The following is a 120,880-nucleotide window of genomic DNA, read 5'->3' as shown; positions in this document are numbered from 1 at the left end:
TTGGTTTATTAATAATTAACTTGGTTGTTGTACCATCCAACCTGGCTGAGGGGCATCAGAAGTTTCTGGGGGACACATGGAAACTCTAGGGGGGCATTGGATCAATAAAGGTAAATGTCATATTATGCGACTACACATTGGTTTACGGAGAGCTTACAACCTACTAAGCAAGTCTTGTGTTAAGACCAGGTGGTGCAACAAAATTGAGCACTGCCTTTATTACAAATTATCTAGTAGTTACTAGAGGTAGACCGATTTTTCGGTTTTACCGATTAATCGGTGCCGATAGTTGCTTTTTGGAACTATCGTTATCTGCAAAAAATCTGTGCCGATAGTTGCCGATAGTTTTTTCATCATTTCTTCATTTCAAAATAAGAGTCCCAAGTGTATTTTGGTCATGTTCATACGTAAAAGTCACACATTATGCACCAAATCTGATTTTTTTCTAGTTATTTTTGAGATTTTGGTTGAACAATAAATTGCTTCTGAGATTTTATTCATCTAGGAGTCTTTGTCAGTGCCCGTCATAGTAAGGAAAGAATAATATATAGTTTTATTTTTTTTTTTTTTGATATTCTAAAAATGGATTTTAAAAATGGATTAATTGGTAATCGGCCTTTCCCACCACCTTAGTTATCAGCATTGGCAAAATCCACTATTGGTCAACCTCTAGTAGTTACAAAGCCCTTAGTGTGAACTTTATATCCCTACTTACTGTAAGTGAGACCTCACCATTTGGAATAGACCAACATCTTCACCAGCTAAGTTTTGCTGTATTTTAAGAGATAAGAGACTTATATTTCTGTCTGTTCCTCACACAAGTTATCATAAGGCTTTAAAAGACTTATAATATAGCCAATTAGTTTTTTTTTTTTTTTTTTTACCTTTTTTAGGCTTGACAGAATTTTCACTTTTAGGTTAACTGTTCGTTTAATTTATAATAGCCTTAAGTGGACGAGAGTGTTGTTGTTGTTGTTTTGTAAAGCTCAGACCATGTGAAGATACTTGATTGATAAAAATAAGTACAATGGAGCCGATCATTGAAATGCAGTTGCTCATTCTGGTGATTTTGTCCTCTTGACAGGAATCCTTGCTCTTATTTTTTGAGGCTTGCTAACAGTTTGTAACAGTCATCCTTTTTATAGCACCATAGCAGTGACATTTTCAAATACCAATACAACAAATGAAGTGTGAGTCTTCAAATTATAATGTTGTACTAGATTTAGTTAACTATATAGCACATTCTTTGCCAGCCATCACCCCTGAATTTTACCAAGGTAAACAATCCATCAAGTTTAATCATTGTGGGTATACCTGATGAGTTATGAGATACAGTTACCTTACATTGCAGAAATGTCTATTTCTAAATCTCGAAAGAATTGTTTATATAATGGAAAGAAGCGAAAACAAAGTGCTTGTAGTTACTGAAACTTTTAACATGGTTTTGTTCATTACAGATGCTGGATCATAGAGTCTTTAAATCCTCTATGGTGTGAACCTTTCATACTTCACCTTAGTCTTCCTGTTCAGCTTTGGAATCCTAATCACAGTCTCCAGACAGATCTTCAAGTTACGGAAAGTGGACAACAAGCATGGGAGGATGCAAGCTTGCAAAGATGCTGGCACAGTTCTGGGCCTCATGTGTCTGCTGGGCACCACGTGGGGTTTGGCCTTCACCTCTGGATACACCAACTACCCAGTACTCTACCTTTTCTGCAACATAAATACAATGCAAGGTAGGTTTAAAGGAATGTTCTGGTTTCAATATAAGTTGAGCTCAACTGAAAACATTTGTAACATAATGTTGATTTCAACGGAAAATATTTTTGACTCGTCCTTCACAGTGATGGGCACAAATACATGAAAATGTATATAAATAAAAATAAAAAATAGCTCAGTTTAAGTGTATCAAAATAAAATACCAATACTGTGTGGAAAAAAAATTATCAAAATAAAATACAGCATTGTGTTTCTTGAAAATATACAAAATACATGTAAAATTGGCCATTCAATGAAGTATCACTATTAGGTATTATATAAGCTTATGTTTACATTATATAAAATAATATAAGACCCAAGTATTAAATGTAAAAGGTTTTAAACATGTACAGTGCATTCAGAAAGTATTCAGACCCCTTTATTTTTTCACATTTTGTTATGTTGCAGCCTTATGCTAAAATGCTTTAAATTATTTATTTTTTCACATCAATCTACACTCCATACCCCTTAATGACAAAGCAAAAACAGGTTTTTGGTAACTTTGCAAATTTATTAAAAAGAAAAAAACTGAAATATCACACTGACATAAGTATTCAGACCCTTAACTCAGTACTTAGTTCAGTCTTTTTTGGTAAGATGCCACTCTTGTGTTGTGTTGGCTGTGTGTTTAGGGTCATTTTCCTGTTGGAAGGTGAACCTTCGGCCCAGTCTGAGGTCCTGAGCGCTCTAGACCAGGTTTTCGTTAAGGGTATCTCTGTATTTTGATGCGTTCAGCTTTCCTTCCACCCTGACCAGTCCCCTAGTCCCTGCTGCTGAAAAACACCCCCACAGCATGATGCTACCACCACCACCATGGTTCACTGCTGGGATGGTTTTGCGCAGATGGTATTGCAGTGCCTGGTTTCCTCCAGACATGACGCTTGGAATTGAGGCCAAACAGTTCAGTCTTCATTTCATCAGACCAGAGAATCTTGTTTCTTGCAGTCTGAGAGAACTTTAGGTGCTTTATTGCAAATTCCAAGCGGGCATCTGGCCACTCTGCTATAAAGCCCAGATCGGTGTTGCAGTGATGGTTGTCCTTCTGCAGGTTTCTCCCATCTCCACACATGATCTCTGGAGCTCAGCCAGAGTGACCATTGGGTTCTTGGTCACCTCTCTTACCAAGGCCCTTCTCCCCAGATTGCTCAGTTTGGCAGTTTGGCTGCCAGCACTAGGAAGAGTCCTGGTTGTTCCAAATGTCTTCTATTTAAGAATTATGGAGGCCACTGTGCTCTTGGGAACCTTCAATGCAGCCTAAATGTTTTTGTAGCCTTCCCCAGATCTATGCCTCGACACAGTCCTGTCTCTGAGCTCTGCAGGCAGTTCTTTTGATCTCATGGCTTGGTTTTTGCTCTGATATGCATTTTCAGCTGTGAGACCTTATATAGACAGGTGTGTGCCTTTCCAAATCATGTCTAATCAATTGAATTTGCCACAGGTGGACTCCAATCAAAGTGTAAAAACATCTCAAAGATGATCCAGAGAAATGGGATGCACCTGAGCTAAATTTCAAGTGTCACAGCAAAGGATTTGAATACTTATGTCAATGTGATATTTCAGTTTTTTATTTTATTTTAATTTATTTTTTTATGTATTTGCAAAGTTATCAAAAATCAGTTTTTTGCTTTGCCACTGTGGGGTATGGAGTGTAGATTGATGTGGAAAAATTTATAATTTAAAGCATTTTAGCATTAGGCTGCAACATAAAAAAGGGGGTGTGAATTATTTATGAGTACACTGTATAGTCACATTGTGCAAAGATCTGGGCAGCAGAAATGTTTTTCTTTTAATAGTCTGTCTTGATATGACATTTTAGATATGTCATATCAATATAGCAACAAGCTTCGCATCCAAATGCAGGTTCAGTTGGCTTTATCAAGGTTATATTTTTATCCATCATTAGTTGCTTTTGCATTATTTATTCATTAAAAATTACCTGTTCTCACAGTCACAGAGCTCGCTCTCTCTATTCCTGTGTCTTTCTAATGCAATACAAAAGAAGTGATCGTGAAGATGGAGTAACTTTTCCTTGTGAAAGTGCATGATTGTTTATTTATCTAATCGAGGCTTGTCATAGAACGCATGTCAAAATGCAGCTTGCAGTGAGTAAAGGAATGCATCTAATAAAAACACACTGTTGTGGCTCATTTTAGTGCAAGAAAAAAGCTTGGTGACAGAATCTTTGTGCTGTGAAAACATTCACATCAGCTTGATGTCTTTCAGTAAAAGAAGAAGCTCACTGGTCACTTGACAAGAACACAAGACCCTGCCTAACTGACAGAATTATTATTTTCAAATAAAACGGATGTGTTTTTTCAATTTTTGAAGCCATTAACTCAGCAGGGAGTCCCGACAGTCAAGTTATGAACACCTCCCACTGAGAGACGCTAATGCGTGCTCTGTCTACCCCTGCCTGGCCGCTGATTATGTTAATGAAGCTAACACCTGAAAATCACTGGAAAAATTGGCTAGTGAGATACCGCCTTAACACCAAAACCGATAAGCTAGCAAGACTGACTAGCTAGCGAAAATGTCCAGTGCTAGTGCTGATGCTGTTTTATTCCTTCATGTTAACTGAAGGCAAATCTGAATGATGTTTCATTTTTGCTTGTTAGCTAGCGTCTAGCTAACGATAAATAGTGAACTCACTAACGATAGTTAGACTAGCTCGCTGCTGACCATTTTTGATTTCCTCACTGTTGACACGCATTGCATTGGCTGGCGAGAAGTATCATAGCTACCTTAATATTTTAATGGAATTTAAATAACAGTTGCCAGCAATTACTATGTTTTTTTGCAACAAGTCAAATCGACCATCACAGCCTCAACTTATCTTACTCCATATTTCCATGCAGGAATACAAAAAATTTGCTCACCCAATGTTAGATGGAGCCATTCTCTCTGACATCTGCAGCTCACGTGCATGAAAGTTGGGATTGGGGGGCATGCCTGAACTAGTTGATACAGGAAATCAGCAGCCTAATAAAGAGTTTGACTGGCACAAAGTATTTTATGTTTTTGAAAATACACAAATACCAAACTTAAATGTATTTAGATACAAATTGCATTAGATTTTTCTCAAAGACGCAGACACACTCACTCAGTTTATGTCTAGACTAAAGACTCATCTATTTAGCCATGCATACACCTAATTTATCCTACAACTCACAATTAGGCTGCTTTAGTTAGGTCTGCCAGAACCAGAAACCAGAAACATTGATCGTGATCTATAACTCTGCAATAAATTAAAAGGCATCTATGCTAATATTATTCTATTTGTTTCCCTGTCTCAACCTCGGGACTCCTATCCTGAGGTCACCAGAACCAGCTGGATCCAGCTCCATTCCTGCTTCGTGTTGGACTCCACTGCTACGTGTCGCTGAGTGATGATGACTAATAGCAGCCGGTGCCAGCCAAACATCACTTCAGTCTATTACAATGGACTTCAGAGGATGAACTGATGCCAACCCCTTCCTGCAGGCTCATCCTGACATGACCCTCCAGCATGACAATGCCACCAGCCATACTGCTCGTTCTGTGCGTGATTTCCTGCAAGACAGGAATGTCAGTGTTCTGCCATGGCCAGCGAAGAGCCCGGATCTCATTCCAATTGAGCATGTCTGGGACCTGTTGGATTGGAGGATGAGGACTAGGGCCATTCCCCCAGAAATATCCGGGAACTTGCAAGTGCCTTGGTGGAAGAGTGGGGTAACATCTCACAGCAAGAACTGGCAAATCTGGTGCAGTCCATGAGGAGGAGATGCACTGCAGTACTTAATGCAGCTGGTGGCCACACCAGACACTGACTGTTACTTTTGATTTTGACCCCCCCTTTGTTCAGGGACACATTATTCCATTTCTGTTAGTTTATAATGTTTAAGTCTTGTGGCTATTTTTTTTATTTTTTTTTTTACAGCGCATATTTGAATGTATTTGGACTAGCTCCATTCACTTCCATTGCAAGTGCCACACTGTAACTGCAGGTTTTACTTTTTTTTAAATAAACAAGGGATGAGCCAGAATATTTTTTTGTGGTAATCAACATTATACCATAAAAGCTGTTGATTGAGCTTAACTTGTATTGAACCTGGAACATTCCTTAAATTCCCTAAATCAGTAGGACTAGAAAGCCATTGAACAGAAGTGATCCATTAAGATCAGCACTATTGGTATGATGTATACTTCTTTGCTTTTATTTATCAATGAGGCTGAAAAGACCAGCTTACTCCACATTTTCCATGCTGGTTCAGGCTGGGTTATGCTGCTTTGGTGCTGGTATAGCTGGTGGACTAGCAAGGTCTTTTGGGTGAAGCTGGTTGACAAATGAAGTCTTGCTGGTTAAACTTCTTAAGAAATTTGATGTGCACACCAACATCTAAAAAAACAACATATGCTGGTCTTTTCAATAGGATACTAATACAGTTCTGAGGAATAACACAGTTAACTTCCAAAGTAAAGTGCAATTGGGAATTAGAGGTAAATGCTGGATGGTAACTCTTCTGCGAAACTCTCGCAAGAAACTCTTGCATTTGTTGTTACCAAGAGAAAAGTTGTTGTACCAAACCTGTCTACCATCTTCGAGAATGAATCTGAAAATGACTCAAGAGTTTGCACTTTGGGTTGCTAAAAACCAAACGCAATCAAGAAATGGCAACCTTGAAAAAGTTTCACCATGAGCTTGTTGGTTTTGTTTTTTGCAAGAGTACTTCCTTTGCTGTTGATAGTCCAACATGTTCAGTTTAAAAAAACAGTTTCCTGTTTGAAATTATATAGATAAAAAAAAAACACATAATATCTCATTTTAAAAACTGTAACAATTATTTGTAAATAAGAAACTGTAAACACACATTTTTTAACCATTAGAGTGTTATGGAGTTCAGTAATAAATGTTTGAGACTAAATTGTTATGTCCAAGTGTATTTATGAGCCCATTTACAACACATTACAATAATGTTAGAGCTAGTATATTTCATTGCTATGTATGTGAATACTTGGCACAAAAAGTCCATTCAATTGTTGTTTTGTTTGTTTTTTTATTGTTATTTTTATTCATATCTCTCTGGATACATCTTTTATTTCTTGACTTGACATAATATTTTGTGTTACTAAGTAAAAAAAAAAATAGTTAAATACATCAGTACGTCCAGTTTAAGACGTCAGAGCTTTACGGGGAAATGATGCCAAAAACCGTGTTCCAATTTAAACAGGAAACCACAGAAGTCACAAGGGAACTGCTTTTCAGAGGAGTTGATAGGTACTTAATGCACTACAGAAATCAAGCATTAGAGGAGAGAAATGAGAAGCTTACACTGTCTTATTATTTGGAGATTTTTCTCCACAATTCTCACTGGAGCAGGTGAGCCTGAATATGTTCTTTATTTCTACATTTTGAGGATAATCATGTAATTTCAACCACTGAAGTATTTTTATAATTGTGTTTGAATTAGTGTGTCATGTTAAGATTATACCATTCAAGATAAGATTTCATAATCAATAAAAAGGACCGTTTATCACCCATGATGTAACATTAGTATCTACAGATCCACCATGTCATATGGTTCGACAATCTTGTGAGCAAGATGAGCCAGCAAATGTCCCATGGTGAGTAACAATGTTTTGAAATCTTTTAACAAGCTACTGGAACATTTGGTTTTTGAAAGGTTTTTTCGATTTTAAGATGCCAGAAATGAATGAAAACGATAGCTTGGTTCTTTGTAAGATAACATATAATGATATTAGAGGTATAAAATATGTGTTATTTATGCAGGTGTATTGAACGTCAAATGAGAAAATGCTCCATAATACAACACCGAATTTCAAATCAAGGCTATTTCTTAAAGACAATTTCCTCCTTAGAGGTAAGACTAAATGCAAGTGTTTCTCCAACATATTTCACATTAACATACATTTCTACTTGATCGCCACCAAGTCCTTATTTGATTAGTACCATCACGTACATGTGCATTAAAAAACTGTTTTATAAATATTATAGTACATGAAGGCCAGTCTAGTGATGGTAAGGCCAGTGTCTAATTCACATAAATGATATGGTCAAAACTAGTGTCTTTACACAAGAAACTACAGTTGTAAGTGATGTGGTCTTGGTTTTTACCTAACAGGAATACTATATAGGACAAGATGTAGATTGTGTCTTTCCTTTTGTTTTTGCAGCCAACATTGTATACAAAAGAAGGATATGTAATCCACATCTCAACAGAGGCGTTACAGAAGAGCAGTGATGTACAGAGGGAAATCAACGATACAGAAACCAACTTGATTGTGTATGTTGTCAACAATACCTTCTTCAGGGTCAGTGGCAGTTTTCATTTTGGCGAATTGCAGAGATGCACTCTTAGATGCTATATTTTAATTGTTGTAGTGATCACTGGTAATTTTTATGCATGAAAATGCTTTTACTGAATGCTTCGTTAATGAAAAATAATTAGCAAAAAAATCTAACTTCCAGAGTAGTCACCACATTTAATTTGACATAAATGCAAACAAGGTTTTCAAAACAAGGCACTTACAAAGAAAGATTTCTAGCCAATGAAATGTTTTAGAGCACAGCATAACTTGAAAAAGTTATATTCATTATAGGAATTTCAACGACTTTTTAAGATTTACCTCATTTGCATGACTTTTCCAGGGCTAGAAATCCCCCTTTTAAAAATCAAATGAAAGCATCAAATGAAATCTGGCATCTACTCCATATGAATATTATGTATTATCTTCATCGAGTATTGTTAAGAGTTTATCTTCTTTAGGGCTTCGTAAACCTGTAAACCCCATCTGTATTTCATAACCCCATTGTTTCCTGTTCGGGGGCATTTAATAATTTCTCAATGTCTTACAGACACAGGAACCCAGTGACACAGAGTCAAAGCCAAAGGTGCATGGCGAAAGTGTACTGGGAGTTTGGCTTGGGGAGAAAGAAGTTTGTAACCTTTCTCAGCCTGTTCAACTCCAGTTCAGAAGATCCAATCAGGTGAGATGCATTCACATGGCAGCATAAATGTGCTGAAACCTTATGATATAAATACATAGTCAAAACACAGCAGTGGCCTTGTGGCTTTTGTACTTAGGTTGCGTTTTATTTGATTTTTTAACAGTGTTGCTTTATTTCAGTCTGAAAATGGAATATGTGTCTACTGGCATCTCAGTGAATTTGGTGGAGGTCAGTATTAAGATTTTCACACCATCTCAGATGTTGTGGTGCTTCCTGTAAACATTGTGGGGTTGTGGTCTATGACAACTGCACAATAATTAGAAAAAATAAAGCACAAGATTTGCACATAGGAAGCTGATGCATAACACGTCCATAAGCTTTTTATTTGTTGCCAACAATAAGATTTTTGGTTAAATGTCAATGAATGTTTAAATGAAAATCTATAATTATGCCAATAATGATCAAAATGCTGCTTATAATATAGAGCATGTCACGTCCACTTCCCAAAAGTATTTCGGTAACACTTACAAAGAGGTTGTATTCATTAACATTAATTAACTACATTAATTATACAACTATCAATGCACAACACTTTTAAAGCACTTATTTATATTGGTTAATGTTAACTTCAACATAATACATTAAAAGAGGTATATGTTAACATGAACTAACAGTGAACAATTGTATTTTTATAAATTACCATTAGCCAAGATTAATACATTTATATAAATAAATATATACTATATATATATATATATATATATATATATATTGTAAAGTGTTACCAGTATTTTTGGTCAATTGCCCATATATACATTTTTGCTCAGTGTCGCGTTATTTTCTTATGTGTAATGGGAGTAAACACACTTGAATCCACTATTTCTCAAAATCTTCCCAATAACGTAAACAAATCAATTGTAGTGTATGTGTTTGCAATGACTTTTGTGTATGTATCTGTTTGCCAGGTACCTGGAGAACAGATGGGTGCAACACTAGCATAGAGAGCAGAGAATTTGTGTGCAGCTGCAATCATCTGAGCTTTTTTGCTGTGCTCATTGTAAGCGCATGGATCATGTGAAGCACAGAAACGGTTATAGAAATGTTCTCTTTCAAATCAGCATTTCTTTATCATAGCTCATCTGAATGTTCTCTCTTCTCCTCAATGTTCCTAACAGAATCCTCAAATCCCTGAAGAGGCCCAAATCGTCCATCTCGAATACATTTCCTACACTGGCTCTGTGCTTTCAATAGTGTTTACAGCTATCATCATGATTATGTTTCTGTTGCGCAGGTGAGCTTATCATTAAATAATAGGTCAAAGCATTGGGTCATTCACTAACTATGCATCAGCATAAAATAAGCACTGCTTTTAAAAAACAAAATATTCCTGAATACTACCTCCGCCCATCATTGGTTGTACAAGATTGTCCTGCACCAAACTCATGCCATTGGTTGAGCAAATGTTGCTGTGCGGGCAGGACAAGTCGCTCAAACAAACACAGGAATGTTCTGAAAGCGCGACAGAGTCACAGTGTTACACTTTCAGGCTGTGACTAATAACTGTTCAAGGAACGAAAACGAAAACCGAAAATTATTTTTTTTTTTTATGTAGAACATAACCGAAAACGGGAACAAAATGATTTTCAGTTGTGAAAACGTTATTTTTAAATGCTGGTAACAGGTTATAGTAGTTAATTTCGTTCCAATATTTTTTTCAGGAAACCCAAGGTCAAATGATTTATCACAGTAAATTTTATGAACTACACCACTTCATGTTGCCCGAAAAAATTAAAGGTGTTTTGATCCTGAAGGAAACTGCTGCATCATACATATCTTTGCCTAATTGCCCATTGTGGATGTTGCATTCTGTGAATGATGACCTTTTTAACAACTATGTATAAATACTACATATATATGCACGGCTAATCCAGATACAAGGAAAACATTATTAGAGGTAAAAAGAACATTTCTCAATTGTTTCCAAGTCTTCACTGAATTATTGTTAGATATGATGCATTAATACAGATTTGATGCTGTCAGGTTTTGATTGAGAAGCAGATCTGTAATTAAAATTATACTTAACTGTTAATTAACTGTATGCTTGCTATGATTTTTATGCTGATAAATCCACCACACGGGTAAAAATGTAATTGCTTATTTTTGCTGATTTTGGTGAGGCAAATGGCTTATTTTGGGCTTGTTTCACCCACCCTTAGCACAGAATACTGTCATTTTAAAAAGAGTATTATTAACCGTTCTTTATTTTGTTCTAACCGGTAACCATTTGGAAAGGAGGAACTTCTGAACTGTTTTTGCTCAGAACAAACCGAAATGAAAACCATTTCGCTTTTAGTCCCTGCTTTCAGGTGAAATCAGCCTACAAATGGCTTACTTATAATTGCCATATTAAGCTGCGATGCGAGAAAGTATTTTAAAATTGAAAAAATTACACACATCAGCTTTAAATTTTCTTCCAACTTTAGGGTAAAGGCATGCGGTGCAGGCATGCGCTCCCACATTAAAATTAATCCAGATTCATCAACATTAGAATGATAATCAGATCCTGGTCTGATACAATCACATTACTATACCAAAATTTTTGCTAAATTATTTTTTACTTGGCTCATTGTACATATCACAGTACTTTCCTTGTGAAATGAACACTAGAGATGCTACAACAACAACGTCTTTTATTCACTTTCACACAAACCACAAGTAAAACGGCAGATTATCAGTTCATAAACACTTACTTTTCACCCTGTTTCTTCTTCAATGCTATCTTATGACACTTTTACTATAGTACATGATATATTTGAACGTTCGCATTACATAAACTCAAAACAAGAGCCGAAAGTGTCATAGAAGCAACACAAATAGACGTGGTTGGATCAGCAATTGCGTTTTTCATCTCACATTTGCGTTTATGACACTATCTCTTATGTTTAGGTTTAAGATTTTGGTTAGGGAGATCAGTTTTGTTTCTTTAAAACTTGACAGAGCAATAACCCCATCTGTTTGGGATAAAATGTAACTTGCTTTTAGCACCACACAGTGGACATTTCACCTCAGAACTGCAGCGATATGTGTTAGGAACTACGTCATAAACAATGTCCCCACAATAACGCAATTTTTTATGAGATCATGCTGACATATTTTTGTGCATCTGCACCTGTTGTGAATCCACTGAAAATGTAGCATAACAACCTTTTTTTGTGCACATAAATACTTGTTATAAACTCAACTTGTGTGCAGTTACTGGTAAATGAGACCCGTTGTTATTATTAGAACTGCGCCTTTAGAGACTTCTCAGGAACACTTCATATTCAAAATTAGCTCTTCTTTGCAGCAGGACCAAATATGGCTTTGAATAATCTTGTTTTTATGGTACAGTACAGATAATATATCATTCACCATCTTCTCCACAGGAAGAAGAGATGTGATCATTCCGTCATTATTCATGTAGAGCTCACAGGCTCCTTGTTCTTGCTGCACATATCCTTCTTGTGCAGTGTATGGTTTTCGAGCCAGAGAGATGAAGTATGTCAGTTCTTAGGACTTGTCCTACACTGGTGCCTTTTAGCCACCTTCACATGGACAGCCATTGAGGGCTTTCACCTGTACCTGCTGCTGGTGCGGGTCTTCAACATCTACATCAAGAGATACCTGCTTAAACTAAGTCTGGTGGGATGGGGTGCGTACAATAAATGGATTCTGATGTAAACAGTAGCTATACAAAGTTTCACAATTCATTTGAGGAACAGCTGCAATTAAAATAGATTTTATTCTATTATATTTTTATAAGAATTTAGTATTGTATCATCCTTTTCCTATAGGAGTACCCACAGTTACAGTGATGATATGTGGTGTTACTAAAGTGTATGGCAAATACACCTTTTCCATGAAGAGACATAATTCAACAGGCACACCAATGTAAGGACCATCCATTCAAATTACTATGCATTTTCACTTCTTCATCCTGTCCTGCATTCATTGGCTTCTTATTGTAGGTGCTGGATTACCACACAGACGGTGAGCTATGTTACAGTGAATGCTTATCTTGGGCTGGTGCTGCTCTTTAACATAGCTATTCTGGCAATGCTGGTGGTTAAGATGCATCAGTTACGGTCACGGGATCTTCATATTAAAAACAATGAGAGGAGGGTATGGAAAGACTGGGCATCTCTTCTTGGACTCAGCTGTATTTTGGGCGTGGCCTGGGGACTGGCCTTCTTCACCCATGGTGGCCCCTTGAGTATCCCCTCGCTCTATGTTTTCAGCATTCTCAACTGTTTTCAGGGTAAGAATCACTCCAACATTTTTTCATTGAGGCACAATCACACATAACTGACACTTTCCATAGGAATAGGGTACAAATTTGTGTCCCATTACTTTAAAAGTAGCATAGCATGAAATGTAGCAAGTAATACCTGTGAAAATAAGGATTTCACATCATATATTTATACTTACGCTCATCCTCTAACGACTTGAGAGACCTGACAGCATTTCTGGTAAAGGAGCAAAGTAAGCAATGATGCTCTGTGGTTTTTGCAGTGCATTCTGGGAATTTTTAAGGGAGCGAATGTTTCAGTCCACTAGAACAATTTTGCAATTTGGACAGCCCTAGAAATGGTCGACTCCCTGGTCAGTGCCCTGACTACTGAACAAGGCAGCTGACTGAGACACACCCAGTCTTTGCAGTTGTGCCATTGCACTAAGAAGTGCAATAAGACAATTGCTGTGTCCCAAATAACATACTATACACTATGCACTTACAAAATATACTATGCACTTAACTGTATAGTGTATGAATTTTCAAAGTGTAGTATTGTCCCAAATGGAACAGTTAATGGTTTGTTACTACATGGAAGCATTCGCCGTTTAACAGCTGACAGAAGTGACTTTTTAAGTGCACGTGATGTGTTGCCGCTAGCTTTAGCGTATTAGCGGACCTCAGTTCAACACTTGTATCTCAAACAACGTACATATTCAGACAGCCTGGTGTGATGGTATAGCATTCAACTTACATATGCAAGGTGCTGTCTTCACAGATGTTTCACTAGCTGCTACATTCTTCATTATTTACAACTGTTTTGTCAGACCAGCAGCGCAGCCAGTTAACTCCGCCCTTTCCGTTATGTACGGCAAGCTGCGTGCTCTGAGTGCTGTGGAATATTTTTTATCAAGTTAAATATAAATTAATCAAGTATAATCAATGTAAATATAGCCATTTTTGTCTACAATTATTTCTAATAGTTAAGCATGGATTTTTCTGTGTGTGTGTGTGTGTGTGTGTGTGCGTGTGTGTGTGTGTGTGTGTGTGTGTGTGAAGAAGAAGTAGAAGCTTGTGTAAAGGAGGCCCCTCAAAATGGAATATGTGATCACATATGGTACTCATATAAGGTAATCTTGAGTTTCATGTTTTGACGCTAGAGGAAATATAGGATAAGGCCCTGTAGAGAGATGGAAAGGGGCCTCTCAAATAGTTTCATGTTCTCTAACAGTCTGAAGACATAGAACAAAATGTATGGGGTGTATTGGTCACACCCTATGTGAATGTGTTTATAGGCATGTTTGAATACAGAAAGTTAGTTACTCTGCAGACTGACTCGGCTTTGCTATCTCCGATAATAAAGTCTATCTTCTGGCATCAAAACCTTAAGACTTTGAGAGTGATTCTTCATAAAGGCAGTGGAAGCCACAACAAATTGGCACCCAACGTGGGGCACTGGAAAGGAGCAGAGTGGAAGCCACAGCGAGCTATCTGGACAAGCAACTCAAACAGTGGCCACTTAAAAAAGGTAAGCATTTTTTGCTAATATAATTAGTTTGTGTTGCTTGCCAGAATCTGCCCGTGGTGGTAAGGACATTCAAAAAGCTCCTCCAAATTCAAAGAAAAATAAATAAATAAATAAATAAAATAAAGGGTTCTGATTCCAGAAGAAATAATTGCATGCAATGATCTGTTTTTACTGTTTAGGGGGCCTTGATGGATAACAGTAAATGAAGAGCAGATACTATAATTGCACGCAATGATCTGTTTTTATTGTTAAGAGGGCCTTGACAGATAACAGTAAATGAAGAGCAGATAAAATTTTAAAATAAAAAAGCCAGGAAGGCAAGAGAGACAGGTTTTTGACCAGGTAGGCAAATCCTGCAATGATCTGTTTTTACTGTTAAGGATGAATAACAGTAAATGAAGAGCAGATAAAAATTTAAAAATAAATAAAATAAAAAAACCAGGAAGGCAAGAGAGGCAAATCCTGCAGGTCACCTAAGAGGGGTGTTTGAATAGTTGTGTTTAAGAATTTTATTGTATTCTTTGAGAGCTCTGTGTTTATAAATGCCTTGTGTTTGTAAAAAGTGTATATATAAGTGTCTGTGACTAAGTTAGTGTCTGTGTGAGTATATCTGTGACTGTGTCTGTATGAGAGAAAAAAAAAACTTTGTATCTTGTGGACAGTGGGTGCCTTCTGGACTGTCACGTAAGTGTGATTCAACAGAGGGCACAATTATTGTCACACTTGAGAAGAGTGGATGAGAGAATGAACCCTAAATAATTATAGGGGCAAAGAATGAGAGAATGAGCCTTAAGTAAAAGGACAAAGAATGAGTGTATGAGCCCAAAAAAGGGAACATGTATGTATGAAAATAGGTATGTATGAGAATTTGAGCCCCACGCTGGGCGCCAATTTGTTGTGGCTTCCGCCGCCTTTATGAAGAATCACTCTCAAAGTCTTAAGGTTTTGATGCCAGAAGATAGACTTTATTATCAGAGATAGCAAAGCCGAGTCAGTCTGCAGAGTAACTAACTTTCTGTATTCAAACATGCCTATAAACACATTCACATAGGGCGTGACCAATACACCCTATACATTTTGTTCTATGTCTTCAGACTGTTAGAGAACATGAAACTATTTGAGAGGCCCCTTTCCATCTCTCTACAGGGCCTTATCCTATATTTCCTCTAGTGTCAAAACATGAGACTCAAGATTACCTTATATGAGTACCATATGTGATCACATATTCCATTTTGAGGGGCCTCCTTTACACAAGCTTCGACACACACACACACACAGAAAAATCCATGTTTAACTACTAGAAATAATTGTAGACAAAAATGGCTATATTTACATTGATTATACTTGATTAATTTATATTTAACTTGATAAAAAATATTCCACAGTCCACAAAGTGTCCAAAATTCCACACTTTGTTTTGACAGTTGAAAGCGTGCATCATCCAGTACTCTTAGTACACTCCTTTTTGTTGCATTTTCAGTGTAAACATACTACTCGGACTACTTGCACTACAAAATGACATAGAATAGTGCAGAAGTGTGTGGTTTGGGATGCACCTAATGTTAACCTCATGTACATTGGTGTAAATCGATGTAAATGTTGAACAACAGGAGATGGTGGAAGCAACAACAGTGCATGGGCATGTCAAGAATGTGTGTATGAGGAGGTCAGGAGATACCTTTATTTGTACAACTCGAGTCTGAAGGAATATAAATGCCTGAAGAAGGAATCCAGCAACACTTGTTGAAGAGAGAGATTTATTGGATAAAAAACCGACGCGTTTCGGCACACAAACCTTCATCAGGGTTTACAAAGTTAGAACAGAGCAGATACAAAGCAGTTAGTTACAGTAAATACATACAAGAGTTCCATCTAGCCAATGAGATGGACAGGACAATCTCATCTATCAATCAAGGAATGGCAGTTTCAGTTGCACTAATTAGGCAAAAGAGTAGGTCAATAAGAAAACCACACCCATCAAATTATATATCATGGAGACAATTCATAGAAACAACTTAATACAAGACCTGCAAATACAAAACCAATACACTTCAAAACATTTAAAAACAAAATACAAAAGAAAAAAAACATGAAATGTTGCAAATTATAAAAATTATAAAAATTAATTTATCACCAACTCTTCATTCATTCCTAGAGGAGATGAAGTTTTTAAATTAAAAATCCAAAATGCCTTCTGTCTTTTTCTAGTCTGATCCATATTACCACCTTTGGCAGAAGGTTTAATCACTTCAATGCCGAAAAACGAAAAGGAAGATACTGGGTGGTTAAATTCCCTAAAGTGCCTCGCTACGGGGTTAGTCAAATCCCCTCTTCTAATGGCACTTCTATGGAAGTTTCCCCAACATAGACCCTATCACACAGGCACCGAATCAAATAAATTATGTTTTTATTTCTACATGTGATAAAACTGTTTATTTTTTTACAATGCTGTTATTTACAGGGTTGCTAAAACTTTTCAAGTTTTATATATGGACAGTTTATACAATCCCACATTTAAAATTACCAACTGGGACCTTACCTGTAAGGGTACTAATAGCTGTTTCCTTAGGTAGGCAAGTTCTGACCACTTTATCTCTAATATTCCTTGCTCTTTTGTAGGTGATTATTGGAGAATATTAAAAACATATTTTATAGAAGGGAGTCACTCTGAAGAATATGCCAATGTTTGTTAACCACTTTTTTAATGTCAGTAGTTTTAGGTGTGTAAGTAGCTTGTTGGCTGTAAACACATTTCACAGCTTTTAACTTGCACTTTCTTTCTGCACTCAAAAGCCATTCATTGTTATAATGTCTCTCTTTAAATTTACACATCATTTGTTGTTGTTTTTTACTCATAATCCTTATTGTCCTCACATATTCTTTTTAATCTAGTGAGTTGACTGATAGGCAGACTCTTCAGACTAAATGCCTGAAGAGAAATAGTCCAGTATCTCATACCAGTCGTAGCGTGCATGCGTCAACCGCCTGTGTATGTGCACTGTCAAATGGAGTATCCAGATTTTTCCTAATTTACCACCGGCCGGAGCCGTGATGATTCTTATTGGCACTGACTGGACTGTTTTCTGGTTCCGGTCTCTATAAGAAACTACCAATATGAGCATTTCAGAAGGAGAACAACAACCATTTTAAGTTTTAGCTGAAGTAAAACGAGTTCAGGCTCAAACTGTGCAGCTGTTGGCTGTCATAACAACTCAGAAGTCATCCTACCACTCTTTAAACTTTGACAGATGAGGTACTGTCAAAAAACGGTCTTTGCGACTTTAAAGTATCAGCACTATGGAGCCATATGTTTTTGGTGCTCATTCACTATGTTGTGTTATATGCTGCTTCACTCATGTGCCGTCTGTAGCAAAAGCCATTCATACATCTGCCGAAACTAAGATATGCCTCTTATCATGTCTTTTGTTTTATTCTGCCCATTTACACACTTTTATACACCCATCTTTGCGGTAGTATCATTGTCATCATAAATTGCGATAACAGAGTGTAATCGGTGTATATTATGGCCGCTTATTACACGGCTCTCTGGAATAATCGATTCTGATTGGTCAATGACGCCATCCAGCGGTCAGATATTGCTCTATAACAACCGCACATCTGGGGATTTAGACGTATCAGACTGCTCATCCGGGTTCTGCGAGCCACCTCTCCTGCTTCTCGGATCACTGTGCAATTTCTACAAGTAAGCTAATAAATAATTTCAACTCAAATCAATGTTTCATGTGCATTTACTTATTTATTTGTCAAGTAAGCTTGTAATAGGCTGAATAATGAGGAGTAATTTTCACAAAATAAACACCTACAGAACTCCGACGCAAACCGAAAGTTGATTCCAGCTGTTCAGCGATTTCTTTCTTCTCAAATTACATAATTTCAACTCAAATAAATATTTTATGTCCATATATTTATTTTTTGGGTTAGCAGCCGTGTAATAAGCGGGACGCTTCACGTCGGAGTCCTGATCACCCTGTCGGGATTCATTGTGCGATAACAACCGGCTGACTGTACATTATCCCTTACGTACAGTTGCAATCAAAATTATTCAACCCCCCTGACCAGCAATACATTCTGGTGATGTGAATTAAAACACATCAACTAAAACCTCAGTAAACAATCAACGTAAGTTTTTAATACACATTTGAGTGATTTTGAGAACAAAGAGTTCAGTTTACCCAAATTTTAAAATAAAAAATAACTCATTCTCTCCACAAATGTCATGTCAAAAATATTCAACCCCCGAAGTCAATCATTTGTGGAGCATCCTTTATCCTTAATAACAGCAAATAAATGTTTCAGGTAAGTGTTCTCAGGCTTCGGACACGTCTCTATTAGAATTTCTACACATTTCTCATGAGCAAAAGCTTCCAGCTCATTGACATTCTTTGGTTTCTGTGTTGCCACTGCTTCCTTGAAATCCCAACAAAGGTTTGCAATGGGATTTTAATGATGGACTGAAAGGGCCATTTAAGGACATTCCACGACCTATCCCTGAACCAGATTTTGGACAACTTGGATGTATCCTCTGTGTTATTGTCTTGCTGGAAAGTCCAGTGATCACCGAGCTTCAATTGACACACTGAAGGCATCACATTTTTCATGCCAAAATGACCTGATACCTGAAAGAATCCATGGTGTCAGTCACATAGTCAGGATAGCCATTTCCTGCAGCCGCAAAACACCCCCATAACAGGATTTACCCACCTCCATGCTTGACTGTGGGGATGGTGTCGTTCTTGTCATCACCTTGTCATCTTACTCCAGACGTACTGCAGACCCATGGGTCTAAAACTCATTTTCAGTTTAGTGTCATACATCTATAAAACCTTCTTCCAGGACTCCACAGGTCTTTCCTAATTACTTCTTGAATATTCAGTCAACTGGAGTCAACATTTCCCTTGGTGAAGTTTTGCTTTCTTCCACACGCCAAGAAGGTTGCTGTTGTACCATATTTAAAAAAATGTATGAATGGTGCTGCCAACTTTGGAAATTGAAGTGCCTTGGAAATGTACTTTTAGCTATGACCTTTCTTGTGTAATGAAATAAGCTCCTCTATTAGCTTTTGAGACAGCTTATTTTTAGTTGCATTTTTTGCATAGAAATTCATTTTTGCTTACAACGCTAAACTTACATTTTAAAACTTAAATAAGTGCCATTGCAGATTGATGACTTAATTTTGTTTTAAAACAATTATGTGTATAGCCTTACATATTTAAGAAACAGCTAAATGCAATAGGGGTTGAATAATATGACATGGCAGTATTTTAAAAACTCCTGCTATTTAGAAATATTAGGTTATATATTCACACTATGACTTTGAATGTGTCACTCAACTGATATAGATGTAAAGTTTAAAAATTCTAGGTCATCAGAAAAGCTTACCTTTGTAAATCCTTACTGTCTTAGGGGGGTTGAATAATTTCAATTGCAACTGTATAGCTGTTAGTGCCATGAATGCAGAATGTTGACAAATTACACATTATCTACAGCATATATTACTTTAAATCATCATCAAGTACTTAAAACTGCTTCTTTTACTGATCTTGTGTAAATTCTACTCATAGAATGAGGCATGAAGTCATTGATAACACATTTCAATGTCACATTACTTTAGGTTTTACTTGAACATCAGCATTTAGCTAAGGGATGTTTTAAGATTTTGTTTTATAATCAAAAACTAACATTCCTGGAAAGTTCTTGGAACCCAAAATGGCTCGCTGTGATTTGGACCCGAACTAGCTAGCTCCTTCTGAGTGATAGCTTAATATCAGGCTAAAATCTAACATGAGGATTAAACATTTATTGATAGAAAAAAATGAAATCACACTAATCAGGGTACTAAACACTGATTTAAAGCTGAAGCGTGTAATTTCTGCAACACTAGCATCCAGTAGCGGCTTGTGACCACAGGTATAGGTGGGTCAGATCTTGCTCTGAGCGCTATAGGTTATGTATAACCACTCTTTGTTTGTTTGTTTTTGGTTTTTGGCTTGTTTTGTTTTTTTTACATTATTCAACTCATTCAACTCATTATTCATATCATAATGAATATAATATAACAGCATTATCTACATGCCATTTCCACAGTACTAAAAAAATAAATGCTTAAAAACAATAATAATACTAATAATAATGTTTTAAATCACTGTTAGTTTCAAGTAGTAAATAGGTTCAAATTAGAAATATTTCAAATCACATGCACCACTTCTGCAGGCTATACATCCCCCTGTCTCCTTGCAAAATAAGAACGAAAAAGTAAATATGGGAAACATAAAATTTTATTCAATTTACACAGAGCCACGACTTTTTGACTTACAATGTTTTGTCATACAATACATACAACTGTCTGGCTTGTCAGGACCAAGCTTATGGCCAGTTTGTCTGAATGTGCAACAGAACTGACATGCTGTTACACATACGTTCATCGATAGCACTCGCCATGTTCGCAATCAGTCACACTGCTAGCATGCACTAATACTAAAGATACCTTAGCTTTGGTTCTACGTTTGTGGGCAGATTTATTTCTGCCCCAATGCGTCTTAATGAGGGCTCGTTGCAGTACCATATTTGACCACAGATTTCCATTGAAAAATGCGGGGCGCTGTGGAGTTCGGGAGGGCAGCAGATTCTCTGCCCCGCATGCTCCTAAATCTATATCATACACAGTGAAATGGAGGTTAAAGCTACATTACGACTTAAAAATAGAATAAAAAACTTACATTAGACCTGCTTTTAAATACAATGGTCAGCATTCTGCACACATTATGGGTTAACAAATTACATTATTCTCAGTTTATATTATGGATCTATGTTTTCAAGTGGATCAATATTTAGGTGGGGCTCTGCCCTACCTGCCCATATAGACGAGCCGCACCTGCTAGAATCACCAAACGGCACTGAAAAAAATAATGTTTCAAAAAGATTTCTGAATACACCCTCCGTCTACCATTGATCAGCCAAACAGAATACCTGAGGTGGACAAACATGTTTATTTTTTTCTCCCCAATTTGGAATGCCCAATTCCCAGTGAGCTCTAAATCCTCATGGTGGTGTAGTGACTTGCCTCAATCCGGGTGGCAGACGACAAATCTCAGTTGCCTCTGTGTCTGAGACCATGACTTGTTGAGCACATTACCGCAGAGACATAGCACGTGTGGAGGTTTCACGCTATTCTCTGCGGCATCCACGCACAACCCACCACGCGCCCCACCGAGAGTGAGAACTACATTATAGCAACCACGAGGAGGTTACCCAATGTGACTCTACCCTCCCTAGCAACCGGGCCAATTTGGTTGCTTAGGAGACCTGGCTGGAGTCACTCAGCACGCCCTGGACTCGAACTCGCGACTCCAGGTGTGGTAGTCATCGTCTTTACTCGCTGAGCTACCCAGACCCCGACAAAAAATGTTTTTAAGGTCAAACACCTTTCACTGACCATTAGTTTAAAAATAATTAAAAACAATTAATAAAAAAGATATCATTTGACTTTCAAGCCCTTTTTTTATTTTTTTATTTTTTTATTTATTTTTTATGGAAAGTGTCAATTGCTTATTTAAGAGTTGGGTTTGGGGCACTAAATTAACAATGCGTAGCAGGAACTCTTTGAGATTAAAATGATTGAGTATAAAATTCCATGTTGTCATTTCATCCTCTAGGTGTCTTTATTTTCTTGTGGTTTTTGACTGTCACCCATAAAGCACGGGAAGAGGAACATATCTCATCAAAAGGCATATCATGTCAGCTTCCACAATAATGAAGAACAAGTGACTACAAGATAACCACCAGCTTTTTTTGGTTGCATAATTACTTAAATAACATTATTGCAATGTGTTATGATGGAATCACAATGGAATTCTAACGGCGGACCCTCTACACTAAATGTCGGTATTTTCTTTTTATCAATGAATGGTTTTCAAACTGGGGATCGCACACCCCCTGGTGGTCGCAAGGGGGACTACAGAAAAAAAGACTTCTACCAAATGATTTTACCATAATCATTTAACCATAAGAAATAATTAAAAAAAAAAACATAACCATAACCATGTTAACTGTCAGAATGCAGAACCATCTGCATATAGTTTAAATAATTTATTGTGAATTGTTTTTATTTCTAAGTGTTCATCTGTTGTTCTTTGTTATCAGTGTTGGGTGTAATGCATTACTAAGTAATTAATTACTGTAATTAAATTATATTTAATTGAAAAAAATGTAAAGTAAGGGATTACTCTGATGTAATTGTGTTAAATACTGTATAGACTCTAGAACAATTCTACATAAAACAATAGTGAATTTTAAATTGAATTTTAACGTTTAATGTTAAAATGTATGTTTTCTAATTTAACGCTGCCCCCTTAAATTCTTTGGCCAGTTCATGAATAATTTATCTGATTTATTTGAAAGAATTAAAAGAACAGTTTCATGTCTATCCTTGTATTTTTCATCTGGTCGAGGTTGATACGGGTTTTAGAAAGTAATTTGTAATAAGTAATGCAATTACTTTTCAGACAGAGTAATTAGTACAGTAATCTAATTACACTGTCAAAGATGTAATTAGTCATTAGTAATTAATTAAAAACTTTTTGGGGTAACTTACCCAACACTGCTTGTTATGTACTTTATGCTCCTGAATACTTTACTGGCTTCCTTTTTTAATTGCCACTTTGGTTTGTTCAAACATTTAAGTTTTAAGCATTACAATTGGGTAACAAAATTCTATCAAATTGAATTGTGTAATCTTTAACAAAATATAAAAACTACATATTTAGTTTGTTTTTATTATTATTTAATTTTGTTAAAAAGTACACAATTCAGTTTGATTTTGCCATGAAATTGAAATATGTACAGTACTGTATATCCTAAAAATAGGCTATTTTTGTGTAAGGCACTATTCTTTATAAACCTTTAGAATGATAATCATAATGAAAAAAAATTTCTTTTTTAAATTAAAAACATTTCTCTTCTAGCATTGCTCTAATATTGGGTAGAACAAAGATACCCTGTTGACTTAATACAAAGTCAAATACATATTTTACAGATAATATCTTACATAATTACAGATAATGACATATAAAAGCCAATTATATTGTTTTGGAAATTACTTAATAAAATAAAAATAGAAATGTCACTATTTTCTTATACAGAAAATGTATTTTAATAGATGACAGTATAGCTGCCTTTATATTTTAAGAAAGGGGTTAACTGGCTTTAAAATGTTGTCCTGTCATATACTCAAAACCAATTGATAGCCTGTTTTTCTTCATTTGTGTAATTTTGAACAAAATTAAATTAATAAAACTTCAAATATTTAGTTCTATTTTATTTATTTCGAATTTTGTTATGAAATTGGAACAAGTAAATCTTATAGGCAGAACTGAATGTAAATTAGATAGGAATTGAAATCAAAATGGCATCATGCATTTAACCCAATATGCAATACAGATACAATTCACATCGGGCCTTAAAGGGATAGTTCACCCAAAAATGAAAATTCTCTCATCATTTACTCACCCTCATGATATCCCAGGTGTGTATGACTTTCTTTCTTCTGAAGAACACGTGAAGAAAAATAGAAAAATATCTCAGCTCAGCAGGTCCTTAAAATGCAAGTGGATGGTGATCAGACATTTGAAGCTCCAAAAATCACAGACAGTCAGCATAAACGTCATCCATACGACATCAGTGTTTAAATTAATGTCTTCTACGATTGCTTTTGGTGTGATAAAGATCAATATTTAAGTACTTTTTAACTATAAGCCATCGCTTCCGGTATGCTTCAGGAGAGGGTGGAGTTCACGTTGGCATGTTACATGTAATCTCACGGTCTTCTCTTGGTTGAGACATCCAGGATAAGCACACAAACGCACCATTGTGAGTAAACAAACAGATACAAATACAAATCTAAACCAAAACCAACAAAGCATCTGTACAGCATTCCCACTCAGTTGTAAACAGCACCGCTCTTCCGGGTGTCGCACATGCATCAGTTCTCACGTGTCTCACGTACCGCTGCTGACTGGAAGCAATGATTTAAAGAGTACTTACATTTTTTTTTTTTTTCACAAAAAGCAATCGTGTCACTTTAGAAGACATTAATTTAAAAGCTGGCATCCTATGGATGACGTTTATGCTGACTGTCTGTGATTTTTGGAGCTTCAAAAGTTTGATCACAATCCACTTGCATTTTAAGGACCTTCTGAGCTGAGATATTTTTCTATTTTTCTTCACATGTATTCTGGTGAAGAAAGAAAGTCATACACACCTGGAATATCATGAGAGTGAGTAAATTATGAGAGAATTTTCATTTTTGGGTGAACTATCCCTTTAATTATGAAAAATGAGCAGAACAAATTTGTGTGTAAATGCATTCTTACATAAATTGTCCCATTTAATTGAATTAGACAAGTTACAGAAGAATCGTTTAAATAACGATTTACACAAATTTGTTCTGCTCGTGTTTCATGAAAAAAGCATGTAGGAGCCATCAGAGAATTAGACCTGCTTGGTAACAGGTCACCTTTTACACATCAGGTGATAATTCAGACAGGTACGGGTGATTACAGTTGTTACCGTAGCCATCATGTAATTGTTTTCATCAGTTAAGTTTATTTCAATGGATTATATGCTCTTTTTTTTTTTTTTCTACACGTAAGGACACATCTACCACCCTTGCTTATAGTCTAAGAGAGCTTCTTCAAGGCCCACTGTGTGTCAGAGAAATTATATATCTATTGTAACAAGTTTGGCACCACAAAGCAAAACTGGAAGTTAAATAAGTGGGAATATCCTTATAAACAATAGTAATCTGGTGTACAATGAATGCAAGATATTTACACTTTTAAATATATACATTTATATATATATATATAAAAAAATCAAATACATTCCTCACTTAATTTCTGTTCTTCTCTTCCACCCCAATTCTAAGACACATTATCAAACTCTCCACCAAGAAAGACTGACAAGAGAACATACTTAAAACGTTTTATGAAAATACCAATGTGAGGAAAATTGAGATACAAAATCTTATCAATGGTAAGATTACAAGAAGTATAAAAACAGAAAGTGCACAAAACTTCTTTACAGCATCAATTGTACAGACAGCATTGAATAAATAGCATAAGTTAAAAAAATAACAAATTCATGTAATGAAACAATCTGGTAAGGCACATTAACATTGAGAATGTGCCCAATTAATAGTTAAAAACATTTTCCCCTGAACTTTATTGACATTTTATAATTGCTCTTGTGTGTTTCCAAAACAAGAGAGCTTGGAGTCAGCAGTAATGATGCCGACTCAGAATATTGCTGGTGAATAAAAACAAACATTCATTCAAATAATACAATGAAATTCATTCAAACAAAATCTTGTTTACCTCAAAATCTAATTTGTAGACTCCACAATATTGCTAAACTTCTGAACCCAATTCTATTTTCATTTTAAAACAGATATTTCATCATTTAACTGCGAATACGAGCAATAAAGCAAATCTAAAACATTTAATAAAGCTGCTATCAAAACATCTAGGCTGAAAGACTGGCTGTACAATTCATCTTTGATTACCTTTAGTGTACATTACATATTGGAAATGGAAGACAAACATGGTGAAAAAAAAGAAACAGTGTAAAGCCTGATCATAAATTCATCAGTCAGTAATATTATCCCATCCTTACTGTATTATAGCACTTTCATATGCAACAACACAAACATCCAGAGTTAAAAAATAAAAAAAAGACTGATCATGCCTACAAATACGTTGTGCATGCTTTTGTATTCCATTGTGTAAATAACTGCTTAAATACTCAGAGAATGTATTTTTTCATCTTGGTTTTAAAGATTTACTAACCCGTAACAATGTTTTATACCACAGAAATATCTTTGTCAAACCAGGAATTTTACAGACAAAAAGCTGAGGTGCATTCACATTGTGAATATTGTGCCCAAGTCCAAAATGCATTTCTGTAATATAATAAACCACAGTTTACAATTTGAGTCTGAGCAGAAGACTGCACAGCTGAGTAAAATATTATATTTGCTTAAAATTACACCATCTCATTAATGCCTTGGCTATAATTTTAGATACAACACTTTACATCATTTCATCTGAAATTCATGAAAATAAATGCCAAATAAAAGTATTTTGGTGCACTGGAATGGAAAATAAGATTATATTTACAAACACTGGTAACTCCAAAACAAAAATATTTTACAATGATTAAAAAAAAAAAAAAAAAAAACTGATTACATTAAATGCCCCAACTCTGAACTATAAATATTTCCTAAAGCCCAAATTTTTTCTCCTTTTCGGTAAATAAAAAAAAATAAAAAATAAAAAGTACAAAGCTTACATTTTACAAAAGAGTCATAAAAAAAATACAAAGCAGGAAAAAAAAACTCAACTCATACAGTTATCTAGCAAGGGGAAGATATCGAAGTCTACCACTGGAGACAAAGCTATGAGAGCCTCAATGAGACAGTTTGGAGGGTGCAATTGGCTGGTCACCACGCCTCCTTCATGTCCTCTGGAACAGGCAATGGAAGTGTTTGAGAGATCGGGGAGTCCGGGGAGGATGCCAGAGGAGGACGCTTCTTGGTGTTACAGCAGGGCTTGAAGAGACGAGGATCAATGATCACCTCACCAAAACGCCCTTTGTAGACAATCCCACAGCACACCTTTTGCCTAAAAAGTATTGACAATGTTATTCATGCTATTTTGGGGTGAACAATTTCTTTAATACACTTTGGTAAAGAGAAATACCTTTTCCAGTAGGACAGGTCAAGAAAGGAGAACCCAGATGGGTTAGGACGTCTCTGTTTGGTTTCAATGTCTGATCCATCATCAGACTGATTACTGTGGCTGGGAGACTGAGAGGGAGACATACTGGATGTGGTGCTGTGGGCATATGAATCTATAAAAGACAATGTCAAACATGATTGCAAGCCACCTAAAATACTTTTTAAGCGTTCAATTCAGGGAAAAAGGGGACTCACTTTGTCGTTTAAATTTATGAAGCTTTTTCAGTTTACTTTTTTTCTTTCCGTCAATGTTTTTCACTTTCTTGGGTTTGGTGAGCTTGAAACCAGGTCCCGCTCTTGCATCCACCACCTTACAAAAATAAAACCATGTATCAAGCTTCCTGAACGTACTGTAGGATTCCAGTAAAAAAAAAAAAAAAAAAAAAAAACACATAAGAAAAGGTATGGATACATACATGGTTCCAGTTCTTCTTTGACCCATGTGGTAATTTCTTCCAGCGTTTTACCAGCAGAACACAAGCATTGCAAATATCTCCAACTCTATCCTCAGACAGACTGAGAAATGGACATAAATCATTTAAATGCAAATGGAGGTGAATTTCTGTTCAAGGACTGGAATAAGGAAAAACATACTGCCTTGTCATTTATTTATTGTTTTATTTTTTTTATTATTAGCACTTGTGCATTTGTATTTGCGTACAGTGTGTATATATTGTGTATTATGAGTATATTGTGAATAATGTGTATACATATTGCACATTGCGTACCATCATCTATATAGATTTCTATCTGCCACTATATCACTGCAATATTTTTAGAGCATGCACCCAAAGATTTTCACCCACCAGTATACTAGTACAAATGGTGATGTGACAAAGCAAAATTAGATTTGAAAACTAAAGGAATGCCAAATAAATTTCTTTCATAAATTATAACAAACACTAAAGGGGTTAAATAATAACCTTTTAAGAAATAAATATATATTATAAAGTACTTATATGGAAAAAGATAAGTAATATACTAAACTATTTTATATAATAAATTGTGTATATAAATTAAATTATTGTATATAAATATTATACCCTGTATATATTATATAAGTTTTATATAAAATATATTTTACATAATATTTTTTTAAAAGTATAAATATCTTATATAAAAAATATTTTATATAATACGTAATTTAAAAGATATGTATACATTTTTACAATATTATATATGTAAAATATATTTTATTTAAAACATAATATATACACAAGGTATTATATATACAACATATTTATATTGTGTGTGTATATATATATATATATATATATATATATATATATATATACACACACACACACACACACACACACACACACATTTTTATGTAACAACTTAAAATAATATTTATATAGTATACATATACATTTAACACATATACATATATATATATATATTATACACACACACACACTATATTGTAAATATTTTATATACAATTTTAAAATGTATTAAAATGTACACATTTTGATATATAATAAATAGTATATTTATTCGTTTATCCCACATTTATTTAATTGACACCAACAGTATTCTTATACATTTCTTTAGGATGTTTTAACAAGGAAAGATAAAGTCATTGTTTACAGACGCTCATGGCAGGGAAATGTACAACTCACCCAAAGCAGAGTCTGAAGTTTTCCTCGTATCTACTGCTGTCTGTGAATCGAGAACTGGAAGACTTCGTTTTGCAAATACAACAACCGTCATTACTGCGGTAAATCTTCGATTTATGAAAGCCGAACATCTTTATTGGCTCTAGAAATGAAATGGGGAGAACATTATCAAAACAAAGCTCCCGAGCTCATTTTGCGCGGGTGATAGATTTATTCAGCTCGCCTCGTGCACTTGACAGTTTTCATTAATATGGTGCAGAAGATACAAGGAGACGAAGAAACACACGTTCGCGCCAGACACACACACACAGGATAAAAGCATGCATGCGTGCGCGTTTGCTTTCATGACCGAATCTGTCGCGTCTGGCAGCAGCATTGACCTACTTTTGATGTTTGACAATAGTCTTGCACGCGAGTCGTTCACTTATTTACAGAGAGTCAGAAATTAATTTCAAAAAGTTGAAGTACAACATCTTGAATACATTTGCATGTGTGCAATAAAAATGTCTGAAAATTATGTCAAAATATATGCGTTCAAACAGGAATTGTCTCTAGATCCTATTGGATATAGTGGAATAACTTTTTTTTTTTTTTCAGAATTTCACATTATCCAACAGGATGTTATAACCTTTATCACATTTCGATTGGTGTCACAATATAGAAATTCTCCAAGGATCTTTTGACAAGAGCGATACCAGTGACACAAATCGAAAGTACAATGCGATGAGCGCCTCTATTCAAAGGTTGGGACTTGGAAAAAAGCCATATAAACACAAAGGAACATGCATACCACTACTTCGCGAAATCATGTTTGTGCATAATAAAACACACAGCGCGCGCGCACAAGTCAATAACAATGCGTGCATGGCTGAGTAACCATATCAAACATAACACGAGACACACTACGACTCGTTCACAAAGACTTCATGAACTATAAACGATTTGCTGAGGGGAAATACAGTCTCTTACGACGTGGGCTGACAAAAGAAATGTTTTCTGTTTGTTTAGGCATCCTGGATAAAGCAGTATGCGTCCATAGAAACCAGAGACAAAAACAAATTAGATGATGGAGAGCCTTCTTAAACTAACATTTGCACGCGCTCTTGTATACAACCTTCAGGAAGTTGTTTTTAGCAACAAATCGTGCATACTTCTGTTAAGGTACAATTGTAACGCTCGAGTCTCCTTTATTTAAACTTTCGCCCAGAGAGAGAGAGCGCCAAAAGGCTCTTCACACAGTCCATTAACAATAACAGCTAGCCCGTTAGCACGCGACCATGCCACGCTCCACATCCATGCGCGCGAAGCCTCATTGTTGATGTAAATAAGCGCTGTGTAAAGCACATAACATCACTCGTACAGCACGTTACAAACTCCTAGACCGAGAGTATATACACCTAAAATCAGCTACTGCATCCGAACAGTTAATTTGCAACAAAAACAAAGGACTTACCGTCAGAAACTTTGAATTCGGTCCGTTTGGTTCGTCCTCACTGCGCATGCCCTACTACGTCTACACACACACATACACAGAGATGAATGGCGGGGGCGGAGCCGGCTTCCAAACAGCGAGTAAAGGGGTTTGCCGGAGAAAGACCATATAAGGAGCGCAGAGGCCAAGTTTAAACATCAACATAACCAATCGCTGATCTCCGCTCTTTTGCCATTTAAGAATGTTGCACCCTGGGAGATGGTAAAGCGTTTCGCACGTATCGTCCTCGTGACTTATCCTGATTTGTGTTTGTGTTTGAATGGGATCGTTTTTTTTTAAACTACAGCAGCTCAGTAGGGATTTTTAAATTATAGAATTGGCCGATATATGATTTTTAAATCATAGGAATGTTCTAAATGTGATATAATGTAATAATGACTTTATTACTTAGTCAAACACAGTTTGCATCATAAGAATTGTGTACACCTAACGTCCCTGTAACGTTGTGGGAAGGTTAGTTTATGGTTATAAAAATAAAACCTTGACTGTTGAACCACCAGTGTTGGGTGTAATGCATTACTAAGTAATTAATTAATGTAATTAAATTACTTTTTCATTGAAAAAAGTAAAGTAAGGGATTACTCTTAATTTTTCAGTTATTTCATGACAGTAACTTCTGATGTAATTGTGTTAAATACTGTATAGACACTAGAAAAATTCTACATAAAACAATAGTGAATTTAAAATCGAAATTTGACATCTAATGTTAAAATGTAAATGTTCTAATTTAATGCTGCCCCCTTAAATTCTTTGGCCAGTTCATGAATAATTTATTTGATTTTATATGATTTATTTGAAAGAATTAAAAGAACAGTTTCATGTCTATCCTTGTATTATTCATCTGGTTGAGGTTATTCAGGGTTTTAGAAAGTAATTAGTAATAAGTAATGCAATTACTTTTCAGAAAGAGTAATTAGAACAGTAATCTAATTATACTGTGGAAGATGTAATTAGTAGTTAATAATTAATTACTAACTACTTACTAATAACTAATTAATTAATTACTTACCCAACACTGCACCTAACGTCCCTGTAACACTGTGGGAAGGTTAGTTTATGGTTATAAAAATAAAACCTTGACCATTAGGAGGGAACCACTAACATTAGGGGAACGTTCTGTGTTTGTTGGGTGCATAGGAGAACAGCTTTTTATAATCTGTCACATATGCTGGAAAATCCATCTTAAATGGGTAGCTGTGTTTTGGGACATGGTAGCTGGTTTCTAGCTGGTCCAAGCTGAGAGACCAGTTACCAGCTGGTCATACCAGCTCAAGGTCGACCAGCTTGGACCAGCTAACATGTTCCAAAACACAGCTACCAGTTTAAGCTGAATTTTCATGCAGGGATTGTGTACTTTCACTTAAAAAATCTTCTTTTCACATGTATTTGGATGACACTAACAAAAAGGACCAAGGTATTACCATGTTTTTGGGCATGGTGTCATGGTAATACCATGTTGTTTGTTCTTTGAAGTAGAGATTGGAGTACTATGCTAATCATTCAGTACTATGCAACTATCAAAGTGTCTTCTTAAAACAACTATGTATGAATGCCCATTTCCGCCACGTTGAAAAAAACAAAACAAACAATTGTTCTTTGGTACATCACAATGAGATACTAAGTTATATTAATTATGAGATACTAATCAAATAATTTTTGTAATAATTATGACTTTTAATCTTACGATATTTATGACTTGCGATCTCATTTACGACTATCTCACAATTTAGACTTCTCATTATTTACTTTTTGTCTCACAATTTAAATTTTTGATCTCATAATTATGATACACTAATCTAAAAAATAATAATAATTGACTTCTGATAATTTATAATGATAATTAGGATTTACAATCTCATAATTTTGATTTATCTCATAATGATGATTTAGTATCTCATAATTGACTTTCTATCTCATAATTTCTTTGTTTCTTATAATTATTACTTTTTGTCTCACAATTTTAACTTTTTATGTCATGATTATGATACTAATCAAATCATTTTTGTAACAATTTATTTATGGTCTCATAACTTTGACTTATCATTATGATTTTTTTTTAATAGGGGTATTATGATTTTTTTCATAATTATATCTTATATATCTCATAATTCTTACTTTTTGATTTATAATTATGACTTGGTATCTCATAGTTGAGTTGACTTTCTATCTCATAATTTTGACTTCTCATAATTGTTACTTTTTGTCTCACAATTGACTTTTTATCTCACAATTGTAATTTATGTCATAATTATAAAATACAAATCTAATAATTTTGTAATAATTGACTTTTAATCCCATGATAATTATGATTTACAATCTCATAATTATAACTTCTTGTCTCACAAGTTTGACTTTCTCATAATTCTTACTATTTGTCTCATCATTATGATTTTGTATTTCATCATTATGGCTTACCAAAGCACCTTTCTTCTTTTTATGAAAAAAAAAAAAAAAAAAAAAAAAAGAAAAAGTGGTGGAAACGGGCTTCCACAACTTTGTATCCAAAATACATTTTTTTGCTTTCTGAATTCCATTTATACAGGTGATTGAAGCATCACAATCATATTGAATTGTCATCTTTAATACATTTTATACACTGTACACAGCTGTTCAATATTTAACACTACATTACACTGCTTTGTCTATAAATGTATCAAGAGATAAAACACAAGAAAAAAAAAAAACCTCCCAGAATGCTCATGCCAGCTGTGTTTGCATGTGTACTAGAACAGTCATGATGAAATTGGCACATGAATGTCAGCCTTTAATGTGCTTCTCTCAGTTATGTCCTGACTACAAATTATGCTACACTCTAAAACAGGTGATATTCCATCAGTATTCAGTAACCAAAGTGTTTTGGAGCTGTAAATATTGCATAGCAGGATTTACTAAGGGGATGGACTGTCGCAACTGAGTACAATTGCAATTGAATTCTACTCCGAATTGCATAACAATTGGCCGCAGTCAGGACTTGAGGGCTGAATAGATGGGGAAATTTTACAGATACTTTGGTTAGAGGTTTTCTAGGGATGTTTTCATGTCTTTGATTATAGGGGATTATAATAAAATAGTAAGTTTAGTAATAGGTTAAATCTCACGAAAAAATGTCCAGGTCACATTTCACCACCAAAATACGAAATTATATTTTGCATAAAGAAAATTAAGCCTATTTTTAGGACCATTTTTTTTTGCATTGTGACTTCATGTTCATTACAATTAATCACATTTTCATTCAGACATTTAACTTATTAAATTTACTAATTTCCATTATTCTCATTGGCGATTCTCAAAAATGTAATTCAGTAATTGTTTACTGTATTACAGTTAAAAATTACTGTAATATAAAATGCAATACAACAAATACTATGTATCAATACATGACCTGGGCGAAGTATGACCTGGGCATGACACAAGCCCCTGGATTTGTTACAAAACAAGAGCGTTTTCTAGTTTTTCATCTTTCCATTCTTAGCTTTTTTAAGTAAAAATAGGAATTTCCCCATGTTATATTTATAAAGCATACTTCTACATCATTTGCTTCAAACTCTGCATTGTGACAGTATGGATTAGATAATTTCACAGAGCAAGCAACCTGACCGACATATCAAAATAACACTTTTCTTCTTTGAAAATATAACAACAGTTTTTCTCACTTTTAAATATAGCCATTGTCAGCAGTCCACAACAACAACGAAAAATATTGAGCTTTCAATAAAACGGTAGGTGGGGTTTTCCACTTTTTGTGAACAGTACGGATCAAAATAGACATATTTTAATGTCTAAGAGTAACATTATTAATAAAAATCATGACACATTTGAAAAGGCTCATTGCACTTATTATATGGCATACATGAAAGTAGCTTTAACATAAGCCAGGTTTAGTCCTCTTGGTCAAGTCTCTCCATGTAAAAAAAAAAAGTTAGATAGTCCATGGTCCCCACTGATCTGTGTTAGTTCTATTTTCAGATAGGGATGGCACCGATCCCATACCTGGATCGGTATCGGCTCCGATACTTACGTTTTTAGACGGATCAGGTATCGGTCCGATGAGCCCGATCCAAATCCGATACTGTGTGTTAGTCATGTTCATTCCTGTCAAGCTCCAAAAATGACATAGAACCATAAAAACACCATTAATGTAGTTCATATGACTCGTGCATTTTATTCAAAGCCACTTGAAAACGTGTGATTGTTTTATGAATCACAAAAGTCTGTGTTTAATAAGTAAATATATAAAATGCACGTACAGCGCCAGCGCGTTACTCACAAACAACATCTCAGATGTAGATGCTCAATAGTTCGGTTCACTTATAATATGCATTTAGAACGGTACCGGAGGTGTATTTTACCTGAATTTGAATAAGAAGCGAATTAAACTACTGTGAACTTGCCTACAAACAGACACATACAGGACTTCCTGAAGAGTTCAGAATGTCAAAATAAAAGCCAGAGGGTTTTAAAGTTAAAGGTGCACGATTGAGAAATATTATTGTTGTATTTAAAATTCTAAAAGTCAATAATAATAATAATAATAATAATAATAATGTATTATTATTATTATTAGTTTACAAATTATAACAATATTTAAGTTGAATGGGTTCCAAAAAATAACTGTGAATGAAAAGTGAACTGATATCTTACAACTAAATTGAACAAAAAATAGATCTGAATACTTTTAAATCCAGATACAAAATTGAAAATATTTTGCCAAAAAAAAAAAAAAAAAAAACTGCCTTCTTTTCCACTGAACACTTAGACTGGAATTACTGTTAATTTTGCTGCTACATTATCCAGTAGACTAGTTAATAATAAAGTTTTTCTTAATAAGCTATACATTTATATTTAAATAATGTGTAGTTAGAGGTTTGTGTTTCTTTACATAATACAGAGTACCCCCAATTATTTCCACACAATAATGTAAAGATATTCTAAACTGATTATGCAAAAACAACAACACTGGTATCGGATCGGGATTGGGATCGGCCGATACTGAGATTTCAGATATCGGAATCGGAAGAGAAAAAAGTGGTATCGGTGCATCCCTATTTTCAGATGATATTATATACCGATCCCTTTGACGAGAGAGGCCTCCAGAGTGATATTGAATTCCTGCAGGGTCTGAAGCACTCTAATCAGAGAGTTCACCAGAGAATGGTCTTTTAGGAGAGCTGTGTCCTCATACATCTGTGCTGTGATTGGACACTCAGCAAGGAGTGCTATCCAGTGGTGTAGCAGGTGATCTCTGGTTATCAAGCAGAAAGACAAAACTGATGTCAACAATGAAAATTTGACTGAATGACAGAAATGTAAATAATAATAATAATAATTAAAAATACACAACACAGAGAGAAGAGTGAATTGCAGTGGAGCAGAGTATAAAAGAATACAGAGTATAAAAATAGTTCACCCAAAAATGTAAATTTCATAATTTATTCACTCATGTTTTTCCAGACCCATTTGAAAACAAAATGAGATGTTTTAGGAGATGCGACCCATCTTCTCAATATAGTGGCAGCTGATATTGCCTCACTTTAAAAGTATCATAAAAGTAGTCAATGCAGCTTTTTTTGCTTTTAGTGTTAAAGGGGTAATTCACATGTGTTCTGCAGAAGAAAGAAAGTCATACACTCCTGGGATATCATGAGGGTGAGTAAATAATGAGAGAATTTTCATTTTTGGGTGAACTATCCCTTTAAACAACACAAGTTTTAATGTGAACATGCAAGCCATTGTGAACAAGAAAGCGCAGCGGACGTCAAGATTTTAACTGAAAAATGTGTTCTGCATTAGAGACAAAGAAAGTCATATGGGTTTGGAATGACATGAGGTTGAAAAATGTTTAAACTACACACTTTACCTTTAAGAAAAAGATGTGTTGTTGACATGTGAATATTAGAGGTACCGATCTGTTACGTTAAAGTAAATAGAAAGGTTAATGACAAACCTGGCCCCGAGACACACGAGCATCTGAAATTTCCCGTCTTTGCCGATGTTTCTGGGTGTGCTGTTGATGGCACGCATGAAATGGCAGAAATGGCGCACCCTCATCTGCCAGTTCTCATCCTGGGTCATCTGGCTCTGCTCCGCACTCTCAAAGTACACTTGAGCTTTTTCTATGGGAATCAAGCATGTAAACAAAAGATTTATGATACTTCTGGAAAAGACTTTTTTTTTTAATTTTCTATATAGAAAACATTAGTGATGTTTGCCTGTGCAGGGTGGTTTTCAGCACATTTTTATGTAGTTTCTTCAGTGTGCACTGGGCCACCCTTAAAGGGATAGTTCACCCAAAAATGAAAATTCTCTAATAATTTACTCACTCTCATGCCATCCCAGACATGTATGACTTTCTTCTGCTGAACACAAACAAAGATTTTTAGATATCTCAGCTCTGTTTGTAATCACAATGCAAGTGAATGATGGCCAAAAATTTGAATCTCCAAAAAGCACAAAGGCAGCATAAAAGTAATCCATAAAAGCTCCAGTGGTTAAAGCCATATATTCTAAAGCAATATGATGGGTGTGGGTGAGAAACAGATCAATATTTATGTCCTTTTTTACTACAAATGTCTACCTTTGACCAGCCTGACCAGTATGTGGGATATGCACAAAGAATGCAAATCACCAAAAAACAAAAGAAGAATATGGCAAGTGAAAGTGGAGATTTATAGTGAAAAAGGACTTAAATGTTGATCTTTAAATATTGAGTTTCTCACCCACACCTATCATATTACTTCTGAAGACATGGATTAAACACGGAGTCTTATGAATTATTTTTATGCTGACTTGATGTAATTTTTGGAGATTCAAAGTTCTGGCCACCATTCAATTGTATTGTATGGACCTACAGAGCTGAGGTATTCTTCTTAAAATATTCATTAGTGTTCTGCACAAGAAAAAGTCATACACATCTGGGATGGCATGAGGGTGAGTAAATGATAAGATCATTTTCATTTTTGGGTCAACTTTCCCTTTAAGTCTCTATGATTTTCTGGTAACTAGTGTGGCTTGGGTACCTCTGTAAGTGTATGGTGGAGGTTGACCGATAGTGGATTTTGACGATATCGAAGGTGATGGAAAAGGCAGATAACCGATTAATCAGCCAAGAGTTTTTTAAATCGATTTATAGAATGTAGAAAAAAAAAATCTTAGTCTACCCTTATTATGATGGGCACATACACAGAGGCTACGTGAGTCCAAAATGAATAAAATTACTGTAGAATCCTCCAGTGTGGGCCATAGTGTAACACAGAGGAATATATATATTTTAAAATCTATCAGCAAAACTATCTGCATAATTTTTTTGCGATAACCGATAGTTCAAAAAAGCAAATATCAGCACCGATTAATCGGTAAAACCGATATATCGGTTTACATCTAGGCATTGGGACTTCCCCCCGCTTACTTTATCATCCACCTGGCCAAAATCTCAAGTCAAATCACTTAGAAAATAGCACACACCGCATGATTTGAAATACCATGCTTTTCGTGATGGGTTAGTACTCCAAGTTTAATACTTAGGCTTTAGCAAACACTACTAATAAAAATTAGGAAACTTTTTTGGACTTCAACGGTATTGTTACCTAGAAAGTCCCAAATGAAGACATTCTTGAAGAGGCGTGGTGACTTAAAGCCATGCTGGAACACTTGCTCAAGTGCCCACACCAAACCATACTCTCCACAGAGAAGCAATATGAGGCTTCCTCTCTACGACAGGACAGGAGAAATGTCAACAAAGAAGAATGGATAATTGCCATTAACACTTGTCCTTTACACTTTTTTCTTTCAATTTTTTCACAGATAACGTCAAAGATCTGTATTGATACCATTACCTTCAGAGATAAGATGTAAAAAAAAAAAAAAATAGTCCTTACCTCTTTTTCTGGCTTGTGGAAGTGTTTGACGATGCCATTAATCGCCTCTCCCACCCCTTCCTGGATCTGGCCAGTGTTTAACTCTAGCGCACAACAAGAAATATGTTTGAGACAACAGCAACCTCCTTACAGTTCATTAATAAAGTCTATCATATATGACTTTGAAAATCCAAGGAAATTCATGTACTCACTTGGTTTGCTGTTTGGTGAAATGGTGACAAATCGTCGCATCATCCCGGGGGATTGCTGCATTGGAGGAGTCCGACACATTCTTTCCTCGCTCTCCATGTTAGTCACCAGTTCGCCCACCAGTATCCTTTCCAAACTGCCATCATCCACCCCTTTACCCAGCCAACGGCCGCATGGAAATCTATGCAACAGTCGTACAGTCAGTTAAGGGTCGAACATGAATTTTATGATAATGGTGATTTGAGATTCGTTGTACTCACTTGTAGGTGTGCCCTGTAATCCCATTGCGAACCATTACGCACTCTACTAGCCACTTAGCATACAGTCCTGCGTTATCATGGCCCATCTGTATGGTGGTTAGTTTTCCCAGGTTCTGGCACTGTGTGAAATGCAGATAGAATTATACAACAAAACTCCAAATACATTACCAAACAGGAATTCAGTAATTGTGTACCAATCTGTGTTTTTAAATGGCAAATTCTCATATCTAGAGGACAGGGAGGTTGATAGCTACTATGTTACCAATTAATTTATACAATTATACAATATAAACGATTTAATGAAATGCCATGAAATGTATACAATTTAATAAAAAGCAAATTGGTAACTTGAACCAAACACTTATTTTGTCCTCAAAATTCACAAAAAATTCAATAAAAGAGAAAATGTACATTATCAGGTGCGGATATCAGCCGATAATTTGTAAATGGGTAGATATCGGCCGATTAAGGCTGATATATCAGTCTATCCCTAAAATTCACCAAATAACCAGCATTTCTTTAAAAATAAAACAGCATCACAGTGCAATTAAATATAATATGTCGTTTGCTAAACCAACCAAACAGAGAACTAGATTGTCACAAACTCGACAATGCTAGAAAACATTGTTTACATTTTGAAAATTATTTTTTAGTTTTTAAAATGAACGACTGAAATGATCTGCAAACAGACGTGCACACACTGAATATGTTGACAGAACGCTGATCAAGGCATATGCACAGTGAAATCAGCGTAAAAGGCAAAAACCTAGCTCTGTCAACAAGTTTTGCTTAAACCATCAATGACCTTTCCCTTTCAGAAGAACATTAAGGCATTTACATGACTTTACACATTGTTGGCTTATTAAAGGGATAGTACACCCAAAAACGAAAATTGTCTCATCATTAACTCCATTAACTGCCATCCCAGATGTGTATGACTTTCTTTCTTAAGCAGGACACAACAAAACTTTTTTGGAAGACTATACAATGCAACTGAATGGTGACCAGAAGTTTAAATCTCCAAAAATCACATAAAGGCAGCATAAAAGTAATGTTCTATAACATTCTATAAATCGATTTCAAAAACTCTTGGCTGATTAATCGGTTATCTGCCTTTTCCATCATCTTCGATATCGTCAAAATCCACTATCGGTCAACCTCTATCATAGACTTACAGAGGTACCCAAGCCACACTAGTTACCAGAAAATCATAGAGAATTAAAGGGAAAGTTGACCCAAAAATGAAAATGATCTTATCATTTACTCACCCTCATGCCATCCCAGATGTGTATGACTTTTTCTTGTGCAGAACACTAATGAATATTTTAAGAAGAATATCTCAGCTCTGTAGGTCCATACAATACAATTGAATGGTGGCCAGAACTTTGAATCTCCAAAAATTACATCAAGTCAGCATAAAAATAATTCATAAAAACCGTGTTTAATCCATGGTTTAATCCATGTCTTCAGAAGCGATATGATGGGTGTGGGTGAGAAACAGATCAATATTTAAGTTATTTTTTTCTATAAATCTCCACCTTTGACCAGCCCCAACCAGTAGGTGGCGATATGCAAGAAGAATGCAATCACCAAAAAAGAAATGAAGATGAATGTGGAAGTGAAAGTAGAGAATGATAGTAAAAAAGGACTTAAATATTGATCTGTTTCTCACCCACACCCATCATATCACTTCAGAAGAAATGGATTTTACCACTGGAGATTTATGAATTACTTTATGATGGCTTTTTTCTTTTTTTCTCCCCAATTTGGAATGCCCAACTCCCAATGCGCTCTAAGTTCTCGTGGTGGCATAGTGACTCGCCTCAATCCGGGTGGCGGAGGACGAATCTCAGTTGCCTCCTCATCTGAGACCGTCAATCCGCGCATCTTATCACGTGGCTTGTTGAGCCCATTACCATGGAGACATAGCGCGTGTGGAGGCTTCACGCTATTCTCCGCAGCATCCACGCACAACTCACCACGCGCCCCACCAAGAGCGAGAACCACATTATAGCAACCACGAGGAGGTTACCCCATGTGACTCTACCCTCCCTAGCAACCGGGCCAATTTGGTTGCTTAGGAGACCTGGCTGGAGTCACTCAGCACACCCTGGATTCAAACTCGTGAACTCCAGGGGTGGTAGTCAGCGTCTTTACTCGCTGAGCTACCCAGGCCCCCACTTTTATGATGGCTTTGTGATTTTTGTGGATTCAAAGTTCTGGCCACCATTCACTTGCAATGTATGGACCTACAGAGATGAAATATTTTTCTAAAATTCTTAATTTGTGTTCTGTAGAAGAAAGTCATACACATATGGGATGGCATGAGGGTAAATGAGGAGGGAATTTTCATTTTTGGGTGAACTATCCCTTTAAAGCTACACTATGTAAGATTTTTTTGTTTAAAATGAACAAAATTTCATTAATGAGCAAGCACACCAACACTCCATCTTCCAAATAATTTATTTGCCTTACCGCGATTCACTATAGTAAGCTCATAATAATGATTTATATTTTAGAGCTGTCGGGACGGATTTGGCAGAAATTGCATACTTCGGTCACTCGTTCTTGCGTGTTTACGTCATGTCCGTAAATAAAGAAAAGGAGGTCCGGAGCTACTACAGCGCATGTATATCTGCGGTGATAGGTGTGGTAGTAGTTTGAAGCTGATAGCTAGTAGCCACAACACATGAGCAACATTGACCATGGATCATTCAAAAAGGCAACCCTCTGGAGAATCACCAGTTTTCAAAATAAAGAAACCTGGAACCGAGAAGAATCTGCAAGCAAAAAGGGAAAGTGAGCCCATAATAAAACACAAAAAAAATTGGCTTGGCTTTTTCATGGGTGGTGACATCTCTGAGAAAGGATTTAAAACCGACCCAGAAATGGAGTTTTTCATGCCAGACAAGATAGTTTATTGGACCAATAAAATTAAGAGACAGGTCTGGACCATTTTATTGGACCGTTTCTTAGCGCGGTAGTTCATTAGATAGCGTTATCCACTCAAATGGGGCATTTTATTATGGATTGTGGTACTGCAGTGCTTTCAATTTCATTTTCGAGGGAGGACAATGGGAAAATACTACTCACCTGCTTTAAAGGCATATTTTTCAGATATTCGTCTTTTTTTTTTTTTTTTTTTGAGGGTAGGGGGGCGAGTTTTGTTGTTGTTAGTGACATTCGCTCTGATAAGATGATCACCTGTAACCATGGTTACACCAGTGGTATTCAAACCATCAGATTCGTCCGCGCAGAAGAGCAGAGCCGAAGCCCAACTCACATAATTACCAAAACAGTGTTCCTCCACAAGTATCTCCAGTTCTATGCTTCAACCGCTAGAGGGCCAAAAGTTACATAGTGTAGCTTTAAGCAAAGTTATTGTAAGATTGTCAATGTAGACGCACTTTATTGGTCACTAAGCAGCATATATATGGATGCTCACCTCAAATGTAATCTCCAGAGTGTTTTTGGGCACCTGTAGTACTCCGGTCTCAGCCAGCTCCCCTGACACACACACCCAAGGGTTGGCCGTAAACATGGAACCTCCTAGTTTCTTACTGGGAATGATCACCACATGATATGGTATCACTGGGAACAAAAATAAAGAGGAGGTCAGGAGTAGTAATGCAGTGTAGAACATTTACTGGTTAGTAGCAACTGCAGAGTAAAGGTAGACGATATATCGGTTATACCGATTAATCGGTGCCGATAGTTGCATTTTGGTACTATCGGTTATCTGGAGAAAAAAAAATGTCTATGTCGCTAGTTGCTGATTAAAAATGTTTTTCCTCCGTGTTTCTCTGTTGCCAGCGCTGGGGGATTCTACAGTTAAAACGGCTTGGTTCTACAGTATAACAGTGGTCTCTAGAGGTGAAATAAAAACAATCACTGACACCTCGTGGGATTTACCGAATCTAAATCTTTCATCATTTACAATATTCATCCATATTTGTATCGTCACTTCAATGCATATTTTGATTAGAAGATTAGATTTTGACAATTGTACTAAACTGCAGTAAAGGCATGCAAAGAAAAATGCTTCATATCTCGTGAACAATAATAAACCTTATTCCTCATTAAACCTCATCTCTTGAAAAACATATATACAAAACCCTTTACCTGGTGAGCATTATAGGTGCTTCTGGTTATAATTAGGATTTTGGTTAAACAAATAACTGCATCTGGGATTTTATTAATTCTTTGTATGTGCCCGTCATTGTAAGGAATGAATTTTTATTTTTATTTTTTATTTATGAAAATATTTTTTTAAACTATCTGCCAATTAATCAGTTCTCTTCCTTTCCCACCACCTTATTTATCGGTATCTGCAAAATCCACTATCAGTCGATCTCTACTGCAGTTCATTTAAGACCCCATGAAATCATTTGGTGAGCACAGTTTTCGTCCTGTGTTGATGCATTTCCCATTGAACCAGTTTTGTTGGGTCAGGACATATCAAAGGGCTTCTGCCTTTTTATTAAATAGCCAATAGGCTTTAGTTTGTCACAGCCTTGAACCATGATTATCTACTTGCTATTGTTACTCAGAAATAAATGGTAATGGGGGACAATCATTCTGGAGAGCACTGGGCAAAACGAGTGAGTGCAAGATGAAAGACGGTAATTTTGAATGTGTATATCTGCTAATAGTTAATTTGCATGTTAAAAAGGCGTGTTGTTTTTGCATTATTTGGTGGCAACCGCCCTTTTTATCTCATCACATTTAATTCAGACTGCAAGCTCACAACTAGGGTATTAGCAGGAAACACTGATACAGTATGTATGACCTCAACGTTTTCAGACATGGAATGGGTATGCAGTGTCTGTAATGTGAAATGTACTCTGCTTACTAATTGTGGTGAAGACGTTGGTGAAGCAGAAGTAGTCGACTGCGTTGAAAGAGAGGAGGTGATACAGGAACTGCTCCTTCTCATCATCACAGCGTAGAAAAGCATAGCGCTTATAGAGCTTCCTTTAAAAAAACCACACCAGATGCCATAAGGGTGAATCTCATGAAGAAATGTTCAGGTCATACTAATGAGAATTGTGAAATAAATGTGAAATAAAAATGTCACAGTGCAAAAATATCTTAATGATTAAAGAAAATAAGCTTCATTTACATACGCAAAATATCATTTATTTTATTTATTTACTTTTTTCCGGGTGTAATATACTGCTGACACACAATAATTAAAATCAGCATAAATTATCATAAATTAAGTACAATATATACCATCATAATGTATACTTACAATTGTTCTTCACAATCTGGATCATATATATAATATTTTCACACTACAGTAGGCATATTTTGATTCCAGTACATTGTAGTTAATTATCATGAAAATAATGTCACATTGTGAAAACTATTAATGTTTGGCAAAATAAGCTTAAAGGAACATTCCAGCTTCAATACAAGTTAAGCTCAATTGACAGCATTTGTGGTATAATGTTGATTACCACAAAAAGTTATTTCGATTCGCCCGTCAAATCGAGGTTTCAGTGAGGCACTTACAATGGAAGTGAATGGGGCCAATGTTTGGAGGGTTTAAAGGCAAAACTGTGAAGCTAACAATTTTATAAAAGAACTTACATTAAATCTTCTGTTAAAACTCATGTATTATTTCAGCCGTAACGTGGTTTAAATCGTAAATTTTACAGTCATTTAGGGTTTTAGGGTTTGTTGACATTATATTGTCATGGCAATGAAGTTGTAAAATTGGCTATAACTTTACAAAGAAAAGGTTAGTAAGTGATTTTATCACACTCAAATCATGTTTACATGCATATTGTTTATGACTTGAAGCTATACTTTTGAAAAGTGAGCATTTTAACGTTCAAAAATTGGCCCCCATTCACTTCCATTGTAAGTGCTTTTTGTTTTTTTTTTCAAGAAGAGGAGGAACGAGTCTAAATAAAACTTTGTGGTAAAATCAACATTATGCCACAAATGCCGTCGATTGAGCTTAACTTGCACTCGGAATATTCCTCTAATTACTTTTATACAAAATATAAGTTCTTATTTCAATTTTTCGACTTTGCCGTGAAATATGACTTGAAGATTTCTTGATGGTTTTCAAGAGATTCACCCACAAACAATACAGTACAATTCTGATCACTTTGAGGAGTTGGAAGTCAGCTGGAGCGCCCCCGTTTCAGGAGTGGTGTTCAGAGATGGCCAGAGTGCCAGCTCTTGAGGATGGGGTATCCAGAAGACTGGGGAGTTTAGACATGTTTGTGAAGAAGTGGGGCAGATATCTGTCTTGTTTGGAGGGCTCTCGGGGAGGGACAGTGGAGAGAGAGGTATAGGGGTTTTATGTGTGTGATTAGGTTTATTTATTTTAATTGTATTATTTATTTCTTTATTTTTGTTGTGTGTCTATGGTTGTGTGACCACTGGGGTGTTGTTGGGGGTCGGGCGGGGGATTGGAGGGGATAGTGGGGGTTGGATATTGATTCTGTATATGTGTGTTCTGCTATTTATATTTAATGGTTGAATCAATAAAAAAATGTTAAATCGCAAAAAAACAAAAAACAAAATAAAACAGTACAATTCTAAGCACAAAATACCAGCTTTTAAGCAAGCTGGTATAGAAATTCATTTTATAACCAAAAGGGCAAAGACAGTTGAAACGTAGTCCAAATGTAGAGTAAGAGATGTTCAGGTCAGACGAGGACATCACAAAGAATTCTGCACTGAGGATGATCCAGTTAACTGTTCGAGGTCCATGAATAATTTAATGGTCCCTTATTCTTTGCTGAGCTGCTTCTCTTACATTATATATTAATTGTTTGATATCCAAACAATCATCTACATCTGATCAATGAAAGTACCTTCCATATCGCCACAGAACTGTCATTAGGTCTTACTTGTTGAGTTCATGGTCAGACAGGAGCTGTTTCAGGTGCCTGGAAAGCAGTTTCTTCTCCATGGAGAGACGCACCCATGCTCTGGCCTTCCCAACATCTGTCTTGATCTCACTGATGTTCTGGATGTGCCTGATGAACAACCAACAATGAGTTACAGTACTTTGTAAGGTTGCAGGATATTTCAATAGGACTTTAAATACCAATTCAGTAACTGTAACAGAATTAGATGTAAAAATGAGTTATGATCAGTCTATATGTGTGTCCCAAACAGCACACTTCTCCACTATTCTACGTCATTTTGTAGTGCAAGTACTGTGAGTATTATGATTACACTGAAAATGCAACAAAAATATGTTTTAGTACTACGAGTACCCAGATGATTCTTCAACCGTCAAAACGGAGTGTGGAATGTAGGATACTTCACACACTCAGCGCACGCAGTGTGAATGTGTACATTATTTAAAATATAAATGTTGAACGGAGTTTGGCTAACGTGCTAAAGCTAGCCACAACAAGGGGCCTGGGTAGCTCAGCGAGTAAAGACGCTGACTACCACCCCTGGAGTTCACGAGTTTGAATCCAGGGCGTGCTGAGTGACTCCAGCCAGGTCTCCTAAGCAACCAAATTGGCCCGGTTGCTAGGGAGGGTAGAGTCACATGGGGTAACCTCCTCGTGGTCACTATAATGTGGTTCTCACTCTCGGTGGGGCGCGTGGTGAGTTGTGAGTGGATGCCGCAGAGAGTAGTGTGAAGCCTCCACACGCGCTATGTCTCCGCGGTAACACGCTCAACAAGCCACGTGATAAGATGCGCGGATTGACGGTCTCAGACGTGGAGGCAACTGAGATTCGTGACAATTGTATCACCACTACATCACCACAAGGACCTAAAGCGCACTGGGAATTCCAAATTGGAGATTAAAAAAAAAAAAGAAGATAAAAGCTAGCAACAACACATTGGAAGCATTTGAAACTTATGTCAGCTGTTAAGCGGCGAATGCTTCCATGTAGTAAAAAAAATAGTTAAGTGTTCCTTTGAGATGATACTACACTTTGAAAATTTGTATACTACATGGCTGTGTACATAGTGTACATTGTAAATGCATAGTGTATAGTGCGTCATTTCGGAAACAGCTATTTAATTTTTCTAGTAACGTTTCTAAAAAACACTCCAAGAAAAGACTTCCTTGCTCATATGCAAGGAAGTCATGACTATACAAGAATCAAAAGGAGCACCAAATCCCAAGACTGAACTGAGTGCAATCTTGCAGTGCAGTGGGAGGAGACTGGCAGCTCTCTCAAGGGGCCGTTCCAGGAGAGATAATGGGGGAAGGAGAACTGGCTCAGACTCCCTAGAGCGTCAGCCGGCATACTGTCATAGATCGCAGCCACTATCATGCATCCCATGTCCAGACACATTCTCTTCCACTCCACCTCTGTTAGTCAACACTGTCTGACTGAACATTAAGTGCAGCCAGTACCCCTATGGGTTCCAACTACATGGTAACTTGCTTTGCCTTTATTTGCCTTTTTTCCAGTATGATGAAGCTTTGACATCTATGGTATCCAGAATTTCAATGTTTGATTTTAAGGAGATTTTTTTGTGTACTTTTATACAATAAACAACTTTGATACTTTTGTTGGGTCAACACTTGCTGTCAAAAGTCATGAAGCAAAATCGGTTTAGATCCAACTGGTTAGAGATTGAACAGATAACGCTGCTAATATTGTATTGTTGTTGAAAAACTAGATTATATACAGTAGTTCCACTCAATGCCTTGTCACTAAGGAGATGCTGACATGGCTAAAGAGAGCGATGTTATGCCAAGGCTTTTCTGCACTGCTATGTCACGGCAAGGCGCGGCAGGGGGTCTGCTGCTAATTAGACTGGAAATAATGTGTCGACATAAAACGTCTCGCTTCCTCATGCAATGTAAGGAGACGACCCCCCTCCTCATATCAGACCTTACGCAGACTGCCACCAAAAACACTGCATTTTTCATATGCTGACAGCACTCAACCTATATTTCCATGAGGTTATAAAAAAACCATTCACTGTTACACATTTTCTATGTTTTTACTGGAGTAAAAATACAATGTAATGTTTGACCATGGATCTCAGCTTTGAAGCCTCACATTTCATTGAACGTTATATTTCCCACACCTTTCGACTGATACATTTCTATGACTTTGCCACAAATTTTCTAGTCGTTCATGATTCTAAATTTATGATGTTAAATCATTTTAATAGAGTGATTGTTGGGATGGATTTCCATTTATTTGTCAGGTGCCAGTCTTTAGAATTAATAGAATTAAATAATTATACATAAAGTCTCCAATAAGTCTTCAAACCGACTTGCAGGCAAGTTTTACTCTATTCAAACACACACATAGTGCAATATCATGCCAGTGAAATATTTTAAAGCAGAGTGTATGTATATTCAATATAAAAATGTTGTTAACACTGTCCATGAAGCCCATATTTATAATGCATTGTAAAGGCATTATAAATGCATTATACTGCATTTATAATGTCTCATAATACACCTTATAATAAGTATAATAACTTTTCATAATTAACTGTAACTACATTTATAAACCCGTAGTATAATGCATTATGACAAAAAAATAAATAAATAAATAAATAAATAAATTTCACATTTTGGATGTTCAGCAGAAGCTAATAAAGTTAACCGTATACGTGCTGTCATGCAAAAGCAGCATGTGTATGACATGATCATAAACCCTTATAAGTGGTGTTTGTCTGCTTTAAGTTACAAAAGCAATGTCGGTAACACTTTCTGTGAAGCCCATATTTATAATGTATTGTAAAGGCATCATACTGCATTCATAGTGTCTCATAATACACCTTATAATATAACTTCTCAAATAATTATAACTACAGTTATAATACATTATAAGGCTTCCCCTATTCATAGTTATACTTAAGAGTATAATGCATTATAACACAAGCAACATCCAATTTTAATGCAGCAAAGGCTAATAAAGTTAATCGTATAAGTGCTGTCATGCAAAAGCAGTGTTGTGTAAACAGTCAAAAGGCTTTATGACATGATCATATTATAAGTGGTCTTTGCCTGCTTTAAGCAAAGTTACAAAAGCAACATCTTCTTATAAACAGCCATAACATAAACTTGTAACATACAATACATTACAAGTCAAACTTGTATAATGGAAGTTATTTATAAAATAAGTCTCCAAATAAGATTCACAAACATTAGTTTACTGAATAGTCCAGTATAGAATCAGTTTTATTTTTTAATTTTTTATTTCTAGGTGTGTTTACACCCAAGAAGATTGGCTACATGTGTGATCAACATATTTATTTATTTTTTCCTTGAGAGAGAGTTTCTGATATATTTTATCCTTGTAGCTTTACAAGTGTTTTTCGTAAAATCTCAAATATACATTGAATGGGTGTTATTTTGTATTTTGTGCATGTGTAATGTATATCATTTCCAGCATGAGTTGTAATGTCTTATAACAACTTAAAATATCTTATGGCTGTTTATAAGAATACATTGTTTTTGTCACTTTACTTAAGCATACCTATTATACAGTATTTATTACAAATATATATAATGCATTATAACTTCAGCAGATAAAACTGGATGTTGATTGTGTTATAATGCATTATACTCAAAGGTATAACTATGAATATGTAAGTATTATAATGTATTAAATTATCTATGAGAAGTTATAACTTATTATAAGGTGTATTATGAGACATAACTAATGCATTATAATGCATTTATAATGCTTTTATAATGCATTATAAATATGGGCTTTATAGAAATTGTTACGGGGTATTTCCATTTAACATTGCAGTAACACTTTAATAACTACACGGAATAAAGTATTTGTAAAGCATTAGTTTATAGTCAATTGATCATTTGCAAACTATCATTCCTACATTTATAAACTACATACAAATAGTTTGTTATTTGTTTATATTCACTGTAGCAAAAATTTATTATTGTTTATATATTATATGTTCATTTATAGGCAGTTTGATAATATTTGTTTAACATGAACAAGGCATGAATTCATAGTAAATAAATATATGTGTAATTAATTGGATTTACATATAAACATAATTCATGTATTTGTTACTGTTTTAGTAACACTATTAAAGCAATTATTAATTAATATATAGGTAGTAATAAAGCATTGACTAATTGCTAACTAAGCATTTTGCATGTCTAAATCTAAAATGAGAACTGCATATGCCTAATTATACATTTATTAATTATCCATTAATCCATTACCATAAACTTGGCCCTGAAATAACCATCTCCACAGCATCTCAATCACAAAGGCTCAAAACAGACACTAAAGCTTAAAAAAAAAAAAAAAAAACTACAGGAATAATAGAGAGAAAGGAAAATCCACAGTTTATTAAAAGAGCTCCTCTAATTGCTCAAACACCACTATAGCATTTTCCATCCTATTAAGCTTTATAAGCAGACTTGTTCTCATTATTGCCAATTAAAATGACAATTAATTCAGTTTCACCAGTGGACCTACTATAAATATTTCATTAAATTTAATCCGATTCCAGAAAGAAAGTCAGAAAATCCCGCTACAGTCTGTGCACATGCTCTGGAAACATCCAGCAGGTCACTGGTCACAGGACAGTGAAAAAAAACACCAAAGAATGATCAACAAAGAATTCAGCTTTCTGAATTCAGGCCTGGAGGCGCCCCCTTCAGGCATAAAAAATAGGACCCGATGAAATATTTGTTTTTCCCAATTCTGCTTTGTTTTCCCAAATTCTGTTTTCTATTTTATTTTTCTGAATTCCATGTTTAAAAGATTATTTTTTTTAAATAAAAATATGACTAATCAAATGAATTCATAGAGTTCAACAAATGTAATTATTTTATCATATAAAGTGCCTCAATAACATCTTAACAGCTGAATCTAAAACTGTTATTTGTTGTCAAATAATGTGAGCACCACAGAGAATCACTGTATAAATTAAAAACTTACAGTACATTCAGTACATCGCCTCAATCTGTGTGGCAGTTCAATCTTATCACGTGGCTTGTTGAGCGCGTTACCGCGGAGACATAGCACATTTGGTGGCTTCACGCCATCCACCGCGGCATCCACGCACAACTCACCACACGCGCCTCCGAGAACGAACCACATTATTGTGACCACGAGGAGGTTACCCCATGTGACTCTACTCTCCCTAGCAACCGGGCCAATTTGGTTGCTTAGGAGACCTGGCTGGAGTCACTCAGCATGCCCTGGATTTGAACTCGCGAATGCCAGGGGTGGTAGTCAGTATTATTATTATTAAAATGAATATTACATTTTTACTATGCAGTAGTAATATATTTTTTGTCATAATTCTTCCATTTCACGCGTCCATCTAAACTGAACTTTTATTTTGATGGTTCACTGTGTCAGTTTCTGTGTCTGTTTGACGGAAGTTTCACACTTCTGGATAAGCAGTTCGCTATGTGGTCGGTTGACTGTTACACCGTAAGAGGCTGCAGTTTCATTGAATAAATAGTCTGGAATGTGCTGCACGCTTCGCATTAAATGAGTGTTTGCTTTCTGTAATCTAATACACAGATTACAGAAGTCATAATGTGATGTTTTAAGCGGGTCAATGCCTTCACACATCACTTTGAAGCATGCAGCACAAGAGCACTGGATATTTCTTAAATGAAATCGCAGGCTGCTGTGGTTTAATTATCAGACTAGGACGCATGTACAACACATTTACAAGATCAACGGATCAATTTAGTGACAACGCAGTACTGGCCTGAAAGGGCTAAACTCTCACACTGGCCCCGGTCCAGCTGGCCATACGTTTTGTTGAACCATGTTAATAAATGAATAATTCCACTGGAAATGTTTTTTTTTTTCTTAACACTTACTTAGTTTACTAATTTTAAACCATGACTTGCACTATACATAAGTAATATTGGCATTATATTCATGCTGTTTAGCCAGAGGGGAACTGGCCCCCACAGTGAGCCTGGTTTCTCCCAAGGTTATTTGTCTCCATTAACCAACATCTTATGAAGTTTTGTGTTTCTTGCCACAGTCGTCTTCGGCTTGCTCACAGGGGTTCTAAATACATTTATTATTTAATTACTTATTTTTATACACACTTCATAATCATATTTAATCAAACAACACAATGATCACTCTACGACTTTATAGATTTTACAGATTAATTTAACACACTATTTATATGTAGCTTATTAATGCATTAATAATGTAGGAACAATAATTTACAAATGATCAATTAACTACAAACGAATGCTTTACAAATACTTTATACCGTGTATTTATTATAAAGTTACCATAATTGCATTAATTTCTATGACTTTTTAAAAATCCCCTCCCATATTTTCCATTGGAACCCTGTTTTTAAATTTGGTATGCAAGAGTACTCGTCTTTGTTTCTGATCTATATTTTTTACTGACTTAATTGATTATAATTGTTTATTAGATACAAGTATACAAAGTTAATTTTTGTGTTTCTCCACTTAATGTTGAAAACAGATCAATGAGGTTTGTTCCAAAATCAATAAGTGCAGTTGTTTGATGGAAGAAAGTTGTCATTTAGATTCTGTCACAAAATTAAAAATAATGCTTGTAGCTTTTAGAGCACTGAGACTCACCTCATGTCCTGGATCAAGGAGACTTTGAGAGGCGGCATTGCACAACTAGCATCTGACTTCCGTCTCTCTGTGTCATGAATGATACCTGAGACACAAAACAGAACATTAACATACCACACCTATTCAGCAATTTTTCACTGAAAGCAACATTGAAACCTAAGCATTCAAAGGCTCTGTTACAAACCTTAGTAAGCTGCTATACAACATTGTTAGCAGGGTCAGAAATTAACCAGGGCTTAGGGCAAAAATGGCACCAAAAGTTACTAAAATCCCCCAGATTTTTTATAAATCTCTATTAATATTTTTTACATAAAAATATTTAATGATGGACAGATATATCGTCCAGTCCAATTAATTGGCAGATATCTAGCCATTATCAGCACCGGCCTAAAACAGTGTTTGTTTTGAAGAAAATATTGTGTAAAATGGTCATTTCAATTCAGTACTTTTCCTTTGCTGTAATTAAATTGCATTACCAGTACCTTATATTGTACACTGGCCACCCTGCTCGATTAGAGTACCCGACTACAAAATTAAGAGATGCTGACATGAAACAACCCTAATGCAATGCCACTTCCAAACAGCATGAGCATGAAGAGCATTTCAAATCAGTCACTTATGAAGATCAAATTTGGTTCAGATGCTGCCTTGGAAGGGTGCTGCCTATATGGACAGTAGAAAATGAAGTCTTGCTAGGTTTTGGAACAGAGCCGTGATGTACAAAATAATCATAAAGCCATCGCCATCTTCAAAGTCCTTTACCAGGAGGGCCTAGGCCTGCTGGAGTAGCATCTCTCTTCTCTTTACTCTCCTGATAATGTAAGAGGTGTGACCACAATGCAGATTTTCCCTAATGAACACATAGAAAAGCACCAGTGTCACTTCACAAGCCAAACACATTACCAAAATCATAAGAGAAGCCCTTGTAGTCATGATGTGCAAGCATGCGTGTTTATTGCTTACCTGTTTGACCTGCAGACCGTGGCTCCAGATTCTTTCCAGTAGATCACACAAGCTAGCGATGAGCGTGTTCTCCTCCACACCTGTGATGCTACCCTCCCCGTGGCCCAGCTCCACAGCCTCCCGGCCCATCTTCTCCACGAGCATGCGTTTTGTCTAAGCCACAGAGATCTTATGTGGTTAGCTAACCCTTACATCAAGATTCTCTCTTTGACCCTACCTGGTATTAAAGGAATAGTTCACCCAAAAATGAAAATTTGCTGATAATTTACTCAACCTCAGGCCATCCAAGATGTATCTGAGTTTCTTTCTTCTTCAAAACAGAATTTAAGACTTTTAGGATTTCATTTCAGGCCTCCTCCTTTAAACAATGCAAGTGAATGTACTCCATTTTTTTGACGGTCCAAAATGCATATTTAGCGTGCATCAAAATAATCCACATGACTCCAGTCACTTCCGTACATCTCTGTGACACGCGCACATGAGAGGGATGACGTAAGCTCAAGCAAAAAATGGAGTACATTCACTTGCATTTTTTAAAGGAGGAGGCCTGAAATGAAATCCTAAAAATCTTAAATTCTGTTTTAATGAAGAAAGAAACTCAGATATATCTTGGGTGGCCTGAGGGTGAGCAAATTATCAGCAAATTTTCATTTTTGGGTGAACATCCATTTCAGATGATCTGATCACAAGTGGACAGTGCTAAATAGACTAAATACAACTGACTAAATATGAAAAGCTTGAGCTTATCACCAAAAATCTATAGCAGAACAAAACACACCTTATTTCTACATTCCTTCAACAGTCCCTCTACAAACTTCCAGTTGGTCTGTGCAATGACAGAAGGTGATAGGTTGGAGAGTTTGGGTTGGCGGAGAGTTGTGCCCAGGTTCCTGGCTTCCTGGATATACTTCTGCAATCACAACATCACAGAGTCACATGACAACTGAGCCATTGGACGCTTAATGCACTACCTGCACAACTCTAGTACACTGGATAAATGCACCGTAGTACAGGTAGCTAAATGCAATAAGCACAGATGATTTACAATCAAAAGAGAACATTTAGAGCACAGACACTTCTATTCATCTTTTTTCTTTTGTGTTACCACTTTAAAAATTGAACTTGGTGCTGTGAAAAAATAAACCTTGAAATCATGACTAAATAGATCCTGAATCATGACTAAATAAACACAATAATGGCTGCATGAGTTAAAGGCATACTTCACCCAAAAATGAAAACTGTCATCATTTACTCAGACTCATTTTGTTCCATTGTTTGGAAAAAAGATGCAATGGAAGTGAATGGTGACTGAGGCTAACATTCTTGCTAACATCTTGTTTTATGTTACATAAAAGAAAGTATTACAGATTTGGAACAATGTGGTGGGGTAAAAGACAGAATTTAAATTTTTAGGTGAACAAACCATTTAATGATTCACAAGCCAAATAAAAGGTACAAAAGCAGGGATTTTATTTTGAAAAAAGGAGCTACCGATGCTTACGGGAATGTGGGCTTAGTCAACATGAAACTGCATTTGCAACCCCTTGCAACTCCACTTTACTTCTGTAATGTGACACATTCCCAAGTAAAAAAATGAAATAAAAAAAATGGCAGCCTATTAATTTTTTTATTTTTTATGTGATTATGAAACACAGTCTTAATGACGAGCAGTGTCAATGCTTAACGTTATTTTCCCAAGTTATGTTTCTTGTTTGTCCTGGAACAAAATTCCTAACAACTAAGGCTAGGTGATGATTAAAAAATGTAATCATCTTGTATAAAATGGCTTAAAAAAAAACCATATATACATTTTTTTTATATTCACATATGAATACTTTCTGAATGCACTATATATATATATGTAAATATATATAGTGCATTCAGAAAGTATTCAGACCCCTTTATTTTTTTCACATTTTGTTATGTTGCAGCCTTATGCTTTAAATTATTATTTTTTTCCACACAAATTTACACTCCTCACCCCATAATGACCAAGCAAAAAACAGAATTTTGATAACTTTGCAAATTTATTAAAAAGAAAAAACTGAAATATAACACTGACATAAGTATTCAGACCCTTAACTCAGTACTTAGTTGAAGCACCTTTGGCAGCGATTACAGCATTAAGTCTTTTTGGGTATGATGCGACAAGTTTTGCACACCTGGATTTGGGGATTTTCTGACATTCTTCTCTGCAGATCCTCTCAAGCTGGTTGGATGGGGACCGTTGGTGGACAGCCATTTTCAGGTCTCTCCATAGATGCTTTGACTGGGCCACTCAAGGACATTCACAGAACTGTCCCTAAACCACTCTTGCATTGTCTTGTCTGTATGCTTAGGGTTATTGTCCTGTTGGAAGGTGAACCTTTGGTCCAGTCTTAGGTCCTGAGCGCTCTGGACCAGGTTTTCATTAAGGACATCTCTGTATTTTGCTGCGTTCAGCTTTCCTTCAACCCTGACCAGTCCCCCAGTCACTGCTGCTGAAAAACACCCCGACAGCATGATGCTACCACCACCATGCTTCACCGTTGGGATGGTATTGCGCAGGTGATGAGTAGTGCCCAGATCGGTGAAGTGTTTCAGTGATGGTTGTCCTTCTGATCTCTGGAGCTCAACCAGAGTGACCATTGGGTTCTTGATCACCTTTCTTACCAAGGCCCTTCTCCCCTGATTGCTCAGTTTGGCCAGGCGGCCAGCTCTAGGAAGAGTCCTGGTTGTTCCAACAACTTCCATTTAAGAATTATGGAGGCCACTGTGCTCTTGGGAACCTTCAATGCAGCCAGAATTGTTTTGTAGCCTTCCCAAGATCTGTGCCTCAACACAATCCTGTCTCTGAGCTCAGCAGGCAGTTCCTTTGACCCTTTGACCTTAGGGCTTGTTTTTTTTCTCTGATATGCATTTTCAGCTGTGAGACCTTATATATACAGGTGCGTGCCTTTCCAAATCATGTCCAATCAATTGAATTTGCCACAGGTGGACTCCAATCAAAGTGCAGAAACATCTCAAATACGATCCAGAAAAATGGGATGCACCTGAGCTAAATTTCAATTGTCATAGCAAAGGGTCTGAATACTTATGTCAATGTGATATTTCAGTTTTTTCTTTTTAATACATTTGCAAAGTTATCAAAAAAAAGTTACTTTGTTATTTTGGGGTATGGAGTGTAGATTGATGTGAATTTATTTTTTATTTTTTAAAGCATTTAGCAAAATGTGAAAAAAATAAAGGGGTCTGAATACTTTCTTAATGCACTGTATATGCACACTGTATATACACACACACACACACTGGTTGCCAAAAGTTTGGAATAATGTACAGATTTTGCTGTTTCGGAAGGAAATTGGTACTTTAATTCACCAAAGTGGCATTCAACTGATCAAAGAATAGTCAGATCATTACTGATGTAAAACTATTTGAAAAAAGTCGTTTTTTATCAAATCCAGACAGGCCCCATTCCCAGCACCCATCACTCCAACACCTTATCCTTGAGTAATCATGCTAAATTTATAATTTGGTACTAGTAAATCACTTGCCATTATATCAAACACAACTGAAAGCTATTTGGTTCGTTAAATGAAGCTTAACATTGTGTTTGTTTTTGAGTTGCCAGAGTATGCAATAGACTGGCATGTCTTAAGGTCAATATTAGGTCAAAAATGGCAAAAAAGAAACAGCTTTCTCTAGAAACTCATCAGTCAATCATTGTTTTGAGGAATGAAGGCTATACAATGCTTGAAACTGCCAAAAAACTGAAGATTTCATACAAAGGTGTTCACTACAGTCTTCAAAGACAAAGGACAACTGGCTCTAACAAGGACAGAAAGAGATGTGGAAGGCCAGATGTACAACTAAACAAGAGGATAAGTACATCAGAGTCTCTAGTTTGAGAAATAGACGCCTCACATTTCCTCAGCTGACAGCTTCATTGAATTCTACCCGCTCAACACCAGTTTCATGTACAACAGTAAAGAGAAGACTCAGGGGTACAGGCCTTATGGGAAGAATCGCAAAGAAAAAGCCACTTTTGAAACAGAAAATCAAAAAGAAAAGGTTAGAGTGGGCAAAGAAACACAGACATTGGACAACAGATAATTGGAAAAGAGAGTTATGGATCTTAACCCCATTGAGCTTTTGTGGGATCAGCTAGACTGTAAGGTGTGTGAGAAGTGCCCATTTAATAAGATAATTATTACTTGTAGATAATTTTTTACTTGTGTCCCAAAGAAAAAAGAAAAAAATAAGGCGAGATTTTCATTCATCGGAAATTGATTGGATTGTATAAACCCGTAGCCTAAAACAAGGCCTACATAAATGTTTGTCTATTGGTTAACATCATTTTCTGCGATGGAGAACGTTACTACATTTCGATAAAAGATTCTGAACATTGTTTTCTCTGGAATAACATGCCCTAAATAAATCGCTCTCAATAAGACCAGGAATGTGTATTAACGTAAACAGGGTAAATTTTGTTTTCATGTTGACTAAGCATTCAAGAGAGGGACAGCAGGGAGAAAGTCAAAGTGTGCATAGTTTGAGAAAGGCTTGATCTCCCATCGAGCACATACCACATCCACCTTGACGGACTTCAGACAGGGCCTGAAGGACTGTGAGAACCAGTAGTAGTCCAGAGCCAGCAGAAGCTGAAGCTCAGAAAACAGACACGCCTCGTGCTGACAGTGTGCGTATGTGTGTGTGTGTTTGAGAGATGTGCAGTGTGTAAGGCAGCCAGAAAAGACAGATAGGAGTGAAAAAGGAAGGGATGAAAAAAAGAAATCCAGGAAGAAAAAAAACACATTAATCATGCTATGAAAGGAACTGGAAAACAATAACAAAGGACAATAAAGAATGAAGAAAATTTGAAAAACTGGAGACTAACATGCAAAAACAAACTACAGTAAAAGATAACAACAGGCGAAACATGTTAAGATGGGCAGAACGATCTACAGAATGCAGTGTGTACCTCTCTCTGGTCATTATCTAGATACAGATGTTCAGCGTGTTGCTTCTGTCTGTCTCTCCTCCTCCACTGTGCTGGTGCACTGCGCTTCACCCATCTAATGCAACACAACAACAACCAAAACACATGTATGCATTTTAAACAACATGAAAAACTCACGTATATTGCATTGGGATTTATGAAACAGAGTGTCAATACTTAACGTGATTTACCCAAGTTAAACATGTTTCTTGTTTGTCCTGGAACAAAAGTTGGGTAGCACTTTATAATAAGGTTATATTTGTGAACATTAGTAAATGCACAGGTATCACAAACCAGGGACTAAAAACAGTTCAAGGAACAAAAACCGAAAACGAACGAAATTTTTAGCAGAACATAACCAAAAACCGGAACAAAGTGATTTTCAATTGTTCCGGAGAGAATTTTTATTTTTAAACATTTTGAACGTTATTTTTAAATGCTGGTAACTGGTTATAACCAGTTAATTTTGTTTCCCATAATTTTTTCATGAAACCAAAGGCCAAAGGGTTTATCACAGTACATTTTAGGAACTACAACACTTTATGTTTCCCAAAAAATGAAACGTGTTTTGATCCTGAAGGAAACTGCTGCATCACACATTTCCTTGCCTTAATGCACGTTGTAGATGAAGAATTTTGTGAATGAAGACCTTTTTAACAACTATATATAAATACCACATATATAGGCTAATCCAGATACAAGGAAAACAAGAGGTAAAAAGAAAATTTCTCAGTTGTTTCCAAAGTCTTCACTGAATTATTGTTAGATATGATGCATTAATACAGATTCTATGCTGTCAGGTTTGTTGTTTATTGCTAGTTTATGTTAGTTTATAATGTATTAACTAATGACAGCACATTAGTTAATTAGTGCCGGTATATGTTGCAATTAACATTAACCACGAATACTAAGAGCTTTAAAAGTATAGTTAATTTCATGTTATATAATGTTAACTAATGTTGACATATATAACCTTATTTTAAAGTGTTACTTTAAAATCAATTACTAAGAAAATATATGTTCTTGATATTTTTCAACCTTCTACTGTATATACTTGCCATAAAATGGCTTAAAAGTATGTTGTTGTTTTTTAGAGGAACCATCATTTCAACAAAACTGTAATTGTTGCCTTTAGTAGATTTAAAAATTTAAAAGCAAGAAATAGACATAAATCTAGTGTTCCTCAGTTTTTCAATAAATGACATTTGATACTTTTGTGTGTGTGTGTGTGTGTGTGTGTGTGTGTATCGATACACCAAAATATCACAGTAAACATCAATACACCGATCAGCCACAACACCACCTGCCAAATATTGTGTAGGTCCCCCTCGTGCCGCCAACGAGGGGGACCTACACAATATTAGGAAGAATATCAGAAGAATTAGAAGAATATCAGAATGTTATTCTGAGATGATATTCTTCTCACCACAATTGTACAGAGCGGTTATCTGAGTTACCGTAGACTTTGTCAGTTCGAACCAGTCTGGTCATTCTCTGTTGACCTCTCTCATCAACAAGGCGTTTCCATCCACAGAACTGTTGCTCACTGGATGTTTTTAGTTTTTGGCACCATTCTGAGTAAATTCTAAAGACTGTTGTGAGTGAAAATCCCAGGAGATCAGCAGTTACAGAAATACTCAAACCAGCCCGTCTGGCACCAACAATCATCCATGTGATTATCTAATCAGCCAATCGTGTGGCAGCAGTGCAGTGCATAAAATCATCCTGATACGGGTCAGGAGCTTCAGTTAATGTTCATATCAACCATCAGAATGGGGGAAAATGTGATCTCAGTGATATGAACCGTGGCATGATTGTTGGTGCCAGATGGGCTGGTTTGAGTATTTCTGTAACTGCTGATCTCCTGGGATTTTCACACACAACAGTCTCTAGAGTTTACTCTGAATGGTGCCAAAAACAAAAAGCATCCAGTGAGTATCGGATCTGTGGATGGAAACACCTTGTTGATGAGAGAGGTCAACAGAGAATGGCCAGACTGGTTCAAACTAACAAAGTCTACGGTAACTCAGATAACCGCTTTGTACAATTGTGGTGAGAAGAATATCATCTCAGAATGCAATTCTATGATACGGGTTGACGCTGTTTTGGCGGCACGAGGGGGACCTACACAATATAAGGCAGGTGGTTTTAATGTTGTGGCTGATCGGTGTAGTTGCCTACATACATTTTAATGAAAATATTTTAGAGCAATAAAAACACAGCAATATTCATGTTGATTCATGCTTATGTTGATTAATTTTATATCGGCAGAAAAAAGATATAACTCTACAGTTCATAATGCAAGCTTACTTAGACCACTTGAAAAAAACATGTTTTTTCCATGTGGTTAAAATCTTACGTATCTCAAAAACCTGATGTTAAAAAAAAAAATGTTTATTGTTGAGACAATGCTTTATTTATTGGCTCTATTATGTTTATCCTCCATTGTGGTGAAAATGTTCCTTGAAAAAGGCTGGTAAGCCAAAATGTCAGTTAACAAACAAGCTTGCATTTTGAGTTGAGCAGTTACATTTTCTCTGTATATATTTATGCCATAACTTGGACCTCAAAATTAAAGGTATGCATTTACTTTAGTGTCTTTTCAAAGTAATTTTATTTCCGCAGCAGAATAATATTTAATATTTAAAATAAGATTATCACCAAGCTATACTCGCATTTAAATCAACCAACACTTTCTCCCTGATTTTAGAGGTACTTAATGGTTAGGGGTTGTTTGATTGATCATTGTTTCAGGCAACTGATTTCCTACATGCTGTTCTAATTTCATGTCTTAATGTGATCTATTGCTTCCTACATAAGAAATGCTGAGGTTTATTTTGTATAGGTATAAGGGTGTAGTTTGGCCTAGGAACAATAAAGGATGATGAACATGTCTAACTTCACTAAATCATGACATGTCAGCTTCATCAGTGAGCCTTTCTGTAATTAATTAATTACATTCAGGATAACCACAGAGACTCATACTGACTTGTTGCTGGTGGGTCCAGTGGAGAGCACGTCAGACTGCAGGCGGGGGAAGAAGCCAGGCTCATAGCGGCCCTGACCGATCTTCATGTCCAGCAGGTGGGGATGCAGAGCCGTGTGGTCGATCTTACACAGTCTCATCTCAATGGCCTTTTCTACAGCAACACACACCACAGGGAACAATGTGTCATACACGTATTGCTGATGAATCACCAAAAGCCCATATGGTGACACAAAAGAAATTAAGTTCCCGTCACGGTGATATGAAACCCACATGGTGGGAGGAGTGGGAGTTAGTGATGTGGTACAATTAAAAAGAGAGCTAAGCCACTGATGAGGTTTTATTTTTCATATATCAAAGAGATGATGCAACAAATACAGAACAGGATTCATTACTTCCACATTGGAAATTTCATGAGATGCAACTGGCTGTCAAACACATATTGAGCTACACATAAGATACACATAGGCTACACATGTGTATTTTCTCAGGCACTTTTTGAGTCTAAATAAATGCACAACTTAATTTCAGTAGTACACCCAAATGTAACAACAACACTATTACATATCTTGGGTCTTTAATGACCCTATACATTTTTGGTAATTAAGCAGTTATTAAAACATATATATATATTTTTTACACTATTCAAAAGAGAAAGGTTGAGGAATACTAAAGAGGTGTGGGCATTACTCCAAAAAATGGACGAGGTACAAACGTATAGGGGGTGGAATGTGGTCCCAGGTCACTAAAGACCTGAGGTATGCATTAAAGGTTTAATGGGTTTCCCTGCATATCCATCTTTTAATCAAGCATAATTCAGAAGTTTATAATAATATTTCCATCCATTTCAAGAGCACTGATGGCTTTGTTCGCTATGCATGAGTTGAGTTGTACATTTATATCAGCACAGCTAATGGATGATATCTCCATTTAAATCACTTAACTCAACAATCCATAATGAAGGATGAGGAATTCCCCATGACCGTTTAGTAGTCTATGGATTACTAGGCAAAAATGTATAGATCTCCTTGTTAATGATGTGTCAAAGGAGTGACCAGATCAACTATGTAATATTTTAAGAGTAGTCTATCTGAAAATAAAGGTCACATATTAATAAAAATAAAGTCACAATCAATACATGCTTCCATTTTAACCTATGCATATGACAGGTTTGATTTATGTAGAAACACATTTGAACTATGGCATTTCAAAATGAGCCTCAGGGCTTCATTCACATTTGAAGAGACAAATACATGCAAGCAAGGTCCGATGAGAGTAAAAATTGGCATTGCCAATTAAAGAAATTGCAACCTTTAAGAAAACTGCAACATAATGTGTGGTTTAAATTGCAATAAAATGATAGTCTTATAAAACTCATTGACAATCATACAGTACATCTAACAACATTTCCCTCAGTAAATTGATCATCTGACGTTGAAAAGGAGACCAAAAGATGTTTTTTCTCCTATATTTATTTCTGTATTTATTCATCTCAACAGTTTTGTGCCAGACTGCATTTTAGTGAGACTATGATGTTAGAAGAAACAACGGTCTGTACTTGGCATGGCATCCCGCATGCAATTTCCCTGAATTAGTCCATTTCAAAACTAGACTAGTCACTGGACCTGAGCTGTCTCACCTGATTCATCAGTATTGGTACATTTCTGGTACATGGAGGTGCGCAGGGTGGGCGTCCTGATGTTAAGCATGCGGATCTTGTCGACACGGGAATCAAATACTCGCAGTGTGTGCTCTTTGTCCTCGTCATCGTGGCACAGGATCTTGCTGTCGATGAAAGAGGCAAACATCTGCGTCTCCAGGAAGCGGGAGAGGAACGGCAGGTAGGGTTCGGGCTGATCTGACAGGAAGGAGGCCTACAGTGGGCACAATGCATTAATGACGGAAACCATGAGGCTCAAAGAAGCTACTTTTGGAGTATTAACATCATAGGCCATTGAAAAGTTGACCACCGCAGCCCATCTGTACTGGAAAATCTCAATAAAACCAGGCTCTGATGGTTAACATGGTCTTTAGCTGGTCCAATCTCATCTAGCTGGATCTGGTTTCAACCTGCGAGACCATCTTGGAACAACCATGTTGAGTTACCATGTTTAAAAAAACAGTTTTACACGGTTATGATGTGGTTTTACCAGCAGGGAATTCCTAAACGTATAATGAAGCATCACCTTGTCAAAGTTCTGCATCTGGTCACGGTTGCTGAACCAGGACTCTTTGTCTTGACTGGGCTGGATGACGAAGACCTCGTAGTCAGAGAACATCTGTGTGAAGCGGTTGGCAAAGACCTCTCGCACACGAATATTCAGCTGATGCATCTTCAGCTCCTCCTCCTCACACTGCACTTTTGAATCCTTAGTGCTAGTGTCCTCCTTTACATCCAACTGATGAACACACACAAAAAATACACTTATAAACAGGTACAGGGGTGAATGATGAAAACATTTTTTACTTAAATTAGCAAGATCCACTTAATATGTTCTGATTGACATTTAGTGATTTTGTAGCTTGGTGCAAAATGTTATCAGTGACGACAGAAAAATTATTTGATGCTGGAAACTTGTTGCGTCAAATTCCAGAAAAATATCTAGAGGAGAAAGGATCTATAGAGCCGCATTTCACTGTCTCCTACGATTGTCAAATTTCTCCCCTTAGATGAACTGTCAATTTGCTTACAATGGTTTGAATTAGTTGTAAGGGAGAAGCTACCAAACCCTGAATGACATGTGTGATTTTGTTGAGTAGATGGATGAGTTTAATTAAATTCATGATTAATATTCAATTAGTATTTACTATTATTTAATATTATCAATAATGTTTTATAGTTATTGGGGCTAAACGATTAATCGAAATAAAATCGAAATAGCAATATGACGTAGTGCGATTATCAAACCACAAGGAATGTGATTTAATTAAATTAAATAAATAATCTGCATGCACTGCTCAGTGTGCTTACTGTCTGTGCACAGCGCTGTTCTCTGTTGTGTAATACGGCTAATATGCTTTTCTTTTTTTTTCTTTTTTTGATTTTCTCCCCTTTTCCTCCCCAATTTGGAATGCCCAATTCCCAATTTGCTGTAAGTCCTCGTTGTGGCGTAGTGACTCGCCTCAATCCAGGTGGCGGAGGACGAATCTCAGTTGCCTCCGCGTCTGAGACTGTCAATCCACGCATCTTATTACATGGCTTGTTGAGTGCGTTACCACAGAGACGTAGCGCATGTGGAGGCTTCACGCTTTTCTCCACAGCATCCACGCATAACTCACCCACGCCCCACTGAGAGCGAACCACATTATAGCGACCACGAGGAGGTTACCCCATGTGATTCTATCCTCCCTAGCAACCAGGCCAATTTGGTTGCTTAGGAGACCTGGCTGGAGTCACTCAGCATGCCCTGGATTCGAACTCGCGACTCCAGGGGTGGTAGTCAGCATCTTTACTCGCTGAGCTACCCAGGCCCCCAGTAAGCTTTTTTTATGTTAATCATATCACAGTTCAAATTGCAATCGCAATATCTTTCAAAATAATCATGTGGCGAGCGGGTTGTGGCCAAGCGGTGTCTGGGCAGAGCGAGACCGGAGAGATAAGTGGTGAACGAGTTCCACCTGTGTGCCACACCGGTCTCGCGTTCCAGTGAGGAGCAGCAAGAGTACTTGAGGAGAGGAGACAGCGGCAGGTGGGGAGAGAGAGACACAGCAGTCATGTGTGTGTGTGTGTGTGTGTCTGTGTTGGTGTTGTAATGCTGAAAAGCAATATGTTTTGGTACTGCTGAAAAGCAGCCACGTTCGAGTGTTTGATGTACACTGTAAAGTGGTGCAATAAAATGTCTTACGTGGATTGTTCACCCGACTCCCGCTTCTTCCTCCTCAGATTTCTTTGTCTAAATTGTTCAGCACTAATAGTTATATAAATTACTGTTAATAATTAACAATAATTCAGCAAGTAGGAAGTAGAAATGCATGGATATAATATTAAATATGATGGCTTTGCCTGTGCAGAAATAAACAACAAATGTACACATTTAATCACAAATTTACTGACATTAAAAAAATATATATGTATGTAATGTTTTTGCAACGTTAACAATCCTTTCTGACATCTAAATTCAGACTTGTCCAATATGCAAAAGTTGCAGGCGTTTAAAATAAAGTTTAGGTTAATATTTCTCACTTTGCGCTGATAGTTTTGAATAAATACATCCCATCAGGTTTGGCGGTCGCATATGGTCTAGTCGCACAAGTTGAAATACTTCAAAATATTTCGAACATTCTGTATCCGCAGATGATCGGAACTCCATGCAGCCCCCGTCCGATTGTCCATTGGAAATTATTGATTTCCAGTCTATCGTCTGTCGGATGCAGTGAACAGGAGTTGAGGGTAGAGGAAGGAGTTAACAGGCAGGCAGAGATAGAGGGTGGGAAAATCTGCCTGCAAATATCAGCACAGCTTTTGGAGCTGAACTTGGAGAGCTGAGAGTGCTGGGAAAGGAAGTCTACAAAGCTGCTTTGATTTATATGGTAAACTATGCTCAGTCCCAAGAGAAGATAACCATAGAGAGCAAGTGGCAATATAGAGCAGAAGAAATAAACAAGTGGAAAATACTAGAAAATAATAGTCCAGCTGTACTGAGGTGACAAGCCATGGCCTTAAAGTAGAGTTGAATGCTCAAACTCTCTCTAGTCTTGTCATAAGGAGCTATATTAAGAGTATGGTGTCAATCTCTGGCCTTCAGACAGGGAGTGTACTTAAGCTGCTTATTTGTCATAGAGCGAGACCTCAGCATGCTGCGATTCAGAACATCTCGTCCTCCATCTTAACAGTTTTTGTTCATCTTTTCATTGCCCACGCAGTAATTATAATTGTTGCCCACACTGTAATGGTGCATTTTTCAAAAAGGAGCAGCCATCACTATAACATGAATAGTTATTGTTCAAATCAAAAAGGAAATTATTGTTTTCAAAGCAAATCCTCAAAGAAACCAGATGAAAAAGCAAAGTGAGAAAGCTCTGTATTCTTTGAAAGAATCCACAGCATAAAAAAAAAGAGAGAGGAACAAACCAAAAGGGATAGTTCACCCAAAAATTTAAATTTTCTGTCTTTGTTTACTCACCCTCATGTCATTCCAAACCTGTACCACTTTTTTTTTCTTCCATGGAAAACAAATGGATTTTTTTTTCTCTATATAATCTTGATATGACTCATGCACTATTTTACAAGTCTTCTGAAGCCCTACAACCAAATAACGATACAATCGAATACAGCGACACGTCAGCAATATCAAACCTCATTGGTTCTTGTGTCATGATTTTTGGTCACAAGACGCAAGAACCAATAAGGCTTGATGTTTCTGACATATCGCTATAGCTAATTTGATGACTGTTAATACAAATATTTGATTTTATCTTATTGTCATGTACATCTACTTGTGTTGTACGTTTGCTCAAAACCCTCCAAGTTACAAATTGAAAATGACGACATTTAAACACTCCAAAAGTCTATATAATACACACAATAAAACAAAAATCACAACCAACAAAACCCATCATTAGTCTGACCCATTATTAGATACTTAATTACTATTAGAACTTAACTGCTGTCAGTGACTGTAAATGATAGCAAAGCAATAACGATTGCATAATTTTGTGAGGACACCACCACGTTTGTGGTATACAAAGGCATTTTGCTGCAAAGACATACAGTAAATACAGAGTGCACTGCAAGTCACAGCAATAGTATTAATATTATTTATATTTGACGAAAAAACACTTAAGATCCATAAAGTTGTTTATTAAAAAAGGTGATACAAAGGCAAAGATTAGGGCTGGAAATTGCCACAGACCTCCCGATTCAATATTACAACGATATTTCCTAGCCGATTCGATATGTATTGCGATATTGCGATTCTGTAAGTATTGCGATTCAATGTTTTGATATAAAAACTTCATAAAAAGATTAAAAAAAAGTTTTTTTCTCAGAAAGAAACTTCTATATTGAAGAACAGTTGTGCCTGAAATGACAATGATATTGTTTATGAATAAATAATCTGCAGGTAAAAGTTAGGGATGTGCAAAACTACCAATTGACCAGTCAGTATACCCATGTAAAAGGCTACATTATGCCCATTTGTATTCAACTAATAAATACAGTAATTACAATTTATCATTTTAACTTATCAAACTAATTTTGTTATTTTAGAATATAAAATATAACATATATTACCATAGGCTATTACTATTATCATAATAATAATTTTGCAACACACAAATGGAGTTAACTTGTACAAGAAACATTTCTGGGGCTGTACTGAATTATGACATACATGACTAGGGCTGTCACGATTATGAAATTTGGCTGACGATTAATTGTCAAACATATAATTGCGATTATGACGATTATTTGTTTGTTTTAGGGTTTTCACTATTAATTGTCATATAAATACACCTTAAGAAGTTTTTTTTTTTTTACTTGAAATATATAAATAAAATAATAAATTAGGGATATATAATTTCCTTTTAAGGCTTTAGAAACTTACAAATGACAAAAAATAATGATCTAAATATCAAAATATTTCTAAATACTTAAAATATGTATTTCTTTTTGGTCAACTTTTGTTTTGGTCAATTTTACTTTTACACTGTTGTTTTTTGAACTCATACAGTATTTATATATATATATATATATATATATATATATATATATATATATATATATATATATATATATATATATATATAATTTTATTTTGTAATTATATTATGCAATAGTAAAAGATTTCTGTGCTAACTTCTTTTCACATGTTATTTTAATGCTCTGATTAAAACCACGAGCTCTTATTTGTCATGAAGCAAAACCTTTGAGAATTTGTTTCATCATTTCATCACTCCACAGAAATAGAGTAAGAGTGCGTCTCCTCCTGTGTCACTTGGTGTCATTAACACTGCGTGTATGAACCAGGAAGCTCTTGGATGTGAAACTGGAGCGCTTTGCATTCACTATCAGTTTATGCATGCTCGTTTATATTTTCGCGAGTTTGGCGCGAGCCTCTGCTGACAGCACGCGCATCAAAGCACTCGAGAAGTGATTCACGCGTTTCTCCAAACAGGAGCTGGTTGACGTCTGCGGTGTGACTCAGTGACACTTGGACTCAGAGTTCAACCGTATGACACACGCGCCGTTCGTGGCATTTATACAGTATATTCACTTCAAATTCCCCTTTTTGGGCATTAAAATGTGATTGGAATTAGAATGCCCAATAATCGCAGTTCTCTCAAATAACTGGAGCTAGATTAAATAACTGCGATCAGATGATTATTTAATAATCGCGACAGGCTAACACAATGACAGTTCATCTGTAGTCCCAATATCGTTGCATTTTATTTGCATATACATCCTGAGATAGTCTGAGATACTATGGAGCATTCTCATAGACAACACTATTCTTACAAACTGCTCTAAGATGACTGACTGAGGAAAAAAAGTGAAAACTCACCGTTTGCGCATGTTCCGCAAGACACGATCGAGCTGCGTGCGTCGGCGCAAAAGCGCAAATCACCGGTATTTCTTTCGTCTGTTCTTTAAAATATAACCAGGCGTGTTTCTTCAAGCATGCGTCTTTGTGTCTAGCAGCATTTCTTGTTGACAGTGGCGGATAAATGTGTGAAATTACCCGCCACTGCGCATAAATACCCTGGCTGTTAGATTATAGATATTGCGGGGCATGACATGTAGTTTACGACATCCAACAGTTTATAAGCCTTTTTGCAGCTAAACTTTTTATTAAAGCAGACAGAATCTGCAGAATGACTTCTGACAAACACTCTCCACAACACCTCTCAAATAAACATTTGGATTATGCATAATAACAGGAACATGGATCACAGCAGAGGATTTTGACGTCTGACAGTGAACAAACGACGCTTGATGGCTATAACAGTGTGCACTAAGGACTAAACGTAATGAATTAGAGACAAAACGTCCTAGCAAAGATGCCGCGATACATTATATTATATTAGATATAAGAGAAACATTAAATGCAAAAGGCAGAAAAAAATGCAGCAATATAAAATACATTAGACAATCCACGTAAGAACAGAGAGTTTTTAAAGGGTATGCAAGGCAGTGATGCAGAAATATCATATACATCTAAAGAGAACCCATATGAGAATTGTTTTTTCTTCAGTTTTTAAGACATTTGATGCAAATAAAATGCTTGTTCTCACTGCTGGTTCAGGATTTCTTCCTCCAATTCCTTCAGCGTTTAATGTCGGTGGTCAAAACAGCTTTCTGTGCTTTAGCGGCACCAGTTGCGCTGATTTTGATAACTGCAGCGGCTCCTATTTTATTGGTAAGGGAATTTCTTTGCCAGACGAAGAAAAAAAAATCGACACTCACCGTAAAAATTTAAAAAAAAAAAAAAAACCTTGCTCTGCCGGTGCGCGAATGTTCGCTCCAGGTGTGAATGGCTTCATAGGAATCCATTGTTTCAATTCAAAATGTTAAAGATGGTGAGAAATCACAGCGGAAATTCGCATTTTATGTGCAAAGGCCTAAATGTACTTTTCTAGATGGATGAATCTCAGGTCATGTGCTGTGATGTAATGCCTGTGGGTGGAGTTTGCTCCATGTTAATAATGGACGGGTCCCAATTTGCATACTATCTGTACTAAACAGTATGCAAGATAAGGATTAGTGAGTCCCAAATAACAGTATGTTGGACAGAGTATGACAAAGGAACCCCGATGGTAAACTATTTTTGGTTTTGTGGAAAACTATTTTCGAAGTCTTCAATAGTGTCTTAGAGTGATCACACATATTCTGACATACATTTGGTGTTAAATTTCATGCTCACCTTCTCCAGACTGACTCCAGTCCTCTTGACCAGGGCTTGCAGGCGAGCTATGGTTTGGTTCTCTCTCAGGAGAAAAGAGTTGAGCGGAGAGCCAGCCAGGTTGCCGTTGCGCTTGTCTGAGACCATGTCAGCTGAGCGGAACCCCCTGATCTTGCTGTGGCCTTTGCTCCACTGAGGGTTTGCCTCTGGAGACATGCCGAATGCCAGCAGAATCTCAGAGATCTCCTGGATGAACTCCAGCTTGTTGGGGAACAGAGGCAGGTCCTCGGGTAGCTCAATGAAGTGGTTGTCAATATCGACAAAACACAAGTTGGCCTGAGGGATACAACAGCTCTGATAATTTTCAGAATTGATTTACTGAAAGTCAGCATTAAGAATGTCTTAAATGTTAAAACATTTTTTAGTCTTTCCTTACAGTGAGGGGCAACATACATAGAGGCTACAAGAGTCCAAAATGAGAAAAATCCCAGATGCAGGTTTATTGTGCAAACAAAATCCCAACAACCAGAAATAAATAAAGATTTGGTGCATAACGTGGGACTTTTACCTATAAACAAGCCCAAAATACACTCGGGACTCTTATTTTGAAATGTCTGTACTTCAAGCTCACACAAACACACAAGGAAAACAAAAAGTGTCCTCTTACAATCAACTACAATTACAACAGAAATACTTTAAAGTAAACATTGTCATATGGGCTAATAAATACTGGTTGAGCAGTTTCCTTTTTATTGAAGTTAGCAATCAATATAGGTTATATATATATATATATATATATATATATATATATATATATATATATATATATATATATATAAACGTTCAATAATACGTAAGCTTCATTTTTGTCTTTTTTATAACATCTGGTATTAATCGTGATTTAGTACAAAAACAGTGATTGTGATGGAAACTTGGCTCTGTTACAATCCTCTAAAATGTAAATATTCACCATAAGCTTTCTATAGCCTATATATTCACCAAATGATACGTTTTGGCCACAGACAGGGCTGTCATGATTATGAAATTTGGCTGACGATTAAGTGTCAAACAAATAATTCAGATTATGATGATTAATTGTCTGTTTTAGGGCTTTCACGATTAACTGTCATATAAATTGTCATATTTCTTAAGGTGTGCTTTTTTTCTGCATGTGTGTTTCATACACCTTAAGAAGTCATTTTTAGATATTTAACTTCAAATATATAAATCAAATAATAAAATAGGGATGCGTGATTTCCTTTTAAGGCTTTAAAAACTTATGAATGAAATAATAATGTTTTAAATATCAAAATATTTCTAAATACGTCTTTCTTTTTGGTCAACTTTAGTTTTGGTAAATTTACATGTATACTGTTGTTTTTTTTAAACTCATATTTTATATAATATATTTTTATTAAAAAGAAAATATAATTTTTATATATAGTTTCTATATTTATATATTTAATATTATGCAATAGTAAAATATTTCACACGTTATTTTAATGCTCTGATTAAACCCACAAGCCCTTATTTCTTTTGAGATTTTGTTTCATCATTTCACACACAGAAATAGAGTAAGCATGCGTCTCCTCCTCTGTGTCACTGCATGTCATTAACACTGAGTGTATGAACCAGGAACATTTGATATTACACCATCATTTTAAGTGAAACTGAAGCGCTTTGCATTCACTATCAAAGTTTATACTTGTACATTTATATTTTTGCAGGAGTTTGACACGAGCCTCTGCTGACAGCGTGTGCATCAGAGCACTTGAGAAGCACGTAAAAAATATTTTTAAATTCACGCGCTCTTCCAGACAGGAGCTCGTTGATGTCCGTGGTGCGGGTCAGTGACGCTCGGACTCGGAGTTCAACTAAATGAAACACAAACGTGCCGTTCGTGGCTTAAAATTCACTTATTTGGGCATTAAAATGTGATTGGAATTTGAATACCCAATAATCGTGGTTTTCTCAAAAAACTGAGGTTTGATCAAATAACCACAATCAGATGGTAATTTAATGCTCACGACAGGCCTAGCCACAGAGGAACATGGTGGAATAATAATAATAATAATTATAATAAAAACTATCAACAACTATCGGCATTGATTTTTGCGGAAAACCAAAAGTTCCAAAAAGCAACTATCGGCACAGATTAATCGGTAAAACCGATATATCAGTCGACCTCTTGTTTGCATGAACTAAAATATATATTTAGGTAAATATTTCTGTTTATTTATATTTTTATATTGTTATCTAGATACAAGTAAAAATGATTACTTATTTCCTGTTAATTAATATGCTTTCTTATTATAATTTAGTGAAAAAACAATGTGGCAAACATGCCTTGATTATTTTGGCTGGGTTTCCCGATAACGTTGCAGCTTAAGCTTTAATGTTCATCTTTACGATGGAGTGACGCCCGTTTCCCAAACCAGCACGTAGATCACTCGTTATAAAGTTGAACTTAAGTACTTCGTTACGGGAGCTGTCCAGTCTAAATTGGTGCTGATCACTTTGGCCAGTATGTCCAGGTGTTTGTCTTCTCAAAATGAAAATAAGGTGGAAATACTGACAAACATGGAAGTTGTTTGTAACCTTGTCGAGGCGCCGGAATGTATTACCTAACTATTACAGAGTTTCAGATGTATTAATGCTCAATCATAGAGATTAATAAAAGTGACGCAATAAATGCATGTAACGTGAATGTACGCTATGTGGATCATAAGGGGCTCTCACGTAGCCTAAAGTTTTTTGGCTGGAAACTAAACAAATGCACAAAGAACAGGATTAAAATGACGGGCATCAGTATTGAACTACTCATAGACCTGTCTAAATATTAATAGATCATCTGGTTAGAGTTCAAGGTACTGTGTACTTGTAGCCTTACTGCCATTATGCATCATGCAATTTGTTACTGCCTTGTAAAAAGACTATAGGCGAGCCGATTTGAACCAACCATTGGAGGAAGAAAGAAGAGGAGGAGGATGGAGAGAGAGAGAGGGAATCTCTCATTGCACACTCTCGCTCTAATCTCCTCTGTTAACCATATTTTAATTATTTATTAAGGCATATCTATTTAAGTTTTAAACTGCGTGGACACATTACTCACATATGTCTTCTTAAATAATCTCTTTAATAAGCACATATCATCTTTCTATTGCCATTACAAGTATGCTAATAAATGAAGGCTAATATAACCTTATACTGTATTACATGTCTTGTACACTTAGACCTGTCAAGTCGCATGTGCAGACTGCGGAGACTGCCTATTGATTCCATAGCGATTTTTTCAACAAAATTTTTATCAATGGCTTTCCAATGATCAAAATATATTAATAAAATGTATTAAATGTCCCATTGTCTTTGATGAACTGTGAAAGATACATTTAAGTTGCACTTAATGGACTTAAGATCGGTTCAAAGCTCTTATTAATTTACGAACGATTTTACGAACTACTTAAATTACGATGCTTTTGGGAAACGTGGCTTAGAGCTTAAGTACTCCTTAAGTGCTACTAACGTTCTACTTAATGCTTCGGCAAACCCAGCCTTTAACTGTAAATGAATCTGAAGCCATTTCATAGAAACACATAAATATCAAGATATATAATCAAATATGTCAAAAGACTGAAAAATATCAAGTCATTTAATTGGTTTTCTAGATTTATCTCCAAGCCCTACTTATGATGGACATCATTCAGAATGAGAGTGTAATGCCACATCCACACTTATACATTTTCATTTGAAAACACATTCATTTTGCCACATTTATGCCTCTAATCCTCAACGTGTTTTTCTCCATTGAAAACGAATCGTTTTGAAAATGTTCTCCATGACCAAATAATTTGGAAAACTATGATGTTAGGAAACTGAAAATAGATTTTTCAAACATAGATTAGTGTGGACGTGGCCTAAGAAATTCAGCATACATCAAATGTTTTATGGCAGAGAGAAAGGAATGTAAAAGCAGGATGTTAGCATAAAGCTTTACTATTAAAGTCGGCATGAAATGAAAATGAACCCTATCTATTTTCTACATGCATGTTATTGATCTTATTGTGATCGATTCATCCATGCATTTGTTTTATTTATTTATTTATTTGGACTTTGTAATCTTTAATCAAAATGTCATAACTCTGTCTTCCAGTGAAACTACAGACTTCTCCCTGGTGACGTATGCAGGACTTCTCCAATCATTTAGTCCGCTTAAACCCGCCCCTTTCTATAAATACCACAACCTTGCGTAGAGTTGAACGAAGTGCCAAACGCATGTTGGTGAAGATGGCAAGGTGTATTTTCGTCTGATTCCTTCAAAACTATCATTCCTTAACCCAAACTTCCTTGGTTACGGGTCAGCTGGCTTGAATTTACATTTCGAATGAGGAGGAGTAACGACGAATTCGCGGTTGTGTTCGAGACGTTTCACGCTTGAATTGCTGAGATGATCACTAATGAATACAATGCTTCGGATGCCTCTTTATTTATATTTTTTAATGTAGTTATCTTGGGATGCACAGCAAGAGTAAGTGTTTTTTTTCCTTTATATTTAATGTATTGTGATTCAAATCATTAAAATATGGTTATCTTTTACGCACTCGTTTTCCGACAGCTACAGCCTCCTCATAAGCAAAGACCGCAATGTGCTCATGCATTTATATTATCAGTTTGATAACAAATGTGTTGAGATCGCTGCTCAATTTCACCAATAACCGGCTCTGACTCGAGCAGCACAGTGGTTGGGGTGTGTGTCCACTGCAAACTCGCATACAGATCTGCCTCCGTTCCGCTATGCAACACCCATATTTTCACAATCAGATCAACAACCAATGGATAAACTCAAATCCCTAACCTACATAAGTTGCACCCGGAAATACATCACAATAAGGAAGTAAAGTTGGTCACAACTTTGTTTCATGCCGAATTTAAGAGAGACATAAGAGACCAAAAAGACCATTATGACCATCACCTCAAAGGTTTTATGTACTATTCTTAAGGGAAAAAACACATGAAGTCATCACTGAACATGAATTCATCAAGGAAAGAATGGGTTGGATGAGTTTAAAGTAGATTATCTGGGAGTGAGTATGTGTCACACACCTCTTGGGGAAGTTCCAGCTTGGTGCGGTCATCCTGGCCGTTGGAGTGCAGACCCATGAGGTAAGGCACGGGAGCATCCAGGAAGTGTAGCAGAGAAGCGGGCAAGATGGGCACATACACATGCTGCCACTGGAAGGGGAACATTAAGTTTGTGATGCTCTCTGCCACCGTCATCAGCCGCTGGTAATCTGATCAACGAAAAGGACACAAGCACATTCAGATTCACATTCACGTTATTCTCAGAGCTGGAGACAAGACTCTATGGTCACAACAGAAAATGCTAATTTACAAAGCTGTAATTTACAGAGTGATACAGATTATCTATCTCCACGGACAGTATAATAACATCTGAGAAAATGAAAAAAATTTTTTTTTTTTTTTTGCAGGACCAAATTCTTTAGATAGAAATTAAAACATGAAAATTACAAACTAGTATTATACTCAGTGTGCGCCTGGACACAATGTTGTGGTTACACGGTACCAGGCTGCAACAATGAGCAGCCTTTTGAAGAAGAACTCCAGTATGGTCTCATCAAATCTTGAAAGATATACAGAAAGATATTCATTTGTTCGAACCACTTCATGGCCAAGTAGAGTTATATATGCTATATAAGTCAACTAGATATCCAATAGCAAGGACTGGATTCATGAAACATTCTTAAGAAAAAAATTCTTATTTAATATAATTTCTTCTTATTTTCTAATTTAAGAAAAAAGTTAATAAAATGTATATATTATAATTTAGCCTAAGAACCTTCTTAATTTTTTATTCTTAAGAAGAGTTTTGTAAATATGGCCCCTGGACTGTATTTTCTTTGTTGTTTTATCTATTATGCTTTAATTTATGTAGTTGAAATAATCAGTACTTATTCCTTTTGGATGGACAGAAAGATTCCAAGTCAACATATATTTCTGCATTTTCTTTCAGTGTTTTCTGTATAACCGTTCAAGGACTGACACTGTTGTGCAATTACTTAAATGAGTTTTTCCATGCCGTTTATTATTGTGGTATCAACTATATAAAAATAGCACTACGATTGATTGATTGATTGATTGTTACAGACAGACAGTCTGCAGTGCATTTTTAAAATGTAAAATTGTTCTTATAAGACTGTCCTTGATAATGTATGTTCTTAATGAAGAAATGCAAAATGAGTGTCTAATACACAATGCATTCTCATGTTGGCAACTAAAAATGTCATGTTGCATGAGGCCGACCAATATTCTATACGCACAAAACCTTGTTTTTACATTAAGGTCTCCACCCTGCACCTGTAGGTTGTGAACACTGTTGGAGAGACAGGAATACCAAAAAAACCTCTAAGCACTAACCATGACCATTAAAAATAGGCCTATTCACACACACACACACACACACACACTTACACACACTCTGATCGCATCCCACAGATCACCCTAAAAACCTGATCTGTACATTTTTCAATTGTATTTTCAAATCAGTTTATAAGTGTTAATTTATAATGATAAAGAAATAACAATATAATATAACATAATATATCACAGATAAAACAGCACTTTTGTATTAAATATAATATTATTAATATTATGTCTATTATTAATATTAAAATTATAACTAAAATAAATTCAACACACACATTTCCCTTGCAAAGATAATTATAATTTTCAAACACACTCACTCTCTTTGCATCCTACAGAATTTAAAATATAATAAATTATATTACACATCACATATATAATATTTATTACATACAGTATAACAGTCCTCTTACTCATGCTAAAATATAGTAATATAATAGGTTTAATATTACTATAATTATAATATAATATAATGTTTACTTATATTAATATTATAATATAATTATAATATTAATTGAATAATTAATACACATATTATTAAAATATTCCAGCACTCTCTCCTTGTATCTCACAGAATAGAATTATTCATTGTAGATGAGTAAGAGGAACTGTAACAAATTTTAGTTCTTCATTATTTAATCGTATAATAGCAATTAATAATAACTGATTATTAGTGAATAAAACAATTATAGATCCATTAAAACTATAATATTAGCATTATTTTATATTTAATATAATATTTAAAATTAAAATCACATGCTTATATTATATATGATTAATCAATCACATATTAATTAGTAGAATCACAATTAACAAGAATTAATTATTAATTAATAAAACAATCATATATGCATAAAAACTATAACATTAATTTTATTATGCATTTATTATAATATTTAAAATTAAAATAACATTCTTATATTATATATGATTAATCAATCATATAGTATAATCCCAATTAATGCTACTTAATAATTAATAAAACAATCATAGATATATTAAAACTATCATATTGTTAATATTATACATTTAATTTTAATAATATTTAAAATTAATATTCATAAATATTATACATGATTAATCAATCATATATGAATTCAATTTAAGTAGTGACCTTTACTTCAGATGAAACGGACAGATTTCTGAGTGTCCTACAAATGAGGCAAAGGTCTATATATGGAAATGACTGTAAGTAACTGGCAACCATCCATTGATCTAGCTGCAGATGCCCATTTCAAGGATTCACGAACGTGGGAAAGGCCAGGGCATTTATATCTGAGCTATGAATTGGCCTACTATTTATAGATTAATGTAGTCTTGTTATTTTTCAGCGATCAGACTCCGCTGTGTGTGAAGGAAGCTCCGTCTAATGACATCAAGCATCTTTTTATTCCGGATCCTCACTGTCCACAAACATTACACTTGAGCCTTCTGGATACAAAAAAAGGGTGATGTCATTTCCAACCAATCATATTTTTGCTGCATCACCACCATCCTCCTAATCTGGACGGTTGCTAGGAAACACCACAGCAATGCAGCCACCTAACCCCCTGTCGTTTTGTGGTTACCCCTGTAATTGGCCCTTCCTTGTCGGTGTAATTGATCCAATCAGCACATCTGCCACTGAATCGCAAAACAATCTCCCAAACTTAATTTAAACAGTCTGCTGAGTATTTCCAACAGGAAACACAGAAAATGATATTACATTTGGGCATGAATCAAAGAATGTACATGTTAATGGCCACATATAAGATAAAAAGAGTCCATTTGAGAACACTAGACTTATTGTGATATTGTGAAACAGCTTAAAACATGATAATATTAACATAAAAGAGAATATATTTATTACAATTAAGGTGATTAACAAGTGCATAAGTAACAATTAACTGTCCTTCCATTAAAACTCCACAGAAAGCTGTGAGTTTAATTTGTGTGCAAAGGGAAGGCTGTAAGTTTGACAAGAACTGAAGAGAGATCAAGGCGTTAAGATGAGCTCACACCGACACAGATATGGAGAGATGGTGTGAAAAGAGAAAGAGCTGCAACATAACTGCCGGTTTGTCCTTTTGACTAAAAGCAGCCTGTGCTATACTGGACAAGTGAAACCCCAACAAATGAGCTGGAATCAGTGTTTGCATGGCACAAATTCAAATTTATGTTGTGTTAGGTTTGGCTTTACTGTTTCACAAAGCATCAGCAATTTTAAATTAGCGTGTTAGCATGTTGGTGAGCTATAATGGTTTACATCACAGCGAAAACAAATAGATGCTAACAAATCAGGTGTTGTTTTTGCACGTTTGCAGTGAAAAATAACACTTATGTGTTTAAAAAAAAAAAGCTTTACTAATAAAAGTCTCAGTAAATACTCAATACACAAGCATCACTGAGACTCACAACTGAACAGAGTTTGACGTTAAAATAAATCATTTAAAATACTGGTAAATACGACTTTGCTTGGTCATTCATGTTCTCGGAACTCATAATTATGATATTTCTGACTCCACTTGAAGGCTGCATAATACTCAGCTGGTCATATGACCTCAACATGTTCATGAAAGTCCCCCTAGAACCATTACTAGGTATGTTTCTATGTAGAAAAGCAGCTTTTTCATTAATAAAACTGCAGTACATCATATTTAACATATTTTTCAAAAAGATTATTTTACTATTAGTATTTCTATCAGTTTGAGAGTTAAGCAATTAGCAAAAAAAAGTAACTCTAAAGAGTAACAGCCTCTAGACCTACAGAAGTATGGCAGATATCTACTCACGTTGTGAGTACAGAAGAATCTGGATCTCCAATAGTGCACAAGTGAAGAGCTGCAGCACGTTCTCCACGCCCAGCAACTCAAACACCTCCTGTAGGGGGAAATCAAAGAGGGGCAGCTCGGCTGTACTGGGTCTCTGACACAACACTGGCCCGTATACGCCCGAAAACTTCAGGGAACGCCCGGCCGGTGGCAGTGGAACCTCGTAGAGGACGTTATAGACGTAGCTCTCCAACGGAAGGGGCGGGGGTTGGGGCGAGGTGACCGCCTGGTGTAGCTGTTCTAGAACTCTCTTGCAAGCGTGGGCAAAGGCCATAGGCGTGATCAGGCAGATGCACTTGGACACGTAGAGCGTGTCACGGCTGATGTCGTAGGAGTTGAAGCGCTGTAACCTGGAGAGGGAGGGGGCGGCGCGGAGTTGTGGCGGTGTAGGCCGGCGGTCTCCAGGACTGTGAGGGGTGGGGGGGGTGTGCAGGATATCATACTGTTCTGCATTGTGCATGTGATAGAGCGTCTGCATGGCGCTGCAGATCTGCTTGCTGGTCACCTCCTCGAAGAAGGTGAGGGTGAAGCCATAGGTCCGGGAGCCATCCTCTCGTGTGATGATGAAGGAGTGGAACTGTGGCTCGCGGGTGTCTGTCTGCGTGCGGAAGGACAGGCCCTTTGGCATACACAGCTGTAAAAGGAGACAACCAAACAAAGGTTTGAGACTTTAACAATATTCAATTGACAACCTAGTCTCGTAGAATGAACGTTACTATAACAAAATTGTTGCAAACAGACTTTTACGTGCCGCATTCTGTTTCGCTGCAGTTTACTGGTGAAAGTAACAATTAGGGCACTACAACAACTGTGCGTTTTATTCACTTTCACACAAATCTCAAGTAAAATGGCTGATTATGACTTTATAAACACTTCTTTTTCACTCTATTACTTACACACTGTTATGATTTTATAATATCGAAACACTTTTACTCTAATGCATCACTTGAAAAATGACACATTTTAAAGCTTGTATTTCAACCTACATTAACACACTTATTCCAATGTGATTAGATTGCACAGTAGCTCACCTGAGAGTGTTGGACTTTGGACACAGCAGACTGTGGTTTGACCCCGGTCAAACATGCAAGCTAACACGTGACACGAAAATGTCATAGAAGTGACACGAAATGACTTTGTTGCTTCAGAGAATGTGCTTTTCATGTCGCATTTGCCTTTAGGACACTATCTGTGAGGTTTAGGTATTGGTTAGGGTAAGGATATCTGTTTGTTCACGTCTCATGTGCTTTTAGGACACTATTGGTTCGATTTAGGTTAAAGATTTACTAAAAGTCATTTTACTCAAACCTCCATCTAATATTCACCTTAAAAACCTCGTCTGATTACGACACCATTTCACTTGCTTGTGGCGCCCCCGACAGGACATTTCACTGGGAAACTGCATCACAATGTGTAATGAAGCACATAATATCTTTTTGCAAAACTTTTGCCACGATAACAGAATTTTCATGAGTTCAGGCTGTAAAATGACCTTCAATTTCAAGTGGCTCCAATTTGCACCCAAAGGGAGAAATTGTGAAAAAATGTTGTGCTTAGTGATGTCATACAATGACAGTTTATGGTGACCACCTCTTCAAGCTTCAAAAGGATGCAAAAGTATAATTCAGAAGTCTAATAAATTATTCCATGAGACTCAGGATTGTTATGAATGCATACAATGAGCTTTGGTGAAAAACAAACGAAATCTAATGTATTATTCAGTAAAACTGTTGGCTGACCATTGCTCTCCTCTGAGCGTTCCTGAGACTGTACGAGGCCAGTAGTTCACGCAGCCCTCTGGCGAAATGGGGCGTTCAAGCGAAAACGCATTTTGTTTATTTAAAAACAGGTCCGCCACAGTGATACTAAAGAACAGAACACAGCTGCACACAAACCAGAGAACCAAACTTACAAAACATGTCTGAAGAGTTTGTAGTCAAGGAATAGTCAAAGAATAGATACATTTCTATGCCCAGCCTTATTTTTTTCAGCCGGAGTACTCAATCAAACAGAGAGATAGGCTGCATCCAAAAACATAATCAGTTAATGGCTTAACCGACAGCGTTTATGAATGAATGTAACTCTTAAGGGAGCTGATCTCAGGACAGTTTGAAGAGCACCTTATTTTCATCCTATCATCTGTACACAGCCTCCAAAGGCAGCATTTTCCTGTTTTCTGACACAGCTATAGACAGAGGAGGCTAATGTCAGCCACAGTCACACTGTTTCCTAACCTGATGGCAAACAACACATGATAAAAATAATATTTTCTATGTTAATCAGAGTTTTTGTTCTAACTAGCCATGACGAGCGATGGTACATTCGCTTGGTTTCTATTTTCGGTATCGCGGCGGATATCCCCGCCTGCTGTGAACTGGCACCGGTCCAAAAACCTTCTCATAACAGTATATTGAAGCCAGTATCTCATGAGCTGGTTAAAAACAACTTGATTTTGGCCGAGAATGTTTCACTGAGGTATCGCTCTGTTCAGATGGTGGCTCAGAATGGAGAACAGATGACAGACATTCCCGCCTCCTCTAAAATAAAAATAAGGCTGGGCATATAAATGCATCTATTCTTGGACTATAAACTCTTTAGACATGTTTAGTAAGTTCTGTTCTCTGGTTTGTGTTCAGCTGTGCTGTTTTTTTGTTCTTTAGTATCTTCAGTTCTTTAGTAGACCTGTTTTTAGATAAACAAAGCGCATTTTCGCTTGAACACCCCATTTCACCTGCAGGCTGCGTGAACTACTGGTCTCGTGCAGTCTCATGAATGTGCAGAGGAGAGCAACGGTCAGTCAACAGTTTCACTAAATAATACATTAGATTTCAGTTTGTTTCTCACCAAAGCTTATTGTATGCTTAATTACATTCTCATGGAATTCTCATGGGTGTCTCATGGAATAATTCATTAGACTTCTGAATTATACTTTTGCATTCTTTTGAAGCTTGAAGAGGTGGTCACCATAAATTGCCATTGTATGACATCACTGAGCACAACATTTTTTGACAATTTCTCCCTTTGTGTTGAGAAAAAGTAAGTATTGATAAGTCAAAATGTAATATTATGCCACAAATGCTGTCGATTGAGCTTAACTTGTATAGAACCTGGAATATATTTAAAACATTTTAAAAAGGGTGTTTGTTAAATTTACCCTGCTAAATTAATGCAGAAACGCATCACAGTCTGTGAAGTGGAACTATACGTTTTCGAAAACAGCTTAATATTGGCCAACATGTTCTCGAGATATCTGTATCGATAGTTGAACAACCCATTTCGGTCAAACACAATGTGTCACTTACCATGCCCACAGCATCTTGGTCGAAAGGGTTCCACTCCACATTTTCAGGGTAATGTGCTAGAACTTTAGATTTGAAAGTTCTCCGCAGTGGACTCTGCTCAAAATTCTCACCTGAGATTAAAAAAGAGAGAAGAAAAAAAAAAAAGACAAGAGATAAGATCATAATTAGTATTGACCTGTTTCCAGAGATAGTCCATCAGCTATCCTTAAACTTTCTAGGCACACATTTCTTCTGAAATTGGCCAAAACAAATATGAAAACAGAAGTCAACAGAAATAAGACCCATTTCAAGCCAAAAGTGCGGAAATGTTGAAGCAATAAAGAGTCAGAAACACACATGGAGAAGACGTGTCTCGAAAATCATTTCAAGTGAAGTTATATAGCTCACCAAGCAAACCTTAGTGAAAGATTCACCAAGCAGTGATTGTCTAAGAAAAGTTACGAGTGCTGATTAAGTTGCTGCTGAGACAGGAGAGAAAGAGGAATTGTAGTGTGAAAGGGCAGGAACAGAGGTGATCCCGGAGTGCCCTCAAAACACCAAAGAAGTGCATGTCAAAGTCAAACGTTAGCAGGCACAATGTGATACAAACAGGAGCTTTGGCTGCAGGATGGGAGAGTGGTGGAGGGGGTGGGGGGCGGGGGGGGGTTACCTTCATTTTCACTCGACAACTTTCCTCTGGCACCATCTCTGAATTTAGTAGCCTGTATATACTGGCATAAAGCTACACAACAAATAAAACAACAGTACAATTAATCACTTATACAGGGAGGGTGAGAATCTTCACTAATTTGTAATTTTTAATGAACATAATTCATTGTATGTTGTTGTTTTCATATACAATTCTATTTAAAACCAATGGGTTTTCACAAAAAATTAAATTAATAAAAAATAAATAAAAAGAGAATAATAAACAGCAGCATGCTGTAATATATGCATTCACACTATGGGTCTGTTCCAAAACCTAGTGAGCATCCTCCAGAGGCAGCATTTTAAGACATCATAGGCACACTCCCGACGTGAAGGCTGTTCCAAACGATAGATATCTTAATTATGCTGTCTCTTAAGATATCTTCTTTTGGCAAAATTCTAAGGTAGCATTGGATATATCCTTCCCTGGGTAGGTGATCCCAAAATGCACTGTGGTGAGCTCGGCGGAAAAATAAATCCAATATGGCGGATGAAGCAAGAGAAATTTAGATTATAAATACACTTATAATCCATTCAATACTGAAAAGTATCAATAAACAACAGTTTAATATGACACAAAACGACTATTTTACCCAAAATGTGTGTGTCGTGCATATTTAGGCTCATTAGAGGATCACGTTGTTTCTCTTGCATCAGCTGTATTGAAACAGAAGGTGTTTCTCAATTCTAAGAATGCAGAGAACAGACTTGTGTTCTTATGAAGACCAGTCTTGCCAAGCTACCTTAGAAGAACGAACTCAGGAGGACAGGAGGATGTAGAACACATCTACTGCAAGCTTTGAGAGGTGCTGCAATCTTCCTGTTGCGTAAGCAACCATCACAGCACATTTGAATCCAGTGAGAGAACTACTGGCATTATCACACCAGTGACAGCATTAATATCAACACACCAGTGAGGTTTTGCAGGACTAGTGACACATTAAAAGAATAAAGTCTGTAAACACTCGTTTTCTCCATGTTTATTACTGTATTAAAATGATGCCCAAAAAAAGCAACAAAGGTTGACGGAGTATAACGACTCTCACGAGCCATCAGGATTTCAGAAGATTACAGCGGGAAACTCTTGAGGATAAAATAAAACAAAACCATAAATGTCCTTCGTCTGCCACCGTATTACCGAGTTCTTGCCCACAAGTTACCATCCGATGCATCCTCGATTTCAAGAACACATCTGGGTAATTTCCTGCATTCTCAGTACTTGCATTCTTGAGGATTGGAATCAAATTTTAGCAGTAGATGATGACGTAGAACGAGTCCACAAAAATCTAAGAACACAAAAGAATGCACACTGAAAAACAGCAGAGAATATTAGCAGAGATGGGCCACTTCTATTAAAATGAATGGGAGAAATTGGAATGCTCAACCAAGAAGCTCTAGCGCCCAACGATCAATGCATGTAGAAAGGAAGTCCCACCTTACAGTTAAAAGAGCCAATCACCTTTTAGACACAGACATCTCCTGTCAATTAACTTTAGAATGTGCATGCGCATTAGCTATACAAGCCGGGACAATTGCGTTTTTTTGCGTAATATGAGGTAAAGAATCACAATTTATGATTCCAGTATTGTCAGATTTTATTGCTGATTTGAAATGTTCTTTGATCGTAATCTTGACCAACTGTTTTTGAGATTTTGGTCTTTCTCCTTTCTTTGGAGCTGCACTGTCATGACTGGAAATAGCCTCCCGAGAGCGTTCCAAACATGGCCGACTGTGGACTGACTTGCTAGAAAGACTTTGAGACTCGACTGGAGCTCTGAACCCCAATCATAAGTCTGCTATTACCTATTTATTAGGTAAACAATCTTGTGTATTAGTTAACAGTAGTGATTAAGATGATAATGTTGCGCTAGTCATTTGTCCTGCATTAGTTCTTGATTAGTTTAGCATTAATTATGAAACAGTATAGTTGATTAGTAGTTCTCCAGGAGGTATGAAAAAATAGTAGTTATTGATTAGCTAATAGTGAACTACTGTATTCATCTGTGTGCTATTTCTTATTAATTAGTTAATCACAGTTTCTTGTTAGTTAATAGTAGTAACTAAAATGTTAATGTTGTGCTACTCATTTGTTCCTATGTAGTTACCCATTAATGAAGGAACAGTATTCTAAAGTGTTACCAGTTTAAATTTATCAAAGCTCAAAGCATAAAGTGGATTTGAAAGTAGCGCTTCACACTGTACGTAACCCATTATTAAGCAAATTCTATTTAACCACAGCTACTCCTGTATGCATAAACTTAAGAAACTTGGAAATATAGCTGTGCGGTATGTGTAAACCTCACTCCCCTGACCTCAGGAGGCGCACTAGCAACTGAGGCTAGGGGCTGTAGCCTTCAGCCTCCTCGTTAGTGCGCCTCCCATGCTGGCTGACACCGGTTCGAATCCCGCTCGGAGCGGGTCGAGCAGGATCAGTTACAGTGGTGCCGTGACCCGGATGGGAGTGAGGTTTAGGGATGTGAGTGTAACAGGAGCCAGCTGGTACGTGATAGCTATGCGGTATGTGTAAACCTCACTCGCCTGACCTCAAGAGGCACACTAGCAACGGACGCTAGGGGCTGTAGCCTTTAGCCTCCTCATTAGCACGCCCGACTCCCATGCCGGCTGATGCCAGTTCGAATCCCTCTTGGAGCAGCTCGAACAGGACCGGTTACACAGTACATATTTACATTTTTTAAAGCTCAAAATTTGGATTTCTGCTCCATTTCTCCAGTATTTATTTCATGTGAACTAAAACATGGACTGATCAGGTTAAGCTCAGAATTGCTAAACTGAAATGTTTGGGCAACAGTTGAAACTAATTTAATTTAAAATACTGTATCAACATGACTTTACACTTATTAGTAAAGTTTATAACTGTTTATCTACATATGACACCTATGACTAAAGAATGTCATATCAGAAAATGTTATTTATGCATTTGTATTATTATTTTTAGCCATACGAAGTCCTAGATTATATTCTTATTCTAGTAAAATATTTATTATATTGTTATTGTTAGAATATTATTGTGAAAATTAATCCAGTTAATGAATTTAAATTAAATATGTTAGAAAGTATGGTCACCAGTGTCCATGTCCACATAAAACTCCACAATCATAGCACAATCTCATATATTGATACATAGGGATCTTCCAATAGCCTAAACATGCATTCAGAGAAAGTGGCACATGCAGAGGCGGGCAGAGCAGAGAAAAGCACTCAGCTGTTATGAATGAAAAGACCTCGTCATGCTTCATCTGCCTTGTTAATTCTCTGCCAGTGCCTCACACATGATTAGCTTCAGTCATGAGGGCCACCACAATACTAAGACTGTCTGTACAAGAGTTCATGTGAGGATGAGTCAAGCCAACAAAAAAACAAAACACTAATTTTGTAAGTGGCAAACAAGCTTTAGATATTATGTACTGCAAACAGATCAATTGGGCTAAGGTTAAAGCACTGGTGCTCTAATATAAAACAAAATAAAAATCTTCACAATATAATTGTATGTAATTTTGACATAATAAATTTGTTTCCCTTTCTGTTTAAGATCAATTCAATTGCCATGTTACACGATTAAAACAATCAAGGACCTTTCTGCAAATCCTGATTTATACTTGACCTATACTTCTTTGCCACTTCATCAATTAAGATACAAAATATTATGCCGGTCTGAATGATGAACATGTAAGTAGGTAGCAGATTAATGCTTTAAATGTGTGCACTTTTTAACTAACATTTTTATCTAACAATGTGAAAGTTAAAAAGTGCAAATATTAATGGCACACTGCCTAATTTCAAGTGACTTTGGGGAACTAATTTTAATAAATATACATTCATAACTAGTAGGGATGCACCCTACTAGCCAGCCATTTTCCAAATTGTGTTTGTATTTCATTAAGTAATTAGCTAAATGATTGCCTCTAAGTGACACAAAAAGTAACATACAAAATGTTTTTCTTATTTATTACTTCATGAAACATAAAAAGAATATGGGCAATTGCATTTCATTCCTTACGGCAGACGATCTCGATGGAAATAAACCCCAAATCAACATTAAACCGTGCATAGATGTAGAAACCATCCGCACAGAGTGACGTGACAAGTTTAAAGGTTTAAAACATATATTTCCTGGTCACTTATACTGTTTGTGTGCACATGTCCTGACGCTTGAACCACAAGCAAATAAACCATAACAAATTGTCTACCAAAATAATTCCACTATCGGCACAATAATGACATTTTCATTTTTCCAGTTATCGGCCACCAATATATTGTGGCACTTCAGAGGCCACAAGTGATGGCTGACATACTGGCTGTGGCCGGATAGGACATAGCAGACTTATCCTTTTAAAGTTGCAAAAGAAAAGTAAGCATTTAACATCTAAAAAGTCATGTTTCACTGTTTCCATGGCCCTTTTAACAGCTATTAAGTCTTTAATGTGAGCTTTCCCTCTTTCAACAGACAGCAAAAAGCACCTTGGGATGCGATGCACAGGTGTAATCGGGTTATTTCACTGCTGTATGTATTCCTAGATGGGTTTATAGATATCAAGACCATATCCACAGAGGAAGCTTGAAGATTCATGGTGAGCAGCCCTGCTTTAACTGCAAAGCAACCCAAGGCTACTACAGCAACATGTGCAGTTTTATGTGCAAGGCACACTGTGTTCCTCTACTCCAACGGGAAGAGAAACTAAATCAACGTATAGAGGCGGGAACAAACAGACTCTATAATGGGCCAGAGACAACTGTGGCTAATTTCTTTAATTATGGTGTAGCTTAAATAGCCAGGGCTGGACTAAATCAAAATGGTTTCAATTAAACTGTTACACATCTTTACAATGTGCACTGTACATAGAGTTCAGCCTTTTTGAAGTGAACATGAAACAGCATTCGTAACCCATTTTACTCCTGTAATGTGATGCATTGGATTGAAACAGGATATTCAATGAGAAAAAAAAAACAGTCAAGGCTTAATTTTATCCATATGGATCTGATTGTAACCCTAACCCTAAGAGGAAGTGGACTTTACATTTCATATGTTGCCCAGCAACAGTCACGGCTGATCCTTTGTAAATTATGTTCTCAATGCAGAAGAAAGCTTAAAAATTATTAATTGAGCACCAAGAATCCTTAACAACTTCCTCAAATCTCCTTTATCGTGCATGCTAAATTAATCATCAACCAGTCTGAAGAGCTCAAAGGAGCGCTCTCTTTTATGGTGAGCTCATTGAGAAAAAGCTCAAGAGATGGTGCATGGGAAACTCCTGGGGGATAGTATTTAAATCTGTATATATGTGTGTGTGTGTGTGTGTGTGTGTGTGTGTGTGTCCAAACCAGCAGCCTGGACTCAGTGTACCAAGGGCCTAAAAGTGCTCCCAGGCTGTGCGCCAGCCAATCAAAATGCTCTGCCAGCAGGCCCTCTAATGCATATGCTAATGAAGCCCTCACCCTGTGCATCGTCATTGGGAATAAAAGAGGGGTTTGTCACAAAGTTTGCAGCACCCTGGTTCATGGAACTACTGCTGGTATATGCCCAACCAATAAGAAGGAGGAATTAATAAACCTAATTAAAAAAGTTAAATATGCAATCAAAGATAAAGATTTTGCAGGGTAAAGCCTCACAAGACTGATTCAGAAGATCGCAGCAAAGAAACAACAGTAGCGTTAACTGCTGAGTAACTCAAGAAGTATGTAAGGAAGGAGAAAACAAATAAACCTCATTTAACTACATTCATTCCAAATTTCAGTTCCCAAAAACTGGCCCACAAAAGCCAGAAGACAAACCAGTTGAGTTATAAACAACGTGGACTTTGCAAAGCTGTACTTTTGAGGTTAGTATAGGAGTAAATGTAACAAACAGAGAGCCATTTGTCAACATTGACTGTTTTAAAGCCGTTATGACACCTCAGAAAAATGTGTGACTGTAATTTGTCGAAATATAGTGAGTGCGCACACTGACACTCTTCCGACTTTAAGAAAACAAACCTTTGTATAGCATGCTCTTCTATGGCTGTGTCTGAAACCGAAGGCAGCTGCCTTGCTGTCTCGCTGCCCAATCAATGACTTAAGGCACCATTTTTGAATGTAGCTACCTAGTAAGAAAACTGGTTTCTGCCGGCTTTCAAGGCACCATAACGTCATGTTTAATAATCTAGAACAATTTTAAAGTGACCGTTCCCTGTGTCCATTATTTTCTGTTAAGCTGCTTTGAATCAATATGTATTGTAAAAAATTATTGCAAAAAAAGTAAATAAACTGACATGACTTGACTTTCCATACTGCCTGGGTAAACCATACATTATAGTCCAGAGAGAGCATAAAAAAGAAGCAGGTTAAAGAGCATAAACAATCTGTCAACTATAGTCTGGCAACAAAGTTCTCTATTTTTTCTTCTGCTGAACACAAATGAAGATTTTTAGAAAAATATTACCACTTTGCAGGTCCATACAATGCAAGTGAATGGTGGCCAGAACTTTGAAGCTCCAAAAAGCACATAAAGGCAGCATAAAAGTCATTTGTACAACTCCAGTGGTTTAATCAATCTCTTCAGAAGCGATATGATAGGTTTGGGTTAAAAAAAGTCCTTTTTTACTATAAAGTCTCCTCCCTGCCAGTATATATGTACGAAGAAAGCAAATTGCAAAAAACAAAAAAAAGTACTCATAGTAGAGAAGAGCGCTTAGGAGGGCTGGTGAAAGTGGACCTTTATAGTAAAAATTACTTAAATATTGATCTGTTTCTCACCCACACCTATCATATTGCTTCTGAAAAGATTGATTTACCCACTGGAGTAGTACGAATTACTTTTATGCTGCCTTTATGTGCTTTTTTGAGCTTCAAAGTTCTGGCCACCATTCACTTGCATTGTATGGACCAACAGATCTGAGATATAGTCTTTGTTGCATTCAGCAGAAGAAAGAAAGACATAAACATCTGGGATGACATGAGGGCAAGTAAATGATGAGAGAACTTTCATTTTGGGGTGAACTATCCCTTTAAACTGTTGGCAACCATGTTACTTTTTTACAGCTGCAAGACACTAAAATGTTGCCAAGGTAATGACTGTTAAACATCCCAAGTTCAGGAGGGACTCCATTTAAATGCAATTGTTATTCCCAACACTTGCAGCATACATGGCCTGTGTGTATCTGTGCAAGTCTACCCTGCTAGTAGGAGGGTTAGGAGTTTGAGAGCATACAGAGAGCATACATATACATACTATATATATATATATATATATATATATATATATATATATATATATATATATATATATATATATAAATAAAGGCTGGGAAACTTAACGCATTAAATTTAACACGTCAAAAATAATTAATGCAATTAATGCAGTATCCTGTTTTTTTTTTTTTCTTCCTGAAACTTCACACAAAAGGTGTACCAAGCTGTTCCTCCAGTTCGGGTGGGGGCGGGTTTAGGACATCTGCTGCCTGCCAGGAACAAACCCACCGATTAATTAGTAAAAAAAATAAATAATTGATTCACAACTCTATTATATAATAAACAACTGACTAAAAAGAACATATTTACCCCTATGCCAACAGATTTATTTCATTCAAGGCAAATATGTATTCTGCTTTGTCCTAATTTAACCTCAAATATAAGGAGGGCTACATTGAATGTCCATTGCAGAATTTAGGTTCTGCTTTTGAAACTCGCCTGAGTGCAAGACTGACCCACATTCAACGGTCTAATGGATGTTATTCATTATTACTAAATCAGGCCTTACCGTCTGGCCCAACAGAGAAATGCAAGGAATGACAATGGCTCTCCTCTTTTGTCTTTTTGCCAACACTTCAGCAACACACAAGCCTTCCCATCGGCAGTAACGGAAAGGGTCAGCACTTTTCTCAAGAGTCCCTATCAGAATCCATTAAACAGAACTGATGAGAGGAGGCAGATGTTCTTCAGCTAAAATAACGGTTCGGCAACACGCAGTGCATTAAGCTCTAGTCGTGTGACACAGCACATCCCTACAAAAGTAAACAAGTACATACACGACAGACATAAAGAAGGTGAAAGAAGCTTAAAGAGAGAATTTATACAATCACATTGAAAAATGAACAAATTCTGTCTTCTTCGCAGGCTTGGAGTTGACATCCAAGATTGTACTCAACACAGTCGACCACTGCAAACAAGGCAGCTATGGTGTGCTGACAAACCTCTGGCAAAACAGCTAATAAGACCTCTAGAGGCTGCAAACAGATCCTTCCTTCTGCCCTTTGGATTATTCCTTTGGATCATGACAGCACAAACAAAAGTTGAAAAATCTTGTACAAGCATAACATAAACAAGACTAAATTGTTTAAAAAAAATGGTGTTTGCCTGTGCAAAGGAAGTTTGGATGTTGTGGGAGGTTGCCAGGGCGTGGTAATGTGGTTGCTAAGGTGTTTGGGGTGGTTGCTAGGATGTTGCTAGTGCGATGTGGGTAGTTGCTAGTTGGAGAAAAGAGCCAGCCCACCCCCAATTCTCTATTATTTTCTGGTTCCTAGATGTAGATTGTAAAAATATAACAATTTTGAAACACACACACACACACACACACAGGATATTTAATGTACCAACAAAAAAGTACCAAGCATGGCTAATTCCATGGTATTGTTTTTAAAGAATGTTCCGGGTTCAATAAAGTTAAGCTCAATCGACAGCATTTGTGGCATAACAACCCGATTTCATGAAAATTTGTACATAATTTATGAGTTGGCTATTTCATCACGTGCAAATTCACGGATGTCAAGAGTGAATGCAAACGCGAGTTCCGCGCACGAGGCGTTAAGGACATACTTATTAATATTATGCCCTTACTCAAACCCTTTATCTTAACTTAACCAATCAGTAGAGTTTGTAAACATGATAGGAAGCTGTTGTGTGTGACAGAAGCAAGTAATTGTCGCGTATTAGATGAAACGATGTCCAGCGATGTCATTGGCTGTAGTGAAAGTCGTACGAATTCAAATGAGTGCAGTCACAGGATATCATACAAATTAGCCAAATTTAGAAAAGTCGTACGAATCCTGACGATTTCGCCGTGAGAGTGTGTTGGGCATAACGTTGATAACCGCAAAAATTAATTTAAACTTGTCCCTTCTTTTCTTTAAAAAAGCAAAAATCAGTGGGGGCCTGGGTAGCTCAGCGAGTATCGATGCTGACTACCACCTCTGGAGTCGCGAATTCAAATCCAGGGTGTGCTGAGCAGGGCTCCAGATTGCGACTAAAATTGGTCGCAAATGCGACCAAAAATAATTATTGATTGCAACAATAATTTAACAGGTTTTCGTGTTGTGTGTGTTCATATGCGGTTTCATCAGATATCATCTTGTGAGTTATTGAATACATCTTTAGAGCACGCACCACCACTGTGTCTCGTGACGCTTTTCACAGTTCTGTTGTGATGAGCTCGCTAGTCGCTACACTGCACGCAACAACAAACAAACCGGGTCTTTTTCATGAATCACCCGAAAAGAACTGAGGGCTTGAACTCAGGAACTCAGGTTAGCAGTTTGAATCATATTTACATCTGGGAGTGCAGACATTTCAAAATAAAAGTCCCAAGTGTATTTCAGGGTCTTGATAATTTAAAGTCCCGTATTGTGTACCACTTTTATTCTTCTTCTGGTAATTATTGATTGGGATTGGAGTAACACAATAAACTGCATCTGGAATTTCTTTCAATTTGCACTCTTGTAGTCTCTGTGTCTGGGCCATCCGGTATCCGTAAAGAAAGACTAAGGCATTATTTAAAAAAAAAAAAGAAAAATTATACATATATATATATACAGGTGCATCTCAATAAATTAGAATGTCGTGGAAAAGTTCATTTATTTCAGTAATTCAACTCAAATTGTGAAACTCGTGTATTAAATAAATTCAATGCACACAGACTGAAGTAGTTTAAGTCTTTGGTTCTTTTAATTGTGATGATTTTCGCTCACATTTAACAAAAACCTACCAATTCACTATCTCAAAAAATTAGAATACATCATAAGACCAATAAAAAAAACATTTCTGTGAAATGTTGGCCTTCTGGAAAGTATGTTCATTTACTGTATATGTACTCAATACTTGGTAGGGGCTCCTTTTGCTTTAATTACTGCCTCAATTCAGCGTGGCATGGAGGTGATCAGTTTGTGGCACTGCTGAGGTGGTATGGAAGCCCAGGTTTCTTTGACAGTGGCCTTCAGCTCATCTGCATTTTTTGGTCTCTTGTTTCTCATTTTCCTCTTGACAATACCCCATAGATTCTCTATGGGGTTCAGGTCTGGTGAGTTTGCTGGCCAGTCAAGCACACCAACACCATGGTCATTTAACCAACTTTTGGTGCTTTTGGCAGTGTGGGCAGGTGCCAAATCCTGCTGGAAAATGAAATCAGCATCTTTAAAAAGCTGGTCAGCAGAAGGAAGCCTGAAGTGCTCCAAAATTTCTTGGTAAACGGGTGCAGTGACTTTGGTTTTCAAAAAACACAATGGACCAACACCAGCAGATGACATTGCACCCCAAATCATCACAGACTGTGGAAACTTAACACTGGACTTCAAGCATCTTGGGCTATGAGCTTCTCCACCCTTCCTCCAGACTCTAGGACCTTGGTTTCCAAATGAAATACAAAACTTGCTCTCATCTGAAAAGAGGACTTTGGAACACTGGGCAACAGTCCAGTTCTTCTTCTCCTTAGCCCAGGTAAGACGCCTCTGATGTTGTCTGTGGTTCAGGAGTGGCTTAACAAGAGGAATACGACAACTGTAGCCAAATTCCTTGACATGTCTGTGTGTGGTGGCTCTTGATGCCTTGACCCCAGCCTCAGTCCATTCCTTGTGAAGTTCACCCAAATTCTTGAATCGATTTTGCTTGACAATCCTCATAAGGCTGCGGTTCTCTCGGTTGGTTGTGCATCTTTTTCTTCCACACTTTTTCCTTCCACTCAACTTTCTGTTAACATGCTTGGATAGAGCACTCTGTGAACAGCCAGCTTCTTTGGCAATGAATGTTTGTGGCTTACCCTCCTTGTGAAGGGTATCAGTGATTGTCTTCTGGACAACTGTCAGATCAGCAGTCTTTCCCATGATTGTGTAGCCTAGTGAACCAAACTGAGAGACCATTTTGAAGGCTCAGGAAACCTTTGCAGGTGTTTTGAGTTGATTAGCTGATTGGCATGTCACCATATTCTAATTTTTTGAGATAGTGAATTGGTGGGTTTTTGTTAAATGTGAGCCAAAATCATCACAATTAAAAGAACCAAAGACTTAAACTACTTCAGTCTGTGTGCATTGAATTTATTTAATACATGAGTTTCACAATTTGAGTTGAATTACTGAAATAAATGAACTTTTCCATGACATTCTAATTTATTGAGATGCACCTGTATATATATATATATATATACATATACATATACATATACATATATATATATAGTGCAATCTAATACAAATCTGTTATGTACAGTGCAAATACCAATCTGTTATGTACAGTGCAAATGTTTTTTTTGTTGTTGTTGTTTTTCTCAGAGGAATTAAATGGCAGAAGAGGTTGGATGTGTTGGATAAATATAAAAAAAGACTAAACTGTGTATTGCACATAGTTATTGCTCAATGGGGCAATTTATCTGTTCATGAGATGGAGAGCATGAGGGAAAATACTGTTCCTGTGCCTGATGGTTCTGGTGCTCAGAGCTCTGAAGCGTCGGCCAGAAGTCAACAGTTCAAAAATGTAATGGGCAGGGTGAGTGGGGTCCAGAGTGATTTTTCAAGCCTTTTTCCTCACTCTGGAAGTGTATAGTTCTTGAAGAGGGGGCAGGGGGCAACCAATATTCCTCTCAGCAGTCCGAATTGTCCTTTGTAGTCTTCTGAAGTCTGATTTTGTAGCTGAACCAAACCAGACAGTTATTGAACAGCAGAGGACAGACTCAATGACCGCTGAGTAGAACTGTATCAGCAGCGCCTGTGGCAGGTTGAACTTCCTCAGCTGGCGAAGGAAGTACACCCTCTACTGGGCCTTTTTCACAATGGAGTCAATGTGGGTCTCCCACTTCAGGTCCTGTGAGATGGTAGTGCCCAGGAACTTGAATGACTGCTGCCATAGTGCTGTTCAGAATGGTGAGGGCAGTCAGTGTTGGGGTGTTCCTCCTAAAGTCCACAATCATCTCCACCGTTTTGAGCGTGTTCAGCTCAAGGTTGTTTTGACTGCACCAGACAGCCAGCTGTTCAACCTCTCTTCTGTACGCAGACTCATCATCATCTCAGATGAGCCCGATGACAGTGGTGTCATCTGCAAACTTCAGGAGCTTGACAGAGGGGTCCTTGGTGATGCAGTCATCGGTGTAGAGGGAGAAGAGTAGTGGGGAGAGCACACATCTCTGGGGGGCACCAGTGCTGATTGTACTGGTGCGGGAACTGAGTTTCCCCTGTTTCACAAGCTGCTGCCTGTCTGTCAGAAAGCTGGTAATCCACTGACAGACAGACATGGAAACAGAGAGTTGGTGTAATTTATTCTGGAGTATAGCTGAGATGATGGTGTTGAAAGCTGAACTGAAGTCCACAAAAAGGATCCTTTCATATGTCCATGGTCTGTCCAGATGTTGCAGGATATGATGCAATCCCATGTTGACTGCATCATCCACATTGTTCGATAAGCAAATTGAAGGGGATCTAGAAAGGGTCCAGTGATGTTCTTCAGGTGGGCCAACACCAGTCTCTCAAATGATTTCATGACCACAGACGTCAGGGCGACAGGTTTGTAGTCATTAAGTCCTGTGATTTTTGGTTTCTTTGGGACAGGAATAATGATTGAGTGATTGAAGCAGCATGGGACTTCACACTGCTCCAGTGATCTATTGAAGATCTGTGTGAAGATGGGGGCCAGTTGGTTAGCACAGAATCGAAGACATGCTGGTGAGACGCCATCTGGGCCTGAAGCTTTCCTCGTCTTTTGTTTCCGAAAGACGTGGCTCACATCATCTTCACAGATCTTAAGTGCAGGTTGTGTAGCAGGAGGGGGAGGAGGGGGTTGCAGGAAGTGTTGGTGTTTGTGTGAAGTGAAGGTCCGAGTGGGTGTGGGGTGTGAGATTGGGCCTTTCAAATCTGCAGTAGAACACATTCAAGTCGTCAGCCAGTTGATGGTCCACCACAGGGTTGGGGGAAGGACTCCTGTAATTTGTGATTTGTTTCATGCCACTCCACACTGATGCAGGGTTGTTAGCTGAAAAATTGTTTTTCAGCTTCTCAGAGTATCTTCTTTTAGCCACTCTGATTTCTTTATTCAGTGTGTTCCTGGCCTGATTGTACAAGACTTTATCCACACCCCTGTAAGCATCCTCTTTGGCCTGACGAAGCTGCCTGAGCTCTGCTGTAAACCACGGTTTGTCGTTGTTGAACTTTAAATAAGTCCTAGTAGGAATGCACATATCCTCACAGAAACTGATATATGATTTAACAGTATCTGTGAGCTCCTCCAGGTCTGTGGCTGCAGCCTCAAAAACACTCCAATCCGTGCAATCAAAGCAGGCTTGTAGTTCCCACTCTGCTTCATTGGTCCATCTCTTTACAGTCCTTACTACTGGCTTGGTTGATTTTAATTTCTGCCTGTAGGTTGGAAGAAGATGAACCAGACAGTGATCAGAGAGTCCCAAAGCTGCTCTAGGGACAGAGCGATATGCATCCTTTATTGTTGTGTAGCAATGATCCAGTATGTTCCTGTCTCTGGTGGGGCATGTAATGTGCTGTTTGTATTTGGGCAGTTCACTTGTGAGATTTGCTTTGTTAAAATCCCCAAGAGTAATAATAAATGAGACCGGGTGTTGTTGTTCTGTGTCTGTGATTTGATCAGCCAGCTGTTGCAGTGCCGCATTCAAACACGCGCTTGGTGCGATATACACACTCATCAGAATAAACGAGGAAAACTCCCGCAGCGGGTAGAATGGCTTACAGTTAATAAATAGCGCTTCCAAATTAGGACAGCACATCCTCTTTAACGTTGTTACATCTGTACACCAACTTTCACTGATGTAAAAGTTTGTTCCACCGCCTCTTGTTTTCCCCGTTAACTCTGCGATGTGATCTGCTCTGGACAGCTGGAAACCCGGCAGATGTAACGCGCTCACTCAGCCAGGTTTCTGTGAAGCACAAGGCAGCAGAGGTTGAAAAGTTCTTGTTTGTGTGGGTGAGGAGATGTAGTTCGTCCGTTCTGTTAGGAAGAGAGCGGAGATTCGCAAGATGAATGCTTGGCAGCGTTGTTCTAAAGCCCCGCCGACGGAGTTTGACCAGCACACCGGCTCGTCTTCCTCGCCTGCGTCTCCTGAACAACGAAGCCGCGCCTCCAACTAAATTGTCTAGCAAAACATCTGAATATTCAAAAACCGGGAAAAGCTGTCTGGTATAAGCTGTTGAATGTTCAGCAGTTCGTCTCTGGTAAAACTGACTGGAAAAAGATTACTAAACACAGGACAAACAAACAAAAACAACAAAACAATAGGAGCACTCCACACCGAGGCAGCCATCCGCGGCGCCATCATGATGACATTGATGCTCAAGAAGGCAACACACTACTATATGCATACTATATGTAAATATCTGTAATGTAGATTCTGAAGGGCAGTACTAAATAAAAAAATCTTTTATCTCTTATATTTGTATAAATTATGAAAGGGGTGTGAACATTTGAGACGAAAAGGGAATTCAAACATATCTTCTCAACAATATATTCTCAGATTAATGGGTTATCAGCTGTCTTCCTTTTCTTCGGCTTTCTATCTTGTTTCTGAACAGCAATCTAAATTGAGCAATTCTGTGATTTGGTGACTAAAAACAGCCATTTGGCTCCTTAATGTTTCAGTTTAGGAGCCAATGGCTCCTAAGTCATTTTTTTAGTCTGGAGCCCTGCTGAGTGACTCCAGCCAGGTCTCCTAAGCAACCAAATTGGCCCAGTTGCTAGGGAGGGTAGAGTCACATGGAGTAACCTCCTCATGGTCATGATTAGTGGTTCTCGCTCTTAATGGGGCGGTGGTAAGTTGTGTGTGGATCGCGGAGAGTAGCATGAGCCTCCACATGCTGGGAGTCTCTGCGGTGTCATGCACAACGAGCCACGTGATAAGATGCGTGGATTGATGGTCTCAGAAGCGGAGGCAACTGAGACTTGTCCTCCGCCACCCAGAATAAGGTGAGTAACCGCACCACCACGAGGACCTACTAAGTATTGGGAATTGGAAAAAAAAAAAGCAAAAATCAAGGTTACAGTGAGGCACTTACAACGGAAGTGAAACAATACAAGTGAATGCAGACAATGAAAGTGAATGTGGCCAACATTTGGAGGTATTAAACACAGAAATGTGAAGCTTACAATTTTATAAAAGAAAAGGAGGGACGAATCAATGTACATTATTGTGGTAATCAATATTAGGCCAAAAAGGCTGTCAACTGAGCTTAACTTGTATTTAACTCTGAATATTTTCCTTTAAGTACACTGGAGTGTAATACCATAGTATATGAATATGGCAATCCACATACCAAAGTAACACAGTATTACCATCTGATGCCATCCCTTTACTATAGTATTGAATACAGGGTATCAACAAAACCAAAAAAAGAGGAAACTAACAATTAAGATGACACATTATTCAGTGTGAAGTGTGAACATGTTGAAATGGCAGTAGCACAATAAATGTGACAGAAAAAACTTGACTAGCTCATTTCCTCCAAAAACAGTGCATTAGCAGTTTTGATCTCTGGTAACTAGGCCAACACAAACTCAAAAGTGTTACCCAATCATGAGCATGAGTTTAACATCCCTGATATATCTGCATTCTTTTTACAATAAAAAAGATTATTGTGGAGCGGGACGTGGTCGTGTGTCTGTCACTGGGGAGAGAGGAAGTGGTAAGGGCCATCACCTGGTGATTAATGATGCGTAACACGGAGATGGGCTTGAAAAGGCCGCCGAGAACGCCAGTGAGGCAGAGAGAGTTGCGTGAAGCTGAAATGCCACATTTGTATCGGAAAGCCCGTTTAGTGTTGTGTGAAGCTGAAAAATCTGCTCTTTGTTTATGAAGCTGAAAAGCCTATACTTTGTCTGTGAAGCTGAACGCTTAAAGAAAAGCTGATTTACCTGGACTGCCAACACGCTTCTCGCTTCCTTCCTGTTGGAACCTTTACAATTATATTTATGAGACTGGATGAGCTTTAAAGACCAAAAAACAACAATTCTGTCCTCATTTACTCACCCTTATGTTGTTCCAAACCTGTATGTCTTTGATGGAACACAAGTGAAAAAAAATTTAAGAATGTAGACACTGCTTTTTTATCCATACAATGAATGTGAATGGTGACTGAGATTGAACATATCCTTTTGTGTTCCGCACAGGTTTGTAACAAAATAAGGGTTTGAGTAAATGATGACACAATTTTCATTTTTGGGTGAACTATCCCTTTAAGACTTTAAGATGACTCTTTTGTACTCCCCAGTGAAATCTCAGTGACCTCTCTTTTATCTTGAGGGTTTGGTGAGGGGCACGCTCAATTGATCAGGCTGTTCTCTAGGGAATATGTCATGTTGGACACCAGTCATTTTTACTAGAGGATCAGTTTCACTATAGCCATCTGTAAATGTTCGATTCACAGCTTATCAGTGCATCTGACCCTCAACAGACACGAATGATTCAAGGGTCCCCAAGGCACAAAGTTGCATAATAGTCAGACATAATGGTCATCAGGAATCACCCACAGATACTAATGCAGTGAAATCAAGTATGTCACCAAATATTAATGATTAGGGGGAACCAAAAGTAAAAAGTGATTTTTATTGTGGTTATGGCCCTGATTGAAATACTTAATTAAACACAGAGAGCAAAGACAACAAGATCTATATGAAATTAAATACTCTTTTCCATTAGAAACCCTTGATAAGTTGAGCAAAACAATGGCTCTGCTTGCTGCATAAGTCTAAATCTAAATCTGCCAAACCAAAACTGTAAGAGGAAGAAGCACTAAACCACAGGAAATCTACAATTTCTCCCAAACAAGATTTCACGTGCTAAAGGAAAGCATTTAAAAAGACAAGTATGAATACGGTATATATGATTCACAAGCTAAAACCTTCTTTACCTGGAGTGATTTTGCAAATATATGCTTATCAACTTTATAAAAATTAAACAGGACTGTGTTTGCATGAGCATATAGGATTTTTAAAACCCCCCGATTGCTTGAAATGGTTAAAAATTAGAGAGATGAAGGAATTGCAGTCTAAACAAATTTGAATTAATATGCTTAAAAGATTTTTAAATCTAAGTTAATTTCTGCTTTTAGGCACATTAACAACTTAATTATTAATCACTGACCTCTGGTGAACTGCTTAGCAAAACTAATATTGCGCACAGTCTACAAATAATTAATTTGACTAGTTTTAGTTGCAGTATTCAATCAAAGCCCATCACTTAATTTACATTTCAAATGAAAAGCCTTTTGTGTTTAACTTTATCGGTTAACCCGATATTAAAGAACCGGTAATCTGTTAAGTGGAAAAGTGTACATATTAGTTAAAAATATCAGTCAAACCTATTATTGGTTTATCTCTATTAAAAATTGTAAAATCATTTATATGAAAAATACTTAAATGACACTGTAAAAAAAAATCCTGATGTTTTTACAAAAAAAAAAAAAAAATATATACATATATATATTTACAGAACAACCTGTAAATTTTACAGTTTAAAACTGTTGTAATTTACACGACCACGCTGGAACTGTAAAATAAAAAAATAAATCTGTTACATTTACAGTAAAAAAAATAAAATAAAAAATCATAAACTTGATATTAACCTTCTGAAACTGTAAAAATCAGCTTTTTACTTTGCAAGGTATTGTTAGTCACCGTAAAAATTACAGAAGAGCACATAATGACATGAAGTTCATCAATAGTGGCTCTTCCAGGAGCAATAACCAATAAACATGTAGAGACAGTGCTCAGTGTCACTCACACAAACAATAAACACCATCACGGTAACACATGTGAAATTAAAATAATTCAGTAAACATTAACTAAACTACATCAAATATAAAACAGGACACCCCAACGTACATAACTGATATTAAAAATAAGAAGAAACAACTATTCCCATAAAATATAATGAAATGTAATGGGTCATGCAGGGAATTCTGGGAACACCCGATTATTGTTTTTTTTTTACTGTAATTTTAACAATAATTTACTGTAAAAACTACATGCACTCTCTTGTTAAACAATGTACATTTTTACCATTAATTACACAGGAAAATCAAACTTTTTACATCTAAAAAAAATGTCATTTTTATACCATTTTATTGTAAAAACTACAGTTTTGTCTTTTAAAATATATTTTAAAAAATGTACTGTATATTTTACAGTTAATACTCATTAATCAATTTAATTAACGTTTTTTCTGTAGCATTTTTACAGTCTTTTACTGTTAATATTACAGACATTTTTACAGTGTACTATTTAAAATGAAAAGTCTTGTGTGTTTAACTTTATCGGTAAACTCGATATAAAACAAGCGCTAACCGATTAAGTGGAAACGTGGAAATATCGGTTAAAAATATCGGTCAAACCGATTATCGGTTTCTATTAAAAACACATTTATATCATTTATATAACAAATACTGGACAAGATGGATTTAATACACACTCCCATTGACCCGTACTGTGCATTTGTCTGGTAAAACAAAAGTAATGTATGTATTGTGTAATCTCCCTGATTCTGCTAGGACTGTTTTGTTTATGCTTGTATAAATTTGCCCAGATTTCCAGTCTCTCTCTAAGATAATCAATGGGACTCTAGTACTGTCAACTATCTACAACACTCCTAAAGTCTACGGATATAATACATTAGCTAAATCTCATCAATTGACTCATGTATTGACTATTACGCCAGTCTTCCATATTGTAATGAGCATTTTAGTGAGTTTTGTTTGTGTCATTATTACAATAATCGCTATATTTATATATATATATATATATATATATATATATTTATATCCTAAGGCTTGATAAACCACATAACTAAAAATTATAGGCATATTTAAAATATAAAAGCCACTTGATTTTGTCGAAATCGGTGTCATAAACAGCCCCATCCGTCGCAAACGGGCTCTTACCGGATAGCTCGTCGGGTTCTAAGCCGCTCTCGGTGTCCAGACCGCAGATCACGAAATAATCCGCAAACCGGCAGGAGTTCGAGCTGAATCCGGTGCTCATTTTGAGACGGCTCCGCTTGTGCTCTTCTCTTCGCAGGTCTAGAGTGCATAATACGGGCTGTCTGGATCATTGTGCGCAGCCATTGCGGATGCGGATCAAGCCCGAAGCCCAGAGCGCCTGCAGCAGTCGCATTGTGGCCTCCGGTACAGCTGTTTTGCCTCAGTCCGTCCGTCTGTCCAGCTCGTGCGCATGCGCAGTGCCCCGCTCGGGATGACGTTATGCGCTTTACCCCTGGAAGCACATTCAACGCCTGCATGGGATTTTACAAGGCTTTTTCTAAAGAATTCTCACTCTTTCTTTTATTAGTATTTATAAAAGCAATGCAAAAGTGTGAATTGCCCGCTTCATTAAAACAAGGGCGTATAACTTTGATTCCCAAATCCAATAAAGACAAATTATTTATTGAAAATTGGAGGCCCATTAGTTTGCTTAATAATGACAGTAAATTGTTTGCAACGATTTTTGCTAGAGGAATGAAACAAGGTCTAGATAAAATAATAGACGAAGAACAGTCTGGTTTTATGCGTGGCCGTCATATTAGGAATAATATTAGACAGGTCTTAGATATGATTGATTATAATCATTTTACTGAAGATGATAGTTTTATTTTATTTATTGATTTTTATAAAGATTTTTGTTTTTTCAATTTTCTCCCCTTTTCCCCCCCAATTTGGAATGCCCAATTCCCAATGTGCTCTAAGTACTTCTGGTGCCGTAGTGACTCGCCTCAATCCGGGGGTGGTGGACGAATCTCAGTTGCCTGAGACCATCAATCTGCACATCTTATCACGTGGCTTGTTGAGCACGTTACCACAGAGACCTAGCACATGTGGAGGCTTCACGCTATTCTCAGCGGCATCCACGCAGAACACATCACGCGCCCTACCGAGAGCGAGAACCACATTATAGCGACCACGAGGAGGTTTCCCCATGTGACTCTACCCTCCCTAGCAACCAGGCCAATTTGGTTGCTTAGGAGTCCTGGCTGGAGTCACTCAGCATGCCTGGATTTGAACTCGCGACTCCAGGGGTGTTTTATAAAGCTTTTGATACAGTGAATCACAACTTTATTTTCAAAGCTATCAAGTTGTTAGGTTTTGGATATATGTTTTTGAAAGCAGTTAAAACATTATACAGTGGATGTAATAGTTCAGTCAATCTTGCTCATGGTACTTCTCAAAGGTTTGATATTAATCGAGGTATTAGACAAGGATGCCCTCTCTCTCCTTTTGTTTTTTGTTAGTCACTCAGGTTTTGGCAATGCATATGAAGAAAAGGCATTCACTGCTGTTTCAGGCCTAAAAATGAATTTAGATAAATCTGTTTTGTTTCCCCTTAAAGAATGTTCCTTTACAGAAATAGAAAGTATTCCAGTTAAACAAAAATTAACATATCTTGGTGTAGTAATTTGTAAAAAGCCAATTAAATTTTGATCCAATTATTGAAAAAACCAAAAAGAAATTTAATTTGTGGTTAATGAGGGATATATCAATATTCGGGAGGGTGTTATTGTCAAAGGCGAAAGGAATATCTAGATCTGTGTATATTTCTTTATCATTAGATGTGCCTCCTAAGGTGATTAAGGATTTAGACAAGATACTTTATGATTTCATTTGGAGGGAAAAGCCACATTATTTAAAAAAGGAGGTCATCTGTAACACTAAAGAGCAAGGGGGACTTGAGGTCTTAGATTTTGGAACACTTACTGACACTTTCAAAATTAAATGGTTGATAGAATTTATGAAGAATAAGAAAAGTATTTGGAATGTATTTTCTAATTACATATTTGATAGTCTTGGGGGTAAACACTTTTTGTTGAAGTGTAATTGTTCAGTCGACAAAATTCCCGTCAAATTGGCCAATTTTCACAAACAAGTCCTGCTAGCATGGAATTTGTTCTGCAAGCACAATTTTTCACCACGCAGTTATTTCATATGGAACAACAAAGACATACTATTTAAAAGCAAATCCCTGTTCTATCATACTTGGTTCAATGAAGGGATTTAGTAAGGCAGTTGATTAATTTGAATGGCTATTTGTTGTCTTATACTGAATTTCTTCACAAATTTCAATTACCATTTAAACCAAAAGATTTCGCTTTTGTTTTCAACACAATTCCAAAGAGGGTGATGTTACTTTTAAACGGACTCTAGTTCAGTGGAAATCAACAGTGATGATTTTTGTAAGCATATTTATATTGATAATGTTGATGTTTTAAAACACCAATGTAGCAATAAGGTCATAAGAAATGCTCCTTGTTCTGTTTCATTTCCTGCAGCAAGATTTTTTGGTAATATATATTGGGACAAAGCGTGGAAGATACAAAATCAATTTTGTATCAGTAACAAAACTAAAGATGTATCTTACAAAATACTGCATAGGATTTATCCAGCTAAACATGTTTTGGAAAGATTGAAGCTGAACATTTCATATACCTGTGAATTTTGTGGATTAGAAAAAGAAACAATTCTGCATTTTTTTTTATCATTGTATTTATTCAAGATTATTTTGGAAGGATTTAGAAACCTATATTAACAGAAAACTGGGATGCGTGAAAAAATTATGCTTTTGATGTGCTTTTTTATTTTCAAAATGATATTTTGGAATGTAAACAACGATACATTGTGCAGTTATTTATTTTATTAGGAAAATACCATATACACAAGAAGAAATGGGCTCTTTGTAAACCCAATTTTTTACATTTTATAAATGACTTTGAATTATACATAAACCTTTTGAACAAACAAAAAACAAAAAAAGCACTGAAAACATGTAATGTTATAAAACAACTGAATTTTGTTCAAGAATTGTTGTTTGGCACCTTTAATGTTGTTAATAGTGTGACTATGTTTAATAGCTCGTTCTTGTGGCATTGAATTATAAAAAAACAAAATCATCAAATTGCAGCGTATTGGATAGATAATCGGTTGTGCTTTTAATTATGGTGAGGTAATTATGTTTTATGTAATAAAATTTTAATTGTAATTTTACACTTTTAATAACATAATTATGTAAATTATTAAAATTGTATATTAATAGCAAAATATGATTAAATGATTAATCTCACATCTTTGTATTTTCCTGTAACAATAAAACTGACCACACATTTAAACATATACAACAGAGATTAAGTTGAAATTGAGCAAGTTCCAAAGAGGCAAATGTTATGCATGTATTTAATCATCCCATAATAAATATCTTAATATTACATGTTTCAAGAAGTTGGAAAGACATCAATGAATAGCTTTTTTTTTTATTTTATTTTTTTATAAGTTTTCAATTAAATGTTATGTAATACTGTGAGCAGTAACCATAATTTATAGATAAAGACATCTCTGTAAAAATATGCTAAAGAAAAATCAGGTTATAATTTAGGAAATTGCAACTGGGTCAGAGAGATTATAATCAATTAACCGATCGTCATCATACCAAATACAGTATGTTTGCAACTTGAAATTGTTGCAGAACTACTACATAACTCAGTCACATCCGCTCACTCACTTCTTGATAACTAAAGAGCTTTCTGAGGTACTTGGGTGAAAAAAAAAAAAAGACATTTAGAGATTACACAAAATTAATGTTGTGTATGACAGAAAAAGACAGCAAAAAAATTATTAATCCAAGAGAATATAGCAACAATCCCTTGTCACACCCTCTCACATACGAGAAAGTTCAGTGCAAACAATGTTCATTCATCCCCATGCTTTTTGCTAATTCCATTCCCAACTTCAAGCTAATGTAGTTAGGATACAAGTGTACTGAACTTTTTGACCCATTTTGAAAGTGTTAATATCTGTCAGACGTAGTTTTCATGAATTAAAAAATACAGCAAATTGTACCTTAGCTATTAAAAATTGGTTGAAACAACCTTTACAACAGCTTGACTTGGTCCAGGAAAACTGACTTTAACAGTTATAAATCTCATAGATTTCCAGATAACCAATCTAAGGCTCAGAATTAATACTTCCCGCTGTTTTGTGGATAAAATAAAAATTATTACCTACACATAGGCCTAACTATGTCCTTATATTTTCTACTTATCAGAACTATTTCAAAAAGTTCAAAATAATTTGCCATTTTGACTATTCCAAAAAGTTGCATTCAAATGTAGAGATTACGTTTTCTAAGGTTAAAAAGTGACAAATTTGCCATCAACAAACTAGGCTAGGCTATAACAAGCTAAGCACTATCACCTACAGTTAACAGCAGTACTCAGGGCACTGTTGGGAGACCTCCAACTTTGAGATTCCTATTTCCTACTGCAATCTTAGCTTGCATTAGAATTAAGATTAGAATTAGAATAGAAACCATTACAGAAAGAAAAGCCATTTAAAAAAATGGATGCATTTTCCAGTGTATCGTACATATTAAAGAACACTTCCTCTAGAATTTTTTTAATTACATTGCTGTTGTTTAGAAAAATATTGGGGGGTTTAAAACCTCTGAAGACACCAACATGGAAAATATTGCTTAACGTTAGAAGGTAGACTTTTCATCCCATGAAAGCAATGCAAAGAAACATATGTAAAGTGTCTAGGCCAGTCCGTCACTGACATTCATTGGTTGACCGTCACCAGTCATATGAAGAAATGAGTTTGTGGTACAGTACATGCATAAAAGAAGAGTCGAAAAACAGAAGTTGGCCTGAAGAGGACCGTTATCATTCCTGAGCTGGATGAAGGAGGGCTCTAGAAGTCTAATCAAGCTTCTGCTGGAGTTTCTTCTGAAAGCAAACGGGTAGGATGGAGACAACAGCCAGAACGCCCAACACGAGGAGAGAGTTCCAAGACACTGCCTCTCCAGCTGTGGTCAACTTATACAGCGTCGTCCCTGCGTTTATTGCCACAAAGGATGGAGGGGCTACTCCTACCAAACAGATCAGAGAACAGTTGCTAGATGTTTCTCAGGTTACACGTCATCATATCAATACTCTTAATCACCCTAATACTTAAAGGAGTAGTTCACCCAAAAATGAAAATTCTCTCATTTTCTCACGCTCATGCCATCCCTGTATGACTTACTTTCTTCCGTTGAACACAAACAAAGATTTTTTGAAAAATGTTTCAGCTCTGTTGGTCCATACAATGCAAGTGAATGGTGGCCAGGACTTTGAAGAATTTAAAGGCAGTATAAAAGTAATCCATAAGACTCCATTGGTTAAATCCATATCTTCTGATGCAATATGATGGGTGTGGGTGAGAAACAGATCAATATTTAAGCCCTTTTTTACTATAAATTGTTCTCCCTGCCTCAGTAGGCAGCAATCTGCACAAATAATGCAAATCGCCAAAAACAAAAGAAGAAAGTGAAAGTGGAGATTGATTGTAAAAAAAGGGCTTAAATATTGATCTGTTTCTCACCCACACCTATCATATCGCTTTAGAATACATGGATTTAACCACTGGAGACATATGGATTACTTTTAGGCTGCCTTTATGTGCTTTTGAAGCTTCAAAGTTCAAGCCAATATTCACTTGCATTGTATGGACCTATAGAGATGAAATATTCTTCTAAAAATCTTTGTTTGTGTTCTGCAGAAGAAAGAAAAGTCATCATGGTTTTGCTGGGCTGTGATGTAAACAACAAGGACAAACCCTTCTTTATGACCTCCCCCGACTTCTTGTTTTAATAGAAAAATACATAAACACACAAAAGAAAATTGTGATCTACTGTGCAGATTAATCTTACCAAGAAAGGTGCCCAGGAAAAAGACACCAAGAGGCACATTAATGACCGGTGAGGTGATGTTGATGAACCAGTTTGGAAGGAACGGTGTTATTCTCAGGAAAATGATGTAATTAATTAGGTGTTCTCTGTGCTTGTCTACCTACAATGACAAAACAACAACAACAGTTTAACATTTAGGCTACGGTGTCATTTAAATCTAAAAGTATACAGATCTGACAGTTTTACCTGTTGTGACCATTTCTGCACTCTCTCTGTAAGGTACTTGTAGACTATTGGTCTCCCGACTAAATAAGACAGCATATAGCAAAAAGACGCTCCTAGGCCTGAACACTGTAAAGTATAACATTGATTTATTATTAAAAGGAATATTCCGTGTTCAATACAAGTCAAGCTCAATCGACAGCATTTGTGGCATTATGTTGATTACCACAAAAATGTATTTAGACTTGTCCCTCCGTGTAAGGGTGTAACAGTGAGGCCGTTAGAATGGAAGTGAATGGGGCAACCTGTTAACGTTATTCTCACCGTTTCAAAAGTAAAGCCACAAGATATAAACAATATGCATGTTAACATGATTTTAGTGTCATAAAAATCACATATTAACCTTACTATGTGTAAAGCTATATCAAATTTTATAACTTTGTTGCCATGATGGCATAATGTAAACACTAAAACCCTAAAGCAATAGTAAAAACAATGATTTAAACAACTTCACAGCTCAATAATAAACACATTTTTAACCGAAGAATTAACGCAATTACTTTTATAAAATTATAAACTTCGCATTTCTCCCTTTAAACCCTCCAAAAATTGTCCCCATTCACTTCCATTGTAAGTGCCTCAATGTAACCTTGATTTTTGCTGTTTTTTAGAATTAGTTCACCCAAAAATGGAAATTATCTCGTCATTTATTCACCCTCATGCCATCCCAGATGTGTATGACTTACTTTCTTCTGCTGAACACAAATTAAGATTTTTAGAAGAATATTTCAGCTCTGTAGGTCCTCACAATGCAAGTGAATGGTGACCAGAACTTTGAAGCACCAAAAAGCACATAAAGGCAGCACTGAAGTAATCCACACGACTCCAGTGGTTTAATCCATGTCTTCAGAAGAAATATGATAAGTGTGAGTGAGAAACAGATCAATATTTAAGTCCTTTTTTACTTTAACTCTCCACTTTCACTTTCAGATTCTTCTTGTGTTTTTGGCGATTCACATTTTTCGTGCATATTGGCACCTTCTGGGCAGAGGTGAGAATTTAAGGTCAAAAAAGGACTTAAATATTCATTTATTTCTCACACACACCTATCATATCGCTTCTGAAGATATGGATTAAAACACTGGAGTCGTAAGAATTACATTTAAGATGCCTTTATGTGCTTCATTATTTTGGTCACCATTCACTTGCATTGTGAGGATCTACAATCTATTCTCCTAAAAATCTTTATGTTCAGCAGAAGAAAGAAAGTCATACACATCTGGGATGGTATTAGGTTGAGTAAATGATGAGAACATTTTCATTTTTGGGTGAACTATCCCTTTAAAGAAAAGGAGGGACGAGTCCACTAAATGTTTTTGCGGTAATCAACATTATTAGCTTTACTTGTGTTGAACCCAGAAAATTCCTTTAAGTCGACAACCTACGTGCATAAGAAAAACACTAAGTGGCATTAAAATCTAGAGGACAATGTTTGACCGAACCAGCCAAGATGCTGGACTGCAGAGTGCAGACAGTTCAATTTTTAAATGAATTTGCATTCAAACAAAGAACTTACCAGACAGACCAGGAAGAGAGCTAGAGGAAAAGGATAAAGATATCCAGACAGTATGCTGAGAAATATGGAGCCTGGAATGGCAAACGTCTGAAGGCTAAGTAAGGATTAGTTAAGGATTTAAGAGCATACTGAATAAAGACAGAGCATTTTTTTGCAATGTAAGCTACCATGCAAGATCAATCCATGTGACTTAGGCCCTGTTTACCCCTGGTATTCGCATCTGTCTCAAAACACTTTTATAGTGCATGACTTGTAAGGCGATGCATTTCAACATTTGCATTACACAACCAAATGCATTCTCAAGCTTGTTAAAATGCGAACAAACTGCACAGAAGCTCAACTGATTGAGCGTTGAACTTGCAAAGCAAAGGATTGGAGTACGAGCCCTGAAGAGCATGCGAGTCAGCACGTGAGTTAAAAGTGTCATAGAAGCACCACAAAATAATGCGGTTGCTTCAGAAATTGCAGTTTCCATCTCACATTTGCTTTAATGACACTATCGGTTAGGTTTAGGTTTAAGGTTTAGGTTAGGGAGGTAGGTTTTGTTGATTTAAAACTCGTTGTAATGCGTGTAATGAACCATGTAATATCATTTTGCAAAAATGTTACCACAGTCACAGAACAGGCTAAATATTATATAATGAAGAATAAAGAGCATTGCCTACATATTACATCATACCCTTGCCACTGCATGTGACCAGAAAAATAAAGATTCAGCAGTCATAGCACAAAGGATACAAGATATATGTAGAAAAGTACGCTAAAAGTACTTGTGTGTAATAAGTGTCCTTGTATTTGGACAGTACTGTGCCCAACGCCTTGGCATCATCCATGTCTTTAGGAATTTTGATCTTTTCCCTCTCATCTCTGCAAGACATAAAAAGAAACATTCAATACGACTATGTCAAGTCACCATAAAAACACTCTACGTAGGTTACGGCACAGAAAACTAGTCTATAACAGTCTAGAACTAGACTTACTCGCTCAGCTCTGGAAAATATTTGAACAGCAGATACATGACACAAGCTGAACAGGCAAAGATGGAGACAAAGATGAGGACTGACATGCGTGCTGAAGCTCCTCCTGGCGACTGGACTTCTTAGAGAAGGATTAAAAAAAAAAAAACACACATTATAAATAACCTTTCAACCCATGTACCTCTGATATCATCTGTGCAATGTATTGCATTCATTTGCATCACTTGTTCACAGTCCTCAGGGAGGTTGAGGGCCTGGAGAGATCTCCTATACTGTATGCTCGAGATCTGATACTGCAAGGAGACTGGATTTGTTTGCAATCAGAAAGAATTGCACATGGTAACATAACAGCCATTTATTTTGCCCTATGACTTCTTGTCTGTTTTATTAAAGGCGAATCGCAAAAGTAGTAACTGTACACATTGAACTCTGGTTTCACATGAGTAATGCGAACCCAAGGTAAACAGATAGCACTGTTTTGCACAATCCTTCCTAAACTACAACATTCACTGTAATTAAAGGGATAGTTCACCTAAATATGAAAATTCTCCCATCATTTACTCACCCTCATGCCATCCCAGATGTGTATGACTTTCTTCAGCAGAACACATTAAGATCTTCTAGAAGAATATCTCAGCTCTGTAGGTCCATACAACGCAGGTGAATGTTGACCAGAACTTTGAAGCTCCAAAAAGCACATAAAGGCAGCATAAAAGTTATCCATAAGACTCCAGTGGTTAAATCCATGTCTTCTGAAGTGATATGATAGGTGTGGGTGGGAAACAAATCAATATTTAAGTCTTTAAGAGGGTTACGTTTTTTTTACTATAAATCTCCTCATTTAACTAGCCCCGTCCAGTAGATGTCGATATAATGTGAATCGGCAAAAAAACAAAAGAAGAAAGTGAAAGTGGAGATTTATGGGGGGAAATAAACGACTTAAATATTGATCTGTTTCTCATGCACAGCTATTACATCACTTCTGAAAATATGGATTAAACCACTGGAGTCACATGGATTACTTTTAGGCTGCCTTTATGTGCTTTTTAGAGCTTCAAAGTTCTGGCCACCATTCATGTGCACTGTATGGACCTACAGTGCTGAGATATTCTTCTAAAAATCTAAATATGTGTTCTGTAGAAGAAAGAAAGTCATACACATCTGTAATGGCATGAGGGTGAGTAAATGATGAGAGAATTTTCATTTTTGGGTGAACTACCCCTTTAAATAGCCTATGAACTGACATTTAAGGGTCCACTTCACAGTGTGGTCTGGTCTTATTTCCCTACCGTGTAAGACACACCCCAGAGACTATTAAAGGTGCTGTAAACGATCTGAACAATTATAACTTAGCTAGCAAAATAGCGTTTCTCAAACTTAGCGTGTGTTGACAATCGTCATGCTGAACGCAGTCAGTCAAATATTCTGATCTTGACAAACAGGACAAGAAGCCAGAGGTTTTTGGATGCATGTCTAATATTTTATCTCCGAAAAATCGGGGAACGTTGATCAGCATGTACATTCAGCATGTGAGATCAGGACATACAGGACCGCTGAATTACCTTTAAGGATTTGAGATTCTTTCGAGGGCCTCGGTTGCTCCTCTACCAGAGGACTGCTGTCTGTCTCACGGTTTCCGCCTCTGTTCTTGGCCATGTTGGTCTGTTTCCACTAAAAGTAAATAAACGAAGTGCGATCTCAGATGTTGGATCCTGTCGGCGTGTACGCGGTTTCAGCCGGCTATCTCCTCCTCTGATTCCGGTGACCTGTGACTGTTTTCTTCTTCCTCGGTGGTGTTCGGGACAGATAGAGAGAACTGGTACTGCCATCTAGTGAGACAGGAGAAGGGCGTCCACAATGGCTCTGTCCCCATAGACATATGTTACCTGTCCCAATACCCACACTTGCGGTCTTGGCCACTTGAGTGCGCGTGCGCGTGCGCGTGCGCGCGACAGGAAGTAAGTGTTCAAGACTGTCCCATGTCTAAAACATGCCAAGCTCAGTGCACTTAACCCACACTAAATACACAATAGTGCGAATACCGCTTCGGAGCGGTCTTTCAGGCTAAGTGAGTCCCAGAGTTCATCACGATCAGGAGCTCTTTTATTTATTTATTCATTTATTTATTTTTATTGCTTTTATCAATATAACATGACAGGCAAACCAACTGAAAGCATTAGAAATAAACTAAAAGAAGAAATAATAATAATAATAATAATAAAATACTTACAAAAAGGTATATCGACAATATACAGAATACGAAAGGCTATAAATGATACAATATACAATGCATATAACCTTAAGATTCAAAGGGAATATTCAAGGCTTTATAAAAGTTAATACTCTTTTACTGTTAACATATTAAAGTAATACTTTACTTCTATTTTGAAGTGTGTGATATTTGGTTTCTGTGACAACCATTTACATTTATGAATAACAAAAATGTCCATAAATCAATAAATTTATAACATACCATGCTTTATGTTCTATTTTACTATCAAAATTAAACAAAACATCCTCTTTCCTTAAATGCACATCAATACCCGTATTCATCTTAATAAAATATTCTAAATCACACCAGAATATTTTTGTAACGATCTGGAACCGGTTGCACCAGCTGTTCGTAAGTTACAACTCAGCCTAGTTGTGGCGTAAATGGGCACTAAGTCACAATTTACGCAATATTAAATATTTGAGAGTTGCACCATTAAACTTTTGAAAAAGCAGAATAAAAAAGCAGACTGATATTTTATGACATCAGTGAGCTTGTTTTGCGTGACAGGCATCAATCATTTCAACATACATTATGATGTTGACATTTACACTCGTGTACGTTTAAGAGAGAGAGAGAGAGAAAAAATTACTTTTAAGTGGCTCTTCAGCATGAAACTCTTCTAACGGTGCAGTTTTCAGGGTGTGTTGCCCGGTGTCAAGTTTCAACACATTCAAAAAAAAAATATATATATATATATATATATATATATACAGGATATTAAAATGAATAAATGTCTATTTTTCCAGCCTGTTGTATTAGTATTTATTTATCACCCCTTATTTATTTTAGATACAGTTCCTATATACAGTTGTGCTCAAAAGTTTGCATACCCTGGCAGAAATTGTGAAATTTTGGCACTGATTTTGAAAATATGACTGATCATGCAAAAAAAAATTATTTAAGGATAGTGATCATATGAAGCCATTTATCATCACATAGTTGTTTGGCTCCTTTTTAAATCATAATGATAACAGAAATCACCCAAATGACCCTGATCAAAAGTTTACATACCCTTGAATGTTTGGCCTTGTTACAGACATACAAGGTGACACACACAGGTTTAATGGCAATTAAAGGTTAATTTCCCACACTTGGGGCATTTTAAATTGCAATTAGTGTCTGTGTATAAATAGTCAGTGAGTTTGTTAGCTCTCACATGGATGCACTGAGCAGGTTAGATACTGAACCATGGGGAGCAGAAAAGAACTGTCAAAAGACCTGCGTAACAAGGTAATGGAACTTTATAAAGATGGAAAAGGATATAAAAAGATATCCAAAGCCTTGAAAATGCCAGTCAGTACTGTTCAATCACTTATTAAGAAGTGGAAAATTCGGGGATTTCTTGATACCAAGCCAAGGTCAGGTAAACCAAGAAAGATTTCAGTCACAACTGCCAGAAGAATTGTTTGGGATACAAAGAAAAACCCACAGGTAACCTCAGGAGAAATGCAGGCTGCTCTGGAAAAAGATGGTGTGGTTGTTTCAAGGAGCACAATACGACGATACTTGAACAAAAATGAGCTACATGTTCGAGTTGCCAGAAAGGAGCCTTTACTGCGCCAATGCCACAAAAAAGCCTGGTTACTATATGCCAATATAACACCTTGACATGCCTCACAGCTTCTGGCACACTGTAATTTGGAGTGACGAGACCAAAATAGAGCTTTATGGTCACAAACATAAGCGCTATGTTTGGAGAGGGGTCAACAAGGCCTATAGTGAAAAGAATACCATCCCCACTGTGAAGCATGGTGGTGGCTCACTGATGTTTTGGGGGTGTTTGAGCTCTAAAGGCACGGGGAATCTTGTGAAAATTGATGGCAAGATGAATGCAGCATGTTATCAGAAAATACTGGCAGACAATTTACATTCTTCTGCACAAAAGCTGCACATGGGACACTCTTGGACTTTCCAGCACGACAATGACCCTAAGCACAAGGCCAAGTTGACCCTCCAGTGGTTACAGCAGAAAAAGGTGAAGGTTCTGGAGTGGCCATCACAGTCTCCTGACCTTAATATCATTGAGCCACTCTGGGGAGATCTCAAACGTGCGGTTCATGCAAGACGACCAAAGACTTTGCATGACCTGGAGCCATTTTGCCAAGACGAATGGGCAGCTATACCACCTGCAAGAATTTGGGGCCTCATAGACAACTATTACAAAAGACTGCACGCTGTCATTGACGCTAAAGGGGACAATACACAGTATTATGAACTAAGGGTATGCAGACTTTTGAACAGGGGTCATTTCATTTTTTTCTTTGTTGCCATGTTTTGTTTTATGATTGTTTCATTCTGTTATAACCTACAGTTGAATATGAATCCCATAAGAAATAAAAGAAATGTGTTTTGCCTGCTCAATCATGCTTTCTTTAAAAATGGTACATATATTACCAATTCTCCAAGGGTATGCAAATTTTTGAGCACAACTGTATTGTTATTTACATAGGGCAAATAAACTATTTATCGAATCTACTTTTAGTATCGTATTTTAATGGGGATATCATTTATTACAGCTGACAGTTACGTGAACAAACAAGGTTTGAACATCAACCGTAATGAGATCAGATTGAAGTTCACAGCTTTTTAACACTTCTGTGTATAAATTTGAAGGCTGCTTATTGGATAAATAAGGGTAAACGTCATAATATGCGACTATGCATTACTTTACGGAGAGCTTACGACCTACTAGTTAAATCTTGTCTTAAGAACAGGTGGTGCAACCAAATTAAGCTCTGACTTATTTACAAACTAACTAGTAGTTACAAAGCCCTTAGTATGAACTTTACGTCCCAACTTACGTGAGACCTTACGCACAGCTGGTGCAACCCTACCCAGGAGCTCACACCCCACCTACCCGAGCGATCGGTGTATTTTTGCTGTGATGATGTCAAGGATAGCATGCAACATAAGTTATATATGATAATCATATAGTGAAGCATACATTTATTTTAATAAAATTAAAGTATTCAACTTTATATAATGTGTTTGGGATAACTTAATAGCAGCATCATAATTACAAAATATTATGTGTATATTTATATACCTCTTTGTTATCCTTCTCACCCAGTAATCACTTTATTTTGTTTGTTCTTGACTAATATTGCTGGTCATTTTGGTCATTTATCAGCCAGTGTGGCATACAATATGCGGTCTAGTATATGTTGTTTTAAAATTAAAAAATGATTAACTACTACCACATGTTCTTCCTCATCTTTATGTATTTAAAATATACGTTTGAATGCTTTTTATTTGTTGTGAAACCACATACTGATAAGCTGTGTAAAGCAGTCTTTGGTCGTCTTATATAAATGACAAGCCAAAGCATGTAATTTAAATGGTTTGTATTAGTAGCTATTAATGAATCACACAGGTTTATAGAATAAAGTTTTTATTTTTATTTTTTAATTAAGTTTTATGCAGTGTATTGAGAAACAAAGTAGAAAGAAATTGCTTATATTTCATATTTTACAGCAGTTATGGACGATGCAATTTTACAGTTAAACATTTTTTAATGTGCAGTATTGAAAATCCAAATTATATTCACATAATAAAAACATTATAACAATTTTTACTTTTTCTACAGCACAATACACTTCCAACAACCAGTATGTACCAGTGTATTAATAAATGAAAAGATGGGTACAATTTTCAGTTACTTATTATTTTAAGAAGGCTATAACAGTCACTGCTACCAAAAACAATCAGTTTTCAGCTGAGTGAAAAGATAAAAACAGCTGTCGCAACCAGCACCAACATCTTAAAATCTACGAGTGTCCCAATGTGCAATCAAAGGTCATCCACACACACTGGCAGTCTTCACGTCTACTTACACACTAGTGGCCAAACACCGGAAATACATAAGACAAGTGGGTAAGTAGGCAAGACCAAAACCGCAAGTGGGGGTATTGGAACAGGGCCAATATTCTCAGCGAGTCCACTGAATTTTCGCTAGGTGTGCGAAATTTCCGGTTGGCTAGCGGAAGTGCGATTGGTTGGCATTTTGTGTGTAGCCAGTCTCTGCTTGTTTATGTGCCATGCGGTTAGATTCTTGCTTTTTAAATGTTGTAAGATGTATTTAAAATTCCCCTGACAATGTGTGCAGTTAATGGTTATCCTAATAATCAAGCGAAACTAAAGTTTTATCTAAAACAACGTTAACATGTATGTGAGTAGTGTTCCCTGCTCACATACATCCTGTTTAAAATAATAATACAAGACACCGTTTTTCTTTACTTCATTATCCCTGAGTAATGATTGTATGGTGAGGTAGGTCTGTTTAGATTAAGTATTTGAGATGAATTGTACATAAAATAGTCCATAATAATTCCACACTGTGGGCACTGCCATTTAAACAGACTGCAGCGTAAGTTATTTTACGCTACTAAGCGAAGCTTAAGCTCTGCGAATGCGGAAGTGTGATAAAGGCCTATAGGGAGCCCCTTACCTAACCATGAATGGAAGGGATACCCCCTTTTGGAGTAACCATGCCTCCTTTTGGAATAACCCTGGCCTCTTTTGGAGATTCTGCCCCCATTTGGAGGTCTCCGGTCTGCAGCTATACCTTCTTGGCCTAAAATCATCCAGTCTAGTCCACTCACAAAAATATAGGGTTTCAATGGGGTTTAAAGAATCAGAATAAGAATACTTGTATTGGCCAGGTAAGATTTCACTTATGAGGAATTTGATTTGGCAGTTGCTAAAGATGTACATTCATACAGTTTAAATGCAAAAAATACAATACAATAACTACAAATATGAGCAAATAAAGAATGAAAGATAACAGAGATGTGCAACAGTGTATGGCATATAAACAATTACACCAGTATGGATGTAGGGACAGTAAGGTGTAGGTTCGCACATACAGATATATACTATATATTAGTTGTTCATGATAACAGTGCAGAGCAGTAGTGTTTTTAGGAGTTTAGTAAGGACACAGCTCTGGGGAAGAAACTGTTCCTATGTCTTGTTGTTTTAATTTTAATTGTTCTTTATCTCATTCCTAATGGAAGAGGCTGGAAGACACAGTGAGCATGATGTGAAGGGTCATTGATTATTTTTAATTGCTCTCTTTTTGCAACGGGTGTCGTACAGATCTTGGATAGAGGGCAGACTACAGCCAATTATTTTTTCAGCTGTCCTGATGATGCACTGAAATTTCATCCTCTCACATGTGGTGATGGATCCAAATCACACAGTGAAAGATGAAGTGAGGACGGACTCTATAATGGCTGTGTAGAACTGTTTGATCAGTGCTTGTGGAAGATTAAACTTTTTAGCTGTGGAAAGAAGTACATCCTTTGCTGTGCTTTCTTGATAATGGAGGCAGTGTTATTGTCCCATTTTAGGTCTTGTGAGATTATTGTCCCTAAAAATTTGAATGATTTTATGACTGTTACAGATGATCTATTGATGACTAGAGGAAGTAGAGGTGGAGGTGATCTCCTAAAGTCCACAGTCAATTCCATTGTTTTTAGTGTGTTCAGCTCTAGGTTATTAGAGCTGCACCAGGACACCAGACGTTTCACCTCCAGCCTGTATGCAGTCTCATCGCTATTCCTTATAAGGCTTATGGGCATTGTATCATCTGCAAACTTTAGGAGATTTACGGAGGGGTCCTTAGAAGTGAGACTACTGCAATGGACTCCTAACCGGCCAAAAAATCTGAGCATATTATTCCAGTGCTCAGGTCTTTACACTGGCTTCCAGTTACATTTTGAACTGATTTTAAAGTACTATTACTCGTTTATAAATCGCTCAATAGCCTAGGACCTAAATACTTTTCAGATATACTTATTGAATATAAACCTAACAGACCTCTCTTTTTTATTTTATATTTATGTAACTTTTTCTCAATGTGTGTGTGCAAACAATTGTTGGTTATCTTCTGTTTGATCAGGGAAGGTTAACAACAGTTAGATGGTGTTAACAATTTAATATTATTTTTCTTCTTATTCATTTGAATCATTTTACATTTTTTTTTATTACTTTTTATTCTTATTTCATGTTAATTTTTGTTATTTTTTTTTTTAATTTTTGTATGTATCTTGTATTTTCTTTGAATTGCCATTGTGTATTAAATGTGCTATATAAATAAACTTGCCTTGCCTATTTGCTTTAGTTTAAATGTCTGAATTTGTTTTATAAAACTTTATACATACAGTAACTTTATACTTTATACATGCATATTTATACATTTAAATGTTCAGTGTAAAACCAATAACTCAAGAAAACTGCTAAGGGCCAGAATGAGTAAATAATATCTTAAACCTGCACACACACACACACACACACACACACACACACACACACACACACACACACACACACACACAATAATAAATAAATAATATGTTTTTTTTACACATTTCAAATTCATAAATAACTTCCATCATACTGAAATGAGTAATCTTTAACAAAATATTTTTTTAAATTACATAATTCATTTTGATAGAATATTTTTTGAGTGTATGAGCTTTATGAGCTATATTGCCAAGTGTTCTCACGTAGCCTACTCAAGGAATTTTCTGGTTATAGGAGAAACAAGTGCACACCAGAACATTACAGTTAGACACAGAATATAAACAAGGTAAGAGTATAAATAGACAAATAATAGGACAGAATGGCATATGTACATGTGCAAGTGGTAATGTATGTGCAAGGTAGGGGTATGTACAGTTATTGAATTCAATATGTGAATTTACATATGTACATGAGATATTTATTTACATTATTGCGCTATGGGGGAGTCCTGAGGCAGTTTAATTGTTCATGAGGAAAATGGCCTGAGGGTAAAAACTGTTCTTGTGCCTGTATGTCCTAGCGCTCAGTGCTCTGTAGCGCCGGCCAGAGGGCAACAGTTCAAGGAGGGAGTGGGCAGGGTGTGTGGGGTCCAAAGTGATTTTACCTGCATGTTTCCTCAATCTGGAGACGTATGGGTCTTGGAGGGTGGGCAGGGGGGCACCAGTAACCTCTCAGCAATCCTGACTTTCCGTTGTACTTTCCTTCTGATTTGGTGGCTGAACCAAACCAGACCGTTATAGATGTACACAGTGCAGATTCAGTGATGGCCGAGTAGAACTGTGTCAGCAGCTCCTGTGGCAGGTTGAACTTCCTCAGCTGGCGAAAGAAGTACAACCTCTGCTGAGCCTTCTTCACAATGGAGTCTATGTGGGTGTTTCACTTCAGGGCCTGAGAGATGGTAGAGCCCAGGAACCTGAATGACTCCACTGCTGCCACAGTGCTGTTCAGGATAGTGAGGGCGGGGAGTGCGGGGGGATTTCTCCTGAAGTCCACTATCATCTCCACTGTTTTGAGCGTGTTCAGCTCAAGGTTGTTGTGACCCAACCAGACAGCCAGCTAATCAACCTCTCATCTGTATGCAGACTCGTCACCGTCACAGATGAGGCCAGTGACCGTGGTGTCATCTACAGACTTCAGGAGCTTGACAGTGGGGTCTTTTGCAGTGCAGTCATTTGTGTACAGGGAGAAGAGCAGTGGAGAGAGAATGGATCCCTGAGGAGCACCAGTGCTAATAATGAGGGTCCCGGATGTGAGTTTCCCCAGTCTCACTAGCTGCTGCCTATTTGTCAGAAAGCTGGTGATCCATCGACAGATTGGGGTGGG

General features: G+C 36.7%; 4 protein-coding genes and 1 long non-coding RNA gene across 16 annotated transcripts; 2 read left to right on the top strand and 3 right to left on the bottom strand.

Moving 5' to 3' along the window:
* The first annotated feature begins 6,978 nt into the window (after positions 1–6,978).
* On the top strand, positions 6,979–23,827 carry LOC127440537 (adhesion G protein-coupled receptor G3-like). Of its 8 annotated transcripts, none has more exons than XM_051697223.1 (14): positions 6,979–7,114; positions 7,290–7,359; positions 7,526–7,616; positions 7,930–8,067; positions 8,612–8,743; positions 8,884–8,932; positions 9,670–9,761; positions 9,880–9,995; positions 12,130–12,395; positions 12,538–12,634; positions 12,712–13,001; positions 14,034–14,104; positions 14,365–14,502; positions 22,176–23,827. In XM_051697223.1, exons 1-14 carry the CDS (start codon positions 7,054–7,056, stop codon positions 22,200–22,202), a joined length of 1,638 nt encoding a protein of 545 aa, XP_051553183.1. In that variant the 5' UTR covers positions 6,979–7,053; the 3' UTR covers positions 22,203–23,827. The 8 variants fall into 8 exon arrangements, with proteins under 8 accessions (XP_051553183.1, XP_051553160.1, XP_051553168.1 ...); XM_051697200.1 differs by having other exon boundaries at positions 14,338–14,502; XM_051697215.1 differs by having other exon boundaries at positions 7,010–7,114; positions 7,299–7,359; positions 14,338–14,502.
* Positions 23,828–25,486: 1,659 nt separating this feature from the next.
* Positions 25,487–30,494, bottom strand: LOC127440712 (SIN3-HDAC complex-associated factor-like). Its single transcript, XM_051697466.1, has 6 exons — positions 30,389–30,494; positions 28,939–29,077; positions 27,730–27,829; positions 27,509–27,623; positions 27,276–27,426; positions 25,487–27,197 (listed from the first exon to the last, which is right to left on the bottom strand). The coding sequence occupies exons 2-6, from the start codon at positions 29,064–29,066 to the stop codon at positions 27,017–27,019; spliced, it is 675 nt and encodes a 224-aa protein (XP_051553426.1). The 5' UTR covers positions 29,067–29,077; positions 30,389–30,494; the 3' UTR covers positions 25,487–27,016.
* A 2,364-nt stretch (positions 30,495–32,858) lies between these two features.
* Positions 32,859–102,713, bottom strand: LOC127440413 (DENN domain-containing protein 5A-like). Of its 4 annotated transcripts, XM_051696988.1 has the most exons (24): positions 102,435–102,713; positions 83,255–83,326; positions 82,606–82,715; positions 79,265–79,937; positions 75,156–75,343; positions 70,077–70,391; positions 63,402–63,614; positions 62,855–63,089; positions 61,219–61,369; positions 58,212–58,305; positions 57,817–57,921; positions 54,030–54,161; positions 53,252–53,404; positions 53,051–53,138; positions 52,289–52,373; positions 45,623–45,751; positions 43,603–43,724; positions 42,196–42,341; positions 38,751–38,869; positions 38,493–38,671; positions 38,302–38,384; positions 38,011–38,134; positions 36,372–36,540; positions 32,859–35,669 (listed from the first exon to the last, which is right to left on the bottom strand). In XM_051696988.1, the coding sequence occupies exons 1-24, from the start codon at positions 102,532–102,534 to the stop codon at positions 35,486–35,488; spliced, it is 3,969 nt and encodes a 1,322-aa protein (XP_051552948.1). In that variant the 5' UTR covers positions 102,535–102,713; the 3' UTR covers positions 32,859–35,485. The 4 variants fall into 4 exon arrangements, with proteins under 4 accessions (XP_051552948.1, XP_051552921.1, XP_051552939.1 ...); XM_051696961.1 differs by lacking the exon at positions 57,817–57,921 and having other exon boundaries at positions 102,435–102,712; XM_051696979.1 differs by lacking the exons at positions 57,817–57,921; positions 102,435–102,713 and adding an exon at positions 84,036–84,696.
* Positions 84,836–89,548, top strand: LOC127440732 (uncharacterized). The gene is made up of 3 exons (XR_007897180.1): positions 84,836–85,106; positions 87,549–87,661; positions 87,758–89,548. It is a non-coding gene; the product is annotated as an uncharacterized LOC127440732 (long non-coding RNA).
* Positions 102,714–105,771: 3,058 nt separating the features above from the next.
* On the bottom strand, positions 105,772–112,855 carry LOC127440669 (transmembrane protein 41B-like). Of its 2 annotated transcripts, none has more exons than XM_051697403.1 (7): positions 112,539–112,855; positions 110,980–111,097; positions 110,738–110,866; positions 110,000–110,093; positions 108,448–108,552; positions 108,223–108,361; positions 105,772–107,400 (listed from the first exon to the last, which is right to left on the bottom strand). In XM_051697403.1, the coding sequence occupies exons 1-7, from the start codon at positions 112,630–112,632 to the stop codon at positions 107,231–107,233; spliced, it is 849 nt and encodes a 282-aa protein (XP_051553363.1). In that variant the 5' UTR covers positions 112,633–112,855; the 3' UTR covers positions 105,772–107,230. The 2 variants fall into 2 exon arrangements, with proteins under 2 accessions (XP_051553363.1, XP_051553371.1); XM_051697411.1 differs by having other exon boundaries at positions 110,980–111,094.
* Positions 112,856–120,880: the final 8,025 nt, after the last annotated feature.

This window comes from Myxocyprinus asiaticus, chromosome 1, assembly GCF_019703515.2.
Source record: "Myxocyprinus asiaticus isolate MX2 ecotype Aquarium Trade chromosome 1, UBuf_Myxa_2, whole genome shotgun sequence".
NCBI lineage: Eukaryota > Metazoa > Chordata > Actinopteri > Cypriniformes > Catostomidae > Myxocyprinus > Myxocyprinus asiaticus.
This window is presented reverse-complemented; position numbering and strand designations above follow the sequence as displayed.

Excerpts from the sequence above, each read along its gene's own strand:
- LOC127440537 (XM_051697200.1), top strand. The coding sequence starts at position 7,054 with ATGAGAAGCTTACACTGTCTTATTATTTGGAGATTTTTCTCCACAATT. Across the intron at positions 8,744-8,883 it reads AGTTCAGAAGATCCAATCAG|TCTGAAAATGGAATATGTGT; the intron begins GTGAGATGCATT and ends GCTTTATTTCAG. Across the intron at positions 12,396-12,537 it reads ACTAAGTCTGGTGGGATGGG|GAGTACCCACAGTTACAGTG; the intron begins GTGCGTACAATA and ends CTTTTCCTATAG.
- LOC127440712 (XM_051697466.1), bottom strand. The coding sequence starts at position 29,066 with ATGTTCGGCTTTCATAAATCGAAGATTTACCGCAGTAATGACGGTTGT. Across the intron at positions 27,624-27,729 it reads CAAAGAAGAACTGGAACCAT|GTGGTGGATGCAAGAGCGGG; the intron begins GTATGTATCCAT and ends TATTTTTGTAAG. Across the intron at positions 27,198-27,275 it reads GACCTGTCCTACTGGAAAAG|GCAAAAGGTGTGCTGTGGGA; the intron begins GTATTTCTCTTT and ends AATACTTTTTAG.
- LOC127440413 (XM_051696988.1), bottom strand. The coding sequence starts at position 102,534 with ATGAGCACCGGATTCAGCTCGAACTCCTGCCGGTTTGCGGATTATTTC. Across the intron at positions 53,405-54,029 it reads TGAAGGAATGTAGAAATAAG|ACAAAACGCATGCTCGTGGA; the intron begins GTGTGTTTTGTT and ends TCTGTGGCTTAG. Across the intron at positions 38,672-38,750 it reads ATTACAGGGCACACCTACAA|ATTTCCATGCGGCCGTTGGC; the intron begins GTGAGTACAACG and ends ACTGTTGCATAG.
- LOC127440669 (XM_051697403.1), bottom strand. The coding sequence starts at position 112,632 with ATGGCCAAGAACAGAGGCGGAAACCGTGAGACAGACAGCAGTCCTCTG. Across the intron at positions 110,094-110,737 it reads TACTTTTCTACATATATCTT|CCTTCAGACGTTTGCCATTC; the intron begins GTATCCTTTGTG and ends ATCCTTACTTAG. Across the intron at positions 108,553-109,999 it reads CTCTCTTCCTGGTCTGTCTG|TGTTCAGGCCTAGGAGCGTC; the intron begins GTAAGTTCTTTG and ends TATACTTTACAG.